The sequence below is a fragment of the Oncorhynchus kisutch genome, linkage group LG8, assembly GCF_002021735.2.
Source record: "Oncorhynchus kisutch isolate 150728-3 linkage group LG8, Okis_V2, whole genome shotgun sequence".
Taxonomy (NCBI): Eukaryota; Metazoa; Chordata; class Actinopteri; order Salmoniformes; family Salmonidae; genus Oncorhynchus; species Oncorhynchus kisutch.
The window spans coordinates 35,468,102-35,610,142 of record NC_034181.2 but is presented as its reverse complement, the minus strand read 5'-3'; the positions used below and the strand labels follow the sequence as shown (position 1 = coordinate 35,610,142).

The following is a 142,041-nucleotide window of genomic DNA, read 5'->3' as shown; positions in this document are numbered from 1 at the left end:
GCTAACTAATAGGCTACCTTTTTCTCTGTTATTATCTGTTAAACATAACACGACCACGAAAGACATTTTTTTATGGAGGCCAGTGAAAGATTGTCAATTTGGCCATGAAAAACTTGAAATGCTAATTTGCTACGTGGGGCTTATTTGATCAATAGACATTTCGACAACTTTGATATTGGAGTTGTGCCCGATTTTATTATGGACAAATTCTTATTTACAATGACAGCCAAACCCGGACAACAATGGACCAATTGTGTGCCACCCTATGGGACTCCCAATCACAGCCAGTTGTGATACAGCCTGGAATTGAACCAGGGTCTGTAGTGACACCTCTAGCACTGAGATGGATGCAGTGCCTTAGACCACTGCGCCACTCGGGAGCCCATGAGTCACATGATCATACAGATTTTTTTTTTCAAATTAAAAGTCCCTCTGAAAAATGTTTACTTGGATGATATTTTTTTTTTTATCACAAAAAAAATATTGTTTACAGTTAAAAAACATTTATTGAAAATAACAACAATATATTATAGAAATCAATGAGCTATTTACTATATGACCCAAACAACTATTTTTTTCTTAAAGTCCCTTTAAAAACCAATAACAACACAATACCAACACTGTTGCTGGAAGTATTAGTCTTTTTTAACTGCTAACAGAACAGGATTTAATCATGTTTAGAAGAGAACATTTTCAAATGGACCCTATCCAGGAGTAACCTTTGGATGAGGCCACAGGGCTAGGCTCAGTCTGGCTTATCTGGTATATTGTGTGATCTTATGCATTCTCTCTGTAATTTGGCTCTGTCTGTCTCTCTCTTTCTCTCTTATCTCTCGGGTTACCTTGTCCCGGACCAGCTGTTTCTACCCCCCCCTTCTCTCTCTCTCTCTCTCTTGCTTGCTATCTATCTCCCTCCCCCATCTCTGTCTCACTATCCTCTCTGTCTCTCTCGCTATCTATCTCCCTCCCCCATCTCTGGCTCACTCTCCTCACTCTCGTTCTCCTCTGTCTGTCTGTCTCTCTCTCTCCCAGGCAGGGGAGTCTGTCCTCAGTGTTCTGGCAGGTTGTATGATGGTTAGGAAGCTGTCGGAGATGGAGAGTGAGACGTAGACAAACTGAAATGGTCCACCCACACAGACGGTGTGATGAAGGCGGTGCAACAGCGCCTCTTCAACCTCAGGAGGCTGAAGAAATGTGGCTTGTCACCCAAAACCCTGACAAACATTTACAGATGCACAATCGAGAGCATCCTGTCGGGCTGTATCACAGCATGGTACGGCAACTGCACCGCCCTCGACCACAAAGCTGTCTAGAGGGTGGTAAGGTCTGCACAACGCATCACAGCGGGCAAGCTACCTGCCCTCCATAACACCTACGGCACCCGATGTCACAGGAAGGCCAAAAAGATCATCAGGGACAACATCCACCGAGCCACTGCCTGTTCGCACCGCTATCATCCAGAAGGCGAGGTTAGTACAGGTGCATCAAAGCTGGGACAGAGAGACTGAAAAGCAGCTTCTATCTCAAGGCCATCAGACTGCTAAACAGCAATCACTAACTCAGAGAGGCTGCGACCTACATTGAGACCCAACCACTGGCCACTTTAATAAATTGATCAGTCACTTTAAATAATGCCACTTTAATAATGTTTACATATCTTACATTACTCAAATCATATGTATATACTGTATTTTATAGCATCTATTGCACCTATGCCGCTCAGCCATTGCTCATCCATATATTTATATGTAAATATTCTCATTCACCCCTTTAGATTTGTGTGTATTAGGTAGTTGCTGGGGAATTGTTAGATTACTTGTTAGATTTTACTGCACTGTCGCAACTAGAAGCACACGCATTTCATTACACTCACTTTAACATCTGCTAACCATGTGTATGTGACCAATGAAATTTGATTTGATTTGACACACTGGAACATGCTGTTTCAACATACACATCCACGCATTGCAAACCGACTCTTATATTTGTGTAATTGCTGAACCATGATTTTGTTTGTCTTCTCTGTGTCCCTCTGTCCTCCAGTCTGACATGTTGCGCTCACTATCCACCACAAGATCCACAGTCAGCACGGAGGACTTGTTCAAGATCAGGGAGTTCACAAAGGACTTTGGACAGGAGGGCTGAGAGGTCCTGGCTTTACTACTCCTTACCCTGTCTCTCCGTACAAGCCCCATTCGTACGACCTCCTGTCAAATAGTAGCTACAGCATTACGACGCTACAAATTTGGTGTTGTTTGACTAACCTGAATTGGCATGAATGATGGAGAATTTTAACTTCCCTCTGATCATATGCTATTGGACAGTCCTGAAGACTGAAAGACTGTATTTCTTTCATTGACATCCTGCACTTTTACAGTGAGTACAGAGCTCATCATTGAGTGGGGGAGGTGTTTACATTTCAGTATTTCTCTGAATTTTTTCTGTGATTTTCAGTAGAAGAGCCCTTTACTATTTCTGGATTTGAACATTGGAAATAATAGTTCCACAACAGACACTATCATATTGTTCCAATACTGTATGATCCTAAGCGATTTTTGGTGCCATTTAGCCCCATTCAGCAATATGGAGTTCTTCAAATTCAAATACTTCCGGCACCATCGGGAGTTTTCCATAGGAAAGCGCTATCACTATCTACTGGTTTTAATGTCTATGTTATTACATTCTAATGGTGGTCCTGTAGAGCATGAAGCTTGCAGGGCCAGGTTTGTGGGTTCGATTCCCGGGGCCACCCATATGTAAAATGTATGCAGAAATGACTGTAAGTCGCTTTGGATAAAAGCATCTGTTAAATGGCATATATTAATATTACATTGTTAAAACAACAGACAAAATAACAGGTCTTTTGGTTTTTCAAATTAATATTTGTGTGGAAAGTTTACATCAATTGGAAAGGCAGTACATGTATCTGTTTAATTATTACCTGATTCAGAAGTTGTGGACAGAAATGTGGGTAGAAATAAATAAGGTGTAGTCTGTATTAACCAGTGATCTACTATAATACAGGGTCTAATGTAAAGTTAAAATAAAAATAATGACAAGTACATTTTACATTTTTTAATTCAGGTTTCATTAAGTCAGGTTAACTTGGTTTTGTGTAACAGCATTGAGATCCCCTCTGGGACCAAAACTGACTTCAGTATTATTGAACCAATATACCCTCAACTATACAGAGACACAGCAACCATATTGGAACAATAGGATAGTGTCTGTTGTGGAACTATTATTTACAATGTTCCAATCCAGAAATATAAAAGGGCTCTTCTAATGAAAATTACAGAAAAAAATTGTCCTATATGGAAAACTCAAGAAGCCAGAAGTATTTGAATTTGAAGCACCCCATATTGCTGAATAGGGCTAAATGGCACCAAAAATCGCTAAGGATCATGGTGAAAATGGCCGGAACTAGCAAAGCATATCATGGTCAATGTTGTCATTTTCATCCTGCCAAAGAGAGCCAACCTTAATGTCTATGGCACAGGCCCCCAGTGTCTTAGAAAGCCTAAATCAAATCCAAATAAAATGTTTTTGGTCACGTACAACTCAATATTAGGAAGGTGTTCCTAATGTTTGTATACTCAGTGTACTGTATATGTACAGTATATGACGGTGTGTATAGACAGTATGGAGCGTATATGAATAGAAACGGTGTGTACAGCAGTAGTTGTATACTAGAATACAGTATATACATATGAAGTGGGTAAAACTTTATGTAAACATTATTAAAGTGACCAGTGTTCAATGACAATGTACATAGGACATGGAAGCTGTTTTTTATTTTCTCGGTCCCCAGCTTTGATGCACCTGCACAGTCTCTGCCATCTAGATGATGACACAAACCTACCAGAAGAGCTAAATGACTTTTATGCTCGCTTCAAAGCAAGTAACACTGAAACATGCATGAGAGCACCAGCTGTTCTGGATGACTGTGTGATCATGCACTCACGTCTGTAGCCATGAAGTGCTTTGAAAGGCTGATCACGGCTCACATCAGCACCATTATCCCAGAAACCCTAGACCCACTCCAATTTGCATACCACCCCAACAGATCCACAGCTGATGCAATCTATTGCACTCAACACTGCCCTTTCCCACCTAGACAAAAGGAACACCTATGTGAGAATGCTATTCATTGACTACAGCTCAGCGTTCAACACCATAGTGCCCTCAAAGCTCATCACTAAGCTAAGGACCCTGGGACTAAACACCTCCCTCTGCAACTGGATTCTGGACTTTCTGCCGGGCCGCCCCCAGGAGGTAAGGGTAGGTAACAACTGATAGAGGAATTCTAAATTCCTGTGTGTTTTGCAGCCAAAACCAAATTCACACTCTTATCTATTTCATGATAAGTTGTAAGTTTATCATTTGCATGAATTAGCAAGAGACCAGTCTTAAAAACAAGTTCAGCATTTATTCTTGATGAGTACTCAAGCAAAATACAAATAACCTTACATTTTAAAGAGAGAACATAAAATGACATCATCAGTTTCTCACACTCTCTCCGATCCCCTACAATAGCACAGTGTTTTCAGGTCCGGAGGTTTCTTCTACTCCCCTCATAAACCAGACATTCCAATCTGTCTAGAAGATATCTTCTCCTCCACTAACGAAATATCAAGGACCATTCTTATCTGTCAGAAAAGATATATCATTCCTCTCCCTTAAACTTCCCGCAAGGTACAGACAATTAATTTGTTTTACTTACATTTTCAGTAACAGCTTAACCAAGAACCCATACATTTCATACCATAACATAATTGTATTAGAATAAATGGTTCTTAAATAAATGTATACATAATTAATCATTTCAACTATAATTTCCTCCAACAACAACACATCCGCCACGCTGATCCTCAACACGGGGGCCCCTCAGGGGTGCGTGCTCAGTCCCCTCCTGTACTCCCTGTTCACTCATGACTGCATGGCCAGACATGACTTCAACACCATCATCAAGTTTGCCAAGGACACAACAGTGGTAGGCCTGATCACAGACAACGACGAGACAGCCTGTAGGGAGGAGGTCAGTGACCTGGTTGTGTGGTGCCAGGACAACAACCTCTCCCTCAATATGATCAAGACAAAGGAGATGATTGTGGACTACAGGAAAAGGAGGACCGAGCACGCACCCATTCTCATCGACGGGGCTGTAGGGCTGTAGTGGAACAGGTTGAGAGCTTCAAGTTTCTTGGTTTCCCCTTCACCAACAAACTATCATGGTCCAAACACACTAAGACAGTTGTGAAGAGGGCACGACAAAGCCTATTCCCCCTCTGGAGACTGAAAAGATTTGGCATGGGTCTTCAGATCCTCAAAAGGTTCTGTAGCTGCACCATCAAGAACACTGGTTGCATCACTGCCTGGTATGGCAACTGCTCGGCCTCCGACCGCAAGGCACTACAGAGGGTAGTGCATACGGCCCAGTACATCACCGGGGCCAAGCTTCCTGTCATCCAGGACCTCTATACCAGGCGGTCTCAGAGGAAGGCCCTAAAAATGGTCAAAGACTCCAGCCACCCTAGCCATAGACTGTTCTCTCTGCTACTGCACGGCAAGCTGTACCGGAGTGCCAAGTCTAAGTCCAAAAGGCTTCTTAACAGCTTCTAAGCCCAAGCCATAAGACTCCTGAACACCTAATGAAATGGCTACCCAGACTTTTTGCATTGCCCCCCCCCCCCCCTTTTACACCGCTGCTACTCTCTGTTGTTATCATCTATGCATTGTCACTTTAATAACTCTAACTCTACCTATATGTACATATTACCTCAACTAACCGGTGCCCCCGCACATTGACTCTGTACCGGTACCCTCCCCTGTATATAGTCTCGCTATTGTTATTTTACTGCTGCTCTTTAATTACTTGTTACATTTATTATATATTCTTATCCATATTTTTTAAAACTGCATTGCTGGTTAGAGGCTCGTAAGTAATCATTTCACTGTAAGGTCTACACCCGTTGTATTCGGCGCATGTGACTAATACAATTTTATTTGATTTAATACACTGGGTGCTGTAGATGTCCTGGAGGGCAGGGAGTGGGACCCCGGTGATGCGTTGGGCTGACCCTCTGGAGAGCCCTGTGGTTGCGGATGGTACATTTGCCAGGAGGTGATACAGCCCGACAGGATGCTCTCAATGGTGCATCTATAGAAATTTGTGAGGGTCTTATGGGCCAAGCCGAAATTATGATCGCCAGAATGGCCGCACCCCACAAAATTGAAGGCTGTTTTGGGCTCTAAAATTAGTATATAATGATCAAGTTCGCTCCACATGTTGAATGATTTTGAAGTTCGCTACAAATCGCGATACTTAATTAAATAGTGATCCACTCTAACTACTGCATTTGTTGTCACACAGGACCACGTGCTGACACAGACCAATCATGGGCCGACAGGATACGAGGAGGCTCATGCCTTCATGCAGGCTCTTTGCAGGTGCACCTAAACGGACTCTCTCAGGCAGGATGAAAACTACAACATCATGATCCTTTGCTAGTTATGGCCACTTTCACCATGATCCTTAGCAATTTTTTGGTACCATGCAGGCCCATTCAACAATATGGCATGCTTCAAATTCAAATACTTCCAGCTTCATGCGCCATCGGGAGTTTTTCTTAAGAATACCTGGATGATGTCGCGTTACAGCATCTCATGGTGGACTAACTGGGAACTGGGAAAAATACGAGGTCAATTCATGTCAGTGATCTTCATGTCGGAAAGTCAGAGCTCTAGAAAGAGGCCTGAGTTCCCGAGTTGGAATTCCGAGTTGGATGACCTGCACTGAATTCGGAAGTCCGAGTTTTCCAAGTTCCCAATTGTTTTGAACTCGACAGCTATCTACTGGTTTTAATGTCTAGAAAGATTTGTATAACTAAACAAATATAGACCATAGTCTGTCCTATCAAATCGGAACAAATGAGTCATAGTGGGCAGAACAAGCAAGATGGGCAGAGCCACGCACGAACTAGCAAGATCCTATTATCGCGCTCTAACCAACATTTGCATATTTCCGACAGGAACGCCAACTCTGAAGTGCGTATGCAATAACTTAATTTTCCTTTGTAAGCCTTAAACAATGCAGTTTTGTAAACATTTGGCATAGGGCAAAGTCTACAAAACATAGTCCACTCTGTTCGTAACATATTCTAGTTTTGGGAACAGAAAACTGTGTTGAGAAATTAATGTTTAATCGATGAGAAAATTAGCAGAATGTCGGCCAAAATCAATCTTCTCCGGCCACTGGGCTTCCTATCAATACCAAATTTGATAGTGAGTGGAAACGTGAAGCGGATGCTTCACATTTATACATCGTGTGAAATATCTGTCTCATTGTTATATCTGTGATGTATCTCCGACTTAATTTGTTCAAGACAATTGGCCACTCTGAAAAAAACGAGCTCCGACTGGGATTCTACATTTTTAGAACGGTCATCCAACTCAGAATTCCAAGTCAGGACTCTTTCTAGAGCTCCGATTTTCCGACATGGAGCTCACTGGTGTCATGATTTTAGTTCGTTTTTCCCTCAGAGTTCCCAGTTTTCTTTAAAGCACCATTAGGCATGAGAGCACGAGCCTCCATGTCTGAAGGCCCGTGATTGGTGTATGTCAGCATAAGCTAATTTTAGATCCCAAAACGGCTGTTCAAAATAAATGGATTTGGCTGTTCTGGCGATCGTAATTTACATAGGCTTTCTAGGGCAGACCAGGGCTTTTGGCACCGCAAGGTTGCTACGCAGTAACCGACAAGCAGAGTTCCTGACTTCACGCCTCATACCGGACACTGGGGGACTTTGTAATACGTGTTTGTAACAGTCGATAACAGTGAGAATAACCGTTTATAGCAGTGTAATAACTGTTTATAACCATGTACAGCACATCTACCAATGCACGGATGCGTGTCAAGAGCCTAAATTTGGTTTCAGAATCCTCAGACCCCTAGCGGGGAGCAGCATGGGGACAGTACTATCTAGTTGAATGGAAATTAAACTATTATTCCAGATATTATTTAATGAAGAATATTTACATTTCAATCAAGAATTCCTTTTTAACTAATTTATATTTAACATTATTGTTTAAAACACATTTCGATGTCCCGTTATTAAAACATTTACTGATTGTATCTTTTATTTCATTTACCCACCTTGGCAGACCACTAGAACTAAAAAATAAGCTTCAATCCGTCCTATGAAAAGGGGATCAGAGAAACTGAACGCATCTTGCAACAGGCAAAATACACTATAATGTCTGATATTGTGGTCAAGTAAGAGGATAACTTTTATTTTGAAGCTATTGCCATTGTTAGAGCAGTCACTCGACTATCTTGTCAAACAATCTTTGCCCTCTTGAACAAGCTGAAATACTTCCTGTTAGCAACCAGCTCGAGTACGTTTGTGCCTGGTTACCAAAACGGATACGAATGGTCTTGTTTAAAAATAAAAAATAAACGAATGGTCTTGTTTTGCTGACTGTGAACGTTGTTATGGTGTTTAAAACGAGTATTTCTAGAAATAAACAAGGGGACAAGCCAGCTGGCCACTTTGTGCATACGAACTCTCTTGTTAGCGTGCAGCTAGCTATGCTTCAAGCTATTCACCTAACATTTTATAACAGTATCTAGCTAAATAGCTAACTTTACAGTACGTAGCAAGCTAACGTAATGCTAGTTTTGATTCTGTATTTTTGCTAATCCTCTTGACTAGCTAACATTATCTAAAATGATTTACCCTGCTTTAACGTTAGCTGACCAGTTGATTTTAAGATGATCAAGCAACTTACATTTATTGTTGAGCACCTGAATAAAGACCCCTTCAAGAAAAATGTTAACCTCATCACCTTCGACTCACTGGAGCCAATGCAACTGCTGGAGATTCTCAATGATGTTCTGGCTGAAATTGACACTAAGGTAAGATAATGTAAACAACAACCTCATACTTTTGATCATGAGTTGTCCCAGTTGATATTATGTCTCAAATGTAATGTTGATGATGACACCTACCCCATTTTGAGCCCCACTATTATTGTGTTTCCAATTATCAGTCAGTCACCTAAAGTATGTGTGAATGAATTGTAAATCATATTTTATTCATTTCAGTAAGCTGTTGATATCCGTGAAGAAATGCCTGACCAAACAGCAAAGAGAATGTTCACTTTGCTAAGGATGTTGAAATACAAACCACCTGGGAATATGTCTGATCTGTAAGTATTCTTGACAGACAACTTACAAAATCAAAGCAGATTTCAGCAGTAGAACCAATGACTGAATAGAACACTGAGAGTGTTTGCTTCTCACTGTCCTCTTTCTTCAGACAGGAGTAGTTTCCGACAGGGCCTGGTGACCTGTGATTCACCCTATCCTTCACTGGTTGCTGCAGAGGATCACAGAGCTGAAGAAGAGAGCTTACCTGGCTCGCTTCCTGGTTAAGCTGGAGGTGCCTGCAGAGTTCCTGCAGGGTGGTTTCATCACTGACACCTGTCACCAGGTTTGTTTAACACTGACTTCAAGGTGCAAGCATGACATGGGATAATGGGAACTTGGGATAATGACTCCTCCTCTCGCTAGACTAGAGAGATCACACTATGATGCCATGATTAAAAACTTTATTTTATTATTTTTAAGTTCACTGTGGGTCAGAAAGATGTGATGGAATGCATAACTAAGATATGATTAATCATTGCATAGTGTTTGCTCTGTTGTTTTTGTAGTATGAAGAACTAATGGAACGATTCAAGACCTACCATAAGGAGTGTGAGCAACTGAAGAGCTCTGGCTTTTCCACTGCAGAGATCAGTGGAAAAGTGTGACACCTTTTCAGGACATTGGTGCTATGGAAGAGGAGAAGGACCAGCTGATCAAGTGAGTGGAGTTGCTGAAGAAGAGGGTAAGGCAGACAATCTGTTTGAGGAAGCCCACCCTGTCCTAATGCCTGAAACTCACAGGGACTCACAGAGGAATGAAAACATGACCTCTTATACACGCCAACGGATTCCTTTTTGTAATGAGACTAGACAGGCATCTGAGAGGCTCACGGCATCACCCTTTTCCAGGGTAGAATAGTAATAGAGTGCTAATTTAGTGGACCATAATTTAAGGCCATGCCAGAAGGGAAACTGAGGTCAGTGGTAGTGGCTCCCGGCTGTCGTGTGAGGTGAAACTCAATCTCAGGTGCCGAAACAGTATCACAGTTGTTTTCTGTGTCCACTAGGTGGAGTCAGGGTTCAACCACCAGCAGATGCTGGAACTGGCCAGACAACTACTTGTGGAACAGGAGAGAGAAGAGTCTCTGGCTCAGCAGAAGAACCAACTAATGATATGGCATGTCCAACTTTCCAATTTACAGGCTTTGTAACCCATATTTTCAACTTTGCTGCATACAAAGTACACAAACTCAGCAAAAAAAGAAATGTCCTCTCACGGTCAAATGTGTTTATTTTCAGCAAACTTAACGTGTAAATATTTGTATGAACATAACAAGATTCAACAACTGAGACATAAACTGAACAAGTTCCACAAACATGTGACTAAAAGAAATTGAATAATGTGTCCCTGAACAAAGGGGGGGGGGGGGGGGGGGAGTCAAAATCAAAAGTAACAGTCAGGATCTGGTGTGGCCACCAGCTGCATTAAGTACTGCAGTGCATCTCCTCCTCATGGACTGCACCAGATTTGACAGTTCTTGCTGTGAAATGTTGCCCCACTCTTCCACCAAGGCACTTGCAAGTTCCCAGACATTTCTGGGTAGAATGGCCCTAGCCCTCACCTTCCGATCCAACAGGTCCCAGACGTGCTCAATGGGATTGAGATCCGGGCTCGTCGCTGGCCATGGCAGAACACTGGCATTCCTGTCTTACAGGAAATCACACACAGAATGAGCAGTATGGCTGGTGGCATTGTCATGCTGGAGGATCATGTCAGGATGAGCCTGCAGGAAGGGTACCACATGAGGGAGGAGGATGTCTTCCCTGTAAAGCACAGCATTGAGATTGCTTGCAATGACAACAAGCTCAGTCCGATGATGCGGTGACACACCACTGCAGACCATGATGGACTCTGCACCTCCAAATCGATCCTGCTCCAGAGTACAGGCCTCTGTGTAACACTCATTCCAGGGGTGATGCTCGCGAATCCGACCATCACACCTGGTGAGACAAAACCGCGACTCGTCAGTGAAGAGCCGGTGATGGGATGTGTGGTGAGGATCTTACAGCAGGCCTACAAGCCCTCAGTCCAGCCTCTCGCAGCCTATTACGGCCAGTCTGAGCACTGATGGAGGGATTGTGCTTTCCTGGTGTAACTCGGGTAGTTGTTGCCATCCTGTACCTGTCCCGCAGGTGTGATGTTCGGATGTACCGATCCTGTGCAGGTGTTATTACACGTGGTCCGCCACTGCGAGGACGATTAGCTGTCCATCTTGTCTCCCTGTAGAGCTGTCTTAGGCTTCTCACAGTACGGACATTGCAATTTATTGCCCTGGCCACATCTACAGTCCTCATGCCTCCTTGCAGCATGCCTAAGGCATGTTCACGCAGATGAGCAGGGACCCTGGGCATCTTTCTTTTGTTGTTTTTCAGAGTCAGTAGAAAGGCCTCTTTAGTGTCCTAAGTTCTCATAACTGTAACCTTAATTGCCTACCGTCTGTAAGCTGTTAGTGTCTTAACGACCGTTCCACAGGTGCATGTTCATTAATTGTTTATGGTTCATTGAACAAGCATGGGAAACAGTGTTTAAACCATTACAATGAAGATCTGTGAAGTTATTTGGATTTTTACAAATTATCTTTGAAAGACAGGGTCCTGAAAAAGGAACGTTGACATATTATCAAAGATTGTTGTTAATTACATATTCCAAATTCACCTACAAGTAGATTTATAAGCATGATGTTGGTTTCTTTTAAAATGCTGATAAGGTGTGTTGTCATTTGGATATGTCCAGCTTTTCCAGGCAGAGCAGAGACTGCAGAGATCTCAGCAGCAGCTGAAGAACCTGCGGCAGGCAACAGCAGTAGATTCCAAGCCAGATAGTGAGTAGGTGTGTTCTGCATCACCCTCCACACCACAGCTGGTTGAAAAGATTGAAAGGTCAAGGACACGACAGATTAGGCTGAATCTCTGTTAATTGATTCTGTCACGGTTGTCGTAAGAACAGGACCAAGGCGCAGCGGATATTGAGTTCCACATATTTATTCCAAAATTGAAACATAAGCCAAAACAATAAACCAAATAGACAAACAACGGAACGTGACTACGTGGTGCACATGCACAAACACAAAATAATATCCCACAAACACCGGTGGGAAAATTATCTACTTAAATATGATCCCCAATTAGAGACAATGAATACCAGCTGCCTCTAATTGGGAATCATACAAAACACCAACATAGAAAACATAAAATAGAACACAACATATAAATATTAATCCAGAATACCCCCTAGTCATGCCCTGACCTCCTACACCATAGAGAAACAAGGGCTCTCTATGGTCAGGACGTGACAGATTCACATCTATTAAGGCCCCATAATCATCTAGTGTTGGTTTCTTTACAATCACACAGGAGATTTGCACATTTATAGTTTCCAAAATGACCAAAGTAAAGACAGACAGACATGAAAGCTTTTGTGAGTGTCACACCAACAAAGCATTTGCAATACAATGACTCAAAATACCACATATCAAATGATGTGACCCTCTTGTAAAGGTTTTCAGTCTCATGTAGGTCTACTGTGTGTCAGTTAAACAGCAGCATGGAAGAACACTAGATAGAGTGCATTTTGAAAGTATTCAGACCCCTTCCCTTTTTCCACATTTTGTTACGTTACAGCCTTATTCTAAAATGGATGAAAATATTTTTTTCCCCTCATCAATCTACACACAATACCCCATAAAGACAAAGAGAAAACAGGTTTTTGCAAATGTATAAAAACAGAAATAGCTTATTTACATAAATATTCAGACCCTTTGATATGTGACTCAAAATTGAGCTCAGGTGCATCCTGTTTCCATTGATTATCCTTGATCAACTTGATTGGAGTCCACCTGTGGTAAATTCAATTGATTGGACATGATTTGGAAAGGCACACCTGTCTATATAAGGTCCCACAGTTGACAGTGCATGTCAGAGCAAAAACCAAGCCATGAGGTCAAAGGAATTGTCCGTAGAGCTCAGAGACAGGATTGTGTCAAGGCACTGATCTGGGGAAGTGTATTATCAAATGTCTGAGGCATTGAAAGTCCCCAAGAACACATTGGCCTCTCATTCATAAATGGAATAAGTTTGGAACCACCGAGACAATTCCTAGAGCTGGCCGCCCGGCCAAACTGAGCAATCGGGGGAGAAGGGCCTTGGTCAGGGAGGTGACCAAGAACCCGGTGGTCACTCTGACAGAGTTTCAGAGTTCTTCTATGGAGATGGGAGAAACTTCCAAAAGGACAACCATCTCTGCAGCACTCCACCATTTAGGCATTTATGGTAGAGTGGCCAGATGGAAGCCACTCCTCAGTAAAAGGCACATAACAGCCCGCTTGGATTTTGCCAAAAGGCACCTAAAGACACTCAGACCATGAGAAACAAGATTCTCTGGTCTGATGAAACCAAGATTGAACTCTTTGGCCTGAATGCCAAGCGTCACATTTGGAGGAAACCTGGCACCATCGCTACGGTGAAGCATGGCGGTGGTGGCATCATGCTTTGGGGATGTTTCTCAGTGGCAGGGAATGGGAGACTAGTCAGGATCGAGGGAAAGATGAACGTAGCAAAGTACAGAGAGATCCTTGATGAAAACCTGCTCCAGAGCCCTCAGGACCTCAGACTGGGGCGAAGGTTCACCTTCCAACAGGACAATGACCCTAAGCACACAGCCAAGACAACTTAGCAGTGCGTTCAGGTCAACTCTCTGAATGTCCTTGAGTGGCCCTGCCAGAGCCTGGACTTGAACCCCATCGAACATCTCTGGAGAGACCTGAAAATAACTGTGCAGCGACGCTCCCCATCGAACCTGACAGAGCTTGAGGATCTGCAGAGAAGAATAGGAGAAACTCCGCAGATACAGGTGTGCCAAGCTTGTAGCGTCATACCCAAGACTTAAATCTGTAATCGTTGCCAAAGGTGCTTCAACAAGTGAAGTGTCTGAATACTTATGTAAATGTCCTATTTCTGTTTTTTATAATTTAGCAAAAATTTCAGTAGCACTGTTTTTGATTTGTCATTATGGGGTATTGTGTGTAGATTGATGAGGAAAAAAATATATTGAATCAATTTTAGAATAAGGGTGTAACGTAACAATGTGGAAAAAGTCAAGGGGTCTGAATGCTTTCCGAACGCACTGTATGTTGAGGTTATGCTCCTGCGTTGATTAATTAAAACAATGTTTTGCATACGCTCTCTTGATTTTGTTCAATGTTAATTCTTGTGATGAGCAGATGTGCTCAACTCAAGATCAGCATATTGCCCTTCTTTTCTTCTATGAGCAGGTGTGTCTCATTGTGTTTCAAAGACTTTCAGAATGATGTAGCCTGATCAAATATCTGTTACTGTCGGTTACTGTCTCTGTTACGGTCTCTGTCACTGTCTATGTTACTGTCTCCGGCTTAATGAAGAGGCTTGAAGAGGAGATCAAGTTCAACTCCTAAATGGTGTCTGACAAACTGCCCAAGGAGCTGGAGAGTAAGAGGCGGATGGTGCAGTACCTGCAGAAGGTGGTGTCCAAGCCAGACATGGGCCAAGCTGAGTTTAGGGAACTAGAGGACAAGGTGAGCTATCTACCTACCTGGGTAATTAAGCTATAGAGCTTTGTCAATTTGGTTCAAGAATGACTGACAGTAACCAAACAGGTTGTTTCTGACAAATTGAAAGTTTGAGTCTGACTGTTCCCCACTTTGTCCAGAATCGAGAGAACACCATTGAAATAAATCTGCTGATTGAGAAAAGAATGATGAGAAATGACCCCATGGATGATAAACTGTCTCTTCAGGCAGCAGGTGATTTGTTTCTCCTTGTCTCACATTCTCTAAACATACACTACATTTATATGACATAACACCAGCAATTACATTGGATGAAGGTTATGTCCATTTCAGAATGCCATTCCCTGTCATTGATACTAAATCACACAAGTCTTTGTCAGTTATATGAATCTGTATGCGCTGGCTGTCTGTGTGTTGTTAAGCGTTTGCTGGCTCTTTGAACTTGTTAGGATGATTGATGTTGTCTGATGAAGGGAGGCGGCTTTATTTATCATCAAAAGGTTTATTCAGGTTATCATATTGATATTTTAATATTTTTTTGTCTCTTTTAGGTGAGAACAGCCAAGCACGAGACCTGGAGGGAGACGGAGTAGCTAACCACCTCTCACAGCTCAGTACTCTGGTCTGAACATCATCATCATCCACACCAATAGTAATCCCCTTCCTGACCATTGAAACAGGGTCGGAGCCTTTTTCGATGGGGAGTGATGTATCGTCATTGTCCAGCAAAAAGACTGCTACCCTTATACAATCCACAGGAGGTTGGTGGCACCTTAATTGGGGAGGACGGGCTCATGTAATGGCTGGAGCGGAATGAGTAGAATTGTATCAAACATGGTTTCTATGTGTTTGATTCCATTCGCTCCGTTTCAGCCATTATGAGCTGTCCTCTCACCAGCCTCCACTGATACCATCTGCTCTGTATTCGCACGTTACGTTGTACATCTGCTCACCACTCAAAACTGAACATCACTATCCAAACTCTCTGAGGATAAAGCAAAATGCATCAGAGATTATATGTTTTCCATCTTTAGGGGTAGATTGATTAAACATTCTACTGTTTGCTTACGTCAAACTTTGTTGATAAGAGTGAAGCGCGGTAGAGTTGTGTGCCGCACTGAACGTGAGATGCTATTTCTGCTCTTATGTAAACAGAGAGGGGCTTACTGGCTAAAGCTACTTATCCCTTTCCCCTCACTCTCCCACATTCCCATGCAAGGTTAAAAATAGACCACAGCATGGACTACCTAGAACCAGGACAGTATTGAACAAACTGTCTGAAATGTTAACTGTTTTCAAATCTCTTCTAAATTAATTCCACAAAACACAAACCATTGCAGTGTGAATCCTTCAACTAAATGTAACTCGATGGCTGATATTTTATCCCAATCGAAACAAACTGACACGAGCTTTGACGCTATGTTTGGTTAGATCCCTCTGAACCACTGGCAGAGAGTGGACTCTCAAATTTGAGTGGCTTTTTAGCCTCTGCAACACAGTGCCAGGAGCCATCACTCCTGTGTCAACACACCCTGTGCCTGGCTGTATAAGTTCAAGGATGATAAGGAAAAACGACCACTCTTCACATCTCAAACTATGCCTGTTCCTGTTTTCAGAGCAACTTTTGGCTATAAGTAGGTCTATATAGTTGGTGGTCGCTGTTGGAGAAAAGGCACGTACTGCACCCATATGTTCATGTCTGACTGTTTTGTGAGCAGGAGTTCCACACGCAGTGAGATCATGGTGCTGAGACAGGCTGGCGAGGCACATAAGCTGCCTGTCTGAAATAGCAGCCACTTCCTCCCTGCTCTCCCCGATGCCCTGTTCATGTGGGAGGTTTCATCTGCTCCCCTGGATAATAAGTGAGAGTGTTTTGATGGGAAAGGGAACTCTAAACCTACTTCTTCTCAGTGTGGTAAAACAGTAGGGGAGAACAAGAAGGGTTTCTGTGGTAAATGGAAAGGACTTATCAGTCTCTCCTGGAGTCATGGGTCATGGTGGAAATGATCACCTTATCAGAGGTATTTTCCATTCTGAGCGTGCGTGTAATCACATGTCACCCAGCAGCTGCAGGAGGGCGTCTGTATTATGCCCCTGTTTGCCCATCCTTAGTTAGCTTGGTTTTGGTCCACCATGTGTCTGGTGTTCCATCATCCATTGCTTGGCTCTCTGTTCACTTACACCCCAAATTCCCCCAACATAAATAACAGATGTGTTTGCTCAATCTGGAAAGGTTATTCACCCTGCCGAAATAGATTTCACATACACTGTAGGCTACTGCTATTTATAAATATGCACAGTGCGTACCATGTTTAATTATCTACTATCCCATTGTGCTGCATTTTCAAAAACGATCCTCTGTCATGATAAATAGTTCAAGCCCTTCAAAGTACTGGCTAATTTAGTAGCAGTTGTTCTGGGGACCCATTGTATGTGACGAGAGAATGCTATGCAGCATTCTTCTGCCTGCTAATTCCCTCTCAACCTTGTCTGCCCTTGATGTCCTGAAATAAAACAAACCATATATTCGAAGTGACGTAACATTCTGTGATTTCTGGGGTTCTCCAGAATGAACAACAGCTATAAATGTTGACATGCACAGGATTCTCATCGTACCCCTACAGAGAAGGGGGCCAATGTTTGTGTTTGCCACGGGTCATGTCTGTCTTGGTAGGAATTGGAGAGGATGACCTTGCTTCAAGATGTGGTTGTTTGTGTGTATCTGGGAAGAAAGAGAACATGTCAGTCTCATTTTCAGACACAAAAAAATGCAATGTTATTGTCATTACTATTAGTAATTCCCTTTCTCTTAGCATATTTTTTTCATGACCGTCTCCCTCGGTTCTTCTCAGTTCAATCGTTTTGTTGGGAAACTGCGCAGCAAGGGGACGGTGTTCAAGAAGAAGAGGCAGGAGATTACCGAGCTGAGCACGGGATCCTGCAGCGGACAGAGGAGATCCTAAAACAGAGGCGTGAGGTCAGCCAACAGCAACTGGTAATGCACCTCACCAATCCCCTTTCACAGCTATCAGCTATGGGCAGCTATCCACCCTACCTGCTTTCCTCCATACCGCATCAGCCCTCTTATAGTGCTGCACGTGCCTTTCCATCCTGCCCATGTTGATGTAAATTGCATTAAAAGTGAAGTGACATAACCTTCCTGGAAATTATTTCACACCTCAAAACCCTGCCACCTCCTGACTTGCTAAAAGCCTGGCTGACGCAGGGAGGGCTGGGCTGCTGCTATTTGCGAAGGCTGCATCTGTTTCTCTCTATGACGCTGGTATTTTTTTTATCAGTGGCTGCATCCCCCCACCACCACGGCTGGTTGTCTGTTGGTGCCTGAGCCCCCTCCTCTCGCTACCTGCATTCCTGTTCCCAACTGTTACCCCTCCCACATAAAATGAACCATTCGCTGCAACAATGTTGGTTATAGCCTACCGTATAACCCAGAATATACTAGAAGCCCAGCCTGCCACTGTGATCTATTTATATCAGAACCAAATATTAGAATGAATGTAGTTTAATTAGGTCATTCACATTCAGTCTTTATCAGTGTTTGAACAGATTTGCAATGGAGGGCTGGGGGATACGTGTGAAGGAAATTGTGTTTATTTTCATAGGTCACAGATTTCTCACTCATCATATACAATAGACTGCACACACACACACACACACACACACTGCTACCTCAACTGCATGTAACCTTCTCTTCTTGGAGAACAAAGTGGCCTGTACTCCCAGGTGTGGAACTGAGCCCTGATTGTTTGTGTGGACACAACGCTTCACAGTGCATAGAGCTGCGACTCCGGTGCCAGAGGTCAGTTCAGGATTAGGCTCCGCTCTATATCCTCCCAGACAGGGAGGGAGTAACTTAGTCACTGAGTCACAGCTATAGACTTACATTTGTCGATATGGTGCAAACTAATTATAAACAATGAATTAGCTGAGCCATTGTATGTTATTACATGGAGATTTACGCACCTCAAAATATTAACTTGTATTTACTGATTACACTCATTAAAATAGCCCACTGCCTTGCAGCTCCTGTGGGTGTAGATAGACTACATTGCTCAAGTGCCAGGTGTTTCTAATGAACTCTTGCCAGGTCCCTACACTGACATTTGGTTTAGGATTATAAAACTGGACACAATCTCATGTTATGCTGCCATATTGAAAGGCACAAGGATCTCATATTTTGTGTACTAACGGATGACTGGAACCCCATATGCCCTTTCATGCTCTTATTGTCTGTGTAGCAATCCATGGAGGCACAGAAGTGGATCTCTGGGTACAGTGACACCCAGGAGGAACTGGAGAGGGTGTCGGCCGTCAAGGGTGAACTGGACGAGATGAAGGACGTGTCTGAAATGGTGACTATACCAGGGGATCGGAGCCACTGTCTGAGTAGCATGTCACTTTACCACAGGGACAGATCTTTACCCACTCCAGACAACCCCCATACTCAGTCACAGGATCATGCTCATTGCCTTCAGATGCTTGTCCAGATGCACAATTTGTTTTACAAGAACCTTCCTTGTCTGACTGTGCTGTTTTGTTTGTGTCATTGATTACTTCGCATTGATTTTGCGTCTTTGAAACCTTGAAATACCCCTCATGCATTTTTCAACTGTCCTTTGTGCTTGTATTGTCACGAGTCCGACCGAGGGTGGCTTCCCTTCCCGGTCGGGTGGCGCTCGGCGGTCGTCGTCACCGGCCTATTAGCTGCCACTGATTGTCTTTCCTCCCCTTCCTTGTATGTTTATTGTTAGCACCTGTTCGTGAATCATTAGTTGGGCTTTATTAGACAGCCGGCCCGCCTGTTTCTTTGTGCGGGATTAATTATTGTGACCTTCGGTTCCGTAGTAGAGGAACGTGTTATTCCTGGTCGTGTATTTCTGTTGTACTATTTTCGTCCCCCGTGTTTGGGGCAGTTTGGTTGTGAGCACCCTGTGTTGCGGTAGTGCATTAAAGAGCACAGCATTGCACTCTCTGTTTCCTGCGTCTGACTCCACACCCACGACACCCGGAGCGTTACAGAATCCCGCACCCGTATTGAATGGAGTCAGCAAGAGCAGCAGCCAACCCTCTCCCATCGATGGAGGAACGGGTTCTCCACCACACCACCGTCCTCCATTGGATCGGATCGGCGATGGATCAAGTGATGGAGAGAATGGACTGATGGGAGAGGAGTGGTCTCCTCTCTCCACCTTCGGCACCCCGGCTCCGGACCCATCTCCCGACTCCAGCACCCTCCGTCTGACGCTCCCGAGGGCTTATGATGGAGCGGCGGCGGGTTGCCAGGGGTTTTTACTCCAACTGGAGCTATACCTGGCCACCGTCAGACCCACTCCCTCGGGAGCGGAGAGGGTGAGTGTCCTCATCTTCTGCCTCACAGGTCGTGCTCTGGAGTGGGCGAGCGCAGTCTGGAATGGCCCAGACTCAGCGAGGGAGCACTACCCAGAGTTTTCCCGCCGCTTCCGTGCCATATTTGATCACCCTCCAGAAGGCCGAGCGGTGGGAGAACGACTATTTCATCTCAGGCAGGAGAGGAGGAGCGCCCAGGATTATGCGCTGGAGTTCCGGACCTTGGCAGCAGGATCTGGGTGGAACGACAGGGCCCTTATTGACCACTACAGGTGTAGTCTCCGGGAGGACGTCCGCAGGGAGCTAACGTGTCGGGACACCACTCTTTCCCTGGATGATTGACATGTCCATCCGACTGGACAATCTGCTGGCTGCCCGCGGGCGTTCGGAGAGGGTCCTGTGTGTTCCACCACCCAGCCCGTGCCGAGGGGTACCGGAGGAGGAGGCCTTCCCTGCACCAACTGTGGTCGGAGAGGACACACGGCCGATCGGTGCTGGGGGGATCCGTCTGGGAGTAGAGATTGGCAGGCGGAACGCTTCTTGATCACCCCAGGTGAGTCAGCATCAAACTCACCCAGAACCCCCTGTTGGCCACATGTTTGTCTTAACTTTTTTCCTTCACTTTTTTCCCTCTTCCCAGCATAGGGCGCTAGTCGATTCAGGCGCAGCTGGGAACTTTATGGATCGCGGACTCGCCCTTAAGTTAGGGGTTCTGCTGGTGCCGATAGATTCTCCTTTTCCCGTGCACTCCCTAGATAGCTGGCCATTAGGGTCAGGGAGACCACGGTTCCACTGGACATGGTGACGCAGGGGAATCATAGGGAGCGTATCAGTCTTTATATTATTGATTCGCCTGCGTTTCCAGTGGTGCTAGGGCTTCCCTGGCTGGCCCGGCACAATCCTAAAATTTCGTGGAGACAGGGGGTTCTCCAGGGGTGGTCAGAGGAGTGTTCTTGAAGGTGTTTGGGAGTTTCCATCGGTGCTACGTCGGTGGAAAGTCCAGACCAGGGTTCCACGGTGTGCATTCTCCCCGAGTATGCCAATTTGGCAATCGCTTTCAGTAAAGTGAAAGCGACTAAATTACCACCTTATCGACCGGGAAGGGATTGTACGATAGATCTCCAGGTAAACGCTGCGCTTCCCAAGAGTCCCGTGTACCCATTGTCCCAGGAGGAGACGTTGGCGATGGAGACATATGTCACGGAGTCGCTGGGACAGGGATACATTCGGCCCTCCATCTCACCCGTCTCCTCGAGTTTATTTTTTGTGAAGAAAAAGGAGGGAGGTTTGCGTCCATGTATTGATTATAGAGGTCTAAACGCCATCACAGTGGGGTATAGTTACCCTCTACCTCTCATCGCTACGGCGGTGGAATCATTTCACGGAGCGCAAAACTGGATCTCAGGAGCGCGTATAGTCTGGTGCGTATTCGGAGACGAATGGAAAACCGCATTTAGTACCACATCGGGCCACTATGAGTACCTCGTCATGCCGTATGGGTTAAAGAATGCTCCAGCCGTTTTCCAATCCTTTGTAGACGAGATTCTCAGGGACCTGTGCGGGCAGGGAGTGGTTGTTTATATTGATGACATTCTGATCTACTCGGCCACTCACACCGCGCATGTGTCACTGGTACGCAAGGTGCTTGGTAGACTGTTGGAGCATGACCTATACGTCAAGGCTGAGAAATGCGTGTTCTCTAAACGAGCTGTCTCCTTCCTGGGTTATCGCATTTCCACCTCGGGGGTGGTGATGGAGGGTGACCGCATTAGGGCCGTGCGTAATTGGCCGACTCCGACCACGGTAAAAGAGGTGCAGCGGTTTTTGGGTTTTGCCAACTACTACCGGAGGTTTATCCGGGGTTTTGGCCAGATAGCGGCTCCCATTACCTCACTGCTGAAGGGGGGCCCAGTGCGGTTACAGTGGTCAGCAGAGGCGGACGGAGCTTTCAACAAGTTGAAGGCGCTGTTCAATGATGCGCCCGTGTTGGTGCATCCGGACCCCTCTCTAGCGTTCATAGTGGAGGTGGATGCGTCCGAGGCTGGGGTGGGTGCCGTGCTATCACAGCGCTCGGGTACGCCACCAAAACTCCGCCCCAGCGCTTTCTTCTCAAGGAAGCTTAGCCCAGCGGAGCGTAACTATGATGTGGGGGACTGGGAGTTGCTAGCGGTGGTCAGAGCTCTGAAGGTGTGGAGACACTGGCTTGAGGGGGCTAAGCACCCCTTTCTCATCTGGACCGACCACCAGAATCTGGAGTATTTTCGGGCAGCTAGGAGACTTAACCCACGTCAGGCAAGGTGGGCCATATTCTTCACCCGGTTCCGGTTTACATTGTCTTATAGACCGGGCTCCCAGAACGTAAAGGCTGACGCACTGTCCCGCCTTTACGACACGGAGGATAGGTCCACCGAACCTACTCCCATCCTTCACACCTCAAGGCTGGTAGCACCAGTGGTATGGGAGGTGGGCTCGGACATCGAGTGGGCGCTACGGGCGGAACCCGCGCCTCCCCAGTGTCCGGCGGGGCGAAAGTACGTGCCGCTTGGTGTTCGGGACCAACTGATTTGGTGGACTTACGTCCTACCCTCCTCGGGTCACCCTGGGGTGACGAGGACAGTGGGGAGCCTTCGGGGGAGGTATTGGTGGCCTACCTTGGCTAAGGACGTTAAGGTTTATGTCTCCTCCTGTTCGGTGTGCGCCCAGAGTAAGGCTCCTAGGCACCTTCCTAGAGGGAAGTTACAACCCCTCCCCGTTCCACAACGGCCATGGTCACATCTATCCGTAGATTTCCTGACCGATCTTCCGCCGTCTCAGGGGAACACCACGGTTCTTGTGGATCGGTTCTCTAAGTCCTGCTGTCTCCTCCCGTTGCCCGGTATCCCTACAGCCCTACAGACTGCGGAGGCATTATTCACCCACGTCTTTCGTGGGTCATTTCTTTCACCATCGTTTCTGATCGGGGCCCCCAATTCACGTCCCGAGTATGGAGGGCAGTCATGGAACGTTTGGGGGTCTCTGTCAGCCTGACCTCCGGTTATCACCCCAAGAGTAATGGGCAGGTGGAGAGAGTGAACCAGGAGGTGGGTAGGTTTCTGCGGTCATATTGCCAGGATTGGCCAGAGGAGTGGGCACGATACATTCCCTGGGCTGAAATGGCCCAGAACTCACTACGCCACTCCTCTACTAACCTGTCCCCTTTTCAGTGTGTGTTGGGGTACCAGCCGGTCCTGGCACCATGGCATCCGAGCCAGACCGAAGCTCCTGCGGTGGAGGAATGGGTACAGCGCTCCAAGGAGACCTGGAGGGCCGTCCAGGAATCTCTCCAACAAGCGAGTGGACGCCAGAAGAGGAGTGCTGACCGCCACCGCAGTGAGGCCCCCGTGTTTGTACCGGGGGACAGGGTCTGGCTCTCGACCCGAAACCTGCCCCTCCGCTTGCCCTGCCAGAAGCTGGGTCCGCAGTGTGTAGGGCCCTTTAAAGTCCTGAGGAGAATAAACGAGGTGTGTTATCGATTACAACTCCCTTCCTATTATCGTATTAACCCCTCGTTTCATGTGTCTCTCCAGGCCGGTGGTAGCTGGTCCCCTGCAGGACAGTGAGGTGCCGGAGGTCCCTCCCCCCCCTCTGGACATCGAGGGGTCCCCGGCTTATACGATACGGGCCATTCTGGACTCAAGACGCCGGGTGAGGGGCCTGCAGTACCTCGTGGACTGGGAGGGGTACGGTCCAGAGGAGAGGTGCTGGGTACCGGTGGGGGACATCTAGGATCCATCAATGTTGAGGGATTTCCGTCGCCTCCATCCGGATCGCCCTGCACCTCGTCCTCCGGGGCGACCTCGAGGCCGGTGTCGGCCTCAGGGGGGGGGGGGGGGGGGGTACACCCACGACACCCGGAGCGTTACATGTATTCAGGGGAAAAGAGGAGTTGGTGGGTTTCAAGCCAGGTTTGATCACCAAATCAACCTGTTTTATCAATATGTCATTCCATTGCAATGAAGTCCAAGTAGAACCAGTTGCAAATGATTAGACCCCAGTTCAATATGTTTTTGAAATTCTTTAAAGGTTAGTCAGGGTTTGTGGTTGAAGCTGGCAGGTTTCACACTTAGAAGATAGTAGACTGCCGCTCCCAATGATGGATTCAAGCATTCCTGGCTGTAGCTATAAAGTAGACTTTCACTCAACTCACCATCTTCCAGATTACTCATTCCTCATATACAATAGACCACATAACCACACACACTGCTATACACACACACACTGGAGAACGGTGGCCTGTACTCTCAGGTGTCGAGCTAAGCCCTGCCTGTTTGCTCAACCCTTCAAAGTGCATAGACCTGCAACACCTGTCGCTATAAAGTAGACACCTCACAATCTTCCAATCCCCTGGTTGGCCTTAGACAGCTCTGGCTCTCCATGCACACCCTATACGACCCCTGCTTGTGTAAAACACAGGTGACATATGATTATTAGATGTTATTATGGGCATAGTTAGCCATCTTCTGTGCAGCACTTTGAGATATCAGCTGATGTACGAAGGGCTATATAAATACATTTGATTTGATCTTAATCTGACATTTCTGTGGATAATTTTTCGCACCAAACCAGGATGTTGGCATATGGGTTAAAATATGTGTTACTTTTTTTCAGGTCAAAGAACTAAACACGACGATAGTGGAGAAGAAGTCTGCCCTTGCACCGGCCATGAAGGAACCGAGGCCTTTGAGACAGCAACGTCAGGTGAACGTCACACGCTTGTGAAACTTTGTCTGTAGTTTCATCTTAAAATTGCGTCATTACACAGAGCTGTGTCTATACAATTAGCCAAATGTACAACCCCAGATTATTATGCGAAACTAGAAGATTAGCAAAGCATGACAGGAGGTCAATAGGTTTATCAAAGGAAGGGGAAAACCCTGATGCTTCCACCAGCTGCTATTCACTTTCAAGTTTTAATGTCACATGCACAAGTATGGTGAAATGCCTTTCTTGCAAGCTCCAAACCCAACAATGCAGTCATCAATATCAATGTAGCACTAAAAATAACTTTAGGTAGAACAAAAACATACGAGAAATAAGAATAAGGTTTGCAGGATTTTTGTGGAGTACTTTAACGATAGTTTACATAGAGTCTATATGTAAAGTATACGATAGGGAAAGCCCCTCACATCTCTTGGCTAAAGCAGGGGATCATATTTTCCAATATGTGTTCCCTAATTTGGTATAAAATCATACGGGCTAACAATAACTAATGATGAAAAGATGCGTCAGAAATATTTTAATAGACTAGGCTTGGGCTAAGATTCAGTAAAACGGTGAAAATATATGCATGGGCTTTGATCTGATAGTGATATGAAAGGCGTTGGGGGAACTACATTTAGCATATAGTACATTTGTACTAGTAGGGGGTATTCAGACCCCTTGACTTTTTCCACATTTTTTTTACTTTACAGCCTTATTCTAAAATTGATAAAATAATTTGTTTCCTTCATCAATCTACAGACAATACCCCATAATGACAAAGTGAAAACAGGTTTTTAGAAATGTTTGCAAATGTATACTTTCTTTTAAACAGAAATACCTATTCAGACCCTTCGCTATGAAACTCGAAATGTAGCTCAGGTGCATCCTGTTTTCATTGATCATCCTTGAGATGTTTCTACAACTTGATTTGGAGTCCACCTGTGATAAATTATATTGATTGGACATGATTTGGAAAGGCATAAACCTGTCTATATAAGGTTCCACAGTTGACAGTGCATGTCAGAGCAAAAACCAAGCCATGAGGTCGAAGAAATTGTCCGTAGAGCTCCGAGACAGGATTGTGTCAAGAGACAGATCTGGGGAAGGGTACCAAAATATTTCTGCAGCATTGACGATCCCCAAGAACACAGTGGCCTCCATAATTGGAACCACCAAGACTCTTCCTAGAGCTGGCTGCCCTGCCAAACTGAGAAGTCAGGGGAGAATGGCCTTGGTCAGGGAGGTGACCAAGAACCTGATGGTCACCCTGACATAGTTCCAGAGTTCCTCTATGGAGATGGGAGTTGTCCTTCTGGAAGGTTCTATCTCTGTAGCACTTCACCAATCAGGCCTTTATGGTAGAGTAGCCAGATGGAAGCCACTCTTTAGTAAAAGGCACATGACAGCCCGCTTGGAGTTTGCCAAAAGGCACCTAAAGACTCTCAGACCATGAGAAACAAGATTCTCTGGTCTGATGAAACCAAGATTGAACTCTTTGGCCTGAATGCCAAGCTTCACCTCTGGAAGAAACCTGGCACCATCCCTATGGTGAAGCATGGTGGTAGCAGCATCATGCTAAGGGGATGTATTTTAGCGGCAGGGACTGGTAGACTAGTCAGGATCGAGGGAAAGATTAACTGAGCAAAGTACAGAGATCCTTGATGAAAACCTGCTCCAGAGCGCTCAGGACCTCAGACGGGGACAAAGGTTCACCTTCAAACAGGAAACAACCCTAAGCACACAGCCAAGACAACACAGGAGTGGCTTCGGGACAAGTCTCTGAATGTCTTTCAGTTGCCCAGCCAGAGCCCGGACTTGAACCCGATCAAACATCTCTGGAGAGACCTGAAAACAGCTGTGTAATGACGCTCCCCATCCAACCTGACAGAGCTTGAGAGGATTTACAGAGAAGAATTGGAGAAACTCCCCAAATACAGGTGTGCCAAGCTTGTAGCGTCATACCCAAGAAGACTCGAGGCTGTAATCGCTGCCAAAGGTACTTCAACAAAGTACTGAGTAAAGTGTCTGAATACTTAAATCAAATGTTATTTGGCATGTACGCCGAATACAACAGGTATAGATCTTACAGTGAAATGCTTACTTACAAGCCCTTAACCAACAATGCAGTTTTAAGAAAAAGAAGTGCTAAGTAAAAAATAAAAGTAACAAATAATTAAAGAGCAGCAGTAAAATCACATTAGCGAGGCTTTATACAGGGGGTACATGTACAGAGTCTATGAGTGGGGGCACCGGTTAGATGAGGTATTTCAGTTTTTTTTATACATTTGAAAAGAATTCTTAACCCGTTTTTGCATTGCCAGTATGAGGTATTGTGTGTAGATTTGACGAGGGGAAATCAATTTTAGAATAAGGCTTTAATGTAACAAAATGTGGAATAGTCAAGGGGTCTGAATACTTTGCGAATGCACTGTACATAACATACTATAACAGTGAAATGTATTGTCATTGTACTTAAATGCTGTAGAATATGCGCATCTATGTGTATTTCTCTGTTCATGTGACTGAATGGGGATTTCATTCTTCACAGGAGCTAACTCAAGAGTATGAGGAAAAGAAGGCCAAGTATGACAGCTGTGCTGCAGGTCTGGAGAGTAACCGATCCACTGGACCAGGTACAATATTAAATGCTATGTGTAGACACCTGACCTAACACCACATATGACATTTTCTATATGTAATTTGTTCACATACACCACACAATTGCAATGTTCTCTCCAAGAGGAACAGTTCAGTTTCTTCTTGCAGGAGGTGAGAGCTCTGAGGGAGGCGACGACTCGGGAGGAAAACTGATACCACTACATCAACTGCATGAAAGAGGTAAGGGGCTCAGGTAGCAAACAACACCTGATCTGTGCTGCGACAGTCAACCAGAGCTCCTGTTCTTCTCCCCATCTCTCTCTGTTCTTCATAGATCATTGAGTTGCAAATGCAGCAAGCAGCTGATGAGATGAAGGCCCCTGATCCGCAAGAGAGGAGGAAAACCATCAGGTGAGTCTGCCTGCTGCTTAGGACTTCTATTACCGCAGTCCCCTCCATAGGCTCCTATTACAACACGTGTGCATCTGCTACTGTTGCCACACACTTCCCCATTCACATCCCTCACTTGCAGCAGTCCGTTAGTAGGTTCACCCTCATAGGTATTTTATATACTATATTTATGCATTTCAAAGTGTGTCCAGAACTATTGCTTTTCTTTAGAAAAATATGTAAGTAAAATACTGGTTTAATAAAATCTGTTATGGATGTTTGCTACTGTATGTTGTGTTATTCAAATAACAGGTAGTCTTTCCCTTGTGAAACAATAATGGCAGCAGTGATCTTGTGAAAGATCCCTGACCCTCCGGCTGTTTCACAGGGAGCCGTACATGAAGAACGTTGCAGAGCAGGAGTCCCTGGGCAAGGTGAGCAGAGAGGTGCTTTGTGTGCTTTGTCAGGGTGCAGGCACAGTGCCAATGGCATCTGACATAGATCCCCTGCAAACACAGGGGCCATACTTTAGGTTCTTCCTCACCCTGATCAGAATGGGGCCAGAGAGGAGAAAGTGCATGGCAGAGCCCCCCCCCCACCCCACCCCAGGCACATTCATGACAAGCTATTTTTTATTAGGGTTTCCCATCTATGGTTATGAATAGGCTTGATGCTAATGCACTTGGTCATGTTTGTCTGGTCAAGCTTCCAGTCAATGAATACAAAGATCTCATGACCACCCTTCCATTCAGTATTTGATACAAAACCATATGCTGGCACTTGAAAATAAACTGAAAATGTCTGTTTAACTATGCTGGTATCATACACTGTCTTTGATGTCAAAATGAGCCTGTTGTGCTGATGTAATAAGGATTCCTCTTTCCCTTTGGACAACAACAGAAGTTGCGTGAGCAGCAGAAGGCGGTGAGGGAGAGCCACAGGCCCAACATGAAGCAGGTGAAGATGTGGCTTGACCTGGAGCAGCTGATGGTGTGCAAGCTTGGGTGCTTCCCGAGGGCCCAGAACCAGGTTTCCATTGGTCAGGTCATCCAGGAGGGCGGTGAGGATAGGCTGGTGCTGTGAGAACGAGGAGACTGTCAACGCAGGGCCAACTCTGGTACACTAAGCTCTACCACAATGACCAGGACTTCTCACTCATCTCACTACTGTACTTCGTTCTCCAGTTATAGTTCATCAGACTGTCTCGCTTTTTATCTATTTTAGGTACTTTTCATCTCTTAATGTAATCAAAACATCTCTGCTTTCGTTGCCTAAAGTTAAAAGGATTAAATTCAACCAAGCTGTGTTGATCCTGGTTTAGTTAGCTAGTTATGTTCTCTGTGAATAATCCCAAACTAAGATTTAGTTCCATTTAACAGATTTTTCTCCCGTGAGGAGCACCTTTCTGATGATGATATTGTGAGAGGTGCCTGATGAGAACTGAAAGAACACATGATCCAGAAGGTGTCTGACGGATAAGAGGTTTAACTCTCTGGCTCTTTGACTTCAAACAAAACCTCAGCCTTCATATTTGTTGACACATCTTTAAGAATACAGCTCCAATCTATATGTCTAAAGATAACCACGTACAAAGTGTTGCACTTGGGACGCGGCTGCCGCGCCGCTATTTTGGGAAACAACTTCCATGACCTTGGGCCGAGGAGCTTGCCTATTTTGGAAATCAATTGAACCTCTGTTGTTAAAACAGGACAGTGCAGGGTGAACTGGTCCAGCATTATCATCTTGCATATTGTATCTTGGCCAAGTCTATGCCCGTTTTAACACTTAAAATGTAACGACTCAATTTTTTTACTTATATCACATTAGCTACATAATACCCTGTTGTATTTCTCATTTGACTTTGTTAATACAAATACATGCTTAAAACAATACTTGAAGATAATCAATATTTGGTCGTAATTCTGTCTGACTAGTCACAGCCATCTAAAGGTGATGGATAACAGTGAATGATAAATCAAACTGACAGGTTAACTTTCGTCTTTAGAATATACCTATGCTATTCACAAATCACTCATTCTGAATACCTCTGTCTATAAATGCCGGACGTGAATAAGGGAACATGTCACTCGCCGTGCCCTTGACTACAGCTTTGGCTTTGGCATAACTCAATATTCTGCTCACAGCCACAGTTAGTGCCAGATGGATCAAGAGTGAATTCTAGAAGGCTACTTGACTGGGAACTGATTGGCAGAGAATTATAACTGAACAACAGGATTGGTAATGTGCCACTGGAGGCCTCATTAGGAAGTGTCAACAGATGATAAATGCCAGTCCTGTTTTAAAGAGCTGACAATAATGCCCCCTAATAAACACAGTGGGGTGTCAACTAGTGGCCTTCGGTGACATCCTTCACACCATAATAGCAGTTTGCCTGTGATTGCTTTGCATCTCTTGGTTTGACTAAGAGAATCTGCCTTTGTTTACGTCACATTCTGATTTCAGGTGAGGTGCATGCAAATATATGAGCATGCTGCCTGGGGTCCAGTCACTTTCATTGTTGTTGGTTATCAGGGTTGGGGAGTAACGGATTACATGTAAGGGATTACAAAATACAATAACTAATCCATTGCGTTACTAGCAAAAATATTGTAGTCAGATTACAGATAGTTTTGAAAATCTACACTACTTCATGGATTGCTTTTATTCAGAAATGAGGTTTGTGAAAAATCTTTGACACTTCTGTTTTCTCAGACATTCAAATCAGCATTGAAAAATGGCGCAAATTTAAGTTTGTTCCACCTGAGCGAGTCTGACCAGAAGTCAGAGACCACTATGATGACACACCAAATGTGTTTGATGGATCGCGGGAAAAGAGCAGGAGTAGGCTACAGTCCAAGCTATGTCTTCCAATGGTGTGACTGCTGTCAGCATCCAAAGATTATCCAACTTGAATAAACGCTTGGAGGTAAGGATGACAGCAGTGGTGAAATCTACGGTGATACGGATATCACTTATTGTTATCTGCATTTATGTGAATCACACTGCTGCTCTCTCATTTAGCTATTTGCGCCTTACGGATTGTGATTGTTGTGGGTGGCTCAAAGCTGGGACCGAGAGACTGAAAAACAGCTTCTATCTCAAGGCCATCAGACTGTTAAACAGCCACCACTAACATTGAGTGGCTGCTGCCAACACACTGACAATGACACTGACTCAACTCCAGCCACTTTAATAATGGGAATTGATAGGAAATTATGTAAATATATCACTAGCCACTTTAAACAATGCTACCTTATATAATGTTACTTACCCTACATTATTCATCTCATATGCATACGTATATACTGTACTCTATATCATCGACTGCATCCTTATGTAATACATGTATCACTAGCCACTTTAACTATGCCACTTTGTTTACATACTCATCTCATATGTATATACTGTACTCGATATCATCTACTGTATCTTGCCTATGCTGCTCTGTACCATCACTCATTCATATATCCTTATGTACATATTCTTTATCCCCTTACACTGTGTATAAGACAGTAGTTTTGGAATTGTTAGTTAGATTACTTGTTGGTTATTACTGCATTGTCGGAACTAGAAGCACAAGCATTTCGCTACACTCGCATTAACATCTGCTAACCATTTGTATGTGACAAATAAAATTTCACAAATCTAAATGTGTATTTGAACCCAATGGTTGAATTCAAGAAGATTAAGCTGCCTATCATTGTTTTTGAAACCAGTGAACAGCCAGTGAAAAATGTGGATCTCAGCCTATGGAATAAAAGTGGGGCTTTTATTGCTCAATATAATTCATGCTGGTAAAAATGTTTTATCCATAGGCCTAATGGACATATGTTCATACTCACACACTTTTGATAGACTTAAAGGGGCAATCAGTAGTTGCTACATCCATTTTTGGACTTAAATACATTCTTGAAGAATATAACTTATACATGCCTCATGAGCTTAGTTCAACTGTCACACTCCATGAGAACCCAAAATATAAGCTTGTTTTCTCCAATGTTTGTAAACATTGTAAATGTAAACAAACACTGTATAGCCTCATAACATGAATAAAACAATAATTGTTATATCATGTATGGTCAGTCCTTGCATCTATAGCTCTATCTATTAATCTGAGAGTGGTTACATTTCTCCAGGCCCATACCTCAGCTTTTTACCAAAACAGGCGGGGCATCCATTTTGTTATTGTTTCTGTTCCTTTTCCCTTTAAACAGTTGCATATTATCAAGATATCAAAGTGTCACCAACAAAAAGTTAAACAATAGGCCTATAGAAAATGCAGCATATGGCGTTCATTATTCACATGTAAATATCACTTTTCAGTAGCGCTCAAAGCATACCATTCCATGAGCGCAACATGTATTTTTTCATCTTGAATCAATGAGCCTAATCAGTCCTGCATGACACCAAAATCATAAACAGCAGGATAAATCCTTAGTTTTGGGGTTATGCTGAGGTAAAACAATTTGGCTAATCTATACTTCCATATTTCCATAAATCCTATTCTTGAAGATCAAGGGGTATAACATTTATTGTAATGACTGGAATTCTGATATAATTTTTAATGTAAAGATATCATTTAATCATATTATTATATGTAATAGAAGGCGATGGGTTAGAAGAAGCCTACATAACCAATCCATAAAGTAAAATTTAACATCCATATGGCCAGCTATGTAAACTTTAACATAGATTTATCCTGCAATCCTCCTTCTAATGCCTTTAAGGGGAAATGTATCTAAAAGTAACTGAATGTAATCGGATTACGTTACTGAGTTTGGGTAATCCAAAAATTACGTTACTGATTATAATTTTGGACAGGTAACTAACTAACTGTAATGGATTACATGTATTAAGTAACCTACCCAACCCTGTTGGTAATACTAATATATGTAAATACTGGGTGTGGCTAGGTATGCAAACCTAGAGTGTGGATCACAATCTATGCTGGTACATAGACTTTCAAGATAAGGAAACCAATATTTTTCCATTTTGGTGAACTAAGAAGAACCAAAAAAGTGAATTGAATGTGCCACATCTAGGCCTATGTCTTCGTTATCCCATGTCAAAGTACATTGATCTTGAGTTACTGTAAATTAGTTAATGGCTTTTTAGTTTGCTCATTTAATAATTCAAAGCAAATAATGGTACTGGAGAGCGAGCAGGCTTTCGTTACACCCCTCTGATTCAGCTAATCATGGACTAAATACCACAATATGTTTTATTTTAACAAGGTGTGTTAATGATGTGCTGGAATAAATGCATGTAAGCCTACACCTAGTAGCCCTAGAATCTAAGTTGGAGAGCCCTGAACTAGGGCCTTACTGATCTTGGGAAAGGAAAATGTATCAACCTGATTTTCTATATCTGATTACTACAGAGTCGGAGGATTGTTTGACAATGTCTGTCACTGGCTGCAAACTAATGGCAAACTCTTGATAAATTAAATTTAGCCTAATTGTTGTTACTTTCGAGTAAACATTTCCAGACTCCTTCTGTCCAACGAGAGTAGCCCACAGGTGGAATATGCAAGAAAGGGGCCGTGTTGAGGTCAGCACTAGTTACCACAGCCACAAAGTCGGAAGGCCCACTTACTCAACCAATCAGATGAGGGAGTGTGATGCCGCGTATTTCGGTTCGCAGGAAACACCTAATTTTCTAAATTGCCTACCTTGAGTTCAAGTTTTGAAGACCAAATTAGTAAATACATTCAGGAGCAAGAATTGACAACATCACTAAAATTCATAACATTGAGAAAATTTTGGGCAAAAGGCCCAGTTGTCTTTTCTTTTTTTATATAACTTTTAGCTATTTGAGGGTGTGTTCTCAGAACATGTGCAAAACAGTTTGCAGGTATATTCACTGTAATGTTCAACATCTCCTTGTCCCCAGTCTATAATCCCCACGTTTTGAGAGAACCACCATCATTCCTGTTCATGCCACAATGACTACCGCCCTGTAGCACTCACATCTGTAATCCTGAAGTGCTTTGAGAGGCTGGTTATGGCACACATCAACTCCATCATCCCAGACACCCTAGACCCACTCCAATTTGCATACCGCCCCAACAGATCCATACAAGATGCAATCTCAACTCCACTCCACACTGCCCTCACCCACCTAGATAAGAGGAATATCTATGTTAGAATGCTGTTCATTGATTACAGCTCAGCGTTCAACACCATTGTCCCCTCCAAGCTCGTCACCAAGCTTAGGACCCTAGGACTGAACACCTCCCTCTGCAACTGGATCCCGGACTTCCTGACTGGCTCACCCCAGGTGGTGAAGGTAGGCATCATCACCTCCGCCACGCTGACCCTCAACACGGGGGCCCCACAAGGGTGTGTGCTTAGTCCCCTCCTGTACTCCCTGTTCACCCACGACTGCATGGCCACGCACAACTCCAACATCCTCATCAAGTTTGCTGATGACACGACGGTGGTAGGCCAGAATACAGACGGTGATGAGACTGCCTACAGGGAGGAGGTCAGTGACCTGGCAGTGTGGGTCCGTAACACAACCTCTCCCTCAATGTCAGTAAGACCAAGGAGCTGATCGAGGACTAAAGGAAACGGGGGGACAAGCATGCCACATCCACATACACGGGGATAAAGTGGACCAGGTCGAGAGCTTCAAGTTCCTCAGTTTCCAAATCACTAAGAACTTAATGGTCCACATACGCGCACAGCTGTGAAAAAGGCGCTACAGCATGGGCCCTCAAACCCTCAAAGTTCTACACCTGTACCATTGAGAGCATCTTGACTGGCTGCGTCACTGCTTGGTGTGCCATTCCACTAGTTTAATAAGGGATTCCATTCCAAGCACACATGAGTTTAGTGCCTCGTTCAAGTGCTAGACGGAACTCTGAAATGTATGACTTGCTAAATGGTTGTAGTCATACACGAACCACGTTCAACCAGTTAGCAAGTCGGTTATTTCAGAGTTCCGACTAGCACTTGAACGCGGCACTAAACTTGTGTGCTTGGAATGGAGTCTGCTGTAGTGGGAAGTTTTGTTAAGATCCCCAACGCTTGGTCCCAACATTAACATGCAATGCTTGCGGTACTGTTTTGGAAGCATAAGGATCTTGTTTTTCATATCAGAGAGAAATAATTATCAAAAAAGAAAAAGGTTCAATTGATACACAACTTGATAGGTTTTGGTTAGTTTTCCCACACAGCCGTATTTTCATGTTATAACGCTTATTTACGTAAAACTACGGAACACGAAGCGACCAACTTTACACTGAACAAAATATAAATGCAACGTAAATTGTTGGTCCCATGTTTCATGAGCTGAAATATTTGTTGTATTTCTCTCCAATTTTGTGCATACATTTGTTTACATCCCTGTAAGTGAGAATTTCTCCTTTGCCAAGATAATCCATCCACCTGACAGGTGTGGCATATCAAGAAGCTGATTAAACAGCATGATCATTACACAGGTGCACCTTGTGCTGGGGAAAATAAAAGGCCACTCTAAAATGTGCAGTTTTGTCACACAACACAATGCCACAGATGTCTCAAGTTTTAAGGGAGCAAGCAATTGTTTTGCTGACAAGAGGAATGTCCACCAGAGCATTTGCAAGATAATTTAATTTTCATTTCTCTACCATAAGCCCCCTCCAACATCGTTTTAGAGAATTTGGCAGTATGTCCGACTGACCTCTCAACCATAGACCACCTGTTACGACTTCCCTTCCCGTTCGGGTGGCGCTCGGCGGTCGTCGTCGCCGGTCTACTAGCTGCCACTGATTATTTTCTCCCCCTCCTTATGTGTTTTTTGATTACACCTGTTTTGAGTTGGTTGTAATTAGTTGGGCTTTATTAGTCAGCCGGCCCGTCCGTTTCTTTGTGCGGGATTGATTATTGTAACCCTGGTGTTTGTTACAGACGAACGTGTTGGTGTATGTTTGTGTATAGTGCTGGACTGTTTTCGTTCCCCGTGTCTGGGGCATTTTGGTTTTGAGTACCCAGTGTTTAGTGGGGTGGCCGTGGTTCACCGTGTGTGCATTAAAATAGCATTATATTGAACTCTCTGTTTTCCCTGCACCTGACTTCATACTCACGACACCCAGTACGTTACACCACCTGTAACCACGCCAGCCCAGGAACCTCCACATCCGTCTTTTTCACCTGCGTGATCGTCTGAGACAAACTACCTGGACAGCTAATGAAACTATAGGTTTGCTCAACTGAAGAATTTCTGCACAAACTGCACAGCCATTGAAGAGGAGTGGGACAACATTCCACAGGCCACAATCAAAAGCCTGATCAACTCTATGTGAAGGAGATATCACACTGCATGAGGCAAATGGTGGTCACACCAGATACTGACTGGTTTTCTGATCCACGCCTCTACTTTTTTTTTTATGTATCTGTGACCAACAGATGCATATCTGTTTTCCCAGTCATGTGACATCCATAGATTAGGGGCTAATGCATGTATTTCAATTGAACTGTAACTCAGGAAAATCTTTGAAATTGTTGCGTTTTATATTTTTGTTAATTGTAGCTTTCTAGCATGCTGCGAACACCTGTTTTGAAAGTGTAGCTGAAGTGTAGTTTTGTTGGATGGATGCACCCATAGCAGTGTGGATCTGTGCAAAACTGCTACAGTAAGTGTATATTTTTTATTTGAAGGATTCTTTCTCGCTGATGAAAGAGAACATGTCCATATGTTTCGAAAGCTTTATTGCAAGCAATGATTATTGACGTTTCTAAATGTTAAAAAACAGCGTTGGGATTGTATTTTATATGAGGCAGTCATGTGCTAAGCTAATGGCTGAAAACTAGAGAGATGGCAGAATGGAGCCAAGAGTTTGAGAGAGCTAAGATGAGTTATTCTATTTGATAGACCAACATTGATCGTTTTCTTACAAGCCTTTCATTCTAATATAATAATAATAATATTCTAACATGTCATATTCTGGACCTTCAAAAGATGCACAGCAGCTGGCAGGGAAAAAACTCAGTTGGAAGAGTAAAAATATCCCATTCAATGGTGTTCCGTTGGAAGTTGTGGGCACAGAGACGTATACATGCCACCAGGGGAAAGACGTACAAACAAAAGCCAAAGAGAAATATGCTGCTGCAATGAACAAGGTGGCATTAAGTTCAAAGACAGATCACTGTCGTTTAAACCATACACTTTCACAACATTCATTTAATTTTAATAATGTTGAAGTACAAACTATGGAATGTTCCTCAATGAAATTGAAGATGGTACTTTAAACGAGTGTCCCAACTCAGTGATCACTAAAGATCCCATGGCACTTATTGCAAGAGTAGGTAATGATGAGTCCCGTTCTATGTGTTATCTGTATATTAATTTGTACTCCTATAATGTAATGCTGTGTATAAAAGTACCATGTATGTAAAGTGTATAAATTATGTATATTAAACAAAATTATGTTTAAAAAATGTATATATACTTTTGTCCTCAGAAGAGGGGGGTGGATGGGCTAGAAAAATAAATGCAAATAAAGAATAAGTTAATGTGGTGAGATTCCCCTTATACTATAAAGAGCTTTGTGTGTCTAGAAAAGTGCCATGTAAGTACAATAAATTATTATCATTACATGTTTTTGCCATATTCCATAGCTTGAAGACTATGACTTTGTACAGAGATGGAAACTGGCACAAAATACCAAAAAGGTGGCCTACAAGGCAATGTTAAGTTTAATAAATAATTGACTAGTTTTTTTTTTATTGAACCTTTATTTATCTAGGCAAGTCAGTTAAGAACAAATTCTTATTTACAATGGCGGCCTAACCCGGGCCAAACCCACGCCAGGCCAATTGTGCGCCACCCTTTGGGGCTCCCAATCATGGCCGGATGTGAAACAGCCTGGATTCGAACCAGGGACTGTAGTTACGCCTCTTGCACTGAGATCCACTCGGGTAAGTGCCTAGGTGCCAAATAAAGTAACAGGGTTGAAGTGTTCATCTTAAATCAGCCAATTTCAAACATTGACATTTCTGTGAACATTTCTGTGAAACCATGTACGTTTTACTTGTGGATTACTTATGGATTCTGAAAATAAAAATCTAAAATCAAGATGTACCAATTTGTTTGTCTACATGCCATTTAAAAAGAAATGCAGATGTTGGAGTGAACGTATTTTGGGTTAAGACAAGTAACTACGAGTAAGGGCAAACATCTTGATAAGCTTGCAAGATGAGTTTTTGAATAAAACATCAATTACCACTTTGCATTTAGAACGGTTGGTTTTAATATAGATAATAAATAACCAAATCTTTGATGAACCAAATCTAGATAAAATAAATGCGTCTCTCGTCTGCTTCTGCAAGACAGTCGGCACAATCGTCATCATACTCCCTCATCTGATTGGTCGTTTCCAACGAACTGTAAACCGGCATACGCGTCATCACACTCCCTCATATGATTGGTCGAGTATTCGAACCTTCTGACTTTGGCTGTCATCACATTCCCTCATCTGATTGGTCGAGTAGGCGGGCCTTCTGACTTTGTGGCTGTGGTAACTAATGACGACCCAGTGTTGAGGCACTTTCAACAAAATCAGATCAGCGCTACAGTTTGTTACCACTGAAGCTGTGAGCTGTGCCGGGAGAGGTGGATTTAGGTCAGCGCAAGGATTGGACCGGCTGATTGCAGCCCTTAACATTGGCGATTGCTGCACTCTTTTCCACCATTTTTGGGGAGATAAGAGGACACCCAAAGTAACATTTATTGAGGGAGGAAGAGTCATTTTTCGTTCCAATTAGCTCGTTTATCAGCCTAACAACTTACGGACAATTTCTTATTCGTATCATCGACATCTGGCCTTTCTGTGAATGCATATTTCACAGTTGGTAAACTGTATTACTGCTGAAAGGTTTTAATTTTAAAGAGACTGAGGCGGCTGAGTAAACAAAGTACAACTGACAAAGAAGCCCACCAACCACAATGGATAACGCTCACACAAAGAGTGTTGAAGAAGTTTATAGCCATTTCTCTGTCAACGAAAGTACTGGACTTGGTTTGGACCAGGTGAAACGTCAAAAGGAGAAATGGGGCTCGAACGGTATGTGAACCTCTACACCTTTACTAGTAGTACCGGTAGCTATTTAGCTAATGTTCACTATATGTCACTCATGAGGGAACATGATACCATGATTTAGTTCCACTGTTAGCTAAAGTTACCTAGGAGTTGGGGTAAATGTCAGCCCCATCACTCCGCTCCGTCATGGAATGAATTAATTTGGCTGATGTCATCGTAGACAACCTCGTGGGTTTCAATCTTGTACAAACTAGCTACAAAGTAGTCAGTTACATGGGGGAATTGTTATATTAGTGTAAGGGTATTTTAAACCAGGTATACAAGTATAGACCGCTGATGTGTGCCTTGGCATTCTGATGTGATGGCTAGCCTAGGACATTTGGGACAGCATAGCCGCTCGCCATGGGCATGGCACAGGCCTAGCTAGCTAACAGTTAATGATGCTAGTTAGCTAACGCAAGCCGGTTCATAGAATCCTGGGTTCTGTAGTTTTTCCTAGCTGTAAACACAAGAAACGAGGCTCGATTCCCGATTTAAGCTCATGAATGTGTCTACTGGATGACATAAAATAGATTGGGTGCGTCTGACACCATTCAAGGTGACCTCTGAGAACATGGGTTCAAAAAGTTACCTAATGTGTCACCACCATGAATTCAAACATTGATTGGGCAATATGCTTACCATCCACGACTTGCTACTGTTAATGACTCAGCCGAACACAAGACTGGGGTTTCACTCGGTGAATGCAATTAAATCAAAACCCTGTTTTTCCATGTTGCCTATAGCAAAGTTTTAGCTTTGCTAAATCTGAACCAGGACATATGGGGTTTAGTGGGAGTCATAGGGGGTCATTGGGAGTCAAATGGGGTGGAGATAAACAAATTGCAGTGCCATATGTTTGATTGTCAAAATTAACAGCATTAGCTACTAAAACATTACTAATGTAATGGTGTGTTCTCTTTTCCCTGTATGCACTTTGGATTGGCCCATCTCCAGAGTTACCTGCTGAAGAAGGTAATAACAATACATAATTAAAAAGATGTAACTTTTACAACAAACTATTGTGCTACAAATTCTTCTTGATTTGATGTATTTGTACATCTCTTTCATTCCACAGGGAAGTCTCTATGGGAGCTTGTTGTTGAACAATTTGAAGATTTACTTGTACGAATTCTTCTGCTGGCAGCTTGTATATCTTTTGTAAGTATATCGCTTAGACTCTAGTACTGCTGCTGCTTGCCATGGGCCTGGAATTTGTTCACAATCCTTTACAGTGACCGCTGTATTGAAGAGTATTGTGAATGTATTAGATTGTTTTGGTTTATTACATAGAGGTGACAACCCCCCCCCCCCCCCCCCCGGACATGCGGTGTTAAGTTGTCATAGAAACAAACTCTTAAATCATCTGCTTGCTGTTCAGAGTTGCTGATGAAAGCACACCAGGAGGAGTTGTCTGGCATGGAAAGGGAAAGTGTATGTTTGGCTTAGTGGCATGAGACGTGTGGACAGCAAGTGCAAATGTCTTCTGTTTGAATGCCTAGGCTGAGGTTACATTCACAGATCAGGCAGCCAAACAGCTGAGAAGGCTAGCTACACATTTGAGGAATGGTGATGACAGCATTGCTTGACTCGAGTTGCTATCACCATGTGTCTAACAAGACATTTGAGTCGTCTTTTACTCTCGCAGTGTAATCACTTCCTCTCCTCTGCCTCGTTATTTGGAGTAAGAAGCCTATCCACAAGCTAAATGGTTTGATAGAAATGTAACTGACAGCATACAGTGATCTAGCCTATTTTTCATTGTTCTGCAGTATTAGCAATGTACTGCTACATCAGTGTTTACTATTCATGTTTTTTGGTAGTGGACAGATGTTTTTGCACTGCAACGGTTTACAATGCAGTGTCAGATACTATGTACATTGACTTGAGGAGATGAGGTCCTTTTGAGGCCAGTATGGAGGTGTCAAGAGCTGTAATCTATAATCCCAGTGTGTGTCAGTCTGCTAGAGGAGCAGGTATGCAGTGCCCAGCCTTGCGATATGGTGATGTTGGTGGTTGCTGTCTGACGGGGACAGGGCACCACTCAAGACCAAATTTGGGCTCTGACCTTCAGTGGGAGGGCATTCCCCAGACGAATGCACCACCCCTTCTCCCATGCACCTCACTCCCATACTTTTGGTCGGTTGTCAGTTAAGTCAGATCCAAATGAGTGCGAGTAGTAGGCTAATGAAATAACAAGCGGGTGCAGCAGAATTTGTAGCAGAGTGTTCATGATGTGGCTTTGTCCCGTTCAAGTGAATTTGTGCAACACGTGTCGTGTGCTCTTATTCTCAGTAGATAACATGCAAATTAGTCTTGCTCCCAGAAGAGTGTTTTTATCTCCGGTTTGTGAGGGAGGAAGAGTGCAGAGTTGGAGAATGGCTATGTAAAGTGACCGATTACTGCAGCAGTAGTCCTGGTAACTGGTTTGTTTGAGGTGGTAAGGTGGCTGGCTGTTTGTTTCAACTGCTCATATTTGACATGCATTCTATGCATGATACTTATGGCTACGGAGGGCCATTGATTAATTTGTCCAAATGTACTGTTATGTGCTGACACTGAAATGACATACAGCAACACATCAAGACGATCTGTTATAAATTGTAGTCTAACTGTATTTTTGGTGTTCGGTTTAAGTTTTCGAATTTCAAATGTCTTATGTGCAAAATTGACCATAAATGATATAAAAACAGAGATTTCATTTGGAAATTAATTCAGCAATGTGTGTTTATAAAGAGTTGGCTATGTATTGCTCAGTACAGCAAACTCTAGTTAAATAATCACTCAAAATAAAATCACGGTGCTAGATTACGATGAGGTTTATGGTATTTGAAAGGTGCTACGCATAGGATTTGTTAGAATTTTTGCGTTGTAATTTCAGAAAATGTCCACAATATATCTGGCGCTAATAATGGAATGATGGTGTTTTCAGTGTTACATACCCACCAGTGTTGTGATTGGTTGTGATTTTCGCCTATTTAGGGCTCCTGCCTGAGCGACATCTGTCAAAAATGTTCTGACTTTGTGACTGTGTTATCTGATGAAAATGGTTGCAAAAAGTCTGGTTGCAAAAAGTCTACACTGTTTGCTCAATTTCTGTTTGTGAGACAACAGGCACTGACTAGTGTAGGGAATCATTGTACCATCTAAATCGTTGTGAAATATATTTTGAATAAGAACAAATACATTTTTTTTTACAGCTGTTTGAAGCTGGTGGACCAAAACCGGAAAAAAACTAGGTGACTTTCTGTTCCGGTCCACTAGCTTCAAACAGCTGTAAAACCGATATCTGACGGGAGAAATCAATAGGCTAATATCACAGCCAATCAAAACACTGGTGGGTAGGTAATACTGTGAAACACTATCATTCCGCTATTACTGCAGCTATATTATGGACATTTTCTGAAATTACAATTCAAAAATTCTGTGTTGCACCTTTAGCACATTGCTTTTGAACTTCGAAAATGTTGTTATAACATCTAAATAAATGTGTTGTATCCATCTTGTTTAAATGTGTTACTCTTGCACTGATATCCTGCTGTAAATCTTCCGATGTAACTTTTTGTATGTTTATCTTGTTGTTGTTTATGCAAAAAATGGAGCTCACTCAACAAAATGTACATTTCTATGCATTTCTACCACTGCTAAGTTAATCAGTCGTATCAGAATGCATACACATTCTCCGTGGACATTTAGTTTAACCTTATTTAACAACAGTTTTCTTAACATGATTATGATCGCTTAAATGCATAGTAGTAAGCGTAACCAGGGGGAGGGATGTTGTTAATTACTCCTGTGCTATCTCCTATGTGGAATCATGTCAGTAATGGATCATCGCTGTCTTGTTTACCTTTAGGTCTTGGCCTTGTTCGAGGATGGAGAAGAAACAATCACAGCCTTTGTGGAGCCTTTTGTAATCTTACTCATTCTTATAGCCAATGCCATTGTGGGTGTGTGGCAGGTGAGCAACTTGCATGACGTAATTTAGACATCTTTTATAGTATTTTGAATGTCGATGTTCAGTGTGGCGTGACAGTGACAGTATTCAGAAACTCTTGTTTTGGTGCAGGCTGTGGAAAGGAATATTTATTGTATGCAACTAGCTAGCGACTATAGGTAAAACCGCTACCATAAAGAGTTGTAGGTAGGAGAATCCACAAGTCTCATACATGCTGTTCATTGGCCACATGGCAGTTTTATGCTTTCCTTTTTTAAGGACTTGCTGTTCAATGGTAGATGAAAAATGGGGCAAGGGAGTAAGTGGGTCACTGACTACATTTGAGAAGGTTTAGGCGTGACCAAAGTGACAACGTCTCCTCTTGCTCAGACTTCACGTCTGTTGCTTTAATTATGTTTACACCCATGGTCTCTTAGCCATTCTCTAATGTTTGCAGTCTTTGCAAAGAGAAATTTGTCTGTAGCAACTACCAACACAAATTGGCTGGATGCTCCCTTAGGATTTATTCATTCAGTCTAAATTCCTGCATGAGTTTGTCCAGAACTAGGTTACATTTCCTCAGTCTGTTGGAGTTTAACATTCCATAGATGGTATGTTTGTGAGCAAATGGTCTTGAACATTTGAATCCAGTCCATAAAGAATTTATATGTAGTCAAAGAAGTGGATTGAATTGCCTATCATTTATTCCAAAGTTGGTAGTTGTCTCTTTTACTCTGTTTCGATGCCCATTTTCTTGCCAGACCTTTTGTCACGCTGGTTGACTTTGCTTGCACTGCCAGGCAGCCCCTAGGAGGAATGTCCAGTAAGCTAAGCCAGTGTATGCCATGGAGTAGACTTACTCAACAGGAAGTGATGCAACTGGCCATCCCTGCCCTGGTAGGCTCTCACTAACTGATATGTTGAAGTTGGCCTAGAAATGTGGACTTTAGAACTAAGCATTCTATTCACGGTGTGAAGGTTCTTATTTAGCTGCTGTTTTCATAAATTACTAGTATATGTGACTGACACAATGTTTACTACTTGCACTTCTGTTTTCTTAAGTTTATTCAGTTGCCATATGTAACTACTTCTTTTTTTGGCGACCTGACTAAATTCACATAGAAATTAGTTATCTGTTATTCTAATTGAAAGCAGGTATATGAAGCTGTCGATCTGTTCTATGTGTGCTATTTCTATGATTTGTGCCTTTAAATTAACCCACCTATGTCTGCCGAAAGATATTTCACAGTGTTTTAGATTGTACAATAATTAGGAAAACGATTCGAATTTTAGCAACCATGAAATGGCGGAGCGATATTGTACTAAAAAAAATAAATATGCAAAGGCAAATCGCCTGGTCCTTGTCATGTATTAAAGGCACAATCTCTAAGATCTCCTGCTGTCTTTGAATTCAAAACTGGTTATATTTCACCAGCCCCATCCATCAGTTAACAAAACAAAGTAGCATGGTTAGGCTGTTGAAGTTTGTGCCTTTTAAATGAACCCACATATCTGCAGTTTGCGGGATAATGAAAAAGTTAAATGGGCTTATTTGAATTGGCATCTATAATGTCGTCAGATCATCAAGTTCAAATATGTGAGCAAACGCTCAACATTTCTTATCTACACAGGAACGCAATGCTGAGGATGCCATTGAAGCCCTAAAAGAGTACGAGCCTGAGATGGGCAAGGTCTACCGCCAGGACAGGAAGACCGTTCAGAGGATCAAGGCCAAAGAAATTGTGCCAGGCGACATCGTAGAGGTTTCTGGTAAGGTAGCCCTGTCTTTCTCTGTGCTTTAGGATGCATTAAGCCTAGACTATTTCTGATCATTCAGTAAGTTTGCTTATGAATAAGAATTTAAGGTTTAATTAAAAACGGTTATTATTCTTTGTTAGAAAAATATTTCCCTTTAGTAGTTTAGCACTGTAGAAAAAAAGCACAGTCTTGATCTCTTTTTACGCAAAACAGCATTGTTTTTAGCCTTTGCTTTTTATGACTCCTCATTCAGGTAAATGCTATTTTTAAAAGGGCTCATGATTCCAGGCAAGGTCAGGCTGACGTTTTAGCAGTAAAAGCTCATTTCAATTCCCCTCTTCCCCTAGTCCCACTGCAGAGGTGACTCACCCTACAGGAGTGGTGTATTTTGGGATGTTTCTATTAACCCATTGTCCCAGATGACTAGGCACTAGTGCTGCTAAAGGCCTCTCGGATCATGTGCTCATGTTTCCTGGGGGTGCTTAACTCACCAGGGTGCACTGAACACACCACCTTGATGAGTCTTGCATGCGGTTCAAACGTAGCTAGAACATCCCCCTTGGAGCCGGTAAACTCAACCTTTGAGTGGCTTGTCTCCCGTTTTCTCAGTGCAGCTGGTAAAAGAGGCTGGTATGACTCACCCAAAGACAGTGACTCTAGCACTTTAGCGAAGAGTGAGACGTCTCTGGTTTTGAGAGGAATGCGTCCTGGGCAGCACCTGGCTGCAGTGCAGCGTGGGATGGACGTATTTAATTGATGTGGAGTTGAATGCTGGAGTCCTTGAAGGGCTAACGTTATCATGATACTTCGTTTAACCCTAAGCCGTTGAGGTGATGCTGTGTTTTTTTGCGGAAAGTGGTGGGTTTATTTTAAGCCTGGATAGCCTGTCTAGATTATAAAATCATGGTGTATTTATAGCAGGCAGTGACAGTAGTGAAGATGGCCGGTGTCTGGTGCCCACCCCACCCACCCCCTCTCTGGGGAACATTGTTGCAGTGTGGGACAGTTTTCGGCAGGGCTCCAAAGTCACCTTGAGAAGGGCACCGTCAACACTGCGTGCATTTGCTGCTCGCAAATTTCTATTAAACCAATTGTGTTAGTTAGTGATGGAAAATTAGGTTCGGGGGATGTAATAGATGTAATAGTATGGTTATCTAAGTGGGACCTGGAAGTCTTAGTGGGTATTCTGTATATTTCTGCCTTTATTTGATGCACATGAATTTTTGTCAAAGACTGGTCCTGCTTTGTGAATTCCAGCCTCTGTGCCTCCTATGATTGTTTAGTGTGGGCATGATTGGTTGTGTGCTCTATGTTCACCCAGGAAAATGGCTAACATCCTTGCTCGGAAAGCAGACTTCCAGAGAGTGGCTGGTAAAGCAGATATTGTCAGAGTGATGCGTTGTGCATGCTGTCAGGTGGAGATGGAGAAGCTCACCTAAAAGAGGGCATATGGGTCAAATCTGCAGAGACCTTTTTATATTGGTTTCTGTGATGTTTGTTTCTGAATAATGTTTTTTGCCCAAAGTTCCAGTGTGACCCCCCCCCTGCCAGCAGGAGGGCTGGTTGTGACGCAGATGCCAGCTCACTGCTGAGGCAGAGGACGCAGGCTGCAGTGACTGGCTGAGCTGTGAGCAGAATACTAAACGGGCCATCTCTGGCCCTGCCTGTCTGACAGCCTCTCGCTCTGCTCCACTCCGAGCCCATTTCTCCTTCCCAGCTCCTGTAAGCCCTCTGGAGGTAGACACAGTTGGCGCTCTCCTTCTCAACTCTCATAAGCCCACATGGGACATCCACAGTCTAGAGATGGCGCTTTACTCTCTGCAGATGTGTTTACTGTCCGGAAGATTATAGCCCAGTGTTGCTTTTCATTACTGTTTTGATTGTAGCTAATGCATTTCTCAGTACATCCTCTGGCTGGGCTGGCTGTCCTCCTGCTGTATCTGTGTACTGTAGTTCATCCTTGACCATCCCAAGCTGTCTGACCCAGCACTGTCAATACAGGGATGCTGTGCTGAGGTTTGCTGTCACTGCTGTTCTTACTAAACTAATCTGCAGCTATGTGATGTCAGCTTTCCTTGACTGCTGTTCCAGGCTGGGTTCCAGCTCCTTTGACTTGGCTGTGCGAATGAATGTTTTAATTGAACTCATCGGTGGGAGCTGCCCATTCTACATGGTCACCTCACTCAAAATGTTTGTTTTTTAGGTGTCTTAAACCATTATTTGGTCAAACAGTAAAATACATTATTCTCATGATTCCTGCCTGTACATGTTTCGCTGGGTCCTGCTGCGATGTCGAACGAGTCACTCGCTTTCCTTTCCCGGAGAAAAAGTGTCCTGATTGTTTAATTAGATTAAACAAACCGATATCTTGTCAGAGTTATAATTTTATTTCTCAACTCTCCATTTTGAGCTTAATAGCAACTATTTTACAACCAAGATACAGTCTATTCAGAAATTATTCAGACCCCTTGACTTTTTCCACATTTTATTACGTTACAGCCTTACTCTAAAATAGATGTAATAGTTGACAAAACAGAAACAGTTCAAAATGTTATGTATAATTTCTTTTTGGGGAAATATCACATTTACAGAAGTATTCAGACCCTTTACTCAGTACTTTGTTGAAGCACCTTTGGCAGCGAATACAGCCTTGAGTCTGAGCACGGCCGGATGTCTCTCTCACCCTCCCGTAGCGCCCAAGTCTTTGCAATCGCAAAAACATCTCTCCTCACATCAACCCTCACTACTTTGACGTGCGAGTCTGTGTTTTATATGCTGACCTCACACCTCAACAAGCTTCTGATTTGGTCAGTGTCAATACTCCTGGCCACCATTGATTGGCAGATGTGTGAAGCAGATACGTGTGCCCACAGAACAGTTTTTCGAGGTCAAGGAAATGAGCGAAACATCCACACTTGCTCAGCCATCCACGTAGCGTAAAGAGCTGCTCGTCTGATTATTCAACTGGGTACATTTTCACGCTGGGAGAAATGTTAAAGTATGACGTCACAATCTGAGAGATTAGGAAGAATCTTCTTCACGCTGGGGAGATTTTTACATGACGCCACCAGGGAAAATGTTGGTCTGATGAGCTGCGCCCTCTAGCCTGTCCCTCACAGCACCGTGGTTGACTCCTGCTACGAGATTCACTTATCTCTCTACCCATAGTCACTCTTAATTTATCCCAGAACTTCAGGGAAATTAAAGAGATGGTTCTCTTCTCCCTGAATAGCTCAACATTGGCCATAAATGCAACGGCCGTTGCATCAGCATAATGTGGTCTGTAGCCAGAGGTGTTGCATTTCTGCAGGAATCTGGGGGTTCTGGTCCCTGGCTGGTGCATGTTGATAGGGGCCAGTCAGTGTTGGGTTGGGTGAAGGATGAGGGGGGAGGGGGGAGGATTGCTCAGCTGTTCCTATTGTTTGGACAGCAAGATGACCTTGTATGGAAGTCGGTGGTAGATGGTGCTCCCACTCCTCCAAGCCTAATGCGCAGACACTACCCATCAGCACCCTCCATGGCCTGGGATTCCAGACACCCAGCATGGCATGTGGCATTTTGTGAGGGCCTGGCCAGCGTTTGCTATCACTGTGGGGTCTTTTGGTGAGTGTCGGGTCAGCAGGAGGCACAATGTTTGGCTGGGTTTTGGATGAATGAGGCGGAGGGAATTGTATGTACTTGAGAAGAGAGCCGTTTGCAGTAAATAACCTGCTGTTCATTTAGCCTATATTGTTGTTCAACATTATCAATTCATTTAGACATTTCAGTGTCAATAAAGATTAAGGGTACCAACCAACAGTTAAGCTACAATTTTCGGCATGTTTGCATTGCCCTTGCGTTTGAGTTTTGAACTGCACTGTGGCAGCTAACCTTGAGGCATGTCCTGAATTGACTGCTGGGAATCTGCGTTATGCTGTCTGGTTAATAGAAGTCACGGTAAAATGGTCTGGAGAGGCTGTTAAGAGGAGCCAGAGATTGACCTTCACACCAGGGGAAAGTGACGGGAACATGAATACCCTTCGGAGCTTCCTCTTTTACCGTGGTCAGACAGTAGCCTGGTCCACAGCTTCTCATGACCACATGTGGAACGGTGCATTACAAGACTGCTGTGTAGCGAGGGAAGGTAGCATGAGTCATCAACACTCCCCTTTCATTAGGCTAGGTATAGGGATTAGCAGGCAGACGTTTTAAAGGTAGACTCAGCGAAATGACGTTGCCACGAGCAGCACCGCAGATATTGAGCTGAGCGAGATGCAACACTTCACTCTGTCACACACAGTATCTGTGCATGTGCAGGGGTTCGCTTCACGCTGTTCACAACGTGGGAGCCACGGGAACAAAACAGCAGAGGTGGAGCCTCGCGCTTCAATGCTCTTAGTTGTTGCGGAAATTGACCCACTATGCTGTTTACTTTCTGCGTCTACGTCATATCGCTAAGTCTACCTTTTAATTACAACCTTTTCATGGTGTCGATGGCAATACTAAGTAATGAGATAGGGAAAGAACCATCCAGAGGTGTTCTTTAACTAATCATTTAAAAGTCTGAGATGCTACAGGGCATTCGGGAAAGTATTCAGACCCTTTGACTTTTTCCACATTTTGTTATCGAACACCCTTATTCTAAAATGGATTAAAAACAAAAAGCCCTCAACAATCTACACACAATACCCCATAATGACAAATGAAAACAGGTTTTTAGAAAAGTTTGCAAATGTATAAAAAATAAAAACAGATACCTTATTTACATAAGTATTCAGACCCTTTGCAATGAGACTCGAAATTGAGCTCAGGTGCATCCTGTTTGCATTGATCATCCTTGAGATGTTTCTACAACTTGATTGGAGTCCACTTGTGGTAAATTAAATTGATTGGACATGATTTGGAAAGGTACAAACCTGTCTATATAAGGTCCCACAGCAAAAACCAAGCCCTGAGGGCAAAGGAATTGTCTGTAGAGCTCCGAGACAGGATTGTGTCGAGGCACAGATCTGGGGAAGGGTACCAAAAAAATGTCTGCAGCATTGAAGGTACCCAAAACCCGAGACCTCCGTAATTCTTAAATGGAAGAAGTTTGGAACCACCAAGACTCTTCCTAGAGCTGGCCGCCCGGCCAAATTGAGCAATCAGGGGAGAAGGGCCTTGGTCAGGGAGGTGACCAAGAACCCGATGGTCACTCTGACAGAGCTCCAGAGTTCCTCTATGGATATGGGAGAACCTCCCAGAAGGACAACCATCTCTGCAGCACTCCACCAATCAGGCCTTTATGGTAGAGTGGCCAGACGGAAGCCACTCCTCAGTAAGAGGCACATGACAGCCACCTTGGAGTTGCCAAAAGGCACCTAAAGGACTCTGACCATGAGAAACAAGATTCTCTGGTCTGATGAAACCAGTATTGAACTCTGGTCTCAATGCCAAGCGTCAGATCTGGAGGAAACCTGGCACCATCCTATGGTGAAGCATGGTGGTGACAGCATCATGCTGTGGGGATATTTTTCAGAGGCAGGGACTCGTAGACTTGTCAGGATTGAGGGAAAGAGGAATGTAGCAAAGTACAGAGAGCTCCTTGATGAAAAACTTCTCCAGAGCGCTCAGGACCTCAGACTGGGGTGAAGGTTCACCTTCCAATAGGACAATGACCTAAGCACACAGCCAAGACAACACAGGAGTGGCTTCGGGACAAGTCTCTGAATATCCTTGACTGGCCCGGACTTGAACCCGATTGAACATCTCTGGAGAGACCTGTAAATGGCTATGCTCCCCATCCAACCAAACAGAGCTTGAGAGGATCTGCAGAGAAGATTGGGAGAAACTCCCCAAATACAGGTGTGCCAAGCTTGTAGTGCTTCAACAAAGTATTGCATAAAGGGTCTGAATTCTTATGCAAATGTAATAAACTGGTTTTGTCATTCTGGGATATTGTGTGTAAATTGATGAGAGGGGGGCGGACTATTCAATTTTAGAATAATGCTGTAACATAACAAAATGTGTCAAGGGGTCTGAATACATTCCGATTGCACTGAACAGTTGAAGTCAGAAGTTAACATACACCTTAGCCAACTACATTTAAACTCAGTTTTTCACAATTCCTGACCTTCAATCCTAGTTAAAATTCCCTATCTTAGGTCAGTTAGGATCACCACTTTATTTTAAGAATGTGAATAGTCAGAATAATAGTAGAGAGTGATTTATTTCAGCCTTTATTTCTTTCATCACATTTCCAGTGGGTCAGAAGTTTACATGCTACCAAATAGTAATTGAGTGTATTGCCTTTAAATTGTTTAACTTGGGTCAAACGTTTCGGGTAGCCTTCGACAAGCTTCCCACAATAAGTTGTGTGAATTTTGGCCCATTCCTCCTGACAGAGCTGGTGTAACTGAGTCAGGTTTGTAGGCCTCCTTGCTCGCACACACTTTTTCAATTCTGCCCACAAATTTTCTATGGGATTGAGGTCAGGGCTTTGTGTTGGCCACTCCAATACCTTGACTTTGTTGTCCTTAAGCCATTTTGCCACAACTTTGGAAGTATGCTTGGGGTCATTGTCCATTTGGAAGACCCATTTGCAACCAAGCTTTAACTTCCTGACTGATGTCTTGAGATGTCGCTTCAATATATCCATAATAATTGTCCTGCCTCATGATGCCATCTATTTTGTGAAGTGCACCAGTCCCTCCTGCAGCAAAGCACCCCCACAACATGATGATGCCACCCTGTGCTTCACGGTTTGGATGGTGTTCTTCGGCTTGCAAGCCTCCCCCTTTTTCCTCCAAACATACCAATGTTCATTATGGCTAAACAGTTCTATTTTTGTTTCATCAGACCAGAGGACATTTCTCCTAAAAGTATGATCTTTGTCCCCATGTGCAGTTGCAAACCGTTATCTGGCTTTTTTTATAGCGGTTTTGGAACAGTGGCTTCTTCCTTGCTGAGCGGCCTTTCAGGTTATGTCGATATAGGACTCGTTTTACTGTGGATATAGATACTTTTGTACCCGTTTCCTCCAGCATCTTCACAAGGTCCTTTGCTGTTCTGGGATTGATTTGCACTTTTCTTACCAAAATAAGTTCATCTCTAGGAGACAGAATGTGTCTACATCCTGAGTGGTATGATGGCTGCTTGGTCCTATGGTGTTTATACTTGCGTACTATTGTTTGCACAGATGAACATGGTACCTTCAGGCATTTGGAATGAACCAGACTTGTGGAGGTCTAGAATTGTTTTTCTGAGGTCTTGGCTGACTTCTATTGATTTTCCCATGATGTCAAGCAAAGAGGCACTGGGTTTTGAAGGTCGGCCATGAAATACCTCCACAGGTACACCTCCAATTGACTCAAATTATGTCAATTAGCCTATCAGAAGCTTCTAAAGCCATGACATTTTCTGGAATTTTCCAAGCTGTTTTAAGGCAGTCAACTTAGTGTGTGTAAACTTCTGACCCACTGGAATTGTGATACAGTGAAATAATCTGCCTGTAAGCAATTGTTGGAGAAATTACTCGTCATGCACAAAGTAGATGTCCTAACCGACTTGCCAAAACTATAGTTTGTTAACAAGAAATTTGTGGAGTGTTTGAAAAACAAGGTTTAATGACTCCAACCTAAGTGTATGTAAACTTCCGACTTCAACTGTACTTGTCTACTTTATGTATTATTTGAATTATCCAACATTAGATGTTTTGTCCAGAATATACTCACCCGACAGTTATTAGGTACATCTAGTACCAGGTCAGACCCCCCCTTTCTCTCCAGAACAGCCTGAATTCCTCGGGGCATTCTACAAGGTGTCAAACTTTCCACATGAATGTTGGTCCATGCTGACGCGATGGTATCATGCAGTTGCTACAGATCAGACAGTGGTACATTCATTCTGCCAACAGCCCGTTCCATCTCATCACAAATATGCTTTATTGGGTTGAGGTCTGGGGACTGTGCAGGACTCTCAAGTTAACTGAACTCGCTGCCATGTTCTAGCCAATGTTTTTCCACTCCATTGTCCAGTGTTGCTGACCGTGTGCCCACTGGAGCTGCTTCTTCTTGTTTTTAGCTGAAAGGAGTGGAACCCGATGTGGTTGTCTGCTGCGATAGCACATCCGTGACAAGGATCGACGATTTTTGCGTTCCGAGAAGCGGTTCTGCACACCACTGTTGTACTGTGACATTATTTGTTTGCTTGTGGCACACCTATTAGCTTGCACAATTCTTGCCATTCTCCTTCGACAAAGAGCTGTTTTCAACCACAGGACTTCCGCTGACTGGAATGGTTTTTGTTTATTGCACCATTCTCGCTCAACCCTAGACACTGTTGTGTGTGAAAAGCCCATGAGGGCGGCCATTTTTAATATACTGGAGCCAGTGTTCCTGGCACTGACGATCATACCACGCTCAGTCGCTTAGGTCACTAGTTTTGTTCAATCTAACAGTAGCTGGATGCCTGTCTGCTTTATATAGCAAGCCACGGCCCCCTGACTCACTGTCTGTAGGAGCGATTTGAATTTTTGCGAATGGGTGGTGTTCCTAATAAACTGGCTGTGTGTAGAGGTCACCGATGGTTAGGCATGTTGACCCCTGACCTCTGCTATGTTACTTCATATATCCCAGCAGGACCCTGGCAGTCAGGCAGCATCTTTTCTATGTTCCACACAGCACAGGGCACTGGTAGGAAGGACAAACACATTTTGGAGATTTCCCTTATCAAAATCAATATGTTATAGCACGATTTTGTGCTCATTCAGGAGTATTTGCCTGATTTGAAGTAGAATCCTTTTGAAAAATTTTAGTACCATTTTTTTTATTTTTTATTCCTAAAACATAAGTCGAATATGATACTGTTGCTACTTCCTTAATTTTTCATTTTTATCAGTGTCCACACACTGGTTTTAAGTGTACAAATGCATAATCAATATGCTGATGTAAGTCAGGATATTTTTGAAAAACAAGACATCAAAATTGCTTCCTATACACTTGTTCAGAACTTGTATTTTAATAAATTAGTACCGTTAAAGCTCTAGACTGGAATTGATTAGCTTGTTCTACTGTAATCAATGGCACACGCAAATTAATCACTCACATTTGGTATTTGTATTGAAATCAATGGAACTGGGACCACAGTGACAAAAACAAATGTGGGCGATCTTCCTACAATGTCTCTGACCTTTTAATGCCACACTGATTTGATGGTCAAATTATCACTCAAATGAAAGCCGACCCCTGTCGCCATTTAGAAATCGATGTGAAAATATGATTCAGAAGGAAATGCTACACTTTTCTACTGATTTAACTTCGGTGAATCATATTCTCACATTGATCTCTAAATGACGACAGGGGTTGGCTCTAATTTGAGTGATAGTTTGACCCTCAAATCAATGTGTGGTGTTGAGGCTAGAGAAGTTTGTCGAAAAAGTTCCCACATTTTTTCCTGACACCCTGGTCTGGTAAATTACATTCAAAAGTCTGGTGAATTGCAGTCCCGCCACCGACAGGCGCATACGACACAGACACCGGTACAAAACCAAATCTATTGATCTGTTTCAAGCAATCGACTTTGTGTAATCGTGATGACTATCATCACCAATCTGAGGTAAAAAGGATGTGTATTTCCTGTAACTATTGTTTGGTGAAAACGTTAGTCTAATATAGTAACACGTTCTGTCCACCATAGGGACATTTGCATAATATAAAATAATTTAATGTCAAATTAAATATTTTGATTTAGGATTATAGTAAATGAAGCTCACACAGATCTTTACAACAAATGACATATGTCTTACTACTTTCACCATGGAGAGAGTACTTAAAACAAATCCTAAACACAATTTCACTGGGCGCACTAGAACCAAAAGTCCCATAGTGACTGCAGCAGCCTGAACTGTTGACGCCCCTCCCACTGGTCTTCTTCTAGGTGTCATTTGACTCTGTCGCTGTCCTGTTGCCACAGCAACCATACCTGGCCCAGGAGGGGACATGGTGATCTGTCTGTGTCTAGTGTGCTGTACAGTCCTACACACAGCCCTGTTTGGTTGGTTACGAGAGGAGACTGGAGATCTCAGTACACCCACTGAAAACCGACAAGGTGGAAAATCTGATGTGCCCTTGAGCAAGGCACTTAACCTTAATTGCTTAACCTTAATCACAGACCCTGGCCGTAACCCCACTCTCCGAGGGTGTCTCCGGGGTAGTTGAATATGCAAAAAACAAATGTCCAATTCAATGGGACAAATAAACACACACACGATTATTATTAAACTACTTTGAAGATGAAAAAGACAACAGGATTCTAATATCTTTTAACTCTGCAATAATGGGGAAGCGTTCTAAACAATGGGACTAGCAATGCGAGCAAAAATGACAATGTGAATGTTGGCTGTACAGAAAGTTCACCATCAAAATGGAAAATAAACAAAATTGTAGTGAATTTCAGCTAACTACTTAGCAAACACATAGCATAACTGCTTTGCTGTCATTCTATTAATAAAAAAAAAAATCAAATGATCTACAGCCACTTGATTTATTGATAGCTAGTCACATGTCAGGCTAATTCTGTAGAATGTGCAACAGCGCTGGTCCAATGAATTTGTTTATTTTCAAAACGCTCCCGGATGGAATTAAAGTTGTCTTAACCTGTATATTTTCGACCTTGCATGAATACAGGAAGTAAAGATTAAATACATTGGTCAGACAAATGGTTGTTACTCCAGCTAGGTATGATGTTCACGAGTGGCTCAGTGGTCTAAGGCACTGCATCTCAGTGCTTGAGGTGTCACTACAGACACCCTGGTTCAAATCCAGGCTGTATCACAACCGGCCGTGATTGGGAGTCACATAGGGCGGTGCACAATTGGCCCAATTGTCGTCCGGGTCTGGCCGGGGTCGGCTGTCATTTTTAAATAAGAATTTGTTCTTAACTGACATACCTAGTTAAATAAAGGTTAAAAATAATTAAATAAGATCACATGGCCTTTGTCTTTTTCTCTGATTCTACAAGTTCTTAGAAATGTTGACTTGTATTTACCCGTCCATATTTACCCGCCCCTTTTTCGGAGGACACATCTTGTTAAAAAAAAACGAACAGCTTTTCTGCTGCATATACATTTGACATACTTGGTACTTTTCCATAAAGCGATCACATAACAGTAATATATTACCAAACAAACTCTTTAATCCCACCTCTCAGCCCATCCCTTCCTATCACTATAGACCACCCTCGTTTGGTTTCCATGTGCCATGTATTTTTCAATTGTGCTGTGATGTTTTACTTACAGTTGAAGTTGGAAGTTTACATACACTCAGGTTGGAGTCATTAAATCTTGTTTTTCAACCACTCCACACATTTCTTGTTAACAAACTATAGTTTTGGCAAGTCGGTTAGGACATCTACTTTGTGCATGATAAGTCATTTTTCCAACAATTGTTTACAGGCAGATTATTTCACTGTATCACAATTCCAGTGGGTCAGAAGTTTACACACACTAAGTTGACTGCCTTAAAACAGCTTGGAAAATTCCAGAAAATGTCATGGCTTTAGAAGCTTCTGATAGGCTAATTGACATAATTTGAGTCAATTGGAGGTGTACCTGTGGAGGTATTTCATGGCCGACCTTCACACTCAGTGCCTCCTTGCTTGACATCATGGGAAAATCAATAGAAGTCAGCCAAGACCTCAGGGGAAAAGAATTGTAGACATCCACAAGTCTGGTTCATCCTTGGGAGCAATTTCCAAATGCCTGAAGGTACCATGTTCATCTGTACAAACAATAGTTAGGTTATGTCGATATAGGACTCGTTTTACTGTGGATATAGATACTTTTGTACCTGTTTCCTCCAGCATCTTCACAAGGTACTTTGCTGTTCTGGGATTGATTTGCACTTTTCTTACCAAAATACGTTCATCTCTAGGAGACAGAATGTGTCTCTATCCTGATTGGTATGATGGCTGCTTGGTCCCATGGTGTTTATACTTGCGTACTATTGTTTGTACAGATGAACATGGTACCTTCAGGCATTTGGAAATTGCTCCCAAGGATGAACCAGACTTGTGGATGTCTACAATTTTTTTCCCCTGAGGTCTTGGCTGGCTGACTATTGATTTGGGGTGGCAGGGTAGCCTAGTGGTTAGAGCGTTGGACTAGTAACCGGAAGGTTGACAAGGTCGATCTGTCGTTCTGCCCCTGAACAGGCAGTTAACCCACTATTCCTAGGCCGTCATTGAAAATAAGAATTTGTTCTTAACTGACTTGCCTGGTTAAATAAAGGAAAAATAAAAATAAAAAACCTGAATGGCCGCTCAGCAAGGAAGAAGCCACTGTTCCAAAACCGCCATCAAAAAAAGCCAGATTACGGTTTGCAACTGCACATGGGGACAAAGATCGTACTTTTTGGAGAAATGTCCTCTGGTCTGATGAAACAAAAATAGAACTGTTTAGCCATAATGAACATTGTTATGTTTGGAGGAAAAAGGGGGAGGCTTGCAAGCCGAAGAACACCATACCGACCGTGAAGCACAGGGTGGCATCATCATGTTGTGGGGGTGCTTTGCTGCAGGAGGGACTGGTGAACTTCACAAAATAGATGGCATCATGGGGGGGGACAATTATTATGGATATATTGAAGTGACATCTCAAGACGTCAGTTAGGAAGTTAAAGCTTGGTTGCAAATGGGTCTTCCAAATGGACAATGACCCCAAACATGCTTCCAAAGTTGTGGCAAAATGGCGTAAGGACAACAAAGTCAAGGTATTGGAGTGGCCATCACAAAGCCCTGACCTCAATCCCATAGAACATTTGTGGGCAGAATTGAAAAAGTGTGTGCGAGCAAGGAGGCCTACAAACCTGACCGAGTTACACCAGCTCTGTCAGGGGTGAACTTTGGCCCATTCCTCATCTTATTGTAGGAAGCTTGTGGAAGGCTACCCGAAATGTTTGACCCAATTTAAACAATTTAAAGGCAATGCTACCAAATACTAATTGAGTGTATGTAAACTTCAGACCCACTGGGAATGTGATGATAGAAATAAAAGCTGAAATAAATCATTCTCTCGACTATTAATGTGACATTTCACATTCTTAAAATAAAGTGGTGATCCTAACTGACCTAAGACAGGGAATTTTTACTAGGATTGAAGGTCAGGAATTTTGAGTTTGAGTTTTAATGTATTTGGCTAAGGTGTATGTAAACTTCCGACTTCAACTCTACATACATACGTACGGTCATACATACAGTATATCACAAAAGTGAGTACACCCCTCACATTTTTGTAAATATGAGTATACCTTTTCATGTGACAACACTGAAGAAATGACACTTTGCTACAATGTAAAGTAGTGAGTGTACAGATTGTATAACAGTGTAAATGTGCTGTCCCCTCAAAATAACTCAACACACAGCCATTAATGTCTAAACCGCTAAACCGCTCCAAATTGGGCCCAATTAGCCATTTTCCCTCCCCGGTGTCATGTGACTCGTTAGTGTTAAAGTTCTCAAGTGTGAATGGGGAGCAGGTGTGTTAAATTTGATGTCATCGCTCTCACACTCCCTCATACTAGGATTTTGTATATTTTGCCAATTTGTGTCTTTTCCCTTTTCCACTTGCCTCATTTTTGTGGTGCTGCCATCAGTTAGTTATGCGTATGGATTGAGCAGACATCCCCATATATTTTCAATAGCTGCATATGTGACACAACTCCACCGTTTTATTCATAATATCATTACTAAATATACTACATTTTTTCCATAAATATATATATATTTTTAATTCATCAGTATATTTGAGTTTAACCATAACATTTGTTCTATCTTTTCAGAAGGATAAAACTGAAATTGTAACCGGCTTTGTATGGCTTGTTTAAGAAAAAAACATTTTCATTTCTTTGGAAGTTGTAATCTGTATAAAGGTAATTTATGAACAAAGGATGAGCCTTTCTTGATAAACCAAAAATGGTTCTCCAGTAGGTTAAGTTTAACTTATGTATGAGTGAAGCTTTTAGTAAGAGGTTTAAAGCTTTAATATCTCATTTTAGCCCCCCCAAACTCATTCATTATATAAATGGCATGTTTAATTTTGTCTGGCTTAGAATTACAAATGAAATATTGTTTGCTCATATGATTTTTTTTAAATGAGTCATTTAGAGTAGGCAGCACCATTAGTAAGTAAGTAAGTAAGTAAACTGTGATAAGACCAAAGAGTTCATCAATGTGATTTTTCCAAAAATAGACAAGTATTTACCTCTCCATGGTTGCAGAATTCTATCTATTTTTGCAAACATTCTATTGAAATTAATTGTAAGTTCTTGTATATATTTTTAGATGTGAATAACAAGTATGTCTACTTCACCATCCACTCATTTTTAGTATTTACACTACCTTGTAGTTTATCAATGTTTTTTAATGATGCAATACGTAATATGGTACACTTGTTATTATTAGGTTTTAGTCCAGAGAGGCTAGAAAAGTGATCCAGATCTTCAATGAGACTGTGCAGGGATGTGCAGGACTTAATAAAAAACTGGAGTCATCAACATACATGGACACTTTTTTGTTTTTATCCCCTGGATTTCTATCCCCTTGATGTTCTTGTTGGATCTAATTTTAATAACTAGCATTTCAATGGCCATAATAAATAGATATGGACACAATAGACAGCCTTGTTTTACTCCTCTTAAAAGCTCAATACTTTCTGAGAAGTAACCATTATTTACTATTTTACATCTGGGGTTGCTGTAAATAACTTTAACCCATTATATAAGAGATTCACCAAAAATAAAGTAATCCAGGCATTTATATATAAATTGTAGTCGTACTTTATCAAACGCCTTTTCAAAATCTGCTATGAAGACCAGGCCTGGTGTCTGTTTTTATGTTTTATAATGTTCAATGATTTCAAGTAATTGTCGTGTAGTATCTCCAATATATCGTCCATGTAAAACACCAGTCTGATCAGGATGAACAATATCTGGGCTATGCATTTCGCCAGAATTTTTGCATTACAACATTAAAGTGTTAGAGACCTCAATTTTTTTTAAATGGACTGGATCTTTATACTTACCACCTGGGTCCTGTTTTAGTAGTAATGAAATCAGACCTAGTTGAGTACCTGAAAGTCTACCATTTTTATAGGAGTAATTCAAATTGCCTCAAAGTTCCTCTTCTGTAAGTTGGCCTTCACACAGGTCTTTCTGTAAATGTCTTAATTTTAGATTATTATTAGGAAAAAATCCTTACAGTTAACATCATTCAGTGGAAATGGAGGAGACTGAAAAAAATATTTTCCTTCCTCTTTCAAAATATAATTTGGTGAATCATGGATGACTTCATTTGTTATGAGTTTCTGTAAATTATTTTTGGTAGTATTTGTATGTTGAAGATTCAAGAAAAATGTATACATTTCCATCCAATTCGCTTTATTTTTGTAGTACATAACACTTAATAGTTCTTGAATAAGTACCTCCATTTCTTTTTTTTATTCCTCTTACCTATTTTGTGCCTCTATAGTACAGTTTCCATTACCATCTACCTGAATAGTTAGTGTACTATACACTTGGTCAGTAGTGGATGCTGCCTAGACAAGAACAGCTGGTTAAGAGCACTTTAAGAGTTCCAGGATGTTATTACCTGTTGAGTGCTTCTGAAATAGCCTCCTCAGAATAGCAGCTTTTCAGCCTTTAGTTGTATCTGCCATCAGCACCTGCACCCTCAGGATTGGACACACAGAAACCTGCTGTGTCATGCAGTCATACACCAAGGGCTTGTGTCCGTCTGTTTTCCTGGTTTGGCGGCCTTTCTTGGACCTACTCCTCTGTTGTAAAGAAGGACACCCCTGGGAGTCATGTCTGGCACTGACTCTTGAGTCTGTGCGTCTTGTTGCTACGCTGCCTGTCTCACTCTCCTAGGTGTGGAGACTGTCACAGAGGTTTGGCCTGGTACCAAGTAGGATGTTGACATAAAGGGACAGATTATATATACACACACACTCTTCATCCAGAGCAGTCCTGCGGGCCAGTTGAACTGCACCAGGACAATGTAATGTGTGCCTTGTGTGCTTTTCACTCTTAGACTGTTAGCGTTTCCTTTTTTCTTATGACATCAACAAGTGCAATTTTAAACGGCTTCAAGCCGTCCCAATTTGTTTCTCTAGTTCCCTCCTGTCCTGCAGTCATAAGTGTTTCTTAAAAAATGTATTGTCTCTTAGCACAGGAAGTATTACACAACCCTTAGGATGTGGCCGTTATACTTCATGGCTGAAGGGGAAACATTTGATTGGTCATGTTTTCTTTCTGTTCAGTTTGGCATCAGATTGTATATTAAAACTCTTCCCAAATGCATCTTTCTTTGGCCTTTTAGATATTATTCTGTAACAGTTTGCCTTTGTCTGAATAGACCAAGTGAGGTTGATGATAAAAAATAAAAAAATTCTGAGGAAGGCCCTAAAAATAGTCAGACACTAGCCACCCAAGTCAGACTGTTTTCTCTGCTACCGCCAAGACACAAGACTGCTTAATAGTTAATAAAAATGTGCTACTCTGAATATTCACACAGTTTCAAGGGTGTTTATTTAAAACAAAGAAAAATAACCCGGTTTCCTCTGGGGTAGAACGCCAAGCCCCTCGGTTCTAGCAGAACATGAGGACGTCTGTCTGGTAGCAACCTATCACTACCTCCAACCCTCCGTGTGCTGCCCTCCTGGCAGCTTTATGGGCCCCTTACGGCTGGTGAGCAATCATCCCCAATTAGTCCTGGCCGGAGGCCCCGACGAGACCTGGCACGTCCAGCAGAGGGAGCCACCGCAGCGTGATGTAGAAGGTCTGTCACCACCAGGCCTCGAGTCTCCCCCTAGTGGCTGGTCTGCGGTACGCCCCTTCCGGTCGTCAGTGCGATGTACATCTCCCTTCTTGATAGGGCATCCGCGTTCCCATGCTTCACACCTGACCTGTGCACAACAGAAAAAGAAAAGTGTTGAAGGGACAAGAACCACCAGGTGACTCGATCGTTCGTCTCCTTTCCCCTGGCTATCCAGAACAGGGGAGCATGGTCTGGGACAAGGGTGAGGTGGGTGCCCAACAGGTACTACTTAAGTGTCTAATGCCCACTTTTCCGTTAGACACTCGACAATCGAGTACTTTACTCAACATCTGGCTTATGTACATAATGGAGTGTTCCTCGCCATTGTGTACCTGGGACAGGACAGACCCTAGTTCTGTGTCGTAGGCATCCGTCTGCACGACCATCGGTACCTGGAAATCGAGCGTCACGAGAATCGGATGGGAGCACAGGGCTTCTTTCAGGCGCCTGAATGCCACTTTGGCCTCATCCAACCACTTCACTGTTTTTGGAAGGTGGGCTCTGGTCAGATCGGTAAGGGGGAGGCTATAGCTGCAACATTGGATAAACCCAGTGATAGTATCCCACCAGCCTCAGGAAGGACTTGACCTTTGTCTTGGTGTGGGGAACGGGCCAGTCACGAACCGCCTGGACCTTCCTCTCCTGGGGCATAACATTCCCCCTGTCCAATCAAATACCCCAGGAACTCCACCTCCTCGAACCCCAGCTTGCCTTTCTTGGGATTTTCTGTCAACCCGGCTTTCCTGAGCGCATCCAGTACCACCTGGAGGCACGTCAGCGCTTCCCAACCTTGGCTGTGGATGATGTCATCCAAATAGGCCACTGCGTACTGTTGGTGGGGTCGGAGGACTAAGTCCATCAGGCGCTGAAACGTGGGCAGGGCTCCATGGAGAACGAATGGGGAGACCCGGTATTGGTATAACCCGTCCTGTGTCAAGAATGCTGTCTTCTCCCGGGTGGAGGCTTCCAAGGGTACCTGGTCAGGTCCAGGGTGCTGATGTACTGTGCCTTTCCCAACCGGTCAATGAACTTATCCACCCTCGTCATGGGGTAGGCGTCAAACAAACTGATGTTGTTCACCCCCTAGATGTCATTGCAGAAACGCAGACTACCGTACGGTTTGGGCACCAACATGATAGTGCTGCACTTTGGGACTCCTTCGATGACTCCCATCCTCAGCATAGCCTCCACCTCCTGCTTCACGGCCTTCCTTCAGGCCTTGGAGATCTGGTATGGCCTCTTTCGTACCGTTTGTTTTTGGAGCGGTGATTTGACACTCTGGGTAGCTACGGCAATAGTCTTCCACGGCCCGCCTCAACCCAGGCGGAAATCCGTTACCGGATCTTCTCCATTCTCAGGTGCGCCCCCAACAAAAGGGTGTGGGCTAGCTAAAGAATGGCTCCCGACGTACCGGTGGGACAGCAACAGCACCTCTCGAAGTTCTCCCTGTTCGTGCGATACCTGATACAACAGGTTATTTTCGATTTGGAAATGGGGGTATTGCCGGTCATTCAACCCCAGAAGAAGCTGGCCATCCACCACTATCACTTGGGCTGCAGCGGCTTTCAAGTTCGGATCCTCCCACTGGGAGGTCCTGAACTGTCCCCCTCGGGGGGCTTAGGGAAGGTGTCTCAGGGGTCCCTCGAAATCAAGGAGGGGGAGCATGGGCTCATACTCCTTTTTTACCAGCTTGTGCTGCGGACAATCTTGTTCCACGAGGAGGGGTACCAGAAACTCTGGTACGGCACCCACCACCATCTGGCAGCTCTCTTGTGGCGTCATGATGGTGGTCTGCCCGGTCGAATACCGCTTGGAGCCACTGTGGGCACAAGAGATAGACATCTCCTCACCATGCCTGGTCAGATGGGCCTGCAGGCGTGCTTGTATGAGTGTTACCACACTCCCGGAGTGTGGGTGTCATGACTGTCAACTTTCACCGGGGCCCATGGGTGTAGGTGGTTCGCTGTGGGCCCAACAGGAGATGACAGTTTACTGTGTGGCCCGACTCGTCTCCAGGCCCCCCTGATGGCATCGACTCCTCTCGACCCGGGCAATTCCATGCAGGGTGCCACACTCAAAACATCACCTTTGGTCTTCATCCACCTGGGGTTGTCGGTGGTGGGTTGACTCTCGCCTGGCGGTCTCCCTGTGGGTCTGCAGTCCTTTAGCCCAGCTGACTGTCAGATTGGCAAGTACGGTAGTGGGATTGTCCTTCCGTTCCCTCCGACGGCTCCTGGACTCGGCCTACGTCCTCTTCAGTAGGGCCTCTGTATTCTGGTGCGTCTCCACGGCTCCCAAGAGGTCCTCCCGAGGTTTGGGGCATGCGTAGGCTTGCCGCCCTCTTCATGTCGTGAGGTAGCACCTGTAAGAAGCGATCCATGACCACTTTGTTGATAATGGGGAAGGTGGCTACATCGGTTAGGAGCCATGCTCTGGTGATGCGCAGTAGTTCACTCACTTGGGCTCGGGGGGGAAGCTTCTGCCAAGAACCTCCAGTTGGGACCAAAGGGTCAGGCTGTACCTGTAGCGGCTGAGTACCTCCCACTTGAAACAGTCGTATTTAGCCGCCTGTTTGGTGTTGATCATAATACGCCTTGGGCCAACCTTCACGGAGTGCTGTCCATTCGAACGTGTGGAGGTAGGTCTCGATATCATCATCCTCAGTTAGCTTGATTTAAAAACCGATTGGGATGCGATTCGGTCTGTGTTTCTCCTCGCAGCTTCCTGACATCCTCCAGCTGTTGGACATTCTGTAGACGCTGTTCTTCCAGCGTTCGTTCCTGAATGTCCTGTTGGGCCCGAACGAACTGCGCTATCAACTCCTCCGTGCTGATACTGCGTAAACGTCAACCCTGGTCTGACCATGTTTTCAGACTTGCCCGCATTCTCCACCACTTGTGGCAGACCAGGGGGTTTGATCAAAATGTTTACACAGATCAGACAAGTGTGTTACCTCAGTTTCAAGGGTGTTTATTTAAAACAATAAAGAAAAATAACCCGGCTTCTTCTGGGGTAGAACACCAAGCCCCTTGGTTCTAGCAGAACCTGAGGACCTCTGTTCGGTAGCAACCTCTCACTACCTCCAACCCTCCCGTGTGCCTCACTCCTGGCAGCTTTATGGGCCCCGTACGGCTGGTGAGCAATCAGCCCCAATTAGTCCTGGCCGGAGGACCCGTCGAGACTTGGCATGTCCAGCAGAGGGAGCCACCACCGCATGATGTAGAATGTCTGTCACCACCAGGCCTCGACGAGTCTCCCCCTTGTGGCTTGTCCACGGTACGCCACAATACGCTCTCTCACACACACACACACACACACACACACACACACACACACACAAAGATACACAGACACAGTTTCACACTCTTCACATACCCTGCTGCTACTCTGTTTTATTATCTATCCTGGTTGCCTAGTCACTTTTCAGGGATGCAAAGAAGTCACCTTTCGGCGAAGTTCGCCGTTTTGAATCCAAAATGGGTGATCTACGTGATTCGTGAAGATCCAATGACAACTTTGGGCAGGGGGGGGGGCTTTGGATCACTACTGGCTGTAAGTGAACGAGTGATGCGCATTTGGAGAAATTCGGGCTGTATCCAAGGCTCAGCCAATCGTTCACATAACAGAATGCAGCACGTGACTGAAGAGAGGAGACACAACCAATGTGCTAGTTACAGCGTCAGCGAGCGCTATGGAAATACAGAGAGAGTGTGAAAGGGTAGCTGGCGCGTCCCCTGAACGATAACGAAGAGGTAGGTGAGAAGCCTGACCACGGAGACGGGGGTGAGAAGGTGATGAAGCGTACTTCATGAGCTGTAACCGAAAAACAACTGGCATATGGATTAGAGGTTGACCGATGATGATTTTTCAAAACCGATATCGATTATTGGAGGACCAAAAAAAGCTGATACCGATTAATCGGCCGATTTAAAAAATATATATATATATATATAAAAATGTAAAAATTATTTGTAATAATGACAATTACAACAATACTGAATGAACACTTATTTTAACTTAATATAATACATCAATAAAATCAATTTAGCCTCAAATAGATAATGAAACATGTTCAATTTGGTTTAAATTATGCAAAAACAAAGTGTTGGAGAAGAAAGTAAAAGTGCAATATGTGCCATGTAAGAAGGCTAACGTTTAAGTTCCTTGCTCAGAACATGAGAACATATGAAAGCTGGTGGTTCCTTTTAACATGAGTCTTCAATATTCCCAGGTAAGAAGTTTTAGGTTGTAGTTATTATAGGACTATTTATCTCTATACCATTTGTATTTCAGATACCTTTGACTATTGGATGTTCTTATAGGCACTTTAGTATTGCCAGTGTAACAGTATAGCTTCCATCCCTCTCCTCGCCGCTACCTGGGCTCGAACCAGGAACACATCGACAACAGCCACACTCGAAGCATCGTTACCCATGCAGAGCAAGGGGAACAACTACTCCAAGTCTCAGAGCGAGTGACGTTTGAAACGCTAATGGCGCGCACCCCGCTAACTAGCTAGCCAATTCACATCGGTTACACCATCCTAATCTCGGGAGTTGATAGGCTTGAAATCAAAAACAGCGCAATGTTTGAAGCATTGCGAAGAGCTGCTGGCAAAACGCACAAAAGTGCTGTTTGAATGAATGCTTACGAGCCTGCTGGTGCCTACCATCGCTCAGTCAGACTGCTCTATCAAATCATAGACTTAATTATGACATAATAACACACGGAAATACGAACCTTTGGTCATTAATATGGTAGAATCCGAAAACTATAATCTCGAAAACAAAACGTTTATTCTTTCAGAGAAATACGGAACCGTTCCGTATTTTATCTAATGGGTGGCATCCATAAGTCTAAATATTCCTGTTACATTGCACAACCTTCAATGTTATGTCATAATTACGTACAATTCTGGCAAATTAGTTCGCAATGAGCCAGGCGGCCCAAACTGTTGCATATACCCTGACTCTGCGTGCAATGAACGCAAGAGAAGTGACACAATTTCACCTGGTTAATATTGCCTGCTAACCTGGATTTCTTTTAGCTAAATATGAAGGTTTAAAAATATATACTTCTGTGTATTGATTTTAAGAAAGGCATTGAAGTTTATGGTTAGGTACATGTTGGAGCAACGACAGTCCTTTTTTGCGAATGTGCACTGCATCGATTATATGCAACGCAGGACACGCTAGATAAACTAGTAATATCATCAACCATGTGTAGTTATAACTAGTGATTATGATTGATTGATTTTGTTTTTTATAAGATAAGTTTAATGCAAGCTAGCAACTTACCTTTGCGTCTTACTGCATTCGCGTAACAGGCAGGCTCCTCGTGAGGCAGGTGGTTAGAGCGTTGGACTAAACCGTAAGGTTGCAAGATTGAATCCCTGAGCTGACAAGGTAAAAATCTGTCGTTCTGCCCCTGAACAATGCAGTTAGCCCACCGTTCCTAGGCCGTCATTGTAAATAAGAATGTGTTCTTAACTGACTTGCCTAGTTAAATAAAGGTGTGAAAAAAAAAGCAGCGTCCAAAAATATAGATTTCCGATTGTTATGAAAACAACTTGAAATCGGCCCTAATTAATCGGCCATTCCGATTAATCGGTCAACTTCTAATTTGGATAGTTTGAGGTGAGGGAATTAAGTGTGGCACAATAAGTATCTTGCTAGCTGGATAGAATTCTCTGTTAGCTAGCCAGAGAAATGTTGAGCAACATTATCCAATTTAACTGATCAAATAATTGAGTTTATGGTGTTAAACATTAGCTGGCTAATAAAGTCAGACAACTAACGTTAGTTAAAACCTACATGTACATTTGACTGTATCGCAACTACGTCGTACCGGTGCTCCTTGTATATAGCCTCATTATTGTTACTATTTCCTTTTTTCATTTAACTAAATGTTCTTACCTTTTAACTCTGCATTATTGGGCAAGGGCTCGTATGTAAGCATTTCACGGTAAGTCTACACCTGTTGTATTCGGCACAAATAACATTTTGATACAATTTTATACTTCCCTCTGTGAGGTAGGTTGCCTGACCTAATCAGGAGTGAAACAAATTGTTCCACATTAGACAGTTGAAATATGCGATTGAGCTCTACACAATTATATCGGAGAAAAGCTGTCTCACACGATTGGCCCATGGCCACTGGTGGTACAGAACTCCTGGCACCAGTGTCTGTATTAATATGGCCTGACACACGTACCCAACTGCACACCGGGGTGAGTCCTCTCTCTCTCTCTGTCTGTCTGTCTCTGTCTGTCTGTCTGTCTGTCTGTCTGTCTGTCTGTCTGTCTGTCTGTCTGTCCCGTCTGTCCCGTCTGTCCGTCTGTCTGTCTGTCTGTCTGTCTGTCTGTCTGTCTGTCTGTCTGTCTGTCTCTCTCTCTCTCTCTCTCTCGGTGTGTCTGTCTCTCTCTCTCTCTCTCTCGGTGTGTCTGTCTCTCTCTCTCTCTCTCTCTCGGTGTGTCTGTCTCTCTCTCTCTCTCTCTCGGTGTGTCTGTCTCTCTCTCTCTCTCTCTCGGTGTGTCTGTCTCTCTCTCTCTCTCTCTCGGTGTGTCTGTCTGTCTGTCTGTCTGTCTGTCTGTCTCTCTCTCTCTCTCTCTCTCTCTCGGTGTGTCTGTCTCTCTCTCTCTCTCTCTCTCGGTGTGTCTGTCTCTCTCTCTCTCTCTCTCTCTCTCTCGGTGTGTCTGTCTGTCTCTCTCTCTCTCTCTCTCGGTGTGTCTGTCTCTCTCTCTCTCTCTCTCGGTGTGTCTCTCTCTCTCTCTCTCTCTCGGTGTGTCTCTCTCTCTCTCTCTCTCTCTCTCTCGGTGTGTCTCTCTCTCTCTCTCTTTCTCGGTGTGTCTCTCTCTCTCTCTCGGTGTCTCTCTCTCTCTCTCTCTGCATCTCTACAGATGCACATTGTGTGGAGGTATTTTTATTAGGGGAATTCATTTTGACAGGCCAGCCTGGTTAGTGGAATAAATGTAATACTATGTGGAGGTTCCAGGGCCCGGTTTCCCGATAGCAATATAACTTTGGCATCTACGAGGGCCGACGATTTAACATGCGTTTCCCAGAACACCACGCAGAGAGAATGATCAATTAGTACGTCGTTGGAGCTGGTCTGCTGATGGGATTGAAAGAAAGCCAGTGCTACTCTCGGATCAGCTTCCTCCATTCAAATTTTACTTTAGCATTATAATTGTTCCACAATAGTGATGGCGGATCAGCTCCTAGAGATTTTATCACCTATGGGTGCAAATATTGTGGCGGCTTATTCTAACGCTTACTCTATAATAATGCATTAAATCAAGATTTGGTATATCATAAAATATATTGAGGAAAAAATTGGACAGTAGGGTACAAATTGCAAATTAGAAGTCAATTAATTGAACATAAATATATATAGGCCTATAGCCTACACGGTATATCATTTAATGCAGTCATTCTGTGTTTAATTTTATGTGTCCTTTTTACCCTTTGCTTGTTTGTAACAATTGCAAAGACATTGGGAACTTTGTATTTGCAGTCAACTTCACAACGAAGTCATCAGCAGTCGCAGAGAGACGGATAAACATCTTGATTCTATGTTTAGCAGAGATCTTCTGTGTATAAAGTGACACGGTAGGGAAAAACGCATCTAACGACTCACTTAGCTGTTCCATGAGTGGTCTGAGGCAGTCGGTAAATAACAAGCGTTTTCAAGTCCTGCTTTGGTGACGATGGTTTTGGGAAACAGCTCGGAGGTTTAACGATGCTCCTATAAAAGTTGTAACTACCTACTTAGCCTTAAGATGCTTTTGGGAAACCGGGCCCATATCTGTAAGAGCAAATTGACATGTTTTATGTAGAACTGCTCTGCACGTTGAAACTGAAAGAAGAACCGTGCTTTAAACGAGTGTTTTCCCCATCTCCCAGCATTTATGCACTAATAGGTTGCTGAATCGGGTCACCACAACTCAGATGTGGTCCAAATTGGGTTCTTTCTTAGGGACCGGCCTTTTAAGGCTCACCAGTCCTCCATTTCCTCTTCCTGCTCTGGTGCTCCTTTCTCCCCTACAGCGATAGAAGCCCAGTACCCTTCCTCTGCCTTCGTGTGGCCCAGCAACCAATCTTGAAATGAGCTATAGTCTGTCAGTTAACAGTGATACTGAATAAATTGCATCTATATTTCAGTGAACAGCTTGGTAGTCTTCAAGGTCCATTAGTCTAAGCACTCTGTATAGGGTGGTTTTCTTCATAATGTTCTGCTTACAGCATAGGCTTAAACTTGTTTATGGCTTTGCACATGCATAACCAGTTTGTCTTGAGAGACCTGTAACTATATTGTGTCTGTTTTGTGCTACAATGAGTTGACATCATAGGCAGATGTTATGGAGGTCATGTGAGGTATCATGTGTCCACTTTATGCTGATTTGCAATGCATCATTGTCTGTCTATGACATTGTAATCTGTTTCTCTTATTCTCTCTGTGTGTGTCTGTCTTCTTTCCCCCCCTAGTTGGAGACAAGGTTCCTGCAGACATCCGTCTCTCTTCCATCAAATCTACAACCCTGAGAGTAGACCAGTCTATCCTGACCGGTAAGACACACGGCTGTTTGCTGCACTGTTTATCCTATACTCAGGGTTGCCATGTCCACGGTTTTCCTGCCGAATTGGGCTACTTTGAAAATGATGTTGCGGGTGAAAATGTGTTGGTTGCGGGTTTTTGGGTTATTTCTAAATCGCACCTGGGCCGCCGTGGCATTTCTCTTTAAAAATATAGATATATATTTCACTGTGACTTGCTGCTGGCAACGAGGCAGGCTGTTGCTGAGTGAGTGAGGGGGGGGGGGGGGGGAGCACCGCAGCGTAGTCCACTATTGGCTGAGTCACATGAATGAGAGGAGCCATAGCAGAATGTGCGTCATGTTGTGACAACTGTTTTTAGATTATCATTATAGAAACACCTATTTTTCTCCAACCCTTTTTCCATGAAACATATTAACAGGCTAGAGCTGATGCACATCAATACATAATGGAGACAAAGCACTGGATAATGACTTTGGGCGCACTAGAGCGTATTACATAAATTATCTGGGATGTGGTTTAAACTCCATTATAATGTGGACTTTGCTTATAGAAAACGGTATCAAGCAAAGTGTTTTACGCATGCTCAGTTCTCAGTTATGGAACTCCCTTGCGTGGTTCTTTTTAATGAAACTGACATTAAATGTGGAAATTATACATTTACCTCTGGCCATCAATTAACCTCTTAATTTATATGGCTACCATTTGATACAGAAAATATGTTGAAATGGCAATCACTGGAGTCATTGCAAATCAATTTGTGCCACTTGTGTAGTCTACCTGGAGCTGGCAAACTGATTTATTAAATAGCCAATCACTTCAGTTTGTTGTAGCCTTTTTGTTACTGTGCGATTATTAAGGGCCGAGTTTAGTTAATTCAATTGGAAGTTATCAAAGCTCTATTGCAATTGCAGATCAGTTGTTAGAATGCATTAGATTGATGGTAACCGTGGTCAGATTAGGCCAAACAAATAAACACTGGCTGTTGTTGACAAGCATATTCAGATCATATACATGTTATTTAATTCAGTGATTGAAATTATGACCCTCCTCCTCAGTAGCCTATTCCAGCAGGCTATTGGGAAACACTTATCTTGAAATCTACTCGCTTATTCTTGTTTAATAAATGAGTCTGTTAATTTGAACTAAGCAAGCTGCTAAGTAGTTCAGTTTACTTCTTGCCTAGGCTACTGTAGACTACTGTAGACTATCTGAAATGATATGTAGGCCTATCAGGGGCTATAGGCTACCTGTATTTATTCAACCAAACCATGGCAAAGTTGAATTAATCATAAACCCAGATTTAAGTCTGTAGCCTATGCCTTTTATTTATTTATTTTTATTTAACCTTTATTTAACCAGGTAGGCCAGTTGAGAACATGTTCTCATTTACAACTGCGACCTGGCCAAGATAAAGCAAAGCAGTGCGACAAAAACAACAACACATGGCACAGTACAGTCAATAACAATAGAATCAAATCAAATGTATTTATATAGCCCTTCTATATTCGATGCTAGTGCAGTACGCCACAGGATGTTTTTGTGCTGGTCGAGAACAGTCATGTCTGGAGTGAACCAAGGTCTATATCTGTTCTTAGTTCTACATTTTTTGAAAGGGACATACTTATTTAAGATGGTGAGGAAATTATTTTTAAAGAACAACCAGGCATCCTCTACTGACGGTCAATATCCTTCCAGGATACCCGGGCCAGGTCGATTAGAAAGACCTGTCCGCAGAAGTGTTTTCGGGAGAGTTTGACAGGTCGTTTGACCGCGGACCCATAACGGATGCAAGGCAATGAGGCAGTGATCGCTGAGATCCTGATTGAAAACAGTAGAGGTGTATTTGGAGGGCAAGTTGGTCAGGATAATATCTATGAGGGTGCCCATGTTTACGGATTTAGAGTTGTACCTGGTGGGTTCCTTGATAATTTGTGGGATTGAGGGCATCTAGCTTAGATTGTAGGACGTCCGGGGTGTTAAGCATATCCCAGTTTAGGTCACCTAGCAGAACGAAATCTGAAGATAGATGGGGGGCAATCAATTCACATATGGTATCCAGGGCACAGCTGGGAGCAAGTCAATCTCACAAATAGGCCATTTATAACGATTTGTAGTCTTAACATCTGGCACATAATGATGGCACAATTGCCAGAAAATAGCCTAACATTCGTTTTTTTTTCTTTTTCGTCCATGTCTTTCTTACTCAGAGATTTTGAGACCCTCTGTCCAATTTTCATCACTTAAACTCTCCTGTCTTATTTATCTATAGTTATGCACATCCACGCAAGTGATTTATTTATCATTTTAAACTTGGTTTGAGCCCTGAATGCTGATTGGCTGAAAGCTGTGGTATATCAGACCATATACCACGGGTATGACAACATTTTTATTTTTACTGCTCTAATTACGTTGGTAACCAGTTTATAATAGCAATAAGGCACCCCATGGATTTGTGGTTTATGGCCAATATACCACGGCTAACTGCTGTATCCAGGCACACCTTAATCTCTGCGGTCATTAAAGATCCCATGGCACTTGTCGTAAGAGTAGGGGTGTTAACCCCGGTGTCCTGGCTAAATTCCCAATCTGGCCATCAAACCATCACGGTCACCTAATAATCCCCAGTTTACAATTGGCTCATTCATCCCCCTCCTCTCCCCTGTGACTATTCCCCAGGTCGTTGCTGCAAATGAGAATGTGTTCTCAGTCAACTTACCTGGTAAAATAACGGATAAATAAAAAAATAAAAAAATCTTGGAACTACCCATCCCGGATCCGGGAGAATTGTCATCAACTACACTAATTAGCATAGCGCAACGGTCAAAAAATATTACAATTCATTTTCATGAAATCACAAGTGAAATATAGTGAAGCACAGCTTAGCCTTTTGTTAAATCACCCTGTCATCTCAGATTTTGAAATTATGCTTTACAGCCAAAGCAAGACAAGCATTTGTGTAAGTTTATCGATAGCCTAGCATAGCATTATGTCTAGCTAGCAGCAGGAAGCTTGGTCACAAATCAGAAAAGCAATCAAATTAACCATTTACCTTTGAGCTTCGGATGTTTTCACTCACGAGACTCCCAGTTAGACAGCAAATGTTCCTTTTGTTCCATAAAGATTATTTTTATACCCAAAATACCTCAGTTTTTTGGTCACGTTATGTTGAGAAATCCACCGGAAATAGAGGTCACGACAACGCAGAACAAAATTCCAAATGATATCCATAATATCGACAGAAACATGGCAAACGTTTTTTATAATCAATCCTCAAGGTGCTTTTCAAATATCTCGATAATATATCAACCGGGACAATTGGCTTTTCAGTAGGAGCGAGAGGAAAAATGACTACCCCTGTCTTTTACGCAAGACTCACTCTGAGAGCCCTCAGCTGGCCACTTATGCAATGTAGTCGTTTACGCTCATTCTTCAACATAAAGGCGTGAAACTACGTCAAAATGCTGTAGACACCTTCGGGAATATGTAGAAAAAGGAATCTGGTTGATATCCCTTTCAATGGCCAATAGGGGTGCATAGGAATACAACAATTTCAAAACATGAGTCACTTCCTGATTGGATTTTTCTTAGGCTTTCGCCTGCAATATCAGTTATGTTATACTCACAGACAATATTTTTACAGTTTTTGAAACTTTAGAGTGTTTTCTATCCTAAACTGTCAATTATATGCATATTCTAGCAACTGGTCCTGAGAAATAGGCGGTTTACTTTGGGAACGTTATTTTTCCAAAAATAAAAATAGTGCCCCTTAGTTTCAAGAGGTTATTAATAAGAACAGCCGTTAGCCGTGGTATATTGGCCATATACAATACTGCCCTCATGCCTTGTTGCTTAATCATAGCAGTCAAACTAGTTAAACCGACATCCATTGATGGAAATGATCAGGTGAGTTTAAGGGCAAATGATTTTCTCTTGCGACATATTCAAATTCCTTTATTATGTCATAGCTTGCAAGAGTTATTATTTTGATTAAAACCGAATTCAGCTTCTAATGTTATTACATGTTCCGTCTATTCCTTAATTGGCTCGATAAAGGGTTTATTGTATAAATGTGACAACTACTCTCTTACTGTGAAAACATTTTGAAGGTAGTTTTCAGGCTTTTTGGGCAGGTTTTAAGTGGTCATTTGATCTGGAAACGTTATCTAGATCTGGCAACCCTGCCTATACTGAACCAACTTAGGATACTGTACTTCTCTAGTAAAAATAGATTTTGACAGATGCTCATTCCAGGTGTTCTACAGCTGGCTTTACTGATAGCAGTAGCTACTCTGAGCGTGCAAGCATACTGTATGACTTGCTCTTGATTGTCCTCTGCCACAGGTTTATTTGCATTCATTCCACATAGGCAAACTCTAAAGTTTTATTCCTTTAGAGTTTGTTATTCAAAACTTTGTTTGATAGATGACTCGCGTCTCTAAAGTAAATGTCTCTTTGCTGGTCTGACAGTTTGCAAAGCTGTTCTACACTCGGTACACTGGCAGCCCAACTGCTCAGCACAGCACAACAAATGTTTTACTTTAGCTTATCCAAATGAAAGACATGCATTGTTCATTTAATATCATGACAAGGGGCTTGACATTCACTTTTTTTGCCACTTGTCCATTGAACAAGTAGGACAGATAAGTCACTTGGTCTGTAAGACAATTTTCACATCGTTGTATGACGCAAGGATGCCACTTTACAAAATAGAATTATCTTTTTTTTTTTTACCAGGCAAACATGTACGCTATACTCCCCTTTTTAAGGCTCTCCTGGAGGATGGTTGGCCACCCTTGGTAGCTTATAAAATATTGCAAAATGACAGTTACAACCAAATATATTTTATGCCGTTATAAAAATAATTCCTTCCTGGGACAATAAAAAAAATCTATACGGTTCAAACGGACAGTTATGGGATGACAGATCCCAAATTCATACAACCGCTGCACATTAAAACATTTAAGAAGGCAATGTGGCTGACTCAACGGATCAGACCGATTTAGCTTAAAAATGTGATAGTTGTATTTCTTCATATTTTAAACTCAACAATGCGCACATGGCTGAAAGCTATGCGCGAATGTTCCAAAATGCAATTAGCGGAAACCCCTGTTCTCTAACGTACCTTGATGAAAATATCTTTTAGAAATTAAGACGGGAGTTCTAAAGAATCATCAACTAGCATGGATGCTAATATGAATAGGATTATTCCTTTGGCTGCTGGACAATGAAAGAACGTTGATTTGAAAACCAATAGAACATGAGAAAAATGCTGGTTTCAATGTCATTAAAGGTTTTAAAATAATCCTCTCAACATTTCAATGGTCGTATTTTGGCTAGGCTACTTAGAAAAAAATACATGCTTCATAAAATGACATTAAACATCCAGGTTTTAAACAACTACGTTTGTTAATTAGTTTCAAAATGCTGACCACCTTCGGTGAGATTCAAGGTGGGTGATGTGCGGTGCGCAACAGGCGCTGTGCTTTGAGTAGGTCTACAGAATCAAGTCTTTAGATGTTCATGTTAATTACCCTTCATTATTGGTCCCATGTGGCTCAGTTGGTAGAGCATGGCGCTTGCAACGCCAGAGTTGTGGGTTCGTTTCCCACTGCGGACCAGTACGAGAATGAATGCACTCACTTATGTCGCTCTGGATTACAGAGTCTGCTAAATTACAAATGAAAAATGATATTTGTCAAACATGACTGGTATTTAACGTATATTTATGTAATTAAAAGTGTCATTCAAGTTTGGCTACATTTTATGCCGCCTCCCTCATGTCCACATCTGTTTGGACATGAGGCTGTAGCCAATATGCAAGTAGGCTTTTTTAATTTATGTACATGAAAAATAGATTTGATTTTTCCAATGTTGGCCTCTGATCAGAGTAATCGTTTGATATTGTGATAATTTTTTACTTGTCCTGGACAAGACAACAGGGCTCTACAGTGCGACCATTTTAGTTGCCTAAATAATTTGTGCTTTCTGGAATTTTTATTTTGGAGCACCAGTGTGCCTAGAAAAATGCAAGGATTCTAGCTTTATAACCTCAAATATATTTTGTGCTCCTTAATTTCTTTGTGTGCGCCTAGATTTATCAACTTAGGCACAGACCTGCTCCTTGTAAAAAAAGGTTTTAAAGTCAGTGTAGAGCCCTAATCAGCGTTAATGTCGAGCCTGAATGAATGAATGAACGAACTGAGTTCACCTCTGAACTGGGTTAATAGCAAGGGTTGATTTCCTCTTGATCCATATGATTAGAGGCTTTGCCCTGCATCATGTGCACAAGCATTCAGAGCGAGGAATGTTACACATTGATTGTGGCGTGGGAGTCTATGATTGAAGTTGATGTAGTTTTTCCCTGAGGCGATGGACACCGACAAAGGGATATCAGTGTGATATGTGATCTGCACTGCTCTCCGCTTTGATTCCAGGCGAGTCCGTCTCTGTCATCAAGCACACCGACCCAGTGCCTGACCCCCGAGCTGTCAACCAGGACAAGAAGAACATGCTCTTCTCTGTAAGAAACACTCTTCATGCCTTACTGCTCCTTCTAGTGGCTGTATGATGATTGAACTCTCCACTATCAGCTAGTAGTTTGAGCTTCTCCTTCAGTTATTTGTTTCAAGTTGAAGGTCTGATGCATGGATCTTTAACATTTGGGCACAAATTATTCCACTATCACTCAATATCAAATGTACTTACAAATGCAGTTCCTGCTATGTTATTTTGGTTTGTGAATATAGAGTTTGAGTTTCCATTTAGTCTGCTCTCCTCAAGCATGTGCAGGACTGTGTGGCCATAATGTTCCACCCGTGTGTTTTCAGGGCACCAACATCTCGTCTGGCAAGGCTATTGGTGTGGTGGTGGCTACGGGCGTGAACACTGAGATTGGTAAGATCCGTGACGAGATGGCAGCCACTGAGCAGGAGAAGACCCCCCTGCAGCAGAAACTGGATGAGTTCGGGGAGCAGCTGTCCAAGGTAATCTCCCTGATCTGCATCGCTGTGTGGATGATCAACATCGGCCACTTCAACGACCCCGTCCACGGAGGCTCCTGGATCCGCGGCGCCGTCTACTACTTTAAGATTGCCGTGGCCCTGGCTGTGGCCGCCATCCCCGAGGGTCTGCCCGCTGTCATCACCACCTGCCTGGCCCTGGGCACCCGCCGCATGGCCAAGAAGAACGCCATCGTCCGCAGCCTTCCCTCTGTGGAGACCCTGGGCTGCACCTCTGTCATCTGCTCCGACAAGACTGGCACCCTCACGACCAATCAGATGTCTGTCTGCAGGGTGAGTCTGGTTGTTTTCTTTATCTTGCTTTACACACTGACTGAACAGAGAGGTCTGCCTCTGAAATGGCTCTGTCGCATTACCTTGCTGTGATTGGGTTTGAGATGGTGTAAGCAGAAGGCTCTTTGTCGTGGGGAATCAAGAGTGAGCTGTGTAACAGAGGTGGTGAGGCAGCGACGTGCTGCGGCTGTGATCTACATTCAGCCGTGGGGGTGACTGATCAGCCGCGGTGCTGTTGCATAACTGACCTTGCGTCACAGCTCTGCAAAGCATCCAGCCCCTCCCTCCCTCCCTCCCTCTTTCTGAGTGGCTCTCCAACACACTTACATTCTCTGTCCCAGAGCAGTGAGACATTGAATTATTCATTGAGCATGTTTATTCTCTTTTTGTTGAATATGCACAGAACTTTGTATGGAACCGCTGACTGCACTCCTTTAAAACATGATTTTCTTTTCTGGATGAGTGACTCTATCGGCCAGCGGCTATTTATTTCCCAGAATACATCTATTTTGATCTAGCATTCCAATGGGTCTCTATGGTCTTATTTGAATGTTTTTCCCTCTCTAGTCATTTCCCTTCTCCTCTGGCGCAGACTGAGATTATTAGAATGGATGATGCAATTTTTGCCTTAATGCACTAGTAACTACTAGTCATCATGTGCTTATCTCATTGTTTACATTACATAAGTGAGGAGGACATCTGTTTAAGCAGCGCATCATGTTAATATGCCAGTAGTTTGGCAGTAATATGCCAAACTTCCTCCACATTGCTTTCCCCTATCCAGTAGGTTAAAGGGATACTGCGAGATTCTGGCATTTTAATTTACTTACCTATAGTCAGATGAACTTATGGACATCATTTTGATGTCTCTGTGTGCAGGATGAAGGAAGTTAGCATTGACTCGAGAAACTACTGCTAACTAGCTTTAGCGCAATGACTGGAAGTCTACAGGTACAGGCATTGCTACTAGGATATCAAGAGCTTAAATACCAGAATCTCGCAGTATCCCTTTAAGATCTTTGAGGTAGAGGCTAGGAGCCGAAACTGAGCCAAGCCTTCTTCAGGTAACTGCCCAGCAACCATCTCCCATTTCATCTCGGTCAGTGATGCGTGGAAGTCTTCACAAAATTGTTTGTGTTGAATTCACAGTAACAGAAGCATAATGTATCCAGCGAAAGAGAATGTCATTTTTTCCCTAATCATCTGACGCCAGCAAGGCTCTTTGAAGTGTGGCCTCCGTCTGGAAAGGACATGACTGATTACCATCACTCTTCCTTCCTTTTATCTCTGACTGAGACTGCTGTGGTGGTGTCCCAGCTGACTGGCTGTGACAGTGTTTGTGTGCATGTGCCTACTCTTAGGTTTGGACCAGTCCTGTTCTTCCTGAGGGAAAAGGCCCAGCCCTCTGGGCTCCAGCACTCTCTTCTCTTTATTCAGGCTCCCTGACAGACGGCCTCCACTATTTTACTTATGTAGTATTGACTAAACCAAACAACCAGTGCTCACTGCTACACTCCTACCATAACCCCCACACACAGCCAGAGAGGGCATCTAAATCCCTGCAGCCCAGAGAGTGTGTATACACACACACACACACGTTATGTTCTTCTATCCTCGTGGGACCTACATTTTCTAAATCCAAATCTATTTTCCCTAACCCAAATTCTAAACCTAATTGTAACCCTAAACCTAACCCCTAAACTTAAAATAGCCTTTGTCCTCATGGGGATGTGGGAAATGCCCTCACAAGGGAGAATTTTCCTTGTTTTACTTTCGGGGATTTTAGGTCCCCCACTAGGATAGAAGAGCCAACCACACACAGTATAGGGTGGTCTACAGCCCTCACAGACTCTGTGTTGCTGACTTGCTGCAGTCCACTCTGCTATTATGTTGTCCATCTGCTGCCATCTACAGTGTCAGTTAAGAAACAGCCTCTAATGTAATGTTGTAACCATACATTGGTGTGAGATGATTAGGCCTAACCTTGTCTTGTCTGTACTGTGTCGGGGTCTCCAGATGTTCATCCTTGACAAGGCCGAGGGGAACAGCTGCTCTCTGAACGAGTTCACCATCACTGGCTCTACTTACGCCCCCGAGGGAGAAGTGTGAGGACCAAATACACTCTTAATGCTAATGCATTCATGCTACAATTATTGATTTACTTCTAGTTACGTTTATTGTTAAACTCCCTCCAACGTTTCCTCTTGTGTCCGGCCCTGTCCTTTGTGTCTCCCTCCAGGTACCAGGATGGCAGACTAGTGAAGTCCTCTGCGTACGATGGTCTAGTGGAGATTGCCACCATCTGTGCTCTGTGCAATGACTCCTCTCTGGACTATAATGAGGTCCGTGCGCTCGCCTGAATGCCTTTCTCCTTCATATGGCTCATCATGGGACGTGGAGTAGAAGTGACTAATGTTTATGTTTGTGTCATCAGGCCAAAGGTGTGTATGAGAAGGTTGGCGAGGCCACAGAGACGGCCCTCACCTGCCTGGTGGAAAAGATGAATGCGTTTGACACCGACATCCAAGGCCTGTCCAAGATCGACAGGGCCAATGCCTGCAACTCTGTAAGCCCACTAACCACAACCGTTGAATGGTGTGAAACGTCACCGCTGGTTTGTGAGCAGGTTTTCTGAGTCGTGAGTCTGCGTGTCTTCTATTAGGTGATCACGCAGCTGATGAAGAAGGAGTTCACCCTGGAGTTCTCCAGAGACAGGAAGTCCATGTCTGTGTACTGCACCGCCAACAAGGCCCGCTCCTCCCTCGGAAAGATGTTTGTCAAGGTATCACCAGCTTTTAGCAACACTCCTATGCTTGACTCACTTTGAACCAAGTGTTTTTGAGTCGCCCGTGTTTGAATCAGTGTTTCAACCTCAAATTCGTTCTTACCCCACAGGGTGCCCCAGAGGGTGTTATTGACAGATGTACCCATGTCAGGGTGGGCACCAACAAGGTTGCCATGACCCCAGGCATCAAGGAGAGGATAATGTCTACAATCCGAGAGTACGGAACGGGGCGTGACACCCTGCGCTGCCTGGCTCTGGCTACCCGGGACGCCCCACCCAGGAAGGAGGATATGGTGCTGGTCGATTGTGCCCGTTTCGCTGGTTACGAGGTGAGGGTTACTCATCACCACTGTTGCATAAAGTAGATTATATCTGACTTACAGATGCTATTACTATCATATCTAGTATAACGGTTGGACGTTGAGTAGGAACCCTGATGACAGCCCTGATCGTGTTTGTGTGTGTGTTTCTCTGCTCAGTCTGGCTTGACCTTTGTGGGCTGCGTTGGCATGCTGGACCCTCCCAGGACAGAGGTAGCTGCCTCCATCAAGTTGTGCCGCCTGGCCGGCATCCGAGTCATCATGATCACCGGCGACAACAAGGGCACTGCCGTGGCCATCTGCCGCCGTATCGGCATCCTGAGCGAGGAGGACGACGTGGACAAAATGGCGTTCACAGGCCGCGAGTTTGACGACCTGTCTCCCCAGGCACAGCGTGATGCCGTGACCAACGCCCGCTGTTTCGCCCGTGTCGAGCCCTCCCACAAGTCCAAGATCGTTGAGTTCTTGCAGGGCATGGATGAGATCACGGCCATGGTACAATGAACCCCCCCGCCCACATCCCCCATCCTTATCCTTACTGTACCTGTAAGGCTTGTATATCTATTGTATTGCTGTTGTCATGTAGCCTCCTATCCATCCTTAAGTATCTCTGTTTTCTCCCACACAGACTGGTGACGGAGTGAACGATGCCCCTGCCTTGAAGAAGGCAGAGATTGGCATCGCCATGGGGTCTGGCACTGCCGTGGCCAAGTCAGCCTCTGAGATGGTCCTGGCCGATGACAACTTCTCTTCCATCGTGGCGGCTGTGGAGGAGGGCAGGGCCATCTACAACAACATGAAGCAGTTCATCCGCTACCTCATCTCCTCCAACGTGGGAGAGGTCGTCTGGTGAGTCAGCTGTTTGACGTACCTCCTCCTGGCACTGAGGTCTTTGTAGTGGTGCTAGTGGTGTTAACAATGTTTCTCTGTGCGGGCAGTATCTTCCTGACGGCTGCTCTGGGCTTCCCTGAGGCTCTGATCCCAGTTCAGCTGCTGTGGGTCAACCTGGTGACAGACGGTCTCCCTGCCACTGCACTGGGCTTCAACCCCCCCGACCTGGACATCATGAACAAGCCCCCCCGCAGCGCCAAGGAGCCCCTCATCTCCGGATGGCTCTTCTTCAGATACCTGGCCATCGGATGTGAGTTATTAGGACTGTTAGGACTGTGCTTTATTTCCATTTTTTGTCTCAAATAGCTCCATCTTAAGGTCAAGCTTGCTACTACTGGCATACCCTGCCGTATAGTGTTATTGTGCACTCCTCTGCCCCCACCCCCTAGTCAGAGAACCAGTCTGTCCCACAGTCAGTCAACTCATTCTACGTCTCTGTCCTCAGGCTATGTGGGAGCTGCCACAGTGGGAGCTGCTACCTGGTGGTTCGTGGCCGCTGAGGACGGCCCTAGGATCTCCCTGTACCAGCTGGTAAGACTAGCTCCTAGAGGTCAGCGTTACTGTCTGTGTGGTGTTGTACCTCCCTGCCTAAGTCCCTCGTGTCTGTCTGACTCCTCCCCACACAGAGCCACTTCCTGCAGTGTTCCCCTGACAACCCTGACTTCGCCGACCTGGAGTGTCATGTGTTTGAGTCCCCCTACCCCATGACCATGGCCCTGTCTGTGCTTGTCACCATTGAGATGTGCAATGCCCTTAACAGGTGGGTCCCCTGTAGTCAGCGGAGCATTCTTTCATCCTCAAAGAATAATTAGCATTCAGTGGAGGACAGCTACAACTTTCTAATTACAAGAATGGAATATAGAGTACTGTATGTGGACCCTAAAAAATATCTTAATGTGACCTTCAACCTCTCTATCCACAGCCTGTCAGAGAACCAGTCCCTGCTGCGGATGCCCCCCTGGGAGAACATCTGGCTGCTGGGGGCCATCTGCCTCTCCATGTCCCTCCACTTCCTCATCCTCTATGTGGAGCCACTGCCTGTAAGTCAGCTTTACTCCTATCAACCTCTCAACCCAGGTCATTCTCTAGCTGCCCCATTCTCACTCTTTTCATGCCTCTTCCTCCACCTCTCCAGGTCATTTTTCAGATCACCCCTCTGGACCTGACCCAGTGGCTGGTGGTGTTGAAGATCTCCCTGCCCGTCATCCTGCTTGATGAGCTGCTTAAGTTCGTGGCCAGGAACTACCTGGAACCCGGTAACCAGCCAGAGTATAAGTCATCCGGCAAAGGCTGGTCCCCCTCTGCATGCACGGAGGGCATCTCCTGGCCCTTTGTGGGCATCACCCTGCCGCTGGTGCTGTGGCTCTACAGCATCGACACTAACGTGTCTGCCCTGTTCTGGTCCTGACTCCAGCACACAACCCTCTCAATGCACCAGTGTGAGTGGAGATTAACACACATCTAACACCCCCCCCCCCCCCCCCCCCCCCCCCCACACACCAACTACAACAACTACATCAACTGCAGTGGGCGCTCAAGTCAACATTTGTACCTGTGTGGATGACAGATGCTATCTGTGAGCCCTCTCCTAGGTTTGTCTCCAGGACATTTTTGTCCATTCAGTTTTTTTTACCGTTCACTATTTCCTGAGGTTAATCACTTGTCCATGTGTCTTCGTTTAATATCAAGCTGTTGGTTGTGTTTTTTTTTTTGCCCCCCTTTTTTGAACAGGCGTAAAAATCATCTATTTATGAGACGTCTACAGAGAATTAACACTATTTTATCAAGATAAAGATTTTTGTAGCTTTGGGAACGGGTTGGGGGGGGGGGGGGTGGCAGTCGGGACCCATAAGCGGCGTGCACAGGACTTAGACGTTTGACTCTTGTTTTCAGTGTGAACTTTGACCTCTAAAGACCTTGTGGATAAGTATGGTGTGTCGTAACTGTAAGGACCATCATTTGCACTGACTCAGAAGTCTGCACAAAAACATGCATGTATTCTGCCCTGGCATGAGGAACTGAGGTTTCCTTACCGTTTGATCACCATGTTTCTTTTCTGCACTAGGCACAGCTACCTCAACGCTAATAATATGACTATTGATAACTACCCGTGTTTCTCACTAAGCTTTTCATAAACATTGTCATATTGAGTGTTGAGGTATGCACCATTTTGCTTTTGCAGAAAGAAATAGAAAGCCCTCATTTGCCTTTCATGTTATTTTAAGAGCTTTTTAAAAAGTTTAATCTGTGTTTTTTTTATGTTCCTTGAGTGGGGTTAGGACGAAATGTTACCTTAGTTCGATTCAAAGCAATTATTTTATATAGACAGGCCTGTCGTTAAACACGTTTACTTGAACACAACATAATCTATTGTTATTCCCATAAAGGTTCACTTTTTTTTTAGGTTTAGCTTGAATTTACGGGCACTGTAGTTTCTTTATTACAATAATTATGATATAGTTTATGTATATTGTGCACATACTGTACTTGAACATATATAAATGCACCAAGGGGCTGATTTATCTTATCAGTTGAGCACAAGATGGATGCTTGATGGGACCTTTATGTGGTCTGGATTGCCTGTTTGGGTGTGTCACTAAGTGGAGTCTGCTTTGGCCATAGTATATAGGCCCAACTCTAAAAGGCTAAGATGACTGGCTGGTAGAAGAGTCTGTATATCTGTACATATCACACAAAATAGTATCTATGTGCATGGAGTTTTACAGATGCTCCATACCTTTACACTCGTTTACTTGAGTGTGTTTTAGACACACTGTAGGTAGGTATTCCTGGAAAGCATGCCCTCGCCGATACCAGGCCAGTAAGCGCTTGAGTTTTCTTAAACCTAACTGCTATTTCTTCCAATGCCTTCTGCCTGTTAACCCAACAGAGTGAGTACCCTCTGCCTGCATGCTTTCTGCCCACTAATGTCTCCTCTCATCCTGGCACTGTCACACACCGAGCCTTGCTGTCTGAGTCTGACAGCAGTAACTCTTCTCCTTGTTGAAAGAATAAGTGTCGAGTCTGTGCTCTTGGTCTTTGATACATTCTATTAAGGGTACCATTCCATGAGTGATATTACCAATTGGTCCTATCTATCAGCCAGCAGAGGCAATCGGCAGGATCTTGTAATATGGAGGAAATTGGAGGCGCCTTCATTTCAACATCCCTTTGTCACTAAGTGCCAGCCAAACCTACACTATAGGATTAAGACCCTGTGTCTGTCTTAGTTCCACCTGGATCAAGTCTGTTTTTAATAAGGGATTGATGTGTAAAGCGTCATTACTGGTAGCAAGTTTTGAGCTCTGACATGCGACTCGCAGGTCATAGTGTTTCACTTAATATGGCTTACTGCATTTATTCCCATCCTGCTTGCACGTGGCATGACCCTAGACATTATGACTGTACGTAGAAAATGAAGCAGTAGATGACCTTTTAATAATGGCTTTTTGTTCACCATGCCTTTTTAAATGCCTAGTGAGGAAGCCATGCCTCTGGTTTGCACCTTTTGCTTCTTTGACCTATGCCATATTTCTGTCGTCCTCTGATTGGTTTCTCTCTCTGTCTTTCTCTGTTCTCTCTCTGCAGCTAGTGCCGTGTAAACCCGCCCCTCTAAATCCCTTGCAGGAACTGTAAGGTTTTGTTTGTGTTGTGCATGTGTTTTTTGAGCAGCACCACATCTTCCAAGACCTGCATGTCAATAAAGAGATATGAAGACATGATTGATACATTTCATAAGCAATTCCATCACAACAAAAAAAGTACTAATAATCAAATGGTAAATATTTAACAGAATGGGCATAAAGTGTTTTTGGAACCAATCCCAAGTCCCTCATTCCTTACTGCATGGGGAGCCTTCAAACTAGACAAGACAGAGTTCTCATGCCATCTTAATAAACTTAATGTCATAGTTTTATATTAATGTACAATATTCCATGATGCATGTCCTCTGAAGCAGCAAATTATTTGATCAGATGTGTAATAGTTAATGTATAGTATTGATAAATTAAAGACATTAATTTACAAACAATAGTACAAATGTTATAAGCTGAAATGCCTATCTTTTCCTAAGGAAATCTTTTTTTGAATAGGATGTGTAAAATAACCAGACTATTTGCTTTGCACTGATGTGCGATATGTTTGCAGTATCTGGGAAGGGCAGAGGTGCGGTGATACATACATTATCTCGAAAGCAGTCAGTCCCTTCAATGGCACGTGTTCGCCGAGCTGACGATTGTATTATGTATCACATGATTTGTGGTTTCAGGTAAATAAAGTGATTATACATGATGTGTTGCTTATCGTCTATATGCCAGGTTGGAGAGGTCTTCATTTGAAGCTACCTTGCTTGTAGCTTAAATACAAGGATGTTTTAAAGTTGCTCCTCAACTGGTCACTAAAGCAAATTACCCCAAGCTTTGTAATAAAGGAATGTCAGGTCATGAGACCTTGTCATGATTTTAATGTATATCTTCAAAACATATATACAATACATGCTTATACACATTTGCATTGGAAAACTAGTAACATTACTTTGCAAAGAATGTGAGTCAAATTAAATGACCACATGATTGACACGTTAAACATTGAGAGAAAGGGAAAGTGTCACCAGTTACACACCAATATTTTTCTTAAGAGAAGCATGTTAATACGTGCAAATGTTACAGGGGTAAAGCAACAAATTAACTAATGTCACTGGTTTCATAAGATTTCCTGTTTACCAGAGAGAACACAAGCAAACAGTAATGGCAAACTCAAAAGCCATGACCCAGCAATCCTAAATGGCTGCCTCACCTCACCTCCTTTACTCTAGGACATAAGTTGGTAACATTTTCACATGTCAACTAATCAGTGACGATTGCAAACTAGGAAAGGCGGAGTTAAGCTTACTGAATTCTCTGCCCATCGGAGTCATGAGTAAAATGATGCGTCCATCCCAAAAAAAGATGCTGACTTCTATATAACCCTGGGATGAGGCTATACACACCCATATTGAGTGGGTGACTAGAGCAGTACATCAGGTAGCCCATGATGCCCATGTGTGGTTTATTCCCCCTGCCCCCCTCTGTGCCCTTGGGATCGCTGCAGTGGGCCTGCTGGGTCACTGCATGCCAAACCACTGCTCCTGGTCTGCCCACTGGGCTGCCTCACTGTCACTGCCTTCCAGGTCTCCATCCTCCCCACTGCCCTCCATGTCATCCCCATCCAACTCCACAGTGGCGTCAGCAGGGCTCTCCTCCTTCTCCATCTTCTGCATTCCTTCCAGAGACTTCTGGTCATTTGGGTCCAGGCTGTGAGACCAACAGTGTCAGATGATAGAGAAACATTGGCATTCTCAAGATCAAAAGTGCAACATTTAAAATAGGCCTAAGGGCTTTAACATTTCATGAGGTGTGTAAAACACTAGACTTCAGTGTAACATTACCTAAGTGCTATGCTGTATTGGTCCATTGCCTCTTGATAATCATTGACCGCTACAAGGAAATCCCCCAGCATTCTGTGCAGCACACAGTCACTCTGATTGGCTAAGGCATTCCGGAGAAGAGCAATCCCTTCCTCATATTTCTGTTCCCGACCTGAAATAGGACAACAAACAATATCCAAAATCTTTTCCCTTACACTTATGAAGATGCAATGGTTGTAAATCTCTACAGCACAACAGCTGATAAGAATAGGTACCAAGCCACATACTTAGCAGCTCTGCCTTTTTGACCACAGCCTTGGTGTAGTCAGGCCTCTGAGCTAGCGCCTTGTCCAGCAGGGTTTTGGCCTTCTCCTGGGTCACAGGATCCTCCAGGCAGACTGTGGCCAGGATGGTTAGAGTCTGGGCATTCGCTCCCAGGGTTTTATAGATGTTATTGGCCATCCCCATCGCCTCTCGGATCCCATTGGATGCCAGGTAACAGTCAATCAGACCTGAGGACAGAAGTCTCATTACTACCTCAATACTAGTAGCAACAAATAATATATGCCATTTAGCAGACACTTTTATCCAAAGTGACTTAGAGTAATGTGTGCAAAATGTTGAGTATGGATGGCCCCAGGAATAGAACCCACAACCTTGGCGATGCAAGCGCCATGTTCTACCCTCTGAGCCATACAAAACTACAAACTAATTTGCAAGCAAACTTGCATTGGATGTTTGATGTGGGGGCTGTTCCCAAGTTGAAAACAGATTTTCATTAGAATAATTATCATAACAAATAGGTCCCCTTGCCTTCGTAGCAGTCCAGACGGCATGGCGCCAGGCGCATGGCCTCTCTAAAGTGGATGATGGCCTCCTGCACTCTGCCCATGTTCCTCAGTGCTGCCCCCTTCAGGAGGAGGGCCTGCACACTGTTGCTGTTCAGCTGGATGGCCTTGGCACCCAGGTAGAGGGCCCGGGAGTAGCGCTTACTGTAGAAGCTGTGACATCTGAGCCACCAAAATCAGATGGGTAGGAACATGTATTTAGTGTACGTAGACTGAAAAACAGGCTTTTAAATTTTTTTATAACCGTTATAACAAAATAGAAACACATTATAGATTAATAAAAATAAAAACTGCACTCAATTTAGTATTTCAATGACTTGGATCTTATCATACGTTTATTTCTGGTCTCTGAAGATCACTTACCCAGATATGACCCAGGGCTCTGCATGCTGATCTGAGATGTTGAACAGTCTTCCTCCAAGGACCTCAACATCCTCCAGGTGCCCCTCACGTGCCATAAGGTAGCCATATACATCCATGCCTGACAGCAAATATAGACAACATAACTGAATTAGTCCAAATAATTAATATAAATATATATAATTAGTTCATGTCTTAGATAAGCATCGCTAGCCTGGCTTAGTGAGTCCTAAGAAACGAATGTATATGATGGGTTTTTCTGATACCAGCTGTCCAGTACCTTTGATCAGATAAGGGTCCAGCATCTGGGCCTGCTCAAACTTCAGGATGGAGTTCTTTGTGTCGCCTGCCCTGAAGTACACATCTGCCAGACTCACCAGCAGGTCCACATTGTCCCGCAGTAAAGACTTTTTCTCCAGAGAGCTGAAAAGGAGAATCAGGGAACAGAAAAATACCCAGAATGAGAGCCTGAGCTTAACAATACCAGAGACGATGATTCATGAAATGAATAACGCCTCCATGGCGGTGAGGCACTGGTCTGCTCACCAGATGGTGTTGATTGCTCTGTGGTTGTCCCCTGCATGTATGAAGGCATAGGCTTTGATCCATGCAGAGAGCCAGTCAAGGTTGGGAATACTCTGGATCACATCCATTGTCATGGATGCCACCTCAGCTCCCTTCACTGACAGAGACAAGAGACCTACAACAGACAAGGAGGTAAAAGAACCCTTCAAAACAGAGCACAATAACACGGGGTGTTGGAATGTCTGTGTGATGCACTACAGAAACATCCCAGTCACTAGTCCATACCAATGATGGCATCCAGTGCCAGAGGACACTGTCTCAGGACCTCTTTGTAGCTTGTGACAGCAGAGCGTTCCTGTCCAGCCTTCCTGTACAGATTTGCCAGCATCATGTTGATCTGAAATGGATAAACAAATATGCAATACCTCGCAAGAATCTCGGCTACTTTACTTTATTGAAATAGTCATAAACGGCACTGCAAGCTTAGCTGACATTGAGAGAAGATGGGGGGGGGGCTTTCAGGAGGAGACCTCGAACTTGGCTGCCTACCTTTGGGGTTCTCTGTCTAGATGGAATCCCATCAAGCACTGCAATGGCATCCTTATCCAGCTTCAGGATGGTGTAGCACTCTGCAATCTTATACTTTACCTCAATCTCAGAGGGCAAACTCTGGGGAAAAAGAAAAATGTCATTGGTCAATTCAGAAGGCAATGTGATTCCTTCCAGCACATTGTGCACAATTATGTACAGTGCATTCGGAAAGAATTCAGACCCCTTCACTTATTCCACATTTGGTTACGTTACAGCCTAATTTAAAAGGTATTAAATGAATTGTTTTCCTCATCAATCGACACACAATACCCCATAATGACAGAGGAAAACAGGTTTAGACATTTTTGCAAATTTATAAAAAATATGTTTTTTGTTTCTTCAACTTCATTTGAGTCCACCTGTGCTAAAGTCAATTTATTGGACATGATTGGAAAGGCACACCTGTCTATAAAAGGTCCCACAGTTGACAGTGCATGTCAGAGCAAAAACCAAGCCATGAGGTCGAAGGAATTATGCATAGAGCTCGAGACGGGATTGTGTCGAGGCACAGATCTAGGGAAGCATAACAAAACATTTCTGCAGCAGTGAAGGTACCCAAGAACACAGTGGCGACCATTATTCTTAAATGGAAGAAGTTTAGAACCACTAAGACTCTTCCTAGACCTGGCAGCCTGGCTAAACTGAGCAATCGGGGGAGAAGGGCCTTGGTCAGGGAGGTAACCAAGAACCTGATGGTCACTCTGACAGAGCTCCTCTGTGGTAATGGGAAAACCTTCCAGAAAGACAACCATCTCTGCAGCACTCCACCAATCAGGCTTTTATGGTAGAGTGGTCAGACGGAAGCCACTCCTCAGTAAGAGGCACGACAGTCCCCTTGGAGTTGCCAAAAGGCACCTAGGACTTAAACCATGAGAAACAAGATTCTCTGGTCTGATGAAACCAATATTTAACTATTTGGCCTCAATGCTAAGCATCACATCTGGAGGAAACCAGCCACCACTCATCACCTGGCCAATACCATCCCTACGGTGAAGCATGGGGGTGGCAGCATCATGCTGTGGTGATGTTTTTCAGCAGCAGGTACTGGGAAACTTGTCAGGATCGAGGGAAAGATGAACGGAGCAAAGTACAGAGATCCTTGATGAAGACCTGCTCCAGAGCGCTCAGGACCTCAGACTGGAGCGAAGGTTCACCTTCCAAAAGGACAACAAACCTAAGCCAGCGCCGACTTGAACCCGATCGAACATCTCTGGAGAGACCGGAGAGGATCTGCAGAGAAGAATGGGAGAACCTCCCTAAAGACAGGTGTGCCAAGCTTGTAGCGTCATAACCAAGAAGACTAGAGGCTGTAATCGCTGCTTCAACAAAGTACTGAATAAATGGTCTGAATACTTATGTAAATGTAATTTCAGTTTTTTATTTAATACATTTGCAAACCATTTTTCAAAACGTGTTTTTGCTTCACTATGGGGTATTGTGTGTAATTGGGGGGGGGGGGGGGGGGGATTTAATCAATTTTAGAATAAGGCTAACAACAAAATGTGGAAAAAGTGAATGGTCTGAATACTTCCTGAATGCACTGTATACTGTCTGTAGAGCAGGTCAGTCAAATGTGCATTATTTAAATTAATGACATGAATGCTTGTTGCTAATATAGATATGTGTTGTAATTGACAGTTGGGAGCCTTGCACACCTGTGACTGTATGGAGGATGCCGTTCCCCCAGTAGATGGGCGAACTTTGGACGTTTTGCTGAGCACCTTCTTCTGCTGCAGTGCCATGTTGTACTTGCAGGCAGCATTACGGTACTCCTTGTCATGGAAGATGGCATCTGCATGGTAAACCAGCAACTGGTACTTCTGGGATGGTGAGAACAGCTCTCTGCAAGAAAATGTGGCACGCGCATCAATGGCACAGTATTAGCCTGACAATAACTTGTGGTCAAGATCAATAGCAATCAACATACAACATTCACAACGCCAGAATTAATCGATCTTATTATATTTACTAACTACATTTACACCCATCTTAAGCGATCTAGTTAACGTTAGCTAGCTTGCTACAAGTGATTGCTTGTCAACTTCAACTTGTCTCGTGACGATCAACATGCATTCATTAGGACACATGTTTTTACCAATTGTACAGAATTATGCTTTCAAAGCTGATCGAACGGAATGAATAGCTAGTTAGTTAGATACAATGTGGATGTTCAGTAATAACGTTAGCTAGTTAGCCAACAAGCTAATACTTACGGATTGTTATTGCTCATTGTCAGCAGTAAACTACTCATTATCCGAACATTTGAGTGTAGCCCCGCAGCGGCCATATCCCGTACATGATCTATGACGTTCATTTCGATGTATTTTGATGGGTGTCTTTGAGATAAAAAATGTAAAGTTATACGATTGCAGTTAGTCAGTTACTTACTAGCTTTCATCACAAACTGCGATGTATTAAATATAGCGCCGGAAGTTGGCAAGTTGAAGGACCCATGAATTATGTTTCGCTTTTATAAAAAACAACATCCTACCCTTGATACATGTGTCATACATATTACATATTTTTTTCTTCTCCTTGGTGTAAATGATTTAAATTGTACATCGTTTTAAATGCTTTTTAATACCCACTCAAAGTTTTCATGATCAGGAGAAAAGTCTAGCCAGCTATAGTTTCTGCCCAAGCGCTGTTGGAACAAATCTTACCACTATCCTGTCATAACACGGAGGTAGCCTATCTAGTTGCCAATTTGATTTTATTATTTCTCTCAGTGTTTGGCAACAATTTTTTTTTTTGTTGGTTGAAGCCCACATACAATGACTGAACAATCAGCATTACTTCTTCGAAAGCAATTGGCAGGTAAGACAAAGGTTTAAAGAAAGAAAGAGACCCCAAGCTACGTAGCTATCTAGCCTAGCTAACCATCCGCCGGGTTCAATGAGGGCAGCCACGATTGTTTGTTTACATTAGTGCAATGATCTTGGCTGTAAACACAGTCTAGTTATATATTTTCCGCTTAATTATCATGTTAAGATGACGGAATTCAACTGCACGACTAACCCAATGTATGCATTGACGTAGTCCAAACCAGCGAGTTAGCTAGTTTAACATATTGACTGTCAATGAGAACGTCACCAGCGTTACGTTAGTTGGCTAGCTAGGAAGTCAACATTTTATTACTGATTCGAGCTATAGAGGAAATAACTATCTAATTTAGCCTTAACCTAATCTTACACCAACCTCTGTCTGCAGTGAAACACAACCCTAGTGGGCTGTAAACATGATCTGGCTTGTTATTAGCTAGCTGACAAGCTAGCCAAGGAACAAAGGAATAATCGTCCCCAGGCCCATCTGACAATGGTGGGAACATCGCACCATTGTTATCCTGTTCACTCGTTCTGGCAATGGCATACATTCACTGTAGCTAACTCCATTAGGGGTTGACAGCTAGCGTATACGAGGAAATCTATTTGAATTCAATCACTTTTTGACAACACCCCTTTTGATTTAAACGAAACCTACCATACACATTTGCTCATTGTATAAGTGCTCAGAAAGTTACTATTTAGACCTGAATGCCAAAACGTTCAAGATGTTAAGGTAACCAAAGTTGACCCATTTTGGGTACCCCACCATCATCACTGCAAAATACAAAAGGTTGAGGTTGATTTCATTTATAAGCTTACAAACAAAATTGTCAAACAGTTTTATAATTTCAGAATTGTTGGTATTATATATATATTTTTTTTAATTACTTTTTTTTAACCTTAACGTCAATTATCTAAACGCGTAAACATCGATTTTTTTCAAATGTGCGTATGTTGTAGTTTAGACCCTATTTGACATATCTGTTTTTTTGTTGTGACCACAATCGGTTGAGACACAACATGCTCTTTAATACATGGTGAATGTCATGTTTTGGCTGATAAATGTACTAAAATGTGAATAACAATGAAATGTCGACTTTCAGATTGTACCACAAAGATCGCTGGAGCTCCACACATCAGCAAATGTTGACTTGAATGGGAACTGTTGTTTTAAATTATACTGTCAATCTTCTTTAGGAAACCTTTTGAAATCATATAAATATAAATAATAGAAATGACCATTTAAGTTGACATTCGACGTGGAGAGGTGGTCATCTTTGGGGTAGTAATTAAAGTAAAACATTTTATTCAAGTTCAATAGTGTACCAGCTAAATTGCAGTGGTCTGAAGAAATAGGTCGATTTTATGAATTCTATTGGTGAAGTGACACCCACTCTGTATTCAAGAGCATTTTGTTTCTCAACTGATAGTAGGCACAACACAAACACCTTAGATGATCTGAAATGGGGTCTAAGCTACAACATGCAAATATGAAAATAATCAGAGTTTAGGTGTTTTAAGATCATTGACATCAAAGGTTTAAAAATGGCAATTTTGATTGAACTTAGTTTTAGTTTGACAACACTCTTTGTAAGCTTTTTAAATGCTATAAAACTCAACCATTTATATTTTCCAGTGATGAAGACATGGATGTCTTATGGTATGGTGAGGTATGTAAAATGAGTCAACTTTGAGCACCTTTATCTCCTGAATATTCTTGCATTCAGGTACAAAAAGTAACTGTCCACTTCTTCCATAGGCAAACATCTATGGAAAGCTTTGTTTAAATCAAAAGGGATGCTGTCAAAAAGTAATTGAATTAAAATGGCTTTAACAATACCGGTTTTAATTCTGCTATAGAGTGCCTTCAGAAAGTATTCATAACCCTTGACTTTTTCCACATTTTGTTGTTTTAGACTAAATTCAAAATGGATTCAATAGTTTTTTTCCTTTCACCCATCTACACACAATACCCCAATAATGACAAAATGAAAACATGTTTTTAGACATTTCTGCAAATGTATTAAAAATCAAATGTATAAATATCCAATTTACATAAGTATTCACACCCCTGAGTCAATACATGTTAGGATAACCTTTCGCAGCGATTACAGCAGAGTCTCTCTGGGTAAGTCTCAAAGAGCTTGCACACTTGGATTGTAAAACATTTGCACATTATTCTTTTAAAACTACTTCAAATTCTTTCAATTTGGTTGTTGATCATTGCTAGGCAGCCATTGTCATGTCTTGCCATAGATTTTCAAGCCGGCTTAAGTCAACTGTAACCAGGCCACTCAGGAACATTCAATGTTGTTTTGGTAAACAACTCCAGTGTGTATTTGGCCTTTGTTTTAGGTTATTATCCTGCTGAATGGTGAATTTGTCTCCCAGTGTCTGTTGAAAAGCTGACTGAACCAGTTAAAAAATTTAATTAAATTAAACACACAAAAAACTCCCTATTCCTTGCTGATGACAGGCATACCCATAACATGATGCAGCCACCACCATGCTTGAAAATGTGAAGATTTTCAGTGATATGTTGTGTTGGATTTGCCCCAAACATTACTCTTTGTATTCAAGACATAAAGTTCATTTCTATGCCTTTTTTGTTGTTGTTGCAGTTTTACTTTAGTATCTTATTACAAACAGGATGCATGTTTTGGAATATTTTTATTCTGTACAGGCTTCCTCTGTTTCACTCTGTCATTAAAGTTAGAATTGTGGAGTAACTACAATGTTGTTGATCCATCCTCAGTTTTCTCCCGTCACAGCTATTAAACTCTGTTTTAAAATCACCATTGGCCTCATGGTGAAATCCCTGAGCGGTTTTCTTCCTCTCCGGCAACTGAGTTCGGAAGGACACCTGTATCTTTGTAGTGACTGGGTGTATTCATACACCACCCAAAGTGTAATTAATAACCTGCTCAAAGGGATATTCGCTACTGTCCCACCTGGCCAACATCCGGTGAAATTGCAGAGCGCGTAATTCAAATGACAAAAATCGTAATATTAAACATTCATGAAAATACAAGTGTCATACATCACTTAAAAGCTTAACTTCTTGTTAATCCAGCCGCTTTGTCAGATTTCAAAAAGGCTTTACGGCGAACGCACACCATGCGATTATCTGAGGATACTGCCCCGCACACAAAAGCATTACATACATTTTGCAACCAAGCAGAGGTGTCACGAAAGTCAGAAATAGCGATAAAATAAATCACTTACCTTTTGAAGATCTTCATCAGGTTGCAAATGGTTATTTTGTTTGATAAAGTCCTTCATATCCCCAAAAAGTCTGTTTAGTTGGCGCGCTTGACTCAGTAATCCACCGGTTTCCCTCGTTCAAAATGCATACAAATGAATCCTGTAAGTTACCAATAAACCTTGTTCAAACAAGTCAAACAACGTTTCTAATCAATCCTCAGGTACCCTAATATGTAAATAAATGATACAATGTAAGACGGAGAATAGTATGTTCATTACCGGAGATAGATAATGAAGTGCGCACTCTCATCCACGCGCACGTAAAAACACTACAGCCAAAATGGGAGCCACTTAAAGAACTACAAATTCTAGCTAGTTTTTCAAAAAACAAACTCTAAAGACTGACATCTACTGGAAGCCCTAGGAACTGCAATCTGGGATGTATTCCTTTTATATTCCCATAGAGAGCCATAAAAATCAGTGGTGAGCTCCAAAAAATAAAATTCCTGATGGATTCTCCTCGGGTTTTCGCCTGCCATATCAGTTCTGTTATACTCACATACATTATTTTAACAGTTTTAGAATACAAATCAAATAATCAAATACTACCAATTATATGCATATCCTAGCTTCTGGATCTGAGTAACAGGCAGTTTACTTTGGGAACCTCATTCATCCAAACTTCCGAATACTGCCCCGACCCCGAAGAGGTTAATTTGACTAAATGCAGCTTGCATGGGCTAGTCTCCCCTGCCCTTTTGATACGATCAAAGTTCCTTGTGTTGTCAGGGAGCATCTGCCTTCTATTCATAAGACAAATAAGAATATTGTTACTGAATGCAGCTTGTGTGTGCTTTGTGTTCCCTCGCCCTGTTCAAATGATGAAAGGAAATAATGCTGGTGAGTGGACCTGGACTGGTGTCTGATGGCCGTGTGTTTTCCATGGTGGAATGGATTTTTTTTTCCCACAAGGCTGAAATATGTGCCCTCGCTTTGAAGTGTAAGCAAGGTTTGTTTGTATTTCATCCAACTATCTGTGCTACAAAGTGATGGGTACAGTATATGTAAAATCTTCCACTTTTTGAGTGACCCAATGTTGAAACTGCTTATCTAATTGGTGAAAATGCTATGTCTGTTTAAACACTAGTATTGCACACAGTGTGTCCATGCAACTTACTTGACTTGTTGAACACATTATTTAGGGTTGCCATAACAAATAGTTTGAATACTGATTGACTCAAGACATTTCAGCTTTTCATTTTTTATTAATTTGTAAAAATGTCTGAACATAATTCCACTTTGACATTGTGGGTTTTGTGTGAAGGCCAATGACACAGAATCTCAGTTTAATACATTTTAAATATTGTCTGTAACAACAAAATGTGGAAAAAGTCAAGGAGTTTGAATAGTTTCTGAAGGCAAATTATTAACTAACCCATCCCCTTCTGTATTTTAGTAAATAGCTATACGTTCATATATCTTGGAAGTTGTCAGACACATGAACATTCTTTCAGCCAATGGATGTTCAATGTTGTGCACCAGAGGGAGAGGGGGGGGGGGGGGATACATACAGGCCGCCTTTTCAGTTGGCCACACTGACAATAGGTACCTGTCGCTCTCTTTTTCTACCCCTGTCTAAACATCTTTTCACTGTTCCTTTTGTCTTTTTTTGTTAGTTGTTGCATTTTGTTACCTTGTGTCTTTCTATTTCAGAGCTCAACAAGAACCCAGTGGAGGGCTTTTCAGCTGGCCTAATAGATGATGAGGATATATACAAATGGGAGGTGGTCATCATAGGGCCACAAGACACCCTCTTGTAAGTTAGGGCATTTATTTGAGAATGTGTCAGTAGAACATAGGTTGATGTTCCTAAAGAAGAGGAGTACATACTTTGAATGTACTCTCAGATGGGTAAATGGGGATGATGACTGCTTTGACCTTGACGGAGCTGCTCTTCTTCCCGGGGAAGGCCTGCCCGCTCCAAGACCTCTCCATCACGGTTGACTACTCCACATTGTCCCCTTCCCAGAGTGCAAAGAACCTTGGCGTGACCCTGAACAACCCCTTGTCATTCTCTGTAAACATCAAAGCAGTGACTCGCTCCTGCAAGTTCATGCTCTACAATATCCGTGGAGTACGACCCTTCCTCACACAGAAAGCGGCGAAGTTCCTATTCCAGGCTCTTGTCATCTCCTGTCTAGACTAATGCAGCTACGGTATCTCTTGGCTGGGCTCCCCGCTTGTGCCATCAAACCCCTGCAACTTATCCAGAACGCTGCAGCCTGCCTGGTGCTCAACCTTCCCATGTCACCGTGCTCCTCCGCACACTCTACTGGCTTCCAGTCGAAGCTTGCATCCACTCCAGAACCATGGTGCTTACCTATCAAGCAGCAAGAGAAACTGCCCCTCTTTTCCATCTAGGCTATGCTCAAACCCTACACCCCAACCCGAGCACTCTGCCACCTCTGGTCTCTTGGTGACAAACCCCTACGGAGGATCAGCTCCTGCTCAACCCAGTCAAAGCTCTTCTCTGTCCTGGAACCCCAATGTTGGAACCAGCTTCCCTCTGAGGCTAGGACCGCAGAGTCCCTGCCCACCGTCCGAAAACGTCTGAAACCCTACCTCTTAAATTAATCCCACAGCCCCTTTTCCATGACATAGACTGACCAGATGAATCCAGGTGAAAGCTATGATTCCTTATTGATGCCACCTGTTAAATCCACTTCAGTCAGTGTAGATGAAGGGGAGGAGACGGGTTAAAGAAGGATTTTTAATCCTTGAGACAATTGAGACATGGATTGTGTATGTGTGCCATTCAGAGGATGAATGTGCAAGACAAAAGATGACAGTGCCTTTGAACGGGGCATGGTAGTAGATGCTAGGGACATCGATTTGAGAGTCAAGAACTGCAACGCAGCTGGGGATTTTCAAGCTCAACAGTTTCCAGTGTGTATCAAGAATAGTCCATCACCCAAAGGACATCCTGCCAACTTGACACAACTGTGGGAAGCATTGGAGTCAACATGGACCAGCATCCCTGTAGAACACTTTTGACACCTTGTAGTCCACGCCCTGACGGATTGAGGCTGTTCTCAGGGCAAAAGGGGGTGCAACTCAATATTAGGAAGTTGTTTAATGTTTTGTACACTGTGTGTATATAGTCCTACTAGCACTGACTTTGCTGATAACTACTTTACTGAGGGAAAAGGTACTTACTGTGATATGTGGTTGTCTCACCCAGCTATCTTAAGATGAATGCACTAATTGTAAGTCGCTGTGGATAAGAGTATCTGCTAAATGACCCCAATGTGAAATGCTTTGCTTTCTCTGTTCTCTCCCTTACAGTGAAGGAGGGTTTTTCAAAGCGTACCTGACCTTTCCCTATGATTATCCACTACGGCCTCCAAAGATGAAGTTCATCACTGAAATCTGGCATCCTAATGGTAAACACACTGGTCACACGTTATGAGCCTTACTAAACCCAGAGCAGTAACCGTTTTACAATCATTGGAGTGGAATTTGTGTCCCCTACTAAGTTTGCTGTTTACTAGTGTATATAATCACTTCATCTCTCTTAGTGGCAAAGAATGGTGATGTATGTATCTCAATACTGCATGAGCCAGGAGAGGACAAGTTTGGCTATGAGAAACCAGAGGAACGTTGGCTTCCAATCCACACTGTAGAGACGATTATGATTAGTGTTATCTCCATGCTGGCCGACCCAAACAGTGATTCGCCTGCTAATGTGGATGCTGCGGTGAGTTGTAATAATACATGTATTTAAACTGTGTTACAATACCCAAGTACGTCCAGAACCCGTGTCAAAGTGACAATGACAATTGTGCTATTGAGTTTGTGCCTGTCCCACAGAAAGAGTGGAGGGAGGATCCGAATGGTGAATTCAAGAGGAAGGTAGCTCGCTGTGTACGGAAAAGCCAGGAGATGGCATTTGACTAGAACCCAGACTCAATGGCAACGTTCCAGGGTGAGTAAGCAACATTCACCTACATACTCATTCTTGTTGTTCTTTAACGGAATGCAATCATTATTTTTGTAATGTTCAGTTTTGACTGTTCTGTTTCATACTTGACTGTGGTAGAAAACATTGAATGTTTTTCCCCTCTTCCATCTAGCTAAAGGAAATGGCTTCAGAAGGAAAGTAGTCAGTTCAGACTAGGCTTTTGCACCCCTTCTTTTGCCAATCAAGGGATTTGGTCGGTCAGCCACTTTTCTTTTCTTTCAAACGAAGACTGAATGTGAGAACCTACCAGCAAATATTTCCCTCCATTTCCTGCCTGGAATTATAGATTTCATTTAATTTATTTGGAAAGATATAATGTAAGATATGTCACTACTGTAAATTAACTAGCTTTTTTTAAATCTGCTGCTGAACAGTTTCTACTTTATACCAGGTTTCTTATGCAATTTGTTTGTTGTGCTTGAAGAATTTAAATCAAATGAAAGCCAGTTCTTCTTAGGTTCTCACCAAGTTTCCCATCGTCAGTCACCTCTACAGAATGCGGGCCTGCCTGTAAAACCTTGTCAAGCATGTTTTCGTCATTCAACACCTGTCATTTGATCACTGCTGCCTTATGTTAGTTCTACTCCCTCTTGGCGTTTGTCCTCTCCCTGGAGGGTTTGATCAGTGTGCTTGTTGACTGGGTCCTTTACCCAGATAATCACAATGTCTGTTACCAATCATGTCAGTCAACTCTGAGGTCACTCTGCTTTAATGAAACTTTTTCCAAAACAACCAAAAAGTTCTATGTTGTTAAGAATTAAGCTGTGATTATTCAGTGGATATACCGGTTTTCTGGCATCTGAATTTACCTCAACTTAAAATGATGACATTTTTTAGGTTTTATAGTTGTTTGATTTGTTCTTAGTCTAGTGTTACATGGGAGCTGTAAATGTGATTGACATGTCCCTCTGAGGTTGTTTCTGGGGGATGGGTGGCACGTTTGGCTTCTTGGTGCATGTGTACCGTTATTTTTTTTAATCAGATCTTGTAGAATTCACGTCTACCCCTAGATTTATATTCTGACTTGTGCATTCAGATTATGAGTGCAAAAGTCTCAAACTAAGGGCATCTAATGTTCTGTTATTGGCGCAGCCTATTGTGGACAACATGTTTCTTTCTTTAAGGAATGACCGAAGTCTCATGATATTAACCACCATCTATTTACTCTTGGTGAAACCAGGTGGTAAATTACTGGGAGGCATGTGATTACACCATTAGTTAGAAATGTGTTTCAAATGCATAAGGTATCTAGGTTTGTTTTTGTCTGTTACATGGGATTTTGCTGTTGGATTGTTGACATGTGAAAAGGAATGGAAAAGTCCTCTGGTATCAAGTGTTATTCTGAAAGAAAGAAAAAATGGACAGCGTTCTGATGCATGTTGATTTAATATTATGCATAACAATCAATGTTTGAATTGTGGTGGGGTGCTTTGCCACAGGCTTAATAATCCAACTTTGCTTTGTTCGTCGTGTTCATTAGAGCCACCCTAAAGCCGACACCAAATAAATCATCATCAACAACAATGTCATAGTCATGACCGATACTTTAAGACTATCAAATGACAAACCACTAATGACACATGCAGTCATGTTTGCAGGTTGATTTGCCAACAAATTAGCTATGCTGGGATTGCATACAAATGCAGGTATTATTCAAATATTTCGAAGAGACATATGGTTTACAATTGATGGTATTGTGTAGGCTTTGTACTTTTCAGATTTCACCTCAGACCGGTGTTCACTGTATTTGCATAAGAGACTTTGTGCATTTAAAGCATCATGAAGCAATACACTCTGATCATTTCAATCGTGTTTTTCCCAGGTAATCCTGTTATCTCACCCTATTCCCCTTGTTTGTTGTGTTTACCACTATGTTTATGCCATGTGTATTTGACATGAGCTCAATAAAATGTGTTAACTGTCATACAAAAAGTATTTGTTTTATTTATCTAGTGTTGGTCTAATCGGATGGGAAGAGAAGAAATGGGTCAATTTACTTAAGGTGCATTCGGAAAGTATTCAGACCCCTTGACTTTTTCCACATTTGGTACATCCATCATTCTTAAATGGAAGAAGTTTATAACCACCAAGACTTCCTAGAGCTGGCCACCCGGCCAAACTGAGCAATCGGGGGAGAAGGGCCTTGGTCAGGGAGGTGACCAAGAACCCGATGGTCACTCTGAGAGGGCTCTGGAGTTCCTCTGTGGAGATGTGAGAACCTTCCAGAAGATCAACCAACTCTGCAGCATTCCAACAATCAGGCCTTTTATGGTAGAGTGGCCAGATGGAAGCCACTCCTCAGTAAAAGACATGACAGCCAATGGTGTAAAGTACTTAATAAAAAATACTTACGTACACAAGTCATTTTTGGGGTATTTGTACTTTACTATTTATATTTTTCTCAACTTTTACTTCACTGCATTCCTAAAGAAAATATTGTACTTTTTACTCCATATATTTTCCCTGAAAATTATGAAATTCATGCACTTATCAAGAGAACACGTGGTCATCCCTACTGCCTATGTTCTGGTGGACTCACTAAACACAAATGCATATTTTGTAAGTAATGTCTGAGTGTTGGAGTGTGCCCCTGGCTAACTACATTTTAAAAACAAGAAAATGGGTCCGTCTGCTTTGCTTAATATAATTTGAATTTGAAATTATACTTTTACTTTTGATACTTAAGTATATTTTAGCAATTAAATGTACTGTTGATACATAAGTATATTTCAAACCAAATACCTTTAGACTTTACTCAAGTAGTATTTTATTAGGTGACTTTCTCTTTTACTTGAGTCATTTTCTACTAAGGTATCTATACTTTTACTCAAGTATGACAATTGGGTACTTTTTCCACCACTGATGACAGCCACTTGAAGATTTCCAAAGTGTTCAATCTTGTTTTCATCAGACCAGAGAATCTTGTTTCTCATGGTCTGAAGTCCTTTAGGTGCCTTTTGGCAACTCCAAGCGGGCTGTCATGTGCCTTTTACTGTGGAGTGGCTTCCGTCTGGCCACTCTAACATAAAGGCCTGATTGATAAAGGCCTCTACCATAAAGGCCTGGTGGAGTGCTGCAGAGATGGCTGTCCTTCTGGATGGTTCTCCCATCTCCACAGAGGAACTCTGAAGCTCTGTCAGAGTGACTATCGGGTTCTTGGTCACCTCCCTGACCAAGGCCCTTCCCCCCCGATTGCTCAGTTTGGCCGGGCGGCCAGCTCTAGGAAGAGTCTTGGTGGTTCCAAACTTCTTCCATTTAAGAATGATGGAGGCCACTGTGTTCTTGGGGACCTTCAATGCTGCAGAATTGTTTTTGTACCCTTCCCCAGATCTCTGCCTCGACACAATCCTGTCTTGGAACTCTACGGACATCTCCTTCGACCTCATGGCTTGGTTTTTTCTCTGACGTGCACTTTCAATTGTGGGACCTTATATAGACAGGTGTGTGCCTTTCCAAATAATGTCCAATCAATTGAATTTACCACAGGTGGACTCCAATCAAGTTGAAGAAACATCTCCCTCTGCAACTCAATCCTGGACTTCCTGACGAGCCGCCACTAGGTGGTAAGGTTAGGGAACAACACGTCTGCCACGCTGATCCTCAACACTGGGGCCACTCAGGGGTGTGTACTTAGTCCCCTCCTGTACTCCCTGTTCACCCATGACTGCATGGCCAATCACGACTCCAACACCATCATTAAGTTTGCTGACCACACAACAGTGGTAGGCTTGATTACCGACAACGATGAGACAGCCTATAGGGAGGAGGTCAGAGAAATGGCAGTGTGGTGCTAGGACAACAACCTCTCCTTCAATGCGAGCAAGATAAAGGAACTGATTGTGGATTACAGGAAAAGGCAAGCCGGACAGTCCCCCATTAACATCAACAGGGCTGTAGTGGAGCAGGTTCAGAGTTTCAAGTTCCTTGGTGTCCACATTACCAATGATCTATCATGGTCCAAACACACCAAGACAGTCGTGAAGAGGGCACGACAAAACCTTTCCCCCTTCAGGAGACTGAAGAGATTTGGCATGGGTCACAAGATCCTCAAAAGTTCTACAGCTGCACTATCGAGAGCATCCTGACCAGTTGCATCACCGCCTGGTATGGCAACTGCTCGGCATCTGAACGTAAGGCGCTGCAGAGGGTAGTGCATATGGCCCAGTACATCACTAGGGCCAAGCTTCCTGTCATCCAGGAGCTATATAATAGGCTGTGCCCATAAAATTGTCAGAGACGCCAGTCACCCAAGTCATAGACTGTTTTCTCTGCTACCGCACAGCAAGCAGTACAGGAGCGCCAAGTCTAGGACCAAAAGGCTCCTTAACAACTTCTACCCCCAAGCCATAAGACTGCTGAGCAATTAATCAAATGGCCACCAGACTATTACATTGCTCCCCCCCCAACCCCCATTTGTTTTGTACACTGCTGCTACTCACTGTTTATTATCACTTCACCCCTACCTACATGTACAAATTACCTCTAACCTGTACCCCCACGGTACCCCTATATATAACCTTGTTATTGTTATGTTATTGTGTTACTTTTTATTATTTTTTACTTTAGTTTATTTGGTAAATATTTTCTTAACTTTTCTTGAACTGCACTGTTGGTTAAGGGCTTGTAAGTAACCATGTCACGGTAAAGTCTACACTTGTTGTATTCGGCGCATGTGACAAATAAAGTTTGATTTGATTTGAAGGATGATAAATGGAAACAAGATGCACCTGAGCTCAATTTCGAGTCTCGGGTCTGAATACTTATGTGAATAAGGTATTTCTGTTGTTTAAAAAAAAATACGTTTGCAAAACATTTCTAAAAACTTGTTTTCGCTTTGTCATTTAAACCATTATATAATAAGGCTGTAACGTAACAAAATGTGTAAAAAGTCACGGGGTCTGAATACTTTGAGAATGCTCTGTATAACCTCTTGTCAGTAGTCTGCTCTGGATCTGCCCCATGGACTGACATCCTCTCCTGGTCACACGACCATGGCAATGTAAGATTGATACTTGTAACCACCAATATTAAAATTGACCTCATCGATTTGTTACAAAGTAACAAAATCATGAGAAAACAGGTTACATTTGTCGAGGAAATAAGAAAAGGAGATCGCCTGATAAAACGCGGTGGTAGCTGCGTTTTAGCAACAAGGTAGGCTTGCAAAATGAACTAGTTGTATGCTTCTGTAATGAATGTTAATGAAATGAGTGCATTATATTTATAGACACATCTGTTTTTAATGATGACTCGTTTTTCGAGCTTTGCTATTATTGCGTTCAATGCAAACATTTCAGATCAAGTTTCTATTATTTCATGTTTGTAGATCTGCGGAGTCAAATAACATGTACCATCATAGATATATAGGTATGTACTGTATGTATAGCCTACTGGTTGTTAACTTGTGCATTGTATGTTTGCATGTTTACATTGTTAATTTGAAACTATAGGCTATTTTGTGAGTCAGAAATAGAAGGCGAAACGCTGCTCTGTTGATAGAGAAATGAAATGTAATAGCCTGCGTGTGGCATGTAATAGACACCACAGAAGCCAGTCGGGTATAGGAGTTCATATCTTTCCAAATGGTATTTTGAAAAATGTATTTTGGGGAGTTATCCAAATGTTAGTGTAATGTTAATTTGGTACATCAATCTATTTAACATTACTGGTGATTGATCTAATACGCATTAACATTTTACTCAATCGATAATTGTGTGATTCATGCAGATAGAGGCCTCATTAATACACCTATCTATATGACAGACTCTGAGCATGTGTATAAGGAACAAAACACCAGGTTGGAGATGCACAGGACAGCACATTTCAAGGTTTCTGACCACCAGCAGGTGAAAACCATACACGTCCCCAAGTCCATGATGACTGCACCATTTCTACAGGTAACATGTCAGCAAGTTATTTGCCATATACCATAATTCATATATTGCTGAATGTAAATGTAGTGTTCTACAAAATATTGTTATCATGTTCCAGCATCCAACCCTCACAACTGGACAGAAACGATATCTCTACAGTATTGCAAATGTCTACAGCACCGAGCACATGAGGCGGCTGATGAAGCAACGCTATCGCAATGTGCTGCACCGGTGTATTAAATCAGGTGGGTTGTAATTGTATTTACTTTAGAATGGAATATACACCAACTATTGCCCATCTTAGATTGAATGTTTTCCGTCAAGGTCATAGCTCTTTGGATGCAACCAAACATACTACTGGAGGTCCACTGCTTAAAGATCGGCTCACGTTCAAGATGGACAATGAGAGAGATTCTGGATCTAGGATCAAGCCATATGGACAGAGGAAGGGCACCACAGTGCACTCTAAAGTTATCCTCCCAAAGATTACCAACAGTCACAGTGCAGAGTGAGAAGATTGTATTTTAAATAATTATAATGAAGTCAGTCATACATTCTATTATTCTGACAATGTATTTAAGTATAGTATAATTTGTATAATTTCAAAACACATTCTCCTTATTGGTAACACATTTATTTGAGTCTCCCGTTAAACTGTTTATACGAGTTTTTAAATAGTTTATAAACCATTATTACACACTGTACATTTATTGTCTGTTGATTGTATGATTACACGTAATTTTAATAATACATGGTTTAAAACTTAAAGGTAGAGTCAGCGATATGAAGTAGATGCACAAATTAAACAGCATAGTGTGCCAATGTCTGCAACAAGGTCGTTGAATCGCGAGTCTAAACTTCACTGTTTTGGTCCCGTGGCTACCACCTTGTAAGAGCATGAAGGGAACCTTTGCACATGCGCAGATACTGTGTGAGAGCAGTCTTTCATCTGGCTCATTTGCTCATCACAATATCTGCATAAGAGCTGCTCGTGCAATGTCATTTTGCTGACTCTACCTCTTAATTTGCAGTTGATAATGTGGTGAGTATTTGAAAAATGTCAAATATAATCCCCCCAAAAAGCAGGGGCAACACTAATATACAGAAACACCTGAAGAGAAATAAATGACAACTGGGAAGGTTTCTGTAATAGGCTTGTGAGATTATTATGTAACAATGTGTTTGCAGTGCATTTACTACAGTGTGACTGCTTGATAATAAATTAAATTGGTAAAAAATCTCTTGAATCTAGTTTTGTATGCATTCAGGATTTTAGAATTTTAACTTAATATACATTACATGACCACTTATAGTCATACTAACCATAATGGTAATAGATTAGCATATTACACAATATGGTTCATTAGTAAATCATCTCCATGCTGCTGTTTTGTAGCTGTTGCGCGTCAACTGCACCGACATACACTCTAATTAGTGATCACCACAAAATCAAACTTTGTGGAACTTGACTGACAAAATGAAGTGTGTCATTGAAAGAAACGGTGTTAAAGGTACGTTATCTTTTGGAGTATAGATAACTGTAACGTATTGATACAGAAATGTGCAACACATTTTAAAGTACATATCTAGCTAACTTAGCTAGCTAGCTAAATGTGCCAAACAGGATAATATAAACGTTAGCTAGCTAGCTAGGTCGCAGTTGCAAATGAGAACTTGTTCTCAATTAGCCTACCTGGTTAAATAAAGGTGAAATAAATAAATAAATAAAAAACTCTCTAAAGTTGGCTAATTCTCTAAAGTTGGCTAGCTTTGACAGCCTACCTCAGTCTGCGGATTGTTCTCTAAAGTGATTTAGCTAGATAGCTCAAATGTAGGATTTAGTTAGCTAAATATGTTGACACATAATTGATTAATTTAATCTACATAAACAGTATCTCCGACTCTGTTTCTGACAGTGTTTGGGAAGGCTATTCATGCCCTGGCACGCATAGGAGATGAATTATGGTTGGATCCTGTGATGAAAGGGGTAAGCATCAGTCCATTTGAAGTGTGCTACACAAATAACGTTTGATTTGATGATGGTCTACAAAGCTTTATCAATTTAAAGTGTTAGCTACATAACATTGTCCTGTTCTAACCATTATGCATATAATTATCTGCCTGGTCTGGTCTCTTGTAGTTGGCAATGAGGTCAGTGAACTCAGCCCATTCTGCCTACGCCTGCTTCCTCTTCTCCCCATTGTTCTTCCAACACTACAGCCCAGACACAGGACCAGCCCAGGACTGTGGAACTGTCAAATGCAAGTTGGTCATGAAGGTAATGGCCAAGCTGTTCTGACTCTGCTGAATATGACCCCAACATCTCAAGATAGATAAATGTCTCACACAGGCCCATATGGAACAGTCCGGCATCATTGCTTTTTACAATGGGTGAGACTTTATAGTACTGATAGTGTAATAGCTGTGTATTAATATACATCTTTTTGGTTTTAGTCAGTGCTGCCGCTATTTCGGTGCCTAGCTACCATTGAGCGTAATGTGGATAGCTGTCAAATATCCATCAATCTCCCAGACAACCGGGTGATATTCCAGTTTCACTGCAGACATGGTAGGAGAACAGTCCAATAGAGTGCTCTCAGATAAGATCTTGTTTTATATGTTAAGGACTTGTGGGTGTGTGTTGAGCAAATTCCAGTAGGTGTTCAACAATGATTTTGGAACAAAGGGGATTCTTTCTCAGATTGTAATGCATTGTATCAATACTAGATGGCGCTGTGTCCCAACATCTCATACTCATTGTGACAGGTATCACCAAAACACACAACATGGGTTTCCAGGAGAGTGAAGCTCTGCAGGCAGTGTTTCCTTCTCACCTCTGCCCCAATGTCCTGAAGGCCCAGCCCAGGTGAGCTCCCATAAACATATCCCAATCTATCTCCTCGTGACATTGATGAAGAGTGATTCAGAGACTGACTAAGAATTACTACAGGGTGCCGTGTCTTTACTATCATTAACTGAAGACTGATAGTTTTTTATCAAAGATTCTCTGTAATTAGTTATTACGCGATTAGACTGTTTAATCATGTAACCGTAATTACTAGGAAGTCGGGGCACCCAGGAAAAATATTCAGATTACAAAGTGATCATTTCCTAAAATAACTTTTCAGATATTTTATCTGGTCAATTAGTCTTCGAATTAATGAATTATTTACTTTACCTCACGTTAGTCTCATTCCAAATGTCGTAAATTGTTGGTTATCTGCACAAACCCAGTCTTCACTATGAATCATCCATACATCAATTGTCTTAAATCATTTATTTATTACTAACTAATTAATTCACAGAAATGCATAAACAAACAAACAAACAAGGTAAATGTGGTCACATGAAATGATAGGAGAATGTGCCCTAGTGGGCTAAACCAGCATGGCGGCTTGTTAGACAAAAGGGGAAGTGGGAGTCAACTAAGAAGTCACTACAAAGTGATAATTATAACAATTGAAATGCTAATCCTTTGCACATGAACGCTCACTCATTGGGAACAACTGCAATCAATATATATATTTACGCTCAGTGTGTCGCCTTGATCGCTGGTGAAAAGTTTGTTTCTTTTGTAGAATTGTCCGTCTCTCTCCCTCACTCTCCCTGTCATGGTTATAGTGGATAGTTCAGAGTGACATTCATTTCTTTCGTTATAGAATGTATGTTTCGCCGGTTGACGTTCTTCGCGTTCAATGATACCGAATTCCTAGCTGGAGACTAGTAATTCATATCAAAACTTGTTCTTATTCTGTCGGTATCGATAGTCTTAAGAGTTTATCCACGTGGTATGGTTAAAAGATTCAGCAATGGTCTACAACCTTTGTACTCTCCTAATGGAGAAAAACATGGTCTGCAACCTTTAGCCATCTCGTAATTGAGGTAAGCTTGGTCTGCTGATCGAAAACCCGAGAGGGGGTTTTATTCGGAAGGGCCGAAAAAGAGCTGTCCCAGGAGGCCTGACCCTAACTGGGCTCAGGGGCGGTCCTCTGATTTAGTTCAAATCAAAAGGGAATTGTATTTTTCTTCATTAAACAGTCCAAAATCATATTACACAATTATACAAACAGTATCATACTCACTCATTCATCTTATACAACAATTAGATGTAAACCTCATATCTGAGGCTATTATATAAACAGCTTTATGGAAATGTGGCCACACCGTCTCCCATGAGCTTCCCCAAGATGTCACAAACGGACCAGTTCGTAGCTGGATTCTTCACCGATCTTTTATACTTTCTCCAGAACATGAAATTTGTTCTTACCTCAAGTTCTGTGAGGTGGAAGGATTTCCTTTGCCCTCTATGAAAATGTACTCTCTCTATACTGTGTGTCCATGAGGAGATCCTCAGGAATTTATGACGTCTCTCTGACCACAGCAACCTAGTTGAAGGAGGAAAGGGGGAGGCGGGGAGAGGGGGATGGGGCTTGCTATACCCAAAGAGGCCAACGTCATGACAAGGGTATACAGTATATGATGATTATTTCATTAGTAATTTACATTTTTACTATCTATTATAATTGTATTAAATTTGTATTATTATTTTTGGGCCAGACTTCTAGGCGACATGGTGATGCACTTCCCAGTGTCTCAGGAAGAGATCACTCTGTCCATGTCTCCTCTGAGAGTCAATCTGAAAAGCTACTATGAAGATGAAAGTGGTGAGATGTTGCACTGTCTGCGCTGTATGAAAAAACCAACCCACAAAAATTCAGTAACATATTGTGCCTAACTCCTGATTTTTCGGGTTGCAGATCAAATGAAGGCCATGCACACTGAGATGTCTTTAGAGCCCAGTGAGTTTGACTACTTCCAGGTTGGAGTTGACTCAGACATAACCTTCTGTCTGAAGGAGCTGAGGGTAAGGGGGTATTTTGGGATGGACCTTATTTTTTGTCACATGAGCTTGTGAATATGGGAGGGTGTCACTGTCTGTGCTTGCATACCCATGGGTTAATTCATTTATTTACAGGACCCAAGTGTCCAGGAGACTCTGTACCCTATCATTTTCAATGGAACGTTCCCCTCATGGGCGGGATTTTGTTTTATGACCCTAATGAATCAAGTTATAATATGATGTTTTTTCCCCACACGACTACATTTTTAGTGAACAGACAGTAATAAGTAGTAGAACACATGCATTGATTGCCTAACTCTCATACCATGTTCCAAATATACCCAAGTCCTCAGAGGAGAAAAAAACATCAGCATGATTCAATAGCAAAATATGTCACATTGGGACCCCAAAAAGGCAGCCATTTTGCATCCTATGTTTTTTTGTGTTATTTATTATAAAGTACAACTAAAGTGTCACAATTTGTGCTCAGACCCACATCCTTTGACCCGACCCTAACGTCCTGGAATGTTGTTGGGGGTACCCTTTTGTGAAGTCCCTCATTACACAGTAAAGCTATGCCTAGCTATAGACTGCTGTGTGTCCATGCTAGCCTGTGATTGAGTTGGACAGTGAGCCAGTCTCTACATTGCTGCTAGTCTTACCTGTCACAGTGTGTTAGAGGGGCTAGTCGAACACACACAGAGGCTCTGGTGTCTGGGCATCGGACAAAGCAATTCAACTGAACCCATGATTACCCCTTTCACTGTGATTGACCCCAACAACTTGAAAGGTTATGGCTAGTGTACACAGCAACATTGGTAATATGTGCCCTGTCATCTAATGTACATTGCTGTCTTGTGACCTGTTATTTTAATTGGTGGTGAATGATCAAACAGTTACTCCAAACATGCATGTGTTTAATGTATTAACCTCTTCTCTAGGGATTGCTGTCATTTGCTGAATCACATGGTCTACCAGTATCTGCCCACTTTGGGGCTGCAGGAAAGTAAGTATCCTGGTTCTTGTGATTATACCCAGTGACTATTACCTCTTTTACTTAGGTCCTAAATTAGGCCTGGAGTTTTTCCCGGTCTGCTCACACGGTTGGAGAAATCTCAGGGCCCGGGTTCTAGGTATGCTGATGTTGTGTTCTGCTGTTTGTCAGGCCGGTGGCCTTCAGTGTAGAGGACATGGTGCTGGAGGCCAGTGTGGTGTTGGCTACTCTTGTCAACCCAGAGAGCAGGACCCCCTCCCAGGCTACAGAGGCCCAGGCTCCTGCTGCACTAAGGTAGCCGTTACCATTCGTTAAACAGTTATTACCCCACCACTGATAGGGGGGTTCTGTATTTGGTCCAACATTGTGTAATACACCACATCACCAGCTGCCCTTAATCTGCTTCTATCTTCATCATCTATTATGTAGTCACCATAGCAACCCTACCGCTATATCAAATAATGTATGTAGAAGTGCCCAAATGATTTCAATAGTCAGAGAAGCCCTTGTTCGGAGGCACAGTGTATAGAAATGCAGGACATTTTGTCCTAGCGAGAAGCAGTTTCTCAGTTCAATAGCAAATAAAAAAGTTAACAGGCTTAGATAGCCTTAAAGCGCCTGCCCAGTCATGTGACAGTCACAGTAGAGTAAATTTGAACTAGCCTTTCCTAGAATCCTAGAGTTGGCTGTACCTCTGATGTCCTCCTTACCGGAGGCAGTTGGCCAGCATGTGCTTTTTTTGGTGCCTCATTGGGCGTTGTGTTACAGAACAGTGCAGTAGCACTGTGACAGAGGCTGGTTATCTGGGGAAAGGCCATGCTGGCTGGGTTAGAGGCCTGACAGACTGACAGGCTGTAATCCCTACATCCCCCACAGTCACTAACCTGTTACGTTGCTGTGGCGATGATGTCACTCAGTGTGTGGCCCGCCCGGCCTCTATGTATCTCTCTCTTAGTGTCTGCTCTGAGCCGCCTGAGGTGGGATTTGCACCAGTCCCAGCCGGATTGTGGCACATCTGGGTCACTTATGACGTCGCTGCATTGCACTGCTTCTTCCTTTTTCAAGGAAACGTTCATACAGTATGTTCGAATGACCAAAATGGAAATGTCATTTTTATACTCAGATTTTTGTATGACAGGTTTATGTTGTAGTTGTACAATTTATGTTTATATTCTTATGTTACTGAACCTGCTGTTCCATAACCTCCCAGGCAAACACACACATTATTCTCATGTTGACCTTGATGAAGATAAGTGAAGATATTTAAAACCCAGCTCCTTCCCATTCTCTCTCCTGCTGGGACGCTTCTTTATCGGCACATTCTGGTTCTGTCTGTGGTGCAGTCAGTGGTGTTTATGGAAAGCATGTTTATGCTGAGGATCACTAAGAAAACAGGCGAAACAGAGTTAGGTTGTCCTAGCATGCAACCTTGGAGCACTTCCAACATCCAACAGCAGTGTCACTCTTACAACAGCTCCCTTTTTCTCTCTCTCCAAGTTCCTCCCTTTCTCTCCCTGCCATCTCCCTAGCTCTCTCCCTCCCCTCTACTCTCTCTCCAAGTTCCTCCCTTTCTCTCCCTGCCATCTCCCTAGCTCTGCCCCTCCCCTCTACTCTCTCTCCATGTTCCTCCCTTTCTCTCCCTGCCATCTCCCTAGCTCTCTCCCTCCCCTCTACTCTCTCCATGTTCCTCCCTTTCTCTCCCTGCCATCTCCCTAGCTCTCTCCCTCCCCTCTACTCTCTCCATGTTCCTCCCTTTCTCTCCCTGCCATCTCCCTAGCTCTCTCCCTCCCCTCTACTCTCTCTCCATGTTCCTCCCTTTCTCTCCCTGCCATCTCCCTAGCTCTCTCCCTCCCCTCTACTCTCTCTCCAAGTTCCTCCCTTTCTCTCCCTGCCATCTCCCTAGCTCTCTCCCTCCCCTCTACTCTCTCTCCATGTTCCTCCCTTTCTCTCCCTGCCATCTCCCTAGCTCTCTCCCTCCCCTCTACTCTCTCTCCAAGTTCCTCCCTTTCTCTCCCTGCCATCTCCCTAGCTCTGCCCCTCCCCTCTACTCTCTCTCCATGTTCCTCCCTTTCTCTCCCTGCCATCTCCCTAGCTCTCTCCCTCCCCTCTACTCTCTCTCCGTGTTCCTCCCTTTCTCTCCCTGCCATCTCCCTAGCTCTCTCCCCTCTACTCTCTCTCCATGTTCCTCCCTTTCTCTCCCTGCCATCTCCCTAGCTCTGCCCCTCCCCTCTACTCTCTCTCCATGTTCCTCCCTTTCTCTCCCTGCCATCTCCCTGGCTCTGCCCCTCCCCTCTACTCTCTCTCCATGTTCCTCCCTTTCTCTCCCTGCCATCTCCCTGGCTCTGCCCCTCCCCTCTCTCTCCCTCACACACTGATGCACGTGCAGCTGCAGTAACTCACGCGGCATATCATGTAACACACACGCTCATGAGAGCAGACTTCTTTCAAACTCACACTGCTCAGTTATCTAAAAACAACCTTTTCCCAATAGAACGTAGCATGCGCATCTCATATAACTTCTAATATATATATATCTAGATGTCTGTTAGCAATGCTATTGCTTAAGTTTGTTGATTATCACGAATGTGGTTAATTAATATTGATTTGAGACTGACAGGCATCTGTTTTCAATATGAAGCTATATAGGAAAACAACTATAGGCAGACCACTGGAGGGAAATGCCTGAAGGCAGCTTTGCTGTAATGGTCCTTATATGCTCTCAGGTGTGGAGGTGTTGCGGAGCCTACGGAGGGCCCGTGTGAGGCAGATGCCGGTCCCCCCCAGGCCCAGGAGTTTCCCTCTGCAGGCGAGCTGATAGCATCCAGCCAGGGAAGCCCAGTGTTCAGTGGAACAGCCCTCATGAGAGAGTTCACCAGGACAGGAGAAGATTCTGACAGGCTCAGAACACCACGTTACACACATAGAGGTCGTGGCATCACAACTCCTCCTTCCTCCAAGGTAAATTAGAACAAAATATGAACTTTGGTTGACTTCTGTTTGTGCCCTCAAGCCACTGTGTTGTTATTTTGGCAGGCTCCGACTGGTACCATACTTTGGTAAGTTCCAAAGTACAGATAAGGCCTTGCTTTAACGTTCAACCTGGAAAGTGCCTAGATTGCAATAATGTTTAACCATGTGATGTGTGATTGACCTGAAAGATACAGGGTGAAGGTGAATTGTGACGTATGTAAGGTGTGTGGCTGGTTGCACAGTCCTCATATCTCAAGCCCTTTTGCCTAAGAACCACCAGACCATATGCGAAAACTGTTTCACAATTTGCTGTTTTTTTCCACCCATGCTCATAGTCTGCTCAGCTGTCTATTAATGATGAGTCATGTGTTTTGGTTCCTTAGGTTCGCTCCCTCCTCTTTGGGGCCGTGTCCTGTGAGCAAGGTGATGGTTGCACCTCTATGCTGCCCAGTCTGGTGTGTTCCAGTGATACAGAAGATGGGGGAGAGGAGAGGGCCAGTGGTGCGCTGTAAGTTACCACAGAACGATGACCAAGCCAAGAACTGTTTTCATACCCTGCAATTTTTTTCAGCAGACCATAGTCTTTTCCCCATCGTATATTGTAAATGCATTTAAATGAGAACATAATATTTTTCAATTAATTTGAGTGCTTTAAATGAAAGTTCATAAAGCATGGCTGTTTGTTTTTACTAACAAATAAGTTATTCCAATGGGATGTGCATTTATTGCAAGAAACATATTGTAGATCTGAAAGTCAGACATCAAAAGCATAAAATTAATTGGGGTAAACGTCTGTCCTCTCTTCCCTGTGACCCAGAAACCAATAAGTTGTTGAGAATTGTCAATTTGTTAATAGGTAAATGGAAGACGGTCCTCCCCTCCTCGATAGCCTTCATTTGGCGAGGAAGCAGATGTTTATGACCAGTCTAATTTATACAAGTGCATTTTCATCCACTTTCCCCCTACTCGATTACCTTTGACCTTTTTCAAAAGGAGGCCAGGGAGGAAATCTAAAATTGTGAAAAGGCCCTAGATTTGCCCATGAAAACATTCCTCAAGCCAAGCGCCTAGGGATGCCACACCTGGGTGCTGATAGTAACTCCACACATCTCAGACTCGCTAAAGCTTGAGGAATGTGTAACCAAACATACAGATCACATGGAGCCTTTTCATGTAGCTTCAGGCAGTCCCCTCAGTTGCATAAGAGCAGACAGCTGCGAGGGAAACACTTGAATCTAGTCCACTGTGGCCCCTGCTGAGACAGAGGAATGGATGAGTCAGAGCAGGGATATGCTGCCTGGCAGGGAACAGTAGGATTCCACCTTCAAAGGGAAAGACTGCATAAAGATGATCTATCACGTGTAGCAGCATGGCCTACCTCACTGGGGGGGAGGTAGCCGTGTTCTGATTCTAGATGCTTTTGACCTACATGTTTTCATTACCTCAGGAACTGTTCAGTCTACTGTGTAAGTAGACAAATACCTTGCAGAGACCACTGAACAAACAATATTGACACAGAAAAACATGTGACAAGGGTCTGGTTAAAAGGAAAAGAACGAGAGTTAATAAATACTGTACTTTATTGAAATATGTTACAGCTTTGAAAACATGGCATTGTTGAACTGTATATATAAAATATAGCGCTCACTGTAACAAACGTTGCTTTTTGAACGTAACGATTAACTGAAGTCTAGAACTGGCCAACAGAACAGGGGTACTGGCAGGTCACTAAGTCAGTGTGGAGCAGGATATGGACATCATGGAGAAGCTTTGATATAGTGCCGCCTGACAGGGAGAATTGATTGTATTTTAAGGCTGGTGGGGTTCTTGGCAATCTCTACAGTGCCATGAGGTTTACGAAAACATTTGGGCCATCCAGTGCAGGTGTGTTTCATCTCCCAGCGCAGTAAGAAATGTATGCAGGGCATTAAGTCCTCCAGGTTTTTTTATGTCATAAAACACCTGATAGCCCTACATCGGTCAGTACCGGCATAGATATTATTTTCCTAGTTAGGGGAGAGCCCTTGAAGCAGGACAGTAGCCTGTAGTGAGGGAACACCATGACATCAACAGAAAGAAAACCAAGGGGTATTACAGTTGATACACAGAACCTTGTTAAAAGGCCCAGTGCAGTCAAAATGGTGTTTTCCTGTGTATTATATTGTATCATAGCTGATGAAACTCTGCAAAAGTGAGATTTGTTATTTCCTATCTGCACAGGACCTTATAATCAGCAATGTTGCATGTGCAGGAGTTTGGGCTTTCCATGGTAAAATCACCATGCGGTTAATTGGTTAATAGACTAATAACAAAGAAAAGGGAAAAGCTTGTACAAGTGAAATGTGGTATTTAATCCAACCCCTGTGAATCAGAGGTGCGGGTTCCAAACTTCTAAAATGTTATTTTTTTCACATTTTTATGGAAATCTATTACAGTAATGATGTACTTAATTGTGTCGAAGTAATTTGATATTGATATAAAACAGCTGTATTGGGCCTGTAAGGATTCTAAGATAATTTGTCATGCTCCCCCCCTTTAAAAATAAATAGCTTGACCATTCAAATTTGAATGTGTCCCATGGTGAGAGGCATTGAACACATTGAAAGGGAACGAGAGGTCTCCCATCAGATGGCGCAGATTAAGCATTAAGACAGCAGGGCACAATGGGAAAAGTAAGTGTGAATCATATGGCTACTTGTCCATTTCTACTCGGTCTCCATAGCTGACACAGTGTGGGGTTTAGGGAACAATATGATACACAATTTTGCCACTATCAATAACATCCGATACAAGGCACATCAGCTCCATAAATCAACATGTACATAGTACATGTTAAAGGAAACCTCACCCAAAAACAATATTTTGGTATTTGTTTCATAGTCCCAAAATGTTTCTTGTCAGCAATATAGTTTTGAAAATACAAAAATCATCCTTGTATGATGCATTTTGCATCATGTGGTGATGTTTTTTTTTTTTTCAGCTAATTATCTTAAAACTTGATTGCTGACAAGCAATACATTTCAGGACTATTGAACCAATTGACTAATGAAACAAATAACCAAAAGATAGTTGTGGTGGAATTTTCCTTTACAAAGGAAATGTCACTCTTAAAATGTTTCTGCACAAGAGTTATGTTGTAAATGCAAAGTGCACATTTTTGACTGCAGCAAAAAAGAAAATCGGTTAAATTAAATAAAAACACTAGTGACCTGATTCATAAGACTTCATCAAATGTGCCATTGGAGCTTTACAGCGAGGACAACGGAGAAATTCTGATTGTGAACAATTTTCCCTGAAGCTAAACTGAAACAGTCCAGATTCCCACCCCATCAAACCAAAGCAGAAATAAAATAATATCTGCTTGGTCACTTGACCAACGTCCACTGTGAACTTTTAGATATACTTTCTTTAACCTTGTGCGTAAATGGTTGTTACCATTGCATCCCAGTAGATATAAAAAAAAGCGGTGTAGCCTACATAAAACCCATCCATTCCGTATGTATACAATATGAACATCTGACACGCGACAGCCTCCAGGTTACACTCTCACACATAACAACCTTCAACATCACTTGCAGTCACACTCACTCTTTGCATCGCAGCAGGGGTCAGAGAACAGGTTTGACAGAAACATCAAGCCATTTAAAAAAAAGAAGTTATTTTAACATTTCACATCCTTAGAAATGATTCACTTGGTCTGTGTTTGACCCAAATTGTACTGATATGGCAAAGTATGTGTCAACTGCACCTAGTCTTCATACAACCCCTTAGATCAGTCAAATAACTTAAAATACCACGTAATCCCTTTCCCACAGATCTACCAAAACATTCTAACATCCTTTAATATCACAATGATGCATGCCCTTATACCCGCATATTTGTTTTGCCCTTCAACGTCTTTTAATTGTTTGTTTTTGTGTGTAATGTGAGTCACTGTAAAAGTGGCGTTTTCATGGCCCTATCATTTCGACTTGATGGTATGATGCTACTTCCCGTCTGGAATCAGCTCGGTTCCTGTGATTAACCCTCATTGGCATGATTCACAGAGTTTCAATTCTGACGCTTTTGACTGGCTAATACTGACCACCTTTCTCTCTCCATCCTGAGTTTTGCTCCAAGTCCAAAAAGAATGTGAGAGCCAGAGCCTCATCTCCAACATGCTGATGTCCTTCATCCCACTGAACGGGGATTATGTCAATGACAACTGGGACATTTCCCAGATAGATCCTTTGCAGCAAGTATTCTAAACAGAGACATGTCAGAACTGCATGTATTGTCAGTGTTCCATCTGAGAAATAGGACTGATTATCTCAGGGGGCCAAAGGTGGGCTCAGTCAGCCACCAACACTAGTCCCTAATCCCCACCAGCAGGAATCAAAGCAGTCTGACATCTTCAAGAGACAGATGGCAAGAGGAAACTCTCCTAATTCCCCTCCTAGCCTCAATACAGTCTCTAGTCTGTGTACTCTGCCACTATTGACAGCAACACGGTGATGTCATCTGGCTTTCCTCCTGTGGGGAAGAGAAAGAGATGCAGTCAGAAGGATGAGTGTGAGAACAATCTCTCATTTTCATCATTCCAAAAGGAAGCAGCCTGAGAGCAATGGAAGGAACACTAATAAAACATTTCTTATTCCTCACTGGGTGTCATTCTTCCTGATTTATAGAGCAGCCCTCTCAGCCTGGATACCATTCACAAGGGAAGCAGGGTATGAATGGAGCAAATGGACTATGAAATGAGGACTACCTTGGCTTTGTCTCCAATTTCCACTTGCATGAAGAAGTGATAAAAGTGATGATCATTACCTCTTACATTCAGTCCATTGTCACAGGCAAACTGGGCAAAAGGCGACATATAGTTGGGGTCGTATGCCAGAACATGGGCCTGCTCTGCAATGCTCCTGGCTGTCTGCTGGATACTCTCATAGTTGGTGTTCTGCAAAAACAAAAACAAAATGGAGGAGTGTCTTAGTTTTTTTTCAATGTCTTGTTCCTCCACTTCAATACTCTGCAGAATGAAACAGTAAACCTGTTTGTTGCACACGAGTACGGCAAGGGTTTATGCGAGGGTGTACCTTGAGTTTTTTCAACTCCTGTAGGATCATGTAGTCGGGCATGTTGTCGAAGAGGCCGTCTGTGGCTGTGAGAATTATGTCCCCCAACTCGACATCGAAGGAGGAGCGGTCTGCAGCATCGGGACTGAGGGGGCACAGAGAGCTTAACACAACGTAGCGGGGAAATAACAGTCTTGTGGAACACGAGTTAAAATATCCTGATCATATAGTGCCCATTAGAGAGGGAGCATTAAAGTGCTTAACCAAATTGCAAACATTATCCAATTGCTCCCCCTTCTCATACCCCCCTCCAGGAAGGAAATCTGCCCTGTCTGAGCCCAGTTTAATCTGTGCCTCTAGCCCTTCATTAGCCTAGATCACTGACACTGCTGCTCGGTCTCCTGTCTTGACTATGAGACACAGGCACACACCTCAGGTTAGACATGGCTACAGATCACTGTGTCAAACACTGGAATGAAGTACATTTTTTAAAATAGAAATCATGCAATGCAGTTATACATTTCAACGGACTACTTTTTCAGCTGTGAAATGCTGCTGCTAACAAATTGCACAGGTATGGTGGAAAATAATCTAAGGAATAGCACACCTTGTCCGTCATGGGAAGTTGTAAGGAACTGCTGTAATGTTGATGTGCGACTGACACATACAGTAGATCAGAGCCATGTGCAGTATCAAGTTTAGTTCTTGGAAGGCAACATTAATTCTGCCCCAGACTCCCCGACACTCATGGCTGTTCTAGAAACCATCTGTAACCCAGCCACCATTCGATCTACAGTCCTACATTACATCGAAGCTTTAGCGCTACGTTTCAAAATAATCACTATTAAGGAATCACGGATTTAGCTCTAAATTAAATGAACATAGAGTCTTCCCACCAACTACAACAGAATCACAACGCTTATAACCCTGAATATGATACTATCAATGGTAAAAAAATACTGCTGCCTCTAGCTCATGGAAAGACTACAATTTCCAGCCTATATACAACAGGGCCACGTCAAATAGGTCCGAAATTTGGACTGACTAGGGCCCGGTTTCCCGACAGCGATGGAACTTACGAGTGTATTAACGATGCATCTTTCCGACAATGGCTGAAGATGTAACATGAGTTTCCCAAAACACCACACAGAGAGAACGCTCACTAAGTGCGTCGTTGAGGCATGTGACGATACTGATAGAATCAAAAGAAAGGTAACACTGCTCTCGGATCAGAATTCTCCATTCAAATCTGACCTTAACATTAGAATTATTCCACAATACTGACAATGGACCAGCTCTTAGGAGAGATATCACCTAAGGCTACAAATATTGAGGCGGCTTATTCTAATGCTCACCCTATAATATGCATTAAATCAAGATTTGGCACATCATGAAATATATTGAGGGAAAAAATTTGACAGTAAGCCAAACAGAGAAATAAAACTCAATTGAATGAACATGAAATGTATTTCCATATCATTGAAATATATAGGCTATACTGCAAGTAGGCTATTTATCTTTTACTTCAAATTGAAAACAGAGATGACTGAATTCTCTTTTTATCCTTTGCTTGTTTGTAATAATTGCAAAGACAATGGGAACGTTGTATTTGTAGTCGACTTCGTTGTGAAGTTATCAGCAGTCGCAGAGAGGCAGATAAACATCTTGATTCTATGTTTAGCAGAGACCTTCTGTGTATAAAGTGACACGGTAGGGAAAAACGCATCTAACGACTCACTTAGCTGTTCCATGAGTGGTCTGAGGCAGTCGGTAAATAACAAGCGTTTTCAAGTGCAACTTTGGTGAGGATGGTTTTGGGAAACAATTTGGAGATTTAACGATGCTCCTACAAAGGTTCTAACGATGAACTTAGCCTTCAGATGCTTTTTGGAAACCGGGCCCATATCTGTTTATTCTGTATAGAGATAAGTCATGGAGATATCCTATGCACTGAGCAAAACCAAGCCATTTTATAATAGGTATGTATGATGAGGCTACGGTTGTGAATAGGCCTATTCTACGGGTACTATGCTGTGTATCAGCTACATTTACGACAGTGACCGTTCAGTTCCACCTCACACCAGTTTAGAGAAAACCACATGAGCAGCTCTAAATAATCTCCCTGTTCTAGATTACTGGGTTGAGAAGGCCTGTGGGTAAGCAGACCAGGGATTGGCTGCTGTAAGAAGGGCAGTGAGGCTGCTGTGAGGAGGGCCATGAGGATGTGTGTGTGTGTGTGTTGAGACATTGGCCTGGCTTAAACGGTGGCAGGGAGCCAACGCCGGCCCCACTGGAGTCTGCAGCACTACTGCTGCTGGCATGCCTACACAAGGAGAGAAAGCAGCACATGGGCCCCAACCATGTGGCAGTACTGACACTCACTAATGCTGCATCAACACTGGACTGGACAGACCAGAGAGTAGCACAAGGGCAGAACCAATGCAGAGACTCTGTGCTTCAAAACCAAAAACATAGCTACACAGCTTCTTTACAATAGAAAATATGGCTTCGGCAGGGCCACAAAACTGACCTGTCACTGAGGACGGCCCCCTCTGCCTCGGGTGGGGCGATAGAGAGCTGGAAGGGGGTGTTGAAGTAGTGCTGCTGTTCGTCAGAGCGGTGCACCACTTCTCCTTCCCTCACCACCAGGAAGCCAGAGTCTCCCAAGTTAGCAGTGTGCAGCCGATGGCTCTGCCGGTCCAGCACCACGATACAGGCCGTGCTGCTGCCTGGAAGGAGATAACACAAGATGATAAATATATGGGTGGCACGCCCTACATCCTGATTATATTTGTAACAAATGAAGTCGAATAGAGCCATTGAACAATTTATAAATTGGTTGGGATGATTTATGAGTAGTGATTTTGTTGGGTTGCTCTATATCATGATCATACTGTAGCTAAACCTGTGGTTAGAAGAGGAAGGCATGTCAATACATTTCAGGAAGAGAAACATTTGGGAAGGATAACATTTAAGGAAACATAAAAGTTAACCGAACCGGCGAAAACATGGCTCCGCGTACAGCCACACCCTGCTGATGAGTCATCTGGACCACCAGAATGTTCTATGGGAGCTCCCTACAACCCCTCACGCTCTCTGACTCACCCTACTCTCACTCCCTTTCTTGTGTGTTTTTTTCAATAGTAATACAATTACTGCTGGCCTCACGACCGTACTCCTCAGCACTGGAAAAATACAATACTGACTTGTTTTTCTCTTCTACATGAACTGGGATGGAAAAGTACAGACTGACGACACGGACTGCTCGACTCCCCACTCTCCATTTGTTTTGTCCTGCACATTTCCGCATGCTCCATTCTAGCAAAGCAATGGATCAAGATGAGATTCTGGCGGGGATAGGCTTCTCCGCGTCTTTACACTTCCCAGGATAGAGGCATGCAGCAGGTCTCTGACTCATCACGCAAATATCCTATCTAAATAGCAGTACCTCACATGTCACTTAGCCTAACCACGCAGACTGAAAACAGACCATTCTAAGACTGCTTTAAGACCGTATTCTCTATTGTAAATGCCTATTCTAGTCAGTATTTTGCACCAGCCTCCAGCCTCCAGGTTCACAAAACACTGATCCTCCAGGGCTGCCTTTACTCACCCAGCAGAGGCACTTTGTTCTGTAGGAGCTCATAGTAGCTGCTTGTGAGGACGCCCACAGGGTTGCTTGGAACGAAGCGTCCCTCCTTTACCAGCCGCTCACAGGTCTTCATAAGGGTCCCTGAAAACTGTGATGGGTCCACACCGTAGTCTCTCCAACCACCCACTCCATCTGCCACACCTGATGAAACCACACACAGTCAGGTATTGGTTCAATAGAGGAGAACAGGATAGGAAAGAATCAAGATTGTATTCTGATTATTCTTAACACTCCTAACGAAGACATTCCCAGAAGAAGACAGTTTTCCGACAATGGAAGCGGTCATATTAATCAGAAACAAGTACTAGACATCTTCACGCAGTTGTGACAGGAGAAACAATAGGCACTTTCACTAAAACAAAACACAAAGTGAATAGAGCAAGACAGTGCTTAGAATGAAACAAGGGACGCTTCAAAGAATAAGCACTTCTTTGACATGCTTCTGACTAAACTTTTTCCTGGAATAATCTCCATTGATAATTTGGCCAGTCTGGTACACATAAACCATTTTACTGGTAGCTATCTGAAGCATATGTTGTCTGCAGTTGTCAAGTCACATTACATTATCAACAAGCCCATACACTAGCTTGCAGTCACATTATCACACTGCTTAAAACCCTGAAACATTTGGTTTCTATGGTTATTGAAATGTACCTCTGCCTATTATGGGAGCAGTTGGTCTGGCAGTCCAAGTTCTTCATAGGAATGCAATTATTTCCAGCTGCTTCCCAGACACAAGAATCAGCTCTTGCTGTGACCATACAAGGAGGGTCGTCTCACTCTCTCCCTGCCAACCTCTGGCTCACTGATGTGACAACAGTCAGACATGGCCTGCCTCACAGCTTCCTTCCAAGCCACACAGATGACATGTAGGCTCAAGTGGACAGTGGGATTTTCTAACAAGTCAAGGAGGATATTCTGGCTTTGGTTAGGCTACCTCTGGATTTCTGAATCACATTTTCTAAGTTGTTTTGATAGCTTACAAAGGCTACTCTTCTCTAAAGCCAGTGTTACCTGAAATCATAGCTTTAATGCAAAAGCATTGAACTTTCTAGCATTACAGTGCAATTAGTCAATTAGCCACATGACCAATAAAGCAGCATTCACAGTTTAGCTTACCTGATACTAAAAATGTACAATGCCCTTTAAACTGTGGGCTACAGACATGTGACTATTTGCAGCAGAACTATTGGTTTGTCTATCAATATGATCATGTCAAATCTGAGACACCAACCATCAGTCTTGGTGGGGATCAGGAGGTACAAGTGTGTTTGTCATACTTGTATGAACTGGGCTAGAATGCTACTGATTGATGTGCTGTTATTTAGTGTTGAGCCTGTTCCTTATTTTACAAGGCAGAGGATCATGTCTGTTCTACACGACATTAATATCTGAACGTTTTGTAACATAGTGACCTTCTGAGGTCCAGGACCAGGTAGGTACACCATATAAATTCTGACATGGGGTAAAGTGTGAATGAAAAATGAAGTCTGTCTGGGACTGATTGGTTGTAGTCTAGTTATAGTGAAAAACAAGAGAAATAAGTTCTCAATGTTCATCTTTCTAATCTATTTATTAATGTGTACCTACTGGTTACCGTTTGGTTATGGCTGCCCCCCATCACTACAATTATCAAACTACTACAGGCAGCTCTGACCTCTAGGACAGGGTTTCCCAAATGTAATTGTATTTTCTTGGCTTGAAACTAAGCCAATAGTATAGCAACCTAGTTACCGTAGTGTGCATCATGATCAAACAAAATACAGTCCATGCTAAGTGTCCCTGGTTTGTTATCGTTTGATACTACAAAACGTAGTTACGGCAAACTAGCAAAGGTGCACTGTCTGGCATGTTAGTTAGCCAGCTAAACAACCAGGCCGGTTATATCATCACGTTATAAAATAGTTGTCAATGCCAGGCATTGTTTACTCACCCAAAACATCGGCAGATTTATGTCGTGCAATGAAGCATGCGTCGTCGCCGTAGCACATCCCTTTCTTCAAGATACCCTTCCGAAAATCCTTCCCAAACCCGCAGCTTGCTGTTACCAGGCTGTAGTCGCGGCTATCCGTTTGAGAGAGTCCGCCAATTACTGCTCTGGCAACCAGTCTACCGTATGAAAGTACGGAGAACATCACCTACACACCAGCTCCCACTATACTGAGTACCAAGCTAGAACAACCTAGGTGTTAGCTAGCTATATTAGCTCCAATGTCACAATCTTGACTCGCTAGCTTGATACTGTACTGCTTAGTTAGCTAGCTAACGTTAACATTCGCCACGCAGAAACAAAACAAACCAGCGCGCCAGCTGATGCGACAGCCCAGACGATACTTATTCTTTATTTAGTTTAATACAGTAGTTATTGCCAAATCATTAACTGCTCCGTAATTCGAAGGATATCACAAGTCCAGATTCCCAGAGAAGTTCGGAGTTCGTTGCAGCCATCGTGCCTGTAGAACAACCTACCACATTTCTGAAACATGCTGGGGGGAGCGAGCCAGAGTGATCTGCTCTGTGGTCTTGTGACTGGGCTGACGTCACATCTCATTACACAATTTGAGTTTCCTCAGTTCTAACCCTGAAAATCATCCATGACTTTTTTTTAAATAAATGTTTACTTTTGAAAAAAGCATCCCCTTCGAATAATTCATTTCAGGTTTATGAAACTTAAATGTGTAGCAGAAAAACATGATGGCTTCTACGCCTTGCGAGGATTCTGATGGATTTTACGACACCCCTTGTGGCAGTAAAGGCGAATGTCAACTTGGAGGGCAAACAGCCTCGAATGTGATCCAGTGACCTTATCATACCGTACCGTTCTAATGCTGCCCTTGACACTAAAGTCAAGTGGGTTTTGCATAGAGAAAAAAACACGTTTGCTAGTTTTCTAATATAATTTGTGACTGTGTATTATAGTATATAATTTTTATAGTACTGGACTGCATATCATCTTTATGCAACTTTACCATATCTTTCACATCACTTCTAGTAGTACACAATATGGAGTAATTAAATCAATGTTGAGCTTCTCAATTCTCAAATAAATACAATTTAAATGCCAATTTCACCCTCAAATGTGCTAAAAGTTTATTAGAAAGACTTAGACATTACAAGAATGTTTTATTTCTTCATTTAAATTCAGCACAATACTTTAAAAATGGTGAGGATGCAGGCGCAGAGTGCGGATTCAATTTCCTATGATAAAACAAGTTATACCGAAATAAACATCTAAATGTCTAAATGTAATATTTCCATAGTTGTTTAAGAACCATTAATTTCATTATTGACAGTGAGAAACAGGTGACGACAGAAATTGATGACATGAAATGAAGAAATTGGAAAATTTGCGCACAGCTTCAAACAAGGCATTTCTGTGCATTATTAGCCATATTGTTACATTGTTCCTGATTGAACAGTCATGTGGCAAAGACTAGTTGCAATGGAGTGCAAAACCCCTGAGGTTTTCATGGTGACATATCCATTTACCCTTGTGGACAAAACAACAAAACATTCCGCTTTCATCAGGTTGGAGTGGATATCTTTTCAGTATTGGCAGCAAAGGGCAACCAACCCTTCAGATGCAACAGACGAAAGCAGAACGGGGAGCTCATGCCACCTTATTTCTTGCCTTGCTTGGTGACCATGTTCCGTGGGGGTGTGACTGGACGGCTGCCATTTGGCTTCTTCTTCTCGGCTGGCTTCAAAATCTACAAGTGGAATGAATACAAGTAATCCAATTAAGATTATGTTTTGCCCACTGCAATAGTCTACACATTGTACAGTTTGACATAATGACAAGACTGGTCATAACTTTAAAAGGACACTTCTACATTTGTCATCACCAGCACCACTGCAACATCAACATGTGAAAACAGTGCATTTCTGTTTTGTAGTAAAAAAATATAGGAAGATAAGTTTCCAGTGACATCAACCAATTAGTAAGCAATGACTACACATAATTGGTTAAAATCACATGATGCACATCGATGTCGTCACTGGAAACAGCTTCCTTTATCTTTTACTACAAAACATAGAAATGTGCCATTTTCACATATGTCGATGTTGAGGTGGTGCTGGAGATAAATATGAAGATGAAACATTTTGAAATTTCCCATTAACATGTACACTACAGTAGTAATACAATCACTGAGACATTTACATGCCTGTGATAAGATTGAGCACATTCATGATTGAAATATCCCTCACCTGAAACGAGCACATGAGAGTCTCATCCACACTCATCATGGCACCAGCATTGTCAAACTCCCCGCAGTAGTTCGGTGCTGAGAATAAAGTCACAAGCTGTCGCTTTGCAAAGAACTCATAGCCGTCCTCAACAACCTACCGGAAAAGAGAGCATTGATTACAGTTCGGTTGAAATAAAAACAAATGGGGCCTCCCGGGTGGCGCAGTGGTTAAGGAGTCCCTAGGTTCGCGACCAGGCTCTGTCGTAACCGGCCGCGACCGGGAGGTCCGTGGGGCGACGCACAATTGGCCTAGCGTCGTCCGGGTTAGGGAGGGCTTGGTCGGTAGGGATGTCTTTGTCTCATCGCGCACCAGCGACTCCTGTGGCGGGCCGGGCGCAGTGCCAGGTGCACGGTGTACCCTCCGACACATTGGTGCGGCTGGCTTCCGGGTTGGATGCACGCTGTGTTAAGATGGCACACAAGTCTGATTCAGGCCTGTTTGAGTGGACTAATCCATGAGGCCGCGGGGATGGCACACCAGTAGTACATTTACTGTTCTAATCCACAAGGGGTGGCAGGTAGCCTGTGGTTAGAGGACTAGTGACCGAAAGGTTGCAAGATCAAATCCCAGAGCTGACAAGGTAAAAATCTGTCATTCTGCCCCTGAACAAAAAAAATAATACTTTGAGAAGCTCCACAATCTTGAGTAAGGAACTAATTACGCATAGAAGTAGGCCTAGGCTACATGGCCTACGCGCAAATGTAGACCATTTGGGGATCTGATACCATTTCTGATTTCAGCATCACTGTGGAGCTTCTCAAAGTAATTTTTTCTTTGCCTCAAACAGCAACATCCATTGAGAATGACAATAGTTCCTGGGAAAAACATTCCAGCTCTCTCCCTTTCGATAACCATGAAAGGGGGGGGGAAGAAAATGTCATGCCCTGATCCGGTGGAAACGTCATAAAATAGGCCGATCTGATTACTTCTTATCCCTTGCGAAAATGGCCTACAACTATGTATCTGTCAGGAGCTCACTGGCTCGGGAAACTGAGGGCCCAGAATATTTTATACAATGTTGCAAATTTGCTTGCATGAGCTTAGGCTGGACCAAGTTAATACGCTATGCTTAGCCAATGTGATTTATAGAATATTTTTATCCAAATATTTTCTACCTGCGAGCTGCAAATGATTCTATTTGTGGGCTTTATGTAGGCTATTTTTACATATTGGCAATAGAAGTTACTTTTAGATTTGTATCATTTTCATTTAGATATAATTTTGATTAACCACATGACATTGATTTTCAGATATGAAGACTTATAAATTAAATGAAACTGTTCCACAATAACTGCCACGCACGCAGATCAGTAGAATTGGTACGATACCTTGGCACTCCAAATGGAAAAGGAGGTGTTGCCTATTACCGACAACTTCAGAAGCATAAGGGCAGAATCTGCGAAGGACAGCAGCAGCGGGTCAGGAACAGGTTGTTTTTTCTTCTGGTTAGGCTATATTAATCTCTGGCTCCCTCTTTAGTCATTTGTCTTTTTTTAAATCAGTGTTTAAATCATCAGATAAGCTCAGTAGCCTACATATAGTTGATTTGATTAAAACATAGGGTGTGTCTATATGGAAAAATCTATTTAAAAATTGACCAATTGATTGGTCAGATTTTTAAGAAATGTTTTCATCGGGGACAGCCCTAATCAGCACTGATCGGAACACGACTGAATTTACAGGTTACTTCCAAAATAATATTAACACTTGAGTAAATGAAGGATACAAAGTATATTTAAAGCAGGTATGGTTCCTGAGTTAGAGATTCTCCGGTACTTTTGTATACTTTTTAGCCAGTAGGGCTCACGTGCCAAAGTGGTCCCTGAAAATTGCGAACTACGTCACATATGTGCAGATTATGTGCAACCACATCACTTCTCTCTCGGCCTGCAGTTTGTGCATCTTGCCAGCTGTCACTCAAATGGCGAGGGGCTGAAGCTTATTGTCTGGAACTCTAATTGTTACTTGGCTGGCCCACGTGGGGGAAAATGTAGGGCAAATAGCACTGCAGTGTCCAGTAAAGAGTTGCTTTCAAACTAGGGATTTCGTGGCTAATTCAGGCAAAACAGTAATTCTGCTCATTGATTATAAACTGCACACTGACACATCAGCACAAAGCATGAGGCTTAAAAAATACCTACTAGTCGCCAAAGCATGTCTTTAAGCAATAATCATCCCATCATGCTTAGGGTCATGTATAGAAATTCTGGGCAGGCTATTATTTTGGCTACCATGGCTATGCCCCCATTGGATGACAATGCCTCCATCCACAGGGTACAAGTGGTCACTGAATGGTTTGATGAGCCACCAGATCTCAACCAATTGAACATTCTGGAGCGGTGCCTGAGACAGCGCTTTCCACCACCATCCACAAAACACCAAATTATGGAATTTCTTGTGGAAGAAAGGTGTCGCATCCCTCCAATAGAGAGTCACAGAATCTATGCCAAGGTGCATTGAAGCTGTTCTGGCTCGTGGTGGCCCAACGCCCAATTAAGACACTTCATGTTGCCGTTTTATTTATTTTTGCAGTTACCGGTTTGTAGACAACATACCTGATGGGCACGACAGATCAGATCCAAGTCATGTTTGTGCAGGAACTTTGCCACCACTTCTGATCCAAAGGTGAATGAGACGCCCCTGTCGTTCTCTCCCCAGCCAAGGACATCCTTGTCTGGATCAGACCAGAGCAGGTCACACAGGAGGCCCTGGTCAGGGACGTCGGTGGGCCGCATGACACGCCGGATCTGCTCCATGGACTGGAGGTCGGGTGACAACCCTGAGAGACACGGAAGAAGATTAATACAGATGAACAACCGGAATGAGGTCAATTCCAATCAGAATTTCAAGGACAGGAAGAACTATTGGAATAAAAGCAAATAACATTCCTCAATATCATAGCAATGTCTTAGAGCAGTGGTCACCAACAGTCAAGGAATTCCTAGACGATCACCAAATCAATCAAGTTTATTATAAAGCCCTTTTTACATCAGCCGATGTCACAAAGTGCTGTACAGAAACCCAGCCTAAAACCCCAAACAGCAAGCAATACAGATGTAGAAGCATTTCTGTAGAAAAGCCAACAATAAAGCCTTGTACTCCTATTTATTGTTTAGCTGTTGGCGGTAGGTGCACTTAATTCTCTTCATTTTTGTTGGATAACTAAAAAGCAACATACCTCCATGGCAACAGAAGATCTTCTCATCAACAATGGCAGCGATAGGGAGGCAGTTAAAACAATCTGTAAATGTTTTCCAGAGCTTGATGTTGTACCTCCTTTTACCTAGAATAATAATAATAGCACGTTAGGATGATCATAAGCTAGGCAATGCATATGACAGGAATTTATAACAAAATGCTATCTATGTAGATACAAATGCCATACTTTGTCAGAGTGCAGGACTATAATTATTACAACATCCCCACACATCACTCACACTCATCATAGAATCCATATATTCTGTTGATGGAGGCGCACTCATGGTTTCCCCTCAGCAGGAAGAAGTTCTCCGGGTATTTGATTTTATAGGCTAGAAGCAGGCAGATGGTCTCCAGAGATTGCTTCCCTCTGTCCACATAGTCTCCCAGAAATAGGTAGTTGCTCTCAGGAGGGAAGCCCCCATACTCAAACAGCCTCAATAAGTCGTAATATTGCCCATGGATGTCACCTGCAGAAAACAAACAACTTCAAGAAGTAGCTATAGCACACACAGCCCTCATTGGGTCTAAGGGGATAGAAGACATTGTTTAACAGTTATTTTCACGAAATAGCGATGGTTACTCACCACAGACTTTGAGGGGGGCTTCAAGCTCCAGAAGGATAGGTTGGCTGAGAAAGATCTCCCTGGACTTGAGGCACAATCCTCGGATCTCATTCTCCTGCAGCTGCACATTCTTACCAGGTTTTGCTCCTCTGACTATAAAAAAGAAAATTCAGATTAATCTACAAGCAAATATATCTACCTAGTTTGCCGTCATGCTCATTGCCACCATATCTTGTTAATGTCTTCTGGATAGGGGAGTGAGTGATGACAATCATATCAGATTACTCATGTTATTGACGTCATCTTTCTGGACTGGGCAGATAGCTGGGACAGTGCCATGGACCATGTAGCTAAAGTAACGTTAGGTAACTAGCTAATTTGACTGAACATTTTGAAATGTGACGACCGGGACAAACTAATTAGTTTAGCTGGTTAACTAGCCGACTAAACTCAGTGGTGTAGTGGAGGGTATATGCAGGTACAGACCTTATACCCACTTTTATTGTGGGCATTGAGTATACTCACTTCTTAATCCCCATGATGCGTATCAGTGTAGTGGAGGTATACGTTGTATCAATTAATAAGGTTGCTGAACAGATCAGAATGTTTAGCTTAAAATGTTGATAAACTATCATCTTTCTATTAATTCACTTACATTTTCTCCCCAATTTATCAAATTGGTAGTTACAATCTTGTCTCATCCCTACAACTCCCCAACAGGCTCGGGAAAGGCGAAGGTCGAAACATGCGTCCTCTGACACATGACCCGCCAAGCCGCTTCTTAACACACTGCTTACTAGGCCTCCCGGGTGGCGCAGTGGTTAAGGGCGCTGTACTGCAGCGACAGCTGTGCCATCAGAGTCCCTGGGTTCCCGCCCAGGCTCTGCCGCAACCGGCCGCAACCGGGAGGTCCGTGGGTCGACGCACAATTGGCCTAGCGTCGTCCGGGTTAGGGAGGGCTTGGTCAGTAGGGATGCACGGTGCACGGTGTACCCTCCGACACATTGGTGCGGCTGGCTTCCGGGTTGGATGCGCGCTGGGTTAAGAAGCAGTACGGCTGGTTGGGTTGTGTATCGGAGGACGCATGACTTTCAACCTTCGTCTCTCCCGAGCCCGTACGGGAGTTGTAGTGATGAGACAAGATAGTAGCTACTACAACAATTGGATACCATGAAATTGGGGAGAAAAAGGGGTATTAATTTTTTAAAAACTTTTTTTAAACACTGCTTACTTAACCTGGAAGCCAGCCGCAACAATGTGTCAGGGAAACACCGTTCGACTGACGACCGAAGTCAGCTTGCAGGCACACAGTCAAGGCGTCGCTAGAGAACGATGAGCCAAGGAAAGCCGGCCAGCCAAACCCTTCCTTAACCTGGATGGCGCTGGGCCAATTGTGTTCCGCCCTATGGGGCTCCCGTTCACAGCTGGATCGAACCCCAGGCTGAAGTGATGCCTCAACACTGCGATGCAGTGCCTCAGACCACAGCGCCACTCGGGAGAGAAACTATTATTTCTCACATTAAAATCGCAGCAATGTGCACAAAGGTAGGCCTATGCGCAAATGTTCCAAAACATTGTAAAATGCGAGCAGTTTCATGGAGAGATTTTGAAAGAGGGGATCTCTAAAGAAGCAACAACTATCATGTGTTGCCAATAGGACTACGATAATGCCTTTGGCTGCTAGACAATGAAATGAAGTTCATTTGTAAAACAACAGGACAGAAGAGCACACATGAGGAAGTCTTTATAAAAGAATTGCCTCCACATTTCTATTGGTAGGACTTTGGCTAAGGCTAATTTGAAGCAAGGCATGCCTCATAAAATGAGGTCAAATGGCCAGGTTTCAATCAATTAAGGAACAGGAAAAATATAGGGATGCTTTCCCTTCTCAATTAAATGTTAACTAGCCATAATGTAGCCTATGGCAGAATCTGGCAGAATTATATCATGATTATTTGCATCTATCCAGTGGCGTACCAAACAGTGCTAGGTGCCTGCACAGTTGAATTAAAGAGCAATCTTAGATGTTTCCCAGACCTCAAAAGTAATCTCCTGATGTGGTTTAAGCATTGTTGTTGACTTACATCCAATTTGGTTGTTTTTCTATTAAAAAAGTGAGACCGAAAACCTGAAAAAATTATATCAGACTATTGACAGACTAATGTATTCATTTCAACAGTTGGCCTACTATTAGCATACTTGCACAGTACAGCTTGGGTTGGTCTGACTAATTTTAGGTAATGTACAGTTGAAGTCGGAGGTTTACCTACATTTAGGTTGGAGTCATTAAAACTTGTTTTTCAAACACTCCACAAATTTCTTGTTAAAACTATAGTTTTGGCAAGTTGGTTAGGACATCTACTTTGTGCATGACAAGTCATTTTTCCAACAATTGTTTACAAACAGATTATTTAACTTATAACTCACTGTATCACAATTCCAGTGGTTCAGAAGTTTACATACATCAAGTAGACTGTGCCTTAAACAGCTTGGAAAATTCCAGAAAATGATGTCATGGCTATAGAAGCTTCTGATAGGCTAATTGACATCATTTCAGTCAATTGGAGGTGTACCTGTGGATGTATTTCAAGGCCTAACTTCAAACTCAGTGCTTCTTTGCTTGACATCATGGGAAAATCAAAATAAATCAACACCTCAGAAAAAACATTGTAGACCTCCACAAGTCTGGTTCATCCTTGGGAGCAATGTCCAAATGCCTGAAGGTACCACGTTCATCTGTACAAACACCATGGCCATACCACTCAGGAAGGAGACGCGTTCTGTCTCCTAGAGATGAACATACTTTGGTGCGAAAAGTGCAAATCAATCCCAGAACAACAGCAAAGGACCTTGTGAAGATGCTGGGGGAAACGGGTAAAAGAGCATCTATATCCACAGTTAAACAAGTCCTATATCGACAACCTGAAAGTCCGCTCAGCAAGGAAGAAGCCACTGCTCCAAAACCTGATGAAACAAAAATAGAACTGTTTGGCAATAATGACCATCGTTATGTTTGGAGGAAAACGGCGGAGGCTTGCAAGCTGAAGAACTCCATCCCAACTGTGAAGCACAGGGGTGACAGCATCACGTTGTGGGGGTGCTTTGCTGCAGGAGAGACTGGTGCACAACCCAAAATAGATGGCATCATGAGAACGGAAAATGATGTGGATATATTGAAGCAACATCTCAAGACATCAGTCAGAAAGTTAAAGCTTGGTCGCAAATAAGTCTTCCAAATGGACAATGACCCAAAGTTGTGGCAAAATGGCTTAAGGACAACAAAGTCAAGGTAATGAGTGGCCATCACAAAGCCTTGACCTCAATCCCATAGAAAACTTGTAGGCAGAACTGAAAAAGTGTGTGAGAGCAAGGAGGCCTACAAACCTGACTCAGTTACACCAGCTCTGTCAGGAGGAACGGGACAAAATTCACCTAACTTATTGTGGGAAGCTTGTGGAAGGCTACCCGAAGCATTTGACCCAAGTTAAACAATTTAAAGGCAATGCTACCAAATACTAATTGAGTGTATGTAAACTTCTGACCCACTGGGAATGTGATGAAAGAAATAATTATCTTATTCTGACATTTCACATTCTTAAAATAAAGTGGTGATTCTAACTGACCTAAAACAGAACATGTTTATTGGGATTAAATGTCAGGAATTGTGAAACTGGGTTTAAATGTATTTGGTTAAGGTGTATGTAAACTTCCGACTTCAACTGTAGGTAGTGTTCACTGTCCGAATTTCTCCACACCTTTCCTACACTGGGCGGGTCATTTTTGGCCAAATTTGAGTATACCCACTTCTCCAGGCACCACTACGCCACTGACTAAACGATTTACGATGGACATTGTCCTGTGTAAATGCGGGCTATTTGGGTGCTGAAATCCGTCGTTTTTGTAGACTAGGCAGCCGATATTGGGCGCTAGATCTGCGCAATCAAATATAATTGATGTGCCTGCCCAGTCGGTAATTAATACACAATTAATAATACAGTCCCCCGTGGACCGGCTCGTACAAAAGCACATTTCATTCCTTAACTAGCTTTAAATTGCTGCGCGTCGGAAAATAAACTGGACAAATGTGTACAGTCTTAATAAAAACGTATGCCTTTGACTTTGCAGCCTGAATGGAGAATGTTTTTGTACGAGATGGTCTAGGGGGGACACGAGTGCATTACCGGCTGAGCACATCAAAACAATAGTGCAGATCTAGCGCCCACTATCGGCTGCCTCGGTATAGTAAAAATAAATACGTAATTTTATTTGACATCGGAACTCGTCAGCCCATAATAGTCGCCGATCAACTCCATCGTAAATCGTGGAGTTGAGTTTAGACGGCTAGCTAGTTTGACGTTAAAATTAGTTAACTACTATGGCAACAATATCATGCACTAACGTTAACTAGTAACTAACGTTAGCTAAAATATACAGTCTACATGCGACATCAACAGCTAACGACGTTAGCTAGCTAAAACTAGCCTACAGTCATCTCTCTAACAAAGTGAACAGATAATATTACTGCAGCAATAACGTTACATTGGTGTAGACTCCTTACCTTCTAAAAGACGCTGGATGATACTGTCTATATTGAGTTTATCAACATCGGCCATGGCGACGCAGAAAAAAAGGCCTGAGTGAGCAGTGCAAAGTGCAAAATCTAGTGCTGGTTACTAGCTAAGTAACGTTAGCTACGATTAATTCGCTTCGCGAAATTACTGGTTCCAAAAACAAAAACGTGTAGAAATTATACCCTGTTATTGGTTATCTTACAACGTTATTTTATACCTTACCACCTACTTCAACATCTTTGTTTTAAACAAATTTCCAAAAACAACGCCTAATATTAGCCGTATATCGGGACAAAATCCACGTTAGCGGTTAGCAATGCCCTCTGATTCTTCTTTTTCTTCTGAGGTTTAATGGCGATTGGTATCCAATAAATGTTGCATTACCGCCACCTACTAGACTGGAGTATGACTCCCATGTACTTTGTTTAGAATAATAATAAATACCCTACCATCTAACCTTACACGAACTAAAAACCCACCACCCACTATGTGAATATATCTAGTCCTACCTCAGGCCAACAGCCTAAAAGGACGGGACACCCTGTAACTCTTCTGACGTCAAGTCTCCTACACCCAAATACCTCTCTGAAACTGCCACCACAACCTACATTTTCTGCGACATCCCTGCAGTACAGTTGACAACCATTTCTATAAACGCTATAAAAAAAAATCATTTTACCGAAACATATCACTTCCTCTGATTCTACTTCTCTTTTACATTTGTATTGGCGGAGCACACATTTTGGCGGTGTATACATCGCCACCTACTGTACTGGAGTGTGAGGCGGGCTCCCTACTCATGCATTTCTCTTATCTGTTTTTCTGCCTACTGTTCTGGGTTGTGAATTCATTACACACATTATTACATGATTCATTTTTTTTGGTGACACAAAAAGGGAAGGGAAGGAAAGAAAAATTGCCCTACCAACTAACCCTACACCCATTAAAACCTCACCACTATTCCACTACTTGGCCCTATCTGATCCTACACCAGGCTGGCTGCCTGGGAGGACGGGACACTATCGTTCAACACACCTTGTAACTCGTCAGCATTAAAATCCTGTACACCCAAGTACTTCTCTGCAGCGGCCACATCAACATCTATTTTGTGTGATTTACATTCCATTTCTGCGGTACAGATAACCATGGCTATGAATGCTAAGAAGCCAATCTTACTGAAGCACATGTTATTCCTATCACACATGGAACCTCTTAGGATCCTCACCCTGGACCCATATTCATCTACTACTCTCATCACTGCCTCAGCATAGACACCTTCTGTGCTACTCTGACCATGGCAATCTTGACCCGCCCTCCTCTCACCAGAACTTCTAATCTCCAGCAACATGGGTACCCCTATACACTTAACAGACAGCTTTTTTCACTGATACTACACATTCTGTTGACTCATGCCCTCCTGCACACATCTAGGAATCTCACTCCTACACACTGCTGCAACATTACCATAAGCCTAGCACCTAAAACACTGTAATGGGTTCGGGACAAAACCTCTCACGAGATAACTGACACAGCTTGACTTGACTTTGTCTGGTAAAGACTCAGCATCAAAACTCAGCAGGACAGACAGTGTCTTCTCTTTTTCACCACGCTCTCCACCGGGTCTGCGACACACGGCGCGGCGGGCGTCACAGTCACCAGGAATCTTCTATTTCAGTTGATCCTCCTCAACACTTAACGCCTCTCCACTTATCACTCCTTTCAACGGCGCCCTGCTCCGGAGAGCAAAGCAAGTCTCAGGTCTTGTCCTGAGGCATGTGGTGCGGAGCACCTGACCCCTTTGGACGAAAGACATACCAAAAAATCCTCACAAGTCCACCTCGAGTTACTTTCACCGATTCAACAGTCCTAAAACTCTTCTCCACCCATCCTGACACCACATATGGAACAGCCAGAAAGCAAAGATCCATTCTCTCCAAAAATCTCACTTCCACTTGACCAGAATCATCTTCATCGGGACGAGGCTGGACCTCAGCAGTCTTCAGTGCACCTGACACCACATGTAATTTATATATATATATATATATATATATATATATATATATATATACACTGTATACATTTACATTTAACCAGGCAAGTCAGTTAAGAACAAATTCTTATTTACAATGATGGCCTACAACGGCCAAACCCAGACGACGCTGGGCCAATTGTGCTCCGCCCTATGGGACTCCCAATTATGGTCTGATGAGATACAGCCTGGATTTGAACCAGGGACTGTAGTGATGTCGCTTACACTGAGATGCAGTGCCTTCATGCACCCAGGACCCGCCTCAAGAGCCAAAATTCATCCTCACTCTCAACAGGTTCAATTTCTGAGCTACCAGAGTACGTTCTTTCTTTTTGAAAGCCTACTTGATGCCAATCTTCCTCACAACACCGCTTCCCTCTACACTCAGCTCCTTTCCATCTTCCTTGCTGTCCATTCCACATCTCCACACTCTTTCCAGTCCTTCATCCGCTGTAGTAGAAAACTGTTCAAATGGTCTTGTATCTTGAATTTGCCACCATGTCACTTCACTCAAAAAACTCTACCAGGCGCCATTACTCCTCGTGGCCCTAACCTACTCCACTTTTCTACTTCAAAGGAGTCTGCCAGCCAACCTTCTGGGTGGATTTGATGGCTGCTGCCATCTACTGTACTGGCCTAGAATATATCTAACCTAGCTAGGTGAGCCTCCCTGTGGCATCTGTGCCTTTCTGCTGCCATAGTGCCAGCCTCTTCCCCAAGTATTTCAGTCTCCAGTAGAACTTGACTCTCAATTAATATTTTATTACTGGGATTTTCCTCTTCCCCAGAAAAACAGATTGTTTTATCTATTACCCAAGCATAGTTTTATGATGGGGGAGCAGGTAATTCATGAAACAATACCAATAGGAATTTCTGATACCTCATCAATTGTAATTGACAATGAGTTTTTTTTATCAATATTTTTATTAATTGGTTTTGAAGGTTTACTGGTCCACATCTTTGTTCACAGGACAAAACATTAAAGTTGAATTTGTGAACAAGATAATAATAATAATAATAATAATAATGTATTACATTAGTTAAGTGCTTTTCATTTTACAAGAACAATCTCAAAGTGAATAAAATAAAAGATAATATTGATTTTTTTTTTAAAGTAAAAATATAACCACATCATAAAAGCAGCGATCAAAGTCTAGGAGGAAGGGGAGACCAGCCGATAAAGATGAGTCTTACTGTAAATCCTGCTTTAAAAGACCTAACAGTCTGAACAGCCATGAGATTGTCAGGAAGGGAGTTCCAAAGGCGTGGTGCATGGGAGGAAAAGGCACGGTCCCCCATTGTTCTGAGCCGGGTCCTGGGTGCATGAAGCAATTTGGCGTGGCTTGACAGTAGGGTGCGTGAAGGTTCATAGGGGGAGTGTTGATCTGACAGGTCGGCAGGTCCGATACCATTTAGGGATTTGTGGACCAGGAGGAGATTTTTAAAGTCAATTCTTTGAGGGACAGGTAGCCAGTGAACATCAATAGAGAAAAGGTTACACTAAATTGGACCCTTCTCATTAAATGTGAACATACTGTCCTTATTTTGCCCTGAAAACACACTTACCTGCAACGTTTCTGTTTCACCATACCCCAGAACACAGAACACTCAAGCTACTGCACCTCAGGCTCTCCCCCAGGAAGAAATGTAACATTCTCAGTGGCATTACATGGATGTCTTTATGTCATTCTCTGTAAACTTGTTAGTTGCCTTCACCCTTCTCTGTAGTCCAAGTCGTCTCATCTCTTTGGGTTATTAAGAGTGGAAGGATGGCTCAAATTGTGACTGTTAATTAACACGCTCTATACTGTGGCAATGGATACAACTGCCTTGGCTTTGAAAACCATTTACCCATGTTGTCCAGTAGGCAGTGCTAGCAGCTCATCTTTCAATGTGTCAAACCAAGTTGAACTTGGTCTTTGAAAAGGAGCCACTGATACAGTACATTTCTTCAGGTTCGTCTTCAATTTGATCATCTCTTCTACTCGACCTACTGCATTTGATACCCATGTAATAGAAGTGGACATCATCTGCATCTATTCCTGTACCTGTCAATATTGGTTGGTCACCATTCACTGCACATGTACATAAAACAGCTCAAAACATGACCAAATAGCATGTGTGAGCCTACTCGCTCAGGTGATTGATCGATAGGCTTGAGAATTAAATCTGTAAGCGCCGCATTGTTCAGTCAACCTTGGATGACAACATATTTACATAAAACACAGCCCAGTGGGATTATTGTGGCCACAACGCTGGCATGAAATTGTCTTCCATATCAACTCTGATTTGAATGTTAAGTTTCCAGATAAATCACAGCTAACTAAGATGTTATTATTTTCATATGAGGCTTGCATCTCATTGCCACACCCTCGAGCCACCAATAAAATGCAATAATACTGAAACTTTTAATAAACTTCCTTCAGAATTCCCCCGAGGTGTTTTCTGTCTGGCATGAGTATATGACATTTCTCCCTTATATATGGTTTAGATTGTAACAAACTACAAGTTGCTAAAGTATGACAGTATGTGCATATTATTTCCCTTCACAATCGTTTTATAAGGCATGTATGATGTACATCAACTGCATTATGATATATATCACAGTGGCCTGAGTTAATGGCTTCTGCCTATATTTGTGATTTCACATGGCTCCAGATTATCATGTATGTACGTATTGCCTTGAGGGATGGGGGTGTGCAGACAACACCAAAACTGGTCTTCTTCAAGCCCAGTTTTTCTCTGAATACGGTGTGGTTTTAATGGTGGAGGGAAATGATTTGTTTGAAGTACAGAGTTGGTATAAGAACCACCGCCATCATTACCACTATAAAATATTGACAATATTGAGTCTATGGTGTGCAGAGAGTCAAGTAAGATGGAAATAAATAAATTACTGTATGTTATTAAATATGTCTGCAGCCTCACTGGGCTAACAAACCCCTTCATGTAACCAGGGGCAGATTGACCAGAGTTGTCACCATGGAATTTATATGTGAAATAAAACTGTGCTTCAAAGATGATGAACATGAATGCCTGCATGGTATATCACTTTCCTGTTCGTTGTACTTGTGTCTAGCTGTGTTCTTCAAAAGTCGGCTACCACTGAAGAACAGTATGTTAATACACACTTTTGTAACCCCTCAGATACCGTAGGCTATACACACTCTTTTAACATCTTAATTCATAATGTAATCAAAATTCAGACCATAATCCAGTAATTGACTTTATAAGCACGTTCACCTTTTAAACCCTAAGGGCACTTTTTAGAGCATTTGTGTCAATTTGTCAATAACATCAATCATATGCTTTTTTTTAGGTAGGGTACGAAGTGCTTCCCAAGTGCATTCGGAAAGTATTCATACCCCTTGACTCTTTCCACATTTTGTTATGTTACAGCTTTATTCTAAAATGTATTAAATAGTTTTTTACCCTCACCAATCAACACACAACAGCCCATAATGACAAAACAAAAATCTTAAAAAAAAAAATTTTTTGCAAATGTATTAAAATAAAAATATTGAAATATCACATTTACATAAGTATTCAGATCCTTTACTCAGTACTTTGTTGAAGCACCTTTGGCAGCGATTACAGCCTTGAGTCGTCTTGGGTATGAAGCTACAAGCTTGGCACACCTGTAATTGGGGAGTGTCTCCCATTCTTCTCTGCAGATCCTCTCAAGCTCTGTCAGGTTGGATGGTGAGTGTCGTGGCACAGCTATTTTCAGGTCTCTCCAGAGATGTTTGATCGGGTTCAAGTCCGGGCTATGGCTGGGCCACTCAAGGACATTCAGAGACTTGTCCTGAAGCCACTCCTGTGTTGTCTTGGCTGTGTGCTTAGGGTCTTTGTCCTGTTGGAAGGTGAACCTTCGCCCCAGTCTGAGGTCCTTGGCGCTCTGGAGCAGGTTTTCATCAAGGAGCTCTCTGTACTTTGCGCCGTTCATCTTTCCATCTATCCTGACAAATCTCCCAGTCCCTGCCGCTGAAAAACATCCCTACGGCATGATGCTGCCACCACCATGCTTCCCCGTAGGGATGGTGCCAGGTTACCTCCAGACGTGACGCTTGACATTTAGGCCAAAGAGTTCAATGTTGGTTTCATCAGACCAGAGAATGTTGTTTCTCATGGTCTGAGAGTCTTTAGGTGCCTTTTGGCAATCTTCAAGCAAGCTGTCCTGTACCTTTTACAGAGGAGGGGCTTCCGTCTACCATAAAGGCCTGATTGGTGGAGTGTTGCGGAGATGGTTGTCCTTCTGGAAGGTTCTCTCATATCCACAGAGGAACTATGGAGCTCTGTCAGAGTGACCATTTGGTTCTTGGTCATCTCCCTGACCAAGGCCCTTCTCCCCCGATTGCTCAGTTTGGTTGAGCGGCCAGCTCTAGGAAGAGTCTTGGTGGTTCCAAATTTGATGGAAGCCACTGTGTTCTTTGGGACCTTCAATACTGCAGACATTTTGTGATACCCTTCCCCAGATCTGTGCCTCGACACAACCCTGTCTCGGAGCTCTACAGACAATTCCTTCGACCTCATGGCTTGGTTTTTGCTCTGACATGCACTGTCAACTATGGGACCTTATATAGACAGGTTTGTGCCTTTCCAAATCATGTCCAGCCACAGGTGGACTCCAATCAAGTTGTAGAAACAACTCAAGGATGATGAATGAAAACAGAATGCACCTGAGCTCAATTTTGAGTCTCATAGCAAAGGGTCTGAATACTTATGTAAATAAGGTATTTCTGTTTTCGATTTTTATACATTTGCAAAAGTTTCTAAAGACCTGTTTTCTCTTTGTCATGATGTGGTATTTTTGTGTAGATTGATGAGGAAAAACATGTATTTAATCCATTTTAAAATAAGGCTGTAACATAACAAAATGTGAAAAAGTTAAGGGGTCTGAATACTTTACAATGCACTCTATGCCTTTGTTTTTACCAGTATGTATCCCAGATAGATAGGCCTACTTGTATTTTGTCTATGCCTGCAT

General features: G+C 43.0%; 7 protein-coding genes, 2 long non-coding RNA genes and 1 pseudogene across 12 annotated transcripts; 6 read left to right on the top strand and 4 right to left on the bottom strand.

The window, feature by feature from the left end:
* Window positions 1-6,168: 6,168 nt before the first annotated feature.
* LOC109895780 (uncharacterized) lies at window positions 6,169-10,523 on the top strand. The gene is made up of 5 exons (XR_002256032.2): window positions 6,169-8,917; window positions 9,107-9,210; window positions 9,321-9,494; window positions 9,718-9,868; window positions 10,218-10,523. It is a non-coding gene; the product is annotated as an uncharacterized LOC109895780 (long non-coding RNA).
* Window positions 10,524-14,288: 3,765 nt separating this feature from the next.
* Window positions 14,289-30,634, top strand: LOC109895779 (intraflagellar transport protein 81 homolog; annotated as a pseudogene).
* Window positions 30,635-38,382: 7,748 nt separating this feature from the next.
* LOC109895781 (sarcoplasmic/endoplasmic reticulum calcium ATPase 2) lies at window positions 38,383-85,568 on the top strand. 2 transcript variants are annotated; one of them, XM_020489766.2, is made up of 21 exons: window positions 38,383-38,895; window positions 39,868-39,885; window positions 39,989-40,071; window positions 42,767-42,871; window positions 44,479-44,617; window positions 69,919-69,999; window positions 76,425-76,510; window positions 76,818-77,282; window positions 79,299-79,387; window positions 79,522-79,624; window positions 79,717-79,848; window positions 79,945-80,064; window positions 80,178-80,396; window positions 80,547-80,882; window positions 81,016-81,236; window positions 81,326-81,528; window positions 81,724-81,809; window positions 81,905-82,038; window positions 82,201-82,318; window positions 82,414-82,534; window positions 84,867-85,568. In XM_020489766.2, the coding sequence occupies exons 1-21, from the start codon at window positions 38,778-38,780 to the stop codon at window positions 84,878-84,880; spliced, it is 2,991 nt and encodes a 996-aa protein (XP_020345355.1). In that variant the 5' UTR covers window positions 38,383-38,777; the 3' UTR covers window positions 84,881-85,568. The 2 variants fall into 2 exon arrangements, with proteins under 2 accessions (XP_020345355.1, XP_020345354.1); XM_020489765.2 differs by having other exon boundaries at window positions 82,414-82,717.
* On the bottom strand, window positions 61,126-64,529 carry LOC116374838 (uncharacterized). Its single transcript, XR_004210796.1, has 2 exons — window positions 61,765-64,529; window positions 61,126-61,520 (listed from the first exon to the last, which is right to left on the bottom strand). It is a non-coding gene; the product is annotated as an uncharacterized LOC116374838 (long non-coding RNA).
* A 134-nt stretch (window positions 85,569-85,702) lies between the features above and the next one.
* LOC109895782 (anaphase-promoting complex subunit 7) lies at window positions 85,703-91,433 on the bottom strand. The gene is made up of 11 exons (XM_020489767.2): window positions 91,220-91,433; window positions 90,662-90,848; window positions 88,965-89,084; window positions 88,701-88,812; window positions 88,437-88,590; window positions 88,171-88,313; window positions 87,894-88,011; window positions 87,496-87,692; window positions 86,970-87,194; window positions 86,704-86,854; window positions 85,703-86,569 (listed from the first exon to the last, which is right to left on the bottom strand). The coding sequence occupies exons 1-11, from the start codon at window positions 91,318-91,320 to the stop codon at window positions 86,380-86,382; spliced, it is 1,698 nt and encodes a 565-aa protein (XP_020345356.1). The 5' UTR covers window positions 91,321-91,433; the 3' UTR covers window positions 85,703-86,379.
* A 16-nt stretch (window positions 91,434-91,449) lies between these two features.
* On the top strand, window positions 91,450-100,980 carry ube2g1b (ubiquitin-conjugating enzyme E2G 1b (UBC7 homolog, yeast)). 2 transcript variants are annotated; one of them, XM_020489768.2, is made up of 7 exons: window positions 91,473-91,823; window positions 95,924-96,044; window positions 96,749-96,851; window positions 98,381-98,478; window positions 98,614-98,792; window positions 98,906-99,020; window positions 99,169-100,980. In XM_020489768.2, exons 2-6 carry the CDS (start codon window positions 95,930-95,932, stop codon window positions 98,990-98,992), a joined length of 582 nt encoding a protein of 193 aa, XP_020345357.1. In that variant the 5' UTR covers window positions 91,473-91,823; window positions 95,924-95,929; the 3' UTR covers window positions 98,993-99,020; window positions 99,169-100,980. The 2 variants fall into 2 exon arrangements, with proteins under 2 accessions (XP_020345358.1, XP_020345357.1); XM_020489769.2 differs by lacking the exon at window positions 95,924-96,044 and having other exon boundaries at window positions 91,450-91,823.
* Window positions 100,981-103,822: 2,842 nt separating this feature from the next.
* On the top strand, window positions 103,823-106,167 carry fam216a (family with sequence similarity 216 member A). Of its 2 annotated transcripts, XM_020489773.2 has the most exons (5): window positions 103,823-104,210; window positions 104,383-104,423; window positions 104,820-104,953; window positions 105,048-105,174; window positions 105,254-106,167. In XM_020489773.2, exons 1-5 carry the CDS (start codon window positions 104,125-104,127, stop codon window positions 105,439-105,441), a joined length of 576 nt encoding a protein of 191 aa, XP_020345362.1. In that variant the 5' UTR covers window positions 103,823-104,124; the 3' UTR covers window positions 105,442-106,167. The 2 variants fall into 2 exon arrangements, 1 of the variants encoding a protein (XP_020345362.1); XR_004210795.1 differs by lacking the exon at window positions 104,383-104,423 and having other exon boundaries at window positions 103,988-104,210.
* Window positions 106,168-106,322: 155 nt separating this feature from the next.
* rad9b (RAD9 checkpoint clamp component B) lies at window positions 106,323-116,080 on the top strand. Its single transcript, XM_020489770.2, has 11 exons — window positions 106,323-106,440; window positions 106,846-106,916; window positions 107,070-107,207; window positions 107,384-107,498; window positions 107,696-107,795; window positions 109,487-109,593; window positions 109,687-109,793; window positions 110,711-110,775; window positions 110,935-111,057; window positions 113,487-113,721; window positions 114,117-116,080. Exons 1-11 carry the CDS (start codon window positions 106,407-106,409, stop codon window positions 114,243-114,245), a joined length of 1,224 nt encoding a protein of 407 aa, XP_020345359.1. The 5' UTR covers window positions 106,323-106,406; the 3' UTR covers window positions 114,246-116,080.
* On the bottom strand, window positions 115,296-124,973 carry LOC109895787 (protein phosphatase targeting COQ7). Its single transcript, XM_020489772.2, has 6 exons — window positions 124,373-124,973; window positions 122,401-122,580; window positions 121,318-121,516; window positions 118,809-118,932; window positions 118,540-118,669; window positions 115,296-118,245 (listed from the first exon to the last, which is right to left on the bottom strand). Exons 1-6 carry the CDS (start codon window positions 124,572-124,574, stop codon window positions 118,187-118,189), a joined length of 894 nt encoding a protein of 297 aa, XP_020345361.1. The 5' UTR covers window positions 124,575-124,973; the 3' UTR covers window positions 115,296-118,186.
* A 531-nt stretch (window positions 124,974-125,504) lies between these two features.
* Window positions 125,505-135,736, bottom strand: LOC109895786 (serine/threonine-protein phosphatase PP1-gamma catalytic subunit-like). Its single transcript, XM_020489771.2, has 7 exons — window positions 135,013-135,736; window positions 130,476-130,607; window positions 130,128-130,358; window positions 129,869-129,973; window positions 129,246-129,469; window positions 126,649-126,783; window positions 125,505-126,149 (listed from the first exon to the last, which is right to left on the bottom strand). Exons 1-7 carry the CDS (start codon window positions 135,065-135,067, stop codon window positions 126,060-126,062), a joined length of 972 nt encoding a protein of 323 aa, XP_020345360.1. The 5' UTR covers window positions 135,068-135,736; the 3' UTR covers window positions 125,505-126,059.
* Between the last annotated feature and the right edge of the window lie 6,305 nt (window positions 135,737-142,041).

Excerpts from the sequence above, each read along its gene's own strand:
- LOC109895781 (XM_020489765.2), top strand. The coding sequence starts at position 38,778 with ATGGATAACGCTCACACAAAGAGTGTTGAAGAAGTTTATAGCCATTTC. Across the intron at positions 44,618-69,918 it reads CGACATCGTAGAGGTTTCTG|TTGGAGACAAGGTTCCTGCA; the intron begins GTAAGGTAGCCC and ends TTCCCCCCCTAG. Across the intron at positions 76,511-76,817 it reads AGAAGAACATGCTCTTCTCT|GGCACCAACATCTCGTCTGG; the intron begins GTAAGAAACACT and ends GTGTGTTTTCAG.
- fam216a (XM_020489773.2), top strand. The coding sequence starts at position 104,125 with ATGAGAAAACAGGTTACATTTGTCGAGGAAATAAGAAAAGGAGATCGC. Across the intron at positions 104,211-104,382 it reads AGCTGCGTTTTAGCAACAAG|ATCTGCGGAGTCAAATAACA; the intron begins GTAGGCTTGCAA and ends TCATGTTTGTAG. Across the intron at positions 104,954-105,047 it reads TGACTGCACCATTTCTACAG|CATCCAACCCTCACAACTGG; the intron begins GTAACATGTCAG and ends ATCATGTTCCAG.
- LOC109895786 (XM_020489771.2), bottom strand. The coding sequence starts at position 135,067 with ATGGCCGATGTTGATAAACTCAATATAGACAGTATCATCCAGCGTCTT. Across the intron at positions 130,608-135,012 it reads CATCCAGCGTCTTTTAGAAG|TCAGAGGAGCAAAACCTGGT; the intron begins GTAAGGAGTCTA and ends TCTTTTTTATAG. Across the intron at positions 129,470-129,868 it reads GATCTTCTGTTGCCATGGAG|GGTTGTCACCCGACCTCCAG; the intron begins GTATGTTGCTTT and ends CGTGTCTCTCAG.
- LOC109895782 (XM_020489767.2), bottom strand. The coding sequence starts at position 91,320 with ATGAACGTCATAGATCATGTACGGGATATGGCCGCTGCGGGGCTACAC. Across the intron at positions 87,693-87,893 it reads GAGCCCTGGGTCATATCTGG|ATGTCACAGCTTCTACAGTA; the intron begins GTAAGTGATCTT and ends TTGGTGGCTCAG. Across the intron at positions 86,855-86,969 it reads CAAAAAGGCAGAGCTGCTAA|GTCGGGAACAGAAATATGAG; the intron begins GTATGTGGCTTG and ends GTCCTATTTCAG.
- ube2g1b (XM_020489768.2), top strand. The coding sequence starts at position 95,930 with ATGCTGGTGAGTGGACCTGGACTGGTGTCTGATGGCCGTGTGTTTTCC. Across the intron at positions 96,852-98,380 it reads GGGCCACAAGACACCCTCTT|TGAAGGAGGGTTTTTCAAAG; the intron begins GTAAGTTAGGGC and ends TCTCCCTTACAG. Across the intron at positions 98,479-98,613 it reads TGAAATCTGGCATCCTAATG|TGGCAAAGAATGGTGATGTA; the intron begins GTAAACACACTG and ends CATCTCTCTTAG.
- LOC109895787 (XM_020489772.2), bottom strand. The coding sequence starts at position 124,574 with ATGTTCTCCGTACTTTCATACGGTAGACTGGTTGCCAGAGCAGTAATT. Across the intron at positions 122,581-124,372 it reads TAAATCTGCCGATGTTTTGG|GTGTGGCAGATGGAGTGGGT; the intron begins GTGAGTAAACAA and ends TGGTTTCATCAG. Across the intron at positions 121,517-122,400 it reads GAACAAAGTGCCTCTGCTGG|GCAGCAGCACGGCCTGTATC; the intron begins GTGAGTAAAGGC and ends ATCTCCTTCCAG.
- rad9b (XM_020489770.2), top strand. The coding sequence starts at position 106,407 with ATGAAGTGTGTCATTGAAAGAAACGGTGTTAAAG. Across the intron at positions 109,594-109,686 it reads CTACTATGAAGATGAAAGTG|ATCAAATGAAGGCCATGCAC; the intron begins GTGAGATGTTGC and ends TTCGGGTTGCAG. Across the intron at positions 113,722-114,116 it reads CAACTCCTCCTTCCTCCAAG|GTTCGCTCCCTCCTCTTTGG; the intron begins GTAAATTAGAAC and ends TTGGTTCCTTAG.